The 143022-nt window shown below is 44.6% G+C and overlaps 5 protein-coding genes across 7 annotated transcripts; 2 read left to right on the forward strand and 3 right to left on the reverse strand.

Moving 5' to 3' along the window:
• Positions 1–20545: 20545 nt before the first annotated feature.
• On the reverse strand, positions 20546–24503 carry FAM240A (family with sequence similarity 240 member A). The gene is made up of 2 exons (XM_057705071.1): positions 24361–24503; positions 20546–20648 (listed from the first exon to the last, which is right to left on the reverse strand). Exons 1-2 carry the CDS (start codon positions 24501–24503, stop codon positions 20546–20548), a joined length of 246 nt encoding a protein of 81 aa, XP_057561054.1.
• Positions 24437–110659, forward strand: LRRC2 (leucine rich repeat containing 2). Of its 3 annotated transcripts, XM_057705068.1 has the most exons (17): positions 24437–24564; positions 25828–25983; positions 28081–28295; positions 31174–31269; positions 32129–32261; positions 33172–33290; positions 47285–47388; positions 50119–50310; positions 53264–53429; positions 84988–85131; positions 90714–90921; positions 96667–96823; positions 98930–99066; positions 100637–100782; positions 102363–102518; positions 106419–106555; positions 108818–110659. In XM_057705068.1, exons 10-17 carry the CDS (start codon positions 85007–85009, stop codon positions 108865–108867), a joined length of 1116 nt encoding a protein of 371 aa, XP_057561051.1. In that variant the 5' UTR covers positions 24437–24564; positions 25828–25983; positions 28081–28295; positions 31174–31269; positions 32129–32261; positions 33172–33290; positions 47285–47388; positions 50119–50310; positions 53264–53429; positions 84988–85006; the 3' UTR covers positions 108868–110659. The 3 variants fall into 3 exon arrangements, with proteins under 3 accessions (XP_057561051.1, XP_057561052.1, XP_057561050.1); XM_057705069.1 differs by lacking the exons at positions 24437–24564; positions 25828–25983; positions 28081–28295; ... (2 more) ...; positions 33172–33290; positions 50119–50310; XM_057705067.1 differs by lacking the exons at positions 24437–24564; positions 25828–25983; positions 28081–28295; ... (4 more) ...; positions 50119–50310; positions 53264–53429 and adding an exon at positions 73546–74423.
• LELP1 (late cornified envelope like proline rich 1) lies at positions 38854–39177 on the forward strand. Its single transcript, XM_057705070.1, has one exon. It carries the CDS (start codon positions 38854–38856, stop codon positions 39175–39177), a length of 324 nt encoding a protein of 107 aa, XP_057561053.1.
• CRIPTO (cripto, EGF-CFC family member) lies at positions 58715–61055 on the reverse strand. Its single transcript, XM_057704604.1, has 5 exons — positions 61016–61055; positions 60799–60933; positions 60251–60365; positions 60057–60166; positions 58715–58827 (listed from the first exon to the last, which is right to left on the reverse strand). The coding sequence occupies exons 1-5, from the start codon at positions 61053–61055 to the stop codon at positions 58715–58717; spliced, it is 513 nt and encodes a 170-aa protein (XP_057560587.1).
• A 4091-nt stretch (positions 110660–114750) lies between the features above and the next one.
• Positions 114751–117727, reverse strand: RTP3 (receptor transporter protein 3). Its single transcript, XM_057706393.1, has 2 exons — positions 117460–117727; positions 114751–116017 (listed from the first exon to the last, which is right to left on the reverse strand). The coding sequence occupies exons 1-2, from the start codon at positions 117612–117614 to the stop codon at positions 115303–115305; spliced, it is 870 nt and encodes a 289-aa protein (XP_057562376.1). The 5' UTR covers positions 117615–117727; the 3' UTR covers positions 114751–115302.
• Positions 117728–143022: the final 25295 nt, after the last annotated feature.

Consider the following 143022-nt stretch of genomic DNA (forward strand, 5'->3'; position numbering starts at 1 on the left):
GTGGGCCTGTGTGCAGGAGGGACAGCAGGGACACGAGGCTGGCCTGTGCCCTAACGGATAAGCACCTCTGGCTCAGGACCCCGATAGGAGTTGAGGAGGGAGGCACTGGGAACTCCTTTGCCTTTGGAAGGGGAGGACCTTATTTAAAAATAGTGGTTCTAGTGTGGAACCAAAAAATACAGAACCGGGTCTTGGGGCAGCTTCATCCCTGCCGGGCCTCAGTTTCTCTTCCCCACGTGGAGGAGTTTGGGACAGGTGGCTTGCAGGGGCTTCCCCTGCCCTAACAGGAGATGTGTGACAGTAAGCAGGATGACTGTGTTCTGAAGTGGTTCAAGGGCAAACCGTGAGGAGAGGGTGGGTTTATGCAGGGCATAGCCCTCGAGGACAAGCTGGGCCCAGCTACCAAGCGCATGCCTTGGACTGCAAGTGAATTGGGCCGCACGTCTTGGCTTTGGGTGTGCCTTCCATAAACAAAGCCTGAGGGAGGCTCCGAGAAAGCCCGGGCCGAAGGCTGAATCCCCAAGAGTCTAAGGTGGACGATCCAAGGACCCTCAGAGATACTGTGGGGCATTGAGCAAAGAGACGCAGCCACCTCCATGCACTGCCACCTCCAGAGGAAGGGGTGGGGGTGAGCTTTCTCTGGCTGATTCCGCCAAATGTGGTGGCTCACATGAAGAAAGGTCTTGGGCTCTGGTTTTGCCAGACATTCCTCTGGTGCCCCCACAAAGGTCCCTGGAGAAGGGTTGAACTAATGAAGAGTAAGGATATCCAGGATGGGGATTTCCCTGGTGGCGCAGTGGTTAAGAATCCACCTGCCAATGCAGGGGACACGAGTTCAATCCCTGGGCTGGGAAGATCCCACATGCCATGGAGCAACTAAGCCCGTGCGCCACAACTACAGAGCCTATGCTCTAGAGCCCATGCTCTAGAGCCCATGAGCCACAACTACTGAGCCCAAGTGCCACAACTACTGAAGCCCGTGTGCCTAGAGCCTGTGCTCCACAACAAGAGAAGCCACTGCAATGAGAAGCCTGCGCACTGCAACGAAATGTAGCCTCCACTCACTGCAACTAGAGAAAGTCCATGCACAGCAATGAAGACCCATGCAGCCAATAAAAAATAAATTAATTAAAAAAAAAAGAAGGATATCCAGGATGCTGTGGGCATGCACGTCACCCAGGACTATGGCAACTCTCCAACGGTTGTCAGCTAGTTCTTGTCCCTTAACGAGTGACAACAGCCTTGCCCGAGGGCAGCCCTGAGTTGGTGCGATGCTGCAGCCTCTTTCCAAGAGCCCCACACACTCCCTGGCTCCTTCAGGATCAGTGCACACTCACCGTGGTTCAGATTCACCAGGACCTTTCCACTTATCCTCTCACTGGGCCTCCCGAACGCCTCCTGAACTGGGGCCTCGGACAGGGCTTCCAGAAATTCCCAGGGCAGCTTGGGCTGCTGTGTCAGACCCTTTCAGCACAACTGTAGAGCCAGCAGGGGCCTTCAGATTAGACAGTAAGCAAATTGACACATGAGGTCAGTGTTGCATTTACAGAAGAGACACCTGGAGCCAGGTAACCACCTGCCGTGTGGGTGCCTAGGGAGGCTGATGGAGATGGCCACCTGTGGGGAGGCGAGTCCACCCCCCCAGTGATGGCCTCTCCCAGCTGCTGCAGGAGCCCCTTCGCTGCAGTGAGAACACTGGTGTCCACTCTGCGAGTCTGGGTGGGAACCAGGGACTCTAGCACCTCGAGTGATCCAGCTGATGTCAAAAGCAGCCTCTGCCCTCTGTCTTTCTGGTCTCCATCTTTTCTCTAGGATGAGGATTCTGCTTTCGGCAGTGATTGTGAGGAAGTGGTAAAATTCTTCACAATAACTCACAATCAGGACTTCATGATCATCAGGGCCAGAGAGGAGAGAGGCCAATGGAAATGCTTCTCACTGATGGCATACTGACAGGCTACAAAGGGCCACACTGGCCCTGTCCTCAAGGGCCTGGATTTGGGGCTGAGAAAGACAGAGACACCTGAGAGTTATTAAGTGGCCTCTCAGTGAGCAGATGAGTCTGAGTCAGCCCAACCCTCCACTTTTCTCGCACTGCAGCCCTGGCCCTCGAGACCCACCTTTGCCCTGGTGACCCACTCCCACCCCCAATGCAGCCCTGGCCCTGCATGCAGTCTCTCATGCAATCTCTCAGCCTCTGCTTCCCCCAACCCACTACTTCCCTTCAACAGTCGAACCTATCCACTGCCACCTCCTGCTCTCCAGCTCCTGCCCCTCATTGTTCTGTCCTATAAAAGTGTTCTCCTCCAGTCCCACTGGGTCCCAGACTGCTCCGTCCTCGCGGGCCCAGCTTCCGTGAAGCCCCATGTCCCAAGGCAGGAGTCTTCCTGCCCCCCAGCCTCCTCCGGGACCCCTTCCCTGGCTTCATCACTTTACTGGTGTGTGACAGGTGGGTGCCTCCTTCCCCCAAATTCACCAGGCACACTGCTCACTTGCTAGGCAGAGAGATTGGGGAGCTGGATCCGAGTTCTGACGAAGTCTCTGTTTATTCAGACCACACCTGAGGGTGCTGGGAGCCAGTGCACAGCCTGGGCAGGCCCTGGCCCACTGCAGCCCCAGAGAAGGCTGGAGGGCATGGTGGTGGGGGGAGGGGGCAGTCAGAGCAATGCTGTGTATCCTGAGAGCAGGGACCTGAGTGAGGGCCACATGGCCTCAGCTGTCAGCGCTCCCAGAGGGATGGCCGCTCACTGTGGGGTCAGCGAATGGTGGGTACTACCCTCCTGTGGGCACTGGGGAAGGGATAAGTTCAGGGTTAGGGTCAGGGTCAAATTCAGAGTCAGGTTCAGTGTCAGGTTAGGGTTAGGGGTTAGAATTGAAGTGAGAGTTTAGAAGCATCTGTAAAGAAGGCTGCTCCTAGGCAATATTGTTCTGCCATCCAGGAAGGAGGAGGAGACCTGAAGCGCCTTCTAGGAAGAGCAGGCGAGAGGCACAGCTTGGGCTCCAGCATGTGGAAGGGGCTTACCCAGGCATTCCCAACCCAGCATGTCAGGCTCCATTGCCTCCTAACGAAAGGCTCAGGAATCATGAACTGGGAAACCTAGGTCCTCCAGTAAGGAGGAACACATGTTCTGCTCCTGGAGAAACACAGGACTGAGTGGCTAGATCAGATTGGGGACTGAACCCAGACAGCCTCATTCCAGAGCCCAAGCTACACCTGGGCAGTGAGCCTGGCGCCTAGGTATCAGGGCTACTTCCCTTCTCCCCACATGCACAGAAGGTGCCTCGAGATGGGCAAGTCTCTTCCAAAGCCATCTCCACATATGCCCCTGGCTGAGGCCTGCCTCCTCAGATCGAAAGGGGGCTGACAAGGGGGGTGGGCCTATCAGCAGGACCAGGTTGCAGGAGGCGGGGCGGGGGAGGTGACTGATCCAGCAATCAGTTCAGTTTAGAGCACTAACTATGGTCTGGAGGAAGCACACAAGGGAAGTTTGGTTTTGGTTTTGTTTTGACAGTAGAGGGAGACCACGGGACACCAGCAGTAATAAGATGAAGCTAAGGGAGATCATATCAGTGTCTAGAAAGTTAATCTTGTTTTGTCATTTTGGTGGAGGCCATCCTGCCTCTCAAGAGTCACTAGTCCTCAGTTCAGAGTGTCCCGAGAGTGGGTGTCCAGGAGTTAGAGCGAAGGCAGTGGTGATGGTCTGGGATGAGGTTGCCAAAGCATTCTGAGATGATAGGCTGGGCCAGGTGTCCTGCAGGTGAGAGCCAAGTTGCTAATGTCCCCCCTCCCCAATGTCTCTGACCTGCGGGGATCCGAGGTGCTCCTTCCCCACAAGCGGAGCAGCTGTCCTTTCACGGCTGCATGGTCAGTATAGGTATGACCTATCCCTGCAGCACAGGAACTTTATCCTTTTAAAAATCCTTGCCATTTCTCACTCTGGCTGGATTCATCCCTAGGAGATTACTACGTGGTGTCCCAGAGCATGGTGACGATGCTGGAAGGACCACCTTAGGAGCTGTCACCTCGTACTCATGTTCATTATCAGCAACGTCCACAAGTGCCTGAGCCTGCAAGCTAGGCAGGAGGTAAGGGAAGCCCCAGGCTAGCCTCGCCCACCCCCAGCCCTGCTCTGCCACCCACAGGCCCTGTGTCTGCAGCACTGTCCACAGGCAGATTTTTTTTCTTTCTACATGCTTTGGCTTTTTCCTGTGGCAGCGCAGCCACAGTGGACCCTTTAATTTAACTGGTCCAACTGTGCATCGGGCCCAGGCATCCTCCAGGACCTTGGTGTACTGAAGACCCCGTGTTTGAGGGCCACCCTTTCATGCAGGTGGAAGAATCCATAGATGGCTGCTTTACTCCTTTCATGGATGTACCATTTTCATTTAATAACAGGTGCTTGCTGGGCAGGGCCCACTTTATCCCATAATGGACGTGCTGGGGAGGAGCAATGCAAGCTGGTCTCTCATTGTCCACCAGTGCCCAGTTACAAGCCAGTAATTGGCCCTCAAGTGGGGTATGCTGAGCCCTGACTGTCAGGCAACTGCCATTTAAAACACCAGGGGTCACCCTTCCTTCTCACCCAGGCTCCAGGCTGCATAATTCTCAGTCCCGCACACTTGTCACTGACCTGAGCGGGAGGCAGTCTGTACAGCCTGCTGGTTGCTTTCTTTAAGCACCTCTGCGTCCACAGCTCTTTAGCTGGTGTGCGGTGATCTCCTTCCCCCTCCACCCTTGTCTTCTAAACTGCTTTACTGCCACCACATGGCTGAGCGGGGGAGCCCGGAGGACTCCCATTGTACACGTGTCCCAGTGTCACTGTCCTAACCGTGGCCTTTCCCCAACGGCAGCACCCCTCACAGTGAAGAGAAGTAGTTCTCATCCTAAAACCTCTATTTCCACAAGGCATTCAGCAGGATGAGTGGGTGTGTGGAATGTCCACCAAATGAAACAACACAGATTAGTTTCAAGGACCATGGTAGGGCCAGTGTTGGCTGAAGTGGCACCCTTGTAACCTAAAAAAGACAGCCTAAAGCACGACCATTGCCTCAAGAGGAGTGGCCAAAGATCTCTCCAGGAGCACATAGGACCAGGGCCCCGTGGAGTGTGGCTATTTTTCCCTGTTAAGACAACCTTTTGACAGGAGTTACAAATCCAGCACACAGTGACAGCTTCTGCATCAGAAACACGGCTTCCTCCACCTTGTGAGGGACAGCAGTTCTTTTCTTGATGCCAGAGGAGTGCACCCCTTTCTCAGAGTTCTGGGTCCCTGCCCCATGGGGCCCGTCTTACAAAGTTTCTATGTTTTCATATTTTTAGTCTCTCCTATTTCTTCCTCCAGCCCTAGGGAGAGGAAGCTGCTTTATATAATTGAGCATTCTTTTTTTTTTTTTTTTTTGCCTTTTCAGTTCTTCATTTGCTGGGTATGGCAGGCAGAATAATTGTCCTCCAAAGATGTCCACGACCTTGTCCCTGGAAATTGCAAATAGGTCACCTTACATGGCAAAAGGGACTTTGTAGATGTGATTAAGTTGAAGACCTTGCAATGGGGAGCTGATCCTGGCTTATCTGGGTGGGTCCAACCTAATCACAAGGGTCCTTAAAAGTTGAAGTGGGAGACGGAAGAGAATCAGAGGGAGATGTGACCACGGAGGAATGGCCTGGGAGATGCAGGCTTGGAGCACTGGCATGTGAGAGTCTCTAGAAGCTGGAAAAGGCTTCTCTCCTAGAGCTTCCGGAAAGGAACACAGCTCAGTGAGAGCCGTGTTGGATTTCTAACTTACAGAACTGAAAGAGAATGCATTTGTATTGTTTTAAGCCACCAAATTCCCAATAATTTGCTCTCGCATCAATAGAAAACACATACACTAGTTAATGCTTTTATATTAAATTCTCTTTGTTAATATAACTGGTGAGATCTCATCCTCCCATCCTTGGGCTAATGCAGAGACTCTCTCCAACTCCCTCGCGTCCTGCATGCTCCCTTCATGCCAGATGGTGGGCAGTGTGAGCTCAGGGCAGACCCCACCTCTCCTGCCTCTATCTCTCATGCTGACCGGCTCTAACTCACTCGAAATTCTTCCCTCCGATGAGCCTCTGTGTGTCTCTAATCTTGTGTGTCTTATAACTGGCCGCTGGATGGCATAGACCCAACAGGATTCCCAGGCTCCCGGGAAGCTAAGATTCTGTTCCCTCCTTGCTTGTGACATCTTCAGCTTGTTAAATTACCCTGTCCTCATAGGGCCCCCCCAAAGTTGGGGCTTTTGGCCCCAAACCCTCTTCAGTCTTTCACTTCAGGCCCTTCTGGTCAAGTAGACCCAACTCGCTCAGGAGAGGTAACAAACCACATGCCCTCCAGTTCTCTCTCTTAAAAAGGGATGGTGTACTCCAAAATATACAAGCAGCTCATGCAGCTTAATACCAAAAAAGCAAAGAACCCAATCCACAAATGGGCAGAAGACCTAAATAGACATTTCTCCAAAGAAGACATACAGATGGCCAACAAACACATGAAAAGATGCTCAACATCACTCATTATCAGAGAAATGCAAGTCAAAGCCACAATGAGGTATCACCTCACACCGATCAGAATGGCCATCATCACAAAATCTGAAAACAGCAAATGTTGGAGAGGGTGTGGAGAAAAGGGAACTCTCCTGCACTGTTGGTGGGAATGTAAGTTGGTACAACCACTATGGAAAACAATTTGGAGGTCCCTTAAAAAACTAAAAATGGAACTACCATATGATCCAGTAATCCCACTTCTGGGCATATACCCAAAGAAAACCATAATCCCAAAAGAAACATGTACCACAATGTTTATTGCAGCACTATTTACAATAGCCAGGACATGGAAGCAACCTAAATGCCCATCAACAAATGAATGGATACAGAAGATGTGGCATATATATGCAATGGAATATTACTCAGCTATAAAAAGGGATGAGATGGAGCTATATGTCATGAGGTGGATAGACCTAGAGTCTGTCATACAGAGTGAAGTAAATCAGAAAGAGAAAGACAAATATTGTATGCTAACTCACATATACAGAATCTAAAAATGGTACTGATGAACTCAGTGACAAGAACAAGGACGCAGATGCAGAGAATGGACTGGAGAACTCGAGGTTTGGGGGGGGTGGGGGGGTGAAGGGGAAACTGAGATGAAGCGAGAGAGTAGCACAGACATATATATAGTACCAACTGTTAAATAGATAGCCAGTGGGAAGTTGTTGTATAACAAAGGGAGTCCAACTCAAGGATGGAAGATGCCTTAGAGGACTGGGACGGGGAGGGTGGGGGGGACTCAAGAGAGGGTGGGGGGGAGTTGAGGGAGGGAGGGAATATGGGGATATGTATAAAAACAGATGATTGAACTTGGTGTACCCCCCAAAAAATAATAAATAAATTAAAAAAAAAAAGGGATGGTGTAGCTTCCTCCACAAACCACAAAAACAAATACCAGATAAACTGAATAGTTAAAAGGTAAAAATAAAACTGTAAATATATTAGAAGAAGAAATTGGAGAATAAGTCCCCATATTAGTATGCAAAAGGCCATTTTATTTAAGGATGAGCATTAACTCCTGTTGATGATGCCTAAAGGTTTTTTTTTTTTAATTTAATTTTTAAGCTCTTTATTAGAATATAATTGCTTTACACTGTTGTGCCAGTTTTTGCTGTACAACAAAGTGAATCAGGTGTACTTATACATATATCCCCATATCCCCTCCTTCCCGCAACTGCCTCCCACCCTCCCTATCCCAGTCCTTTAAGTCATCACCCATCATTGAGATGCTGCCTAAACGTTTTTAGGACCAAATTGAAATAGTAGACCACCTGGTAGACTATACCAACTATCAGTGCATAGGCTAGAAAATTCATTCAAGAAATCGAGGGTAAAAATGAAATTCTTATCCATGTAAATAGATAATAGATTTAATACCGGTGAGCAGAATATCCAAGATGACTTTGAAGTTTCAGGAACTGTTGACTGAGCATGGCTGTGCCCCTGGTATACTAGAGAACATAGGAAAAAACCTTTAGTTGAGAAAGAGAATTTATAAATTTGGTTTTGAATCACTATCTCTATAAAAATGGTGATTTACTTTCATGTGTCTGTTACTCATCTCTCTGAGAGCCATGAGATAAATCTTTGGAATGCTTATTGGCTCTAGGACCTGTTTTCCTCCTTATCCCTTGCAAAGTTTTCTTATCAAGACTCAGCAGAATACTAATGTAGCACCTGGGGGCAAAGATGCAGCTTAGTAGTCTTGCACTGGAGGCCAAGATAGAAAAGATCTCTGTGGCCACCATGGTGCTGTGATAGACAGGGAAGGAGGTGACCTGGACATTGCAGAACACCAGCATGCTTGAACATGGCTTCACTGAAGGTGTCAGGTGGATTCCTGGCCGGGAAAGTCACAGCAGTGCTCCCCAGAGCCAAGGATCCCATGCATCCCAGGACCCACTAGAAGGCAGTGACAGAGCCCTTAATGCATCCAGTGATGATGTGTGTAGGCTCAGAGTGTGTGTTCATTTCAATGAAAGGAGGAGAGATTCCCAACCTCATTCTAGATAGCAACTTGGGTCAAGGCACAGATGGTAAGGACAGAGTCAGGTGCTCCTGATATCAACCACTGCCTCATCCTTTTCCCTTTGTTTTGAAAGCCAAAACCACGGTAATGATTTTAGCCCAAACTGTGGAAATAGCCATATAAACGCAAATGCAAATGTGATTTGCTGAAGCGTGCAGGTGTCTGTGTGGGGAGGGCCAATGGAGAGTAAGGAACAGAGGGGAGCCTGGAAGAGGGAGGTGAGCAGGATGTAGCTGAAAGTTGGTTGTTGGCCTTGACAATGGGAGTGCCTCAGTGCTTCACAGAGACCCCAAGGACCACAGCTGTGAGAACAGAGAAGCACAGAGCTGTGCAGGCCAAAGCCATCCTTAGTGGTCTTGATAAGCTATGATCACTTTCTTTGGGAGACAGTGGTCTTGATTTGGGTTTGAGTACTGATGATCAGCGTGTATCTGACAAGAAGAGAAAGGATGTGCAGTGTCTCCAATTCAGGGACTCCTACTGATTCCCAAGAAAAAGAGTTCCCTTTGCGAACTTTGGACATATTGTCCATCCGGATGCACACTCAGACAATAACAATGAAATTTACAATTTTCTGATGATGCCATCTAAAGGTTTTTTGGACAAAATGAAAATTTCGCTTATCATTTCCTATGTGTAAGGAAGTTGTTTTGTTTCTTTTCACAGGGAAACTATTATAGATTCTTACAGATACAAGTATTATATCTTCAGGTTGTCTCCCGGATTATAATGTTTCCCCACTTTAGGTGAGTAATTTATTCTTGAGAAATATGTTTTTAATGAGTATTAGATAAATTTAAGGAATGACTACTGGTTTTGTTAGGTGTGGTAATTTTGTACTAGTTATATGGGAAAATGTCATATTTTCAGAGAAAATTTCAGAGACATCTAAGGAGTGAAATGTCAATATATCTGTAATTTATTTTCAAAAATATTTTCAGAATAGTAATAGGTAAAGCAAACATGGCAAAATGTTAGCAGTTGTTAAATTTTGATCACATATATGCGTATTCATTATACTTTAAATTTGAAAATGCTTATAATATAAAGATCAAAAGAAAAAAACATAAGCCTCATCTGGGGTAAATTCTCCTAAGTTAAAAACATGTTTAATTTCAGTGGAAAATTGTTAATTCATTCCAGAGCCCCAATTTTAAGCAGTAAGTTAAAATAACACAAATTCCTTTAAAGTAGGCACAGTTATTCCAGTTTTTAATGTTATCTGTCATAACCTGACATAATAAGACCTGCTCACTTTATTAACTTATGCCTGTCTACCTACACTGCTTCAGGTCCTTTGTGTCTCTTATATCTTATACATCTAAAATTCTCCTTATAAATTATGCACTTGACAATCAGTGTATGTTACTTGCATCTTTCATCCAAGAATCCATCAGAAAACACAGGACAGAATTAAAAAGTCTACAAAAATAATGTCAATAAAACACCAAGATTGCCACCACAGGAAACCAGCAAACCAGGAGTAAATCAATGAGGCAGGACACTGATCCCTCCATCCCTCTCTGTCCTCACCACGGCCTCTCTAAGAAGAAAGATTCTTAGGGGTGGGGCAGAGGTCTCCCTTTCCCAAAAGCGATAAAAGGCCATATATACCTCTCCAATGCTGGGGAAACTCAGAGAAGGGAAAGACTTAATCTTGCATGGCTTTGTTGGGTACAGACACCTATCAGACCCATAGGTGACTTGTATCTTGGGGTTGTCATAAGAGACCTTTGAGTGCTTAAATACCACGGTGGTTCCTGTAGCCCTCAGACAACTGCAGAGATCTCTTCCAAATGAGGCTACTGTTCTTTTCTCAGACTCACTATGTATGTGCACCCTGAGAGCACTTTTTCCTACAATAGGAATCATCCAATTAGAAAAGGTGGTGTGAAAATTTGTCCCTGATTTCAGTTGAAGTGATCAAAGACACCACCTCAGCTCTGGAAGGCATTCAGGGCAGCCTCAGCCCACAGGCCAGGGTTATTATGGACGATAGAATCTCTCTAGGTTTCTCCTTGCAGGAGAAGATAGAGTCTGCAGGGCTAATACACCCTGCCCACCTGGATTAATGCCTTGGGCCAAGAGGAAAGGTCTATACAGAGACTTAAGGAGAAAGCCAGCTGGCTTTCTAAAGTACAGATCTCTCGTGGTTGATGAAATTTGTTCAACTGGTGGGATCCTGGACTCTGGGGGACATGCTTGAGTCAATACTGTAGGTGGATTTTATCCTGTAGCTTGAGGTCCTGTTCACAGTTGGCTTAATTAACTGCTGTGTGAGTCAAACTAAATGCATTTGGCTGGCCTGTCAGTCAGATGTATCAGACCAGGAATAAATTCTTCTAAACCGTTTGCATGATTCTTTCCGAAGAACTATATTATCTCTCTCGTTTGTGGGTTTTACTGCCCTCGATTCATTCTCTGCCTTCTTTGTGTCCTTTCCTCTTCTTGTCCCAAGTCCTCCAGAGACTCTGGAGCTGTCCTTCAAGATAGCCTTCTAGAGCTGGGAGGATCTGAATGGGGCCACTGTCATGAACAAGGGGCAGAGACAACCCATCACTAAAGCAACTCAGGGCATACATGTACAGTTATGTTTATTAGGGAGAAACTACCAGCAGAGAAGCCACAGAGCACACCCAGAGGTGGGCTCAGGCCTGGCATAGCTGGACTGGGCACATGTGAGAAGGTTCCAGAAGCACCACATCCCTACAATGCCCTTCATTTTATAGGCTAAATGGAAACACTTGGACAATTATGAAAAACTGAAATCTTCCTGGTCAGGAAGGGCCCTTGTAAAAAGGAGAAGCCTCTGAAGCTTAAGCTGCTGACATCAGCCTGTTTTATGTGGACTAATTCAGACAAGCTGAGCTAGCTCTCTGCTGAAATGGGGAGGAAATGAGCCTGGGGCGACAACCATTCAGTCTCCTTGGCCCTGCTGTGAGTGGGGTATTGTTGAGGAGTTTCTCATAGAGCAATGCGCTTGTGCAAACCCTCCATTCATTCATCCAACGATAAGTTTTGTGTCTCATAACATTTTATGAGTGTTGTTCCAGACCCTAGGGCTGTACCAGATGCCAAGGCAGCCAGGGTTTCTGCCTTCACATTCAGCCTCTGAGCCCCCTGAGGTGGGTCCTGGATCCGCCTGGCCCTGACTTATCTTACCCTTTCCCCACAGCCAGACGGTATAGCTGGAACCTTCCTTTCATGGTCTTCTCCCACTGCATTTCTCAAGTTCTCCCAGAACTGAACTCCAGCCTAGTAGGTGAATTATCCTGGCAACCTTTCCATAGATTAGACAAAAGGAGGCAGTGTCTGCTCATTTCCAAGGAGTAACAACTAGGACTATTCAGATCTCTGAGAGGACACCAAGCCAGTGGGGCAGAATGGATTGAGAGCTGAGCTTCAAGGCCTGATTCATCCCCTAAGGCTCTTTTTTGACCTTGGACAAACTAATCCCGTATCATACACCTGTTATTTTCAAGGACTAAACAAGGTTCCATAAACAGATGTTTTTCCTAGAATTCCATAGGAGCTTTAAAAATGATGAGTTACAGCCATATAGGTGGACATGATAAGTTGATTTTATGATCAGTCCTGAAAGAATTTCATTCTGCTTGTATTCATGTGCTTTACAAAAACACTAAGCTAAAACATACCAATCAATAAGAATCTCTTTAGGACATATTCAGCCTGGGAATAGAATAGAGCCCTACCCAGTCAGCAACTCTTGGATATTTCCAAAGAGAAACAGCCCTTTTTAATACTCAGAGATGAGATATTCACAAACTGCTTCACGTGCCAGCACACCCATGAAACATATCCCCATGAAAATGGGATCTCCAAGTCCAAAATCTCTTCTTCCCACTCATCACCTCGACCATGAATTCATCATCTGTCTGATGAGTCATAGCCTTTGTGCTGGAGAGAAGGATGGAACCAGCCAAGATTTCTGCCAAGTCTCTATCTCACATTTAGAAGACCAGACAGACATCAAAATAGAAGGTCCTAAGCTATCCATTTTTACAGTATCTAAAAAGTGTCCTGAGGAGGTGATGCTCCAGAATATCTGAGCAGTGACCTGGGAATAGAATTCCTTCTCTATTTCACACTCCATTTAAGAAGTATCACTTCTGGACTTCCCTGGTAGCGCAGTGGTTAAGAATCTGCCTGCCAATGCAGGGGACACGGGTTGGATCCCTGATGTGGGAAGATCCCACATGCTGCAGAGCAGCTAAGCCTGTGAGCCACAACTACTGAGCCCATGTGCTGCAACTACTGACGTCCACTCACCTAGAGCCCAAGCTCCGCAACAGGAGAAGCCACCACAATGAGAAGCCTGCGTACCACAGTAAAGAGTAGCCCCTGCTTGCCACAACTAGAGAAAGCCTGCACGCAGCAACAAAGACCCAGCTCAGCCAATAAATAAATAAACAAACAAATAAAATTAAACTGCCTAAATAAATAAATAAATAAATAAAAAGTACCACTTCCACCAAGCTTCCTGAGTGACCTACAACCCATCAACCCAGCTCCCTTGCACCCACCCTGAGTGAGCCATCGCTCATGGAAAAGGGGCAGCAACTGCCTGGAGGAGGTGACCTTGGGGAGGGTGGGAGACTCTGACCTTCTCTTATAAATTAAGCAGTATAAAGATGATAAATTTTAATTGCCTTAAAATTACTGTCACCCTTGAACTAGGGTGTAGTTGTCTGATTCTAAACCTTTTGAACTTTTAGAACTCTGTGAATTTTGAAGGTAGAACTGGCAGGATTTGTGAGTTGCTTAGACGGAAGGTTTAAGAGAAAGAGAGGAGTTGGGGTGACGATTTTAATCTGAGTAACAAGGTAAATGGGGCACCATTTATGGAGATAATGAGATTGGGGGGTGGTGGAAGATGGGGGTGGGTGTGAAGAAGCCTTCTGGAAAAACCTTAGAAGAAAGAATGCTTTAATCTTGAAAGTTTAAATATAGGAACAGCCTTGAAGTGCACTTACTTGAAGCCCATTTGTAACTCTAGAAATTATCATTCTTCGAAGCTTAACGGTCTCTTCAGTTGTTTTATACCACCATTTGCCTACCTTAACTTACTATGTGTCAGGCACTGGATTTTACTTATGAGGAAGGTACAATTATTAACTGCATTATGAAGATGAGGAAACTGAAGCTCAGATCTTAAATAACGACTAACGTCACCTAGCTAGAATTATGCACGGTAGAATTCTCTTTCTATACATTTAACACATTATACGGAAAGTTAGCCCAACACAATAGGTGTTTTGTGGCTTCAAAACAAACAGCACCAGCTCCCTGGCCCCTGTGGAATACATGCTCACCCATCCAGTAGCTTCTCCTGATCACTAGAGCCTTTATCCAGTGAGTGCACAGTACTTGCTTGCTGAGCAGAGAGAGTCAAAGAGCGATGTCTTTGAAAAATCGTTGGAATGCTGTAGGAGTATGTTTATGGTGACCACATTTCTTCACCAAAAATGGTGACACAGGATCAGATGTTGGCAGCACTTTTGAAATCGGGGCTGCTCTGGAGAGCCCAGGTTATTAGGCTGCCCTTGAGATAGAGCTGGGAGTGGTTTATTTGCAGAATTTAGTCCTTGAGTTGAGTGAACTCTGGGTGCTCTCCTCCTGGTAAGTAACCCAGCACCAAACTTCCCAGATTGACGCTTTCTCCTGGAGGTGTAACTTGGCATTCAAGAGCATTGCTCACATCTGGGGCCTCAGGTCCCAGCAGAATTTACAGGTGGTATGGGAGGTCTTGTGTCTAAAGAACAGCCCCATTCCCTGATCCAAACTCTGAAATCTCCTTTTAATCCACGTTATTTGTAACTTTGTGAATAAGAGAAATGTGCAGGCAGCTTAAAAAAGGGAATTTATTATACAAATGCAGCGGTACCTCATGGAGCCTAAGTTGGGAAAGTGGTTAGACCCTGGGAAGGACCAGAACTGGGAGCGGAAGCCTTCCGAGAACCCTGGAAGGCACTTTTGTCACCCCTATGTTTTCTCCAGACATCTACTTCCCTCTTATTTCCTAGCAGTTAGACTTCTCCACTTTCCAGTCCAAAGGCAGTGGTGGCCTCTGGAGCTCTCAGATTTCTATGGTATTAATTCAGATGCTCAGAAGGAAATGGATTCTTCCTTGGCCCCACCCCACAACACCCTGGGGAAATGTCTGCTGGATCTGTGCTGTGCTCCCTTCTGAACCTGATCAGGACAGGGCTTTCTGGTACAAGCATGGCTGTTGTGGGGACTACAGATTTGGAGAGGAATAACCAGAAACAAACTTCTCCTCTGAGTTTAGCTCTGGGCAGATGCTGTTCAGAACAGTTAAGGGTGGAAGCGTGACTGACTTCCAGCAGGGAGGTCTGTTGAGGTCCTTTGGATGTTTGCCATTTGATCATAGTCCCCTTGAATCTGTGGGAACTAATTATTTTCTACTTAGTATACTCTCCACTTTTTATTTGAGAAACTGCTCCTTCTCCATTCCAAGTAGGCCTGGTGGGAATCATACAGTATTTTGTTCTTTCTTGACTGGCTTATTCCACTCAGCCTAATGTCCTCAAGGTTTATCCATTATTGTAGCATGTGTCAGACATGCCTTACTTTTTAAGGCTCCATGGTGTTCCATTGTATGGATAGACCACATTTTGCTTATCCATTCATTCGTTGATGGATACTTGGGTTGCTTCCCCCTTTTGGCTATTGTGAATAATGCTGCTATGAACATAAGTGTACAAACATTGATACAAGATTCTACTTTCAATTCTTGTGGATATATAGACAGAAGTGGAATTGCTGGATCATATGATAATGCTACGTTTAATTTTTTTTAGAAACTAATATACTGTTTTGCATAGCAATTGCACCATTTTACATTCCCACTAACAGTGCACAGGGTTTCAATTTCTCCATATGCTTATCAACAGTTCTTATTTTCTGTTTTTTTGAAAGTAGCCATCATACGGGTGTGAGGTGGTATCTCGTAATTTTTTTCGTCTTTACAATAGAGTATAATTGCTTTACAATGTTGTGTTAGTTTCTGCTGTACAACAGAGTGAATGAGCTGTATTTATACATATATCCCCATATGCCCTCCCTCTTGAGCCTCCCTCCCACCATCTGTATCCCACCCTTATAGGCTGTGACAAAGCACTGACCTGATCTCCCTGTGCTCTGCAGCAGCTTCCCACTAGCTATCTATTTTACATTTGGTAGTGTTTATATGTCATTGCTACTCTCTCACTTCTTCCCAGCTTCCCCTCCCCCCCATTCTCATTGTAATTTTGATTTGCATTTCCCTGATGTTAGTGATGTTGCACATATTTTGATGTGCTTATTGGCCACTTGCATATTTTCTTTGGAGATTTCTTTTGAATTTCTACTTAAATATGTCTACTCAAGTCCATTACCCATTTTTGAATTAAGTTGTTTATTTTTTGTTGTTGAGTTCTAGGAGTTTTTTATATGTTCTGGTTATGAATCCCTTATCAGATATATGATTTGTAAATGGTTTTTCCCATTCCATGGGCTGCATTTTTACTCTGCTCATTGTGTCCTTTGATGTACAGAAGTTTAAATTTTGTACATCAAATTTGTAGTCTAATTTATCTATTTTTTCTTTTGTTATCATATCCAAGTCAAATCCAAGAAATCATTGTCAAATTTAGTGTCATAAAGCTTCCCCCTATGTTTTCTTCTAAAAGTTTTATAGTTTTAGCCCTTATGTTTAGGTCTTTGATCCATTTTAGGTTTATTTTTGTGAATGGTATAAGGTAGGTGTCCAACTTCATTCTTTTCCATGGGGACATCCAGTTTTCCCAGCACCATTTGCTGAGAAGACTGTCCTTTCCCTATTGAATGGTCTTGCCACCCTTGTTGAAAATCATCTGACCACGTATGCAAAAGTTTATTTCTTTGCTCTCTATTCTATTCCATTGGCCTTGTGTCTGTCTTTATGTCAGTACCACATTGTTTTGATTACTTTAGCTTTGTAGAAAGTTTTGAAATCAGCAAGTGTAAGACCTCCAACTTTCTTCTTCTTTTTCAAGATTGTTTTGGTTATTTGAAGTTCCTTGAGATTCCATATGAATTTTAGGGCAGGTTTTTCTATTTCTGTAAAAATCACCATTGGATTTTGATAAGATTGCATCGAGTCTATAGGTTGCTTTGGGTAGTGTTGACATCTTAACAATATTAAATTTTTCAATCCATAAACATGAGATATCTTTCCATTTATTCGTATCGATACCTTCTTTAGTTTCTTTCAGCAATGTTTCGTAGTTTTCCGTGTACAAGTCTTTTGCCTCTTTGGTTAAGCTAATTCCTAAGTATTTTATTCTTTTTGATGCTATAACAAGTGGAATTGTTTTTGTAATTATTTTCAGATATTTCATTGTTGATATATTAGCAATGCAACTGATTTTTGCATGTTTGGATCCTGCAGCTTTTCTGAATTCATTTATTACTAGTTCTAACAGTTTTTTTGGTATGTGTGTGTAATCTTTAGGGTTATCTGTATATAAGATCATGTCATCTGTGAACAAAGATAAACTTTTTATTTTCTTTTTCTTGCCTAATTGCTCTGGCTAGACATCTAGTACTATGTTGAATAGAAGTGGTGAAAGTGGGCATGCTCTCCTTTTGGTCTCCAGTGACACAAATTTCAGGTCTTTTGTTATTGTCCCACAGGCCCTGACACTCTGTTCCTTTTTTTTTTTTTTCGAGAAACCTATTTTCTCTTTGTTGTTCAAATTAGATAATTTTATTAACTATCTGAAACTTCACTGATCCTTTTCTCTGTATTTTCCATTCTTCTGTTGAGCTCATCCAGTGTTTTCTTGTTTGTTTGTTTACTTTGGATATTGTAGCTTTCATTTCTAAAAGTTCCATTTGGTTCTTCTTTATATCTTTTGTTTCTTTGCTGATAATTTTACTTTTTTCCATTTGCTTGTTGAAGCATTTATATAACTGCTTTAAAATCCTTGCCAGATAATTTCAACCTCTATGTCATCTCAGTACTAAGTGTCTGTTGATTATCCTTTCTTATTTGAGTTGAGATTTTCTTGGCTCTTGGTATGAGTAATTTTGGACTGTATCCTGGACATTTTGAGTACAAGGTTAAGAGACTCTCATTTTTACATATCTATTTTAGTAGACAGTCAATCTATTTATGTTAAGAATGCATGTCCTGGCCCACTTTTGTGGGCTATGTTTTAAATGTCAATTACTTTTCAAAGCCTTTACAGTGCTTTTGTGGTCTGTTGCTTGTGTGCTACCCAGAGGCCAATTTGAAACCTACAGTATTCCACACGATAGTTCAGCTCTCAAAATTTTTGCTGTTTGATCCTTGTCAGTTTTATAGATGGGATGCATTTGGGACTTCATATACGGATTTAAAGCATCACATTCTGCTATGGACTGAATTGTGTCCTCTCTACCCACCAAACCCAAACCTGCCCCAGATTTATATGCTGAAGCCCTAACCCTTCATGTGATGATATTTGGAAATGAGGCCTTTGGGGGGTAATTAGGTTTAGATAAGGTCATGCAAGTGGGGCCCTCATGACGGGATTAGTGTCCTTATAAAAAGAGACACTGGAGAGCTTGTTCTCACCCTCCCTCTCTCCCATTCTCCCTCTCCCCCTTTCTCTCTCCTCATGCCATGTGAGGACACAGTGAGAAACAGCCCTTTACAAGACAGGAAAGAGCTCTCACCAGAAACTAACCTTGCTGCCACTTTGAGCTTGGACTTCAAGCCTCTAGTACTGTGAGAAAAGGCACTCACGCTTCTCTCCCCATCTCTTTCCCCCCAGTCCCTGCTGCCAGGGCACTGAGGAACTTAGTGTAGGCCTTCTTGCCTCTTGGGAGGCATCTGCAGAAGCTCCTGGCTGGCCTTCGCACCTCTGTCTTTCCATCTTTCTGTGCAAAGTAATCCTCCTGAACCATGGCCGTTGTGGCACTCCCCTGGCCAACACCCTCCAGTGGCTTCCTATGCCCTTGGGAAAAGCTCAGACTCTCAGCCAGCAAGGGTCTGAATACTGATTCTTGCAGATTCAGTTCTTGCTACACCTTCTCCTCATTCCCATTCTAGCTTGGCTAAATGTATTCCCTCAAGGCACCCAGGACCTGAGCCCTGAATCTTGCTTTCACTGGATCATGCTTACATGGGCTTAACTAGCCTGTTCTTAAGAAGCCCTCCCTAAACCTGAATGGGTCCCCATATCAGTGGGCACTTTTGCCTGCCTTGGCTTCCAGTGCCATTTAGTCCCTCACACTTATTGCCTTGGCTTTTCTGCCATATTCCATAGACTGTAGCCTCCAGAGCCCTTGCTTCTGGTTTTCTCTGCTGTAGTACAGCACAGTGCCAGGTATGCAGTAAATGAGTAAATGCACAACAAATCTTCACCTGCATTATCTGCCTCACTTGACTGCATTTAGATTCCAACAGCAGTGTTTTGCAGTTCATAATGGTAGACCTTTGCTTCTGAGAGCCTCGCAGCCTGCAAGCCCTTTTTTTCTCCTATTTAATTCTGGTTTCCCTCCTATACCCAACAAAAATTCCTCTTTCATCAAAATGCTCTCAAACGAACCCAGCTGAGATTTGTAGTTTATTAGTTGAATTGAATCCCAGGTTGAATGAGAGACCACAGCAGGAAGGAGAGCTCTGAGCCCTGTTTCCTGGGTCATATAAGTGTGGAAGCTGAGGAAATGCTCCCCCAACTCTTCTTGCCTCCTGGTGGCGCCCATCTGGGCTCCCTGGGGATGTGGACAGCACATCGGGGCATTTAGAGTTCTGGAACACCACACTCTCTCTGTTCAGAATTGCCTCTGCCTTGCTCTCTGTCTCCTGGTAACGCTACCTTTTGAATGTGTAAGGCTTTGCAGGTGCTACCTACAAGCATCAAGTACCTTACAACATGCATCTCTCTGCTCCTTTGCCCTGGTTGGGAAATGTTGCCTCAGGCCTAGTTACAGTTTGCAGTTTTAGAAGCAGCAACCCTGTATGGGGACCTGAGAGATGACTGGGTAGTGACAATGATATTTCATAATCCAGAATCTATGTGACAAGCGCTTTGTTGGGGTGGCCAGATACACTTTAGCTGAGCTGACAGAGAACCAACCAGTGCCAGCGTGTGGAGATTTATAGCAAAGTAACAAAAGGCAGAGCACACATACCAGCGATGGCATGGCAACCAAGTTTTATTAAAATTATTCTGATCTTATTGCATGGTTCTATGTAAACATGCTTTTGAATAAACCAATTAAATTCATGTGAAGAAAAATAATATTAGATCAATTAATTTGCAAACCTTATTTTAAGGACTATTTACAATATTTTTATTTCTGCAGATAGGTGCATTTCTCTTCTCATAAAAAGAAAACAAGAGAAAGGATTACATGATGCTGTTTTCTAGGAGAACTGTGGAGCAAAACTACTGTGCAAGGGGCTTCCTAGGTGGCGCAGTGGTTAAGAATCCGCCTGCCAATGCAGAGGTCACGGGTTCGATACCAGCTCCAGGAAGATCCCACATGCCGCAGAGCAACTAAGCCCGTGTGCCAAAAAAAAAAAAAAAAAAAAAAAAACTACTGTGCAATGTTTAAAGTATGACCATGAAAATCATCCCCCCTCGTGTGCTTAGAATTTCAAATATTGGGATTTCAAAATTGGAAGGTAATTATATGGAAATAAAGTATGCTGCATGGAGCTTTGCTGTTAGATAATCTTGTCTTTAGAGACATTGGAGATAATATTCTGTCCCTCATGCAGAGAGGACTACCTTGGCTAATAGCTCCCACTCGGCACTGGGGAAGGATTCACAAGTAAATCCCCTCTCAGGTAGGGAAAACAATAATATGGGATCTGTATGGTGTAGCAAGTGAACTCAGGGATTTGCACCGGCTTGTCCTGGCAGAGTGACCTCAGTGCTTTGTACCCTCTTGTGTCAATGAAGCTCTTGGCCAATGTTGGCCCGCTTTTCTGTCTCATCTGGATTGTTCCGTAGTCTCAGCTTCGTGTCCAGTTTCTGCTTCCATTCTTCTCTGAGCCTGAAAATAGAAACAAAATATACACAAATGGAGCATTCATCTCTATGGCTTTTGGTTCAGGGAAGCGTCCTTCCTTTTTATTCTGAAGGTGTCTGTGTATGCATGTGTGTGCGTGCATGTGTTCAGGTTTTAAAAGGTATGCAAAGGACTTGCAAATTCAAACATATATATATTTGAACTCTCACTTCTGTTTGAGGACTATTCTAATCTTAATTCTCTGAAATTTCCTTTGAAAGTGCAATATCTTTAAAGTACAGGAGGGGAATAAACCTGTCAACCTAGAATTATTTACCCAGCAAAGCTATCTTTCAAAAACAGAGGTGAGATAAAGTTATTTGCAGATATGCAAAAAATGGAAGAATTCATTACCAGCAGACTGTCACACATGACATATTAAAGGAAGTCCTTCAAGCAGATGGAAAAATGACACCACATGAAAATCTGCAAAATGAAATGAAGAGCACCTGGGAAGGCATCTATGTGTGTTTGTATTAATACTTTTTTTTCTTACTATTTAAATCTCTTTAAAAGATAATCAGTGGTTCATGGGAATTCCCTGGCAGTCCAGTGGTTGGGATGCCATGCTTCCACTGCAGGAGGCATGAGTTTGATCCCTGGTTGGGGAACTAGGATTCCACAAGCCGCACAGTGTGGCCAAAAAAAAAAAAAAATCAGTTCAAAGCAAAACTGTTAATGATGTAATATGGGGTTTATAACATATGTGGAAGTCAAATTGTACTTTGTATAATAACGCAAAGACCAGAGGGGATAAATGGGACTATATGATTGTAAGGTTCTTGCCCTCTACAGGAAATGATTTATCATTTCAAGATAGACTGTGATAAGTTAAAGACGTATATATAAATCCTAAAGCAACCACTAAAATAACACACAGAGATATCGTTAAAAAGCCAACAGAGGAAATAAAATGGAATCATAAAAAAAATTTAATTAATCCAAAAGAAGACAGAAAAAGAAAGGGAATAAATAACTGATGAGAGAAACAGGTGACAGATAGCAAGATGGTAGTTTTAAACCCAGTCGTACCAATTAATGTTAATGATGTAAGTAGTCCAGTTAAAATGCAAAGGTTGACAGGTTGCATTAAAAAATATCCAAATATATGTTGCCCACAAGAAACTCACTTTAAATGTGAAGACACAAATGGGTTAAAAGTAGAAAGATGGAAAAATATCCCATCTTAACCCTAATCAATGAAAACTGGAGTGGTTATACTAACATCAGACAAGATAGAGATCATAGCAAAGAATATTACCAAAGAGAAAGAGGATTGTTTTGTAATAAAGGGGTTAATTTATCAAGAGTATATAATAATCCTAAACATTTATGTACCTAATACAGAGCTTCAAAATACTTGAAATAAAATGTGATAGATCTGTAAGGGGAAACAGACAAATCTGCAAATCTCCAATATCCATATTTCAACCATCAGTAAAACAAGCAGACAAGAAATCAATAAGGATATAGTTGAACAACACTATCAACCTACTGTTCCCCACTAATTAAAGGCAGTAACTCCCTAACATCCTTCTTCGTAGTGTCTGTTTCTCTATGATGAAAATAACAAGGAGGAAACTGAGGCACAGGGAGACTTATTAAGTCATTTGGAAGACTCTTCCTTTGGCATCTTGCTGCTGCTATATTCAATCCTGGATTAAGTGGGAGTGTGGAGAAGGGAGGGGAACTGACATTTGTGAGCCCTGACCTTGGGCCCTGCCCCATGCCGGATGCTTTAGGTACATTTTCTTTTTTCTTTCTTTTTTTTTGGCTGCTCCACGCTGTATGTGGGATGTTAGTTCCCTGACCAAGGATTCAACCCATGCTCCCCTGCAGTGGAAGCACGGAGTCCTAACCACTGGTCTGCCAGGGAAGTCCCTAGCACATTTTCTTATTCAAGTCTCAGAGCAACCTAATGAACCAGAACTGTCTTCTACAATTTATGAAGGGACAACGTGGAGTAGTGGTTAGGAGTAGAGACACCCCTGGAGCCAGACTGCCCACATTCAAATCAGAAGAGGCAAGAGAAGGATAAGTAAGGAGTTAAAGTCTTGCCACCCCACCAACCAGAAAGTGTCTTTCCTGCAGTCTTTCGTTATGTGCATAGAGAGATCCTGCACATATATATTTTAATGCTTTAACAAACCACACAGTTTGTTTCAGACCCTATTTTGTTCACCCCTTGGCGTACTCCTTGCTTGGAGGCAAGGTTTTTGCATCTTCCTCAGGCCAGTTTCACCCTACCTGAGGCCTTCTGTATACTCCCCTGGGGGCCTCACTGTGGCCTCTGGTGTGCCACATACTGAGTGGCCCGTCCTTGGAGGGGTGAAGATGGCAGGGACTCCAGAGATGGCTGGCCAACCGACTTAGCTTCTCTGAGAATCCCTGGACAAGATACCCTAACACAATGCCTCAGCAGGTAGGACAGTGCTTTTTCTTACCTGTGGCCAGGAATATGGCTGAGCAGGTCTCTGCATATGGAAGAGGCTGGGTTTGCCTCTAGGGCTCAGGACAGGGTTTTGGAAGGTAATAGTGATTTAACTCTTGCGACTTAATGCAGTGTTCTCAGCCCAGCAACCATGGACTGACTGTATGGAGTCACAGGCCCTGCTATCCAGCCAATACACACCTGCCCCACAAGTCCCTGGCCACACACTAGCTGTGGTCTTAGTGAACAGACAGTGGCTGAGCCGTTCCCTGTGAGGGGACGGACAACCCGGCCTGTCCTTCCCTGTGTCCTGGGTGACTCCCTGCAGTCATCAAGAGGGAGTATGTGTGAGGGTGGTGAGGTGCCACTGTTTCCAGAGACAGCCACTGTTTCCAGAGTCCAGTGGTTAAGACTCTGAACTTTCACTGCAGGGGGCGTGGGTTCGATCCCTGGTCTGCTCATGTGAGTTACCGCTCTGCTCGCCTTGCGTGGCTGGAACGGGATACACATCACAGGGCTGCGAGCCCACTGGCCCTCCTGCCAGAACCACGCAGGACATCCTGTGCCTTTGCCCAAACGAGCACTGAGAATTAATTGGCCATTGTCTCCTTTTCTTAATGGCTCTTCACGGATACATCCGCTGACCTGCTCCCCAAATTTAGTGTAACCCTCACACACTAGAAACGGTGACAGAGAGGAGAGATTTTTCTATTTATGAAGATAAGAACTAGACTGTACATTTGTTAACTTAGAATTTTTTATTATTATTATTTATTTATTTATGTATTTTTTGCCACATTGCATGGCATGTGGGATCTCAATTCCCCGACCAGGGATCGAAGCCACGCCCCCTGCAGTGAAAGCTCAGAGTCTTAACCACTGGACCACCAGAGTAACAATCCCGAAGAATTTTTAAAATACTGCCCATAACCATAGATGGTGAAAGGACCCTATGTATGGAAAATTAAAATGCTTATGTCCTCTAGGATGCCCATTTGGCATTCTTCTGGGGAAATCAGTTTTGCTTTTGAAAAACAAACAAGCAAGGGCGATTATGATGTGCCCACATAGGTGCATGGATTGTTACAAATGCACCACTCTGGTGGGCATGTTGCTGGTGAGGGAGGCTGTGCGGGGTGAAGGGGGGGGTGTATGGAAGCTCCCTGCTTTCTGCTCAGTTTTGCTGTGAACTTAAAACTGCCCTAAAAATTAGTCTATTTTTAAAAATTAATTATCAACAATAAAAAAATAGACAAGTCCACATACTTTCTCAGTGCACTTCTTCCCAGGCGATGTTCTTCTGATTCTCGGTAGTAAGTCTGTTTGCCAATTTCTCTTTCCCAGAAGCGTTTGAGCTCGTGACAGGTGTTCCGGCAGAAGACCTCCCGGCGGATGTACTGATTGTTCATCCCCTGAAAAAGAAAATATCAGCCGAACCCCTGTAGAACGTGCTCCCTTGAACTCTGGAAGGTACAAACCCTGCTAATTACCTGAAGAAGACCCAGGTCAGGCACAGAACCTCATGAGGGGGATACACTGGTTTGTGGATGGGATCCAGAGATGTGCATGCGGGAGCTCCCCACTGGATCGTGGCATGTCATGGGCACCTAGCAAATCCCTCTGTCCTTTCTTCCTCCTTACACATGAATGGCTTCTCAGATTTTTATCAGCAAGTAGTGTGTATCAGGCATTTTATGCCTTTAGTTATCACCACATCCCCATGAGTCATTTTATAGGTGAAGACATTTAAGGAGTAATAGAGTTTGCTTGTGGTCCCACAACTGTAACTGGCAGAAGGTAGGCTGCACACTTCTGAATGTTTTCAAGCCCTTTACTATAGATGTTTGTCCCAGAAAATGGTTCCAACGTCTGACACAACCAAGCAAACAGCTTTGAGGTGTGTGCGTGCCTGTGTGGTGCACACGCTTGTGTATGGAATCATACATTTCAGATACTCAAAAATGCTCCCTTTTTTACACGAGGAAACCTCTGCCCAACCCCTAGACCTTGGCTGGTCCAGCAGACAGGTCAAAAGCAGGGGCTGGAGGGTGAGAGTGGGTGCAGGGAAGGGAGTTAGTGAGCTACTGAAAATGTCCAGAGGGGAGCTGGGACCAGGTGGTAGAGGCAAGGGTAATGAAGGCATTCTGGAGGTGGACAGTGCCACGTGGTAAATGAAGGTGAGGGACGTCAGTGGAGCTGCACTGGCGGTGCCTGTGCAAAGATGGGCAACCAGAGGAGGAGAGCCATGCCGAGTGACCTTGAGCAGTGCTGGACAGAGTTTGAGTTGCTTGGGCACTGACATCCAAGGGGAAATACTGAAGGGGCGTCTGGGAACCTGGGTCTGGAATCAGCATGAAGGTCTGGATCACAGCTGTCCCAGAGGGACTGACAAGGGCAGAGGGGCAGGGTGGAAGCAGAGAGGGGTTTGAAGCCAGTCGTTTACTGCAGACCTATTTGTCCATTAACTTGATGCACCTTCTGTTTGACAATAAATTCTCCAGGCCTCAGTTTCCTCATCTTTAAAATTTCTCTGAAGATTAAATTTGATCATGAATGTGCCATTGTTTCACAGTTTATAAAGTTCTGAATAAATATAACTTTTGTAGCTCTAAAACCTCAAGTTGTACAGGACATAGTACAATAATTAACAATAGGTAATCATCACAACCTCCTCCAACTTTCTTTATAGACATGAAATAATTGTACTTCTCTTCTTTTTTCTTTCTCGATCAGTGTCTGTTGACCTTGGCTGACCTTGGAATCACTCGGGGAGCTTTACAAAAAACGGCAGGGCTCCCTCCCCAGGGAGTCTGATTTCATCAGCCTGGGATGTGGCCTGGGTGTCAGGATTTTTAAAGGCACCCCCTGTGATTCTAACGTGCAGCCAAGGTGAGAACTCAGTCTTTAATCCTGTCCTTTTGTGTGATGGTCACGTCTGGGTCCAGAGCTGGCCCCAGGGAGGCTGAGTTAGTGAGGGCTGGGCATAGGGATGTCACAGCAACAGCCATCTTGCAGGCTAGGCACTATATTGCAGGTAAGAAAGTTGAGTAGCAATTTGACTTTATCGAGGTCATACAGCTGGTAAATGGGGCAGCTGTCATATTCAGGGCCCAGGCCCCATCCACTACCCCCAACTGTCCCCTAAGGAGGAGGAGAGTGACTTTCTTACCTTCTGGAAGTGCTCAGTCATCTCATACTTTCCTGACAGAAGAGCAGCAATCCAACTGACCTTGCAGTGAGCCCCCAGAGTTTAGGAAATGGGATTATCCTATGTTTTATTTAAATATATTAAAGCATGTACTGGTGCTCAATAAATATTTGTTGAATTGCATAAAGCCTCCCACCTCCAAGTTATCTTTGTCCTGAAGAGCTGGCCTGAAAGTGGCAGTGGTCCCTGTGGCAGTGCTTCAGCCATTGAGGGGAAGTCTGCGGGGCCAGTGAGGGACACTCTGGAGTCACCTGGCTTGGTCTGAGGGTCTCGGGGTGCTTCCTAGGAGCAGGGACATGCAGAATGAGTGGGTAGGAACACCCAGAGTGCGGGAAGTGGGCTGTGCAGAGGCCTGTGATGAGAGCCCTGCAGAACTGGAGTGACAGAAGCAGATGGGGTGGCCTGGGATTGATGTGGGGGAGGGGACTGACTGCAAAGGGGCCTGGGGTACTTTTTAGGGTTGTGAAATGTTCTATACCTTGTTTCTCATCATGGTTACACAGCTATATACAATTGCCAAAACTTATCAAACTGGTACATCTAAAACAGGTGGATTTTATTACACATAAGTTATGCCTCAATAAACATAGAGAAAAATTGTCTTCTGTCTTTGGACTAGCAATTCATCCAAGTTCCCCGGCTCTAACCTCCTGGGAGACTCAGCCTCTCATTGTTAGGGTTTAGCCCATTCCTTCACGGGTAATACACGTTTCTGGGAGCATTTGTGTTTTGGTTTTCTGGCTTCTAAAATGTGGACAACTGCTCTACCATGCAGAAATGTGATGAGGAAGATATCAATAGTTGGAAAGCCCTTTGGAAACACAGGGGATTGTCCTGCATAAATAAATGGCTCTATTCGTCTGTATCTGCTCAGCCAGGAATACCATCCACCAGACTGCACTCCTATCAAGAGAATCAATAGTATTCCTTCCAGTCAATCACCACCAACTCAGAAAAGCCACAACTTCGATGGCAATTATGAACTTTACTTCACAAAATTAATGAGGGCTTAAAGAGAACGACAGCATGTAACACCTTCACAGAATTCAGTTAAACAAAGTGTGTCGAACTTTTCACCATCTGTGAGGCATCTGTATTGCACAAGGGGCCAATTGACGTTAGTGAGTCAACTGAAACAAAGGCACATTTGTCCATTGTGAGCGCTAATTGCTGTGCCGACCATTTAATTTCCCAAGTCTCTGGTTACTCAGAGTATTAAACCCAAATTGAGGAATATGAGAGTTATTTTCATAAGAATTTTGACTTATACCAACTATTCCTATGATTCTCGGCTAGTGTGGTTCAATTGCACCCCAGCTGACCATGCATGTCACCAATGTATTTCTTGCATACCCAATTCATAAGAGCAACTATTTTGTGGCTCTTTTTTATAACATTTCAAAAAGCTTCATAAAGATCATGGCTTGAAATAGGGTTCCAGTTCCAGATAAGATGGAGGAAGCACACTCTATCTGTCTCTCCAAAGAATGCAGCTCCCAAGTCTGGAGAGAATGCTCAGTGCAGCTGCTTGTGGACTCCAAGAAGAAAACAGTAGCAGGTGGATTGGAGAAGAAGGCCAGAATTCCAATTACCATTGAATGGTGCTAAGTTTTCTATTTTTACTCTGGTATCCCCAGTTTAGACTCAAGGCAATGGGAAACCCTGAAGTGGGAACAGAGGGAGAGCTCCAAGAAGTCCTCCGATTCTAGGAAGAAAGGAGACTCCTGATGCTCAGAGAATGAGGGAAATCACTTGTTTTCCTTTTCTCTATTCTGCAGGAAATTCCAAGGTGAGGAAGCTTGGCAGCAGCAATGGAATCAACCGGTAGAAGAGCCTGCAGAGATGCAAAACCCACCTGCTCTGATAGGAGGAGCTGTGGTCCTACTGGATGGAGGAGACCCTCACTGCTTCTCCCTCTCTCTCTCTCTCTCTCTGTCCTCTCAGCATGTGACCCAGGTGTGAGTGCAGCCATCAGAAGTGCACTGCAGAGCAGGTAACTAAAGCTCTAAGTTTCTGGCCAAAGGATTGAAAAGGGGGAGTCCAGGGAATTGGAAATTAACAGGGATACCACAGAAGTGGTTGCACCTTGGGAAAGAGACTCCTTAAAAATTGCTCATGAGCGTCTAGGCTGGCCTCTGGGCCGCACGTGTGTGGATCTGATCCCAAACAGCAGAACTTAGTAGAAAGAAAATCTTCACAGATGTAGAACTGAGCAGCAGCAGCCAACTAGATCTCAGTGTAATTTATAGATCCCTGTCCAATGACGACAGAATACCGATTCTTTTCAAGTGCACATGAAGCAAATCACAAAAGAAACTCCTGGAACTAGTAAGTGAGTTTAGCAAAGATGCAGGATATGAGTTTAATACACAGAAATTAGTATATGCCACAATGGACAATTGGAAGTTGAAATTAAAAAGGCAATACAATTTGCAATAACTTCCCCAAATTAAATACTTAGATGTAAATATAAACGTGTACAAAATATGGTTGCTAAAAACTGCAAAATGCTGATGAATGAAATAAAACTTCAATAAATGCAGAAACATGGCATGTTAATAGATTGAAAGACAATATAGCAGAGATATCAGTTCTCCCAAAATTAACTTATAGATTTATTGCAATCCTAATAAAAATCCAAATTGGATTTTTTTAAAATGGATAAAGACAAACTGATTCTTAAACTTATGAAGATTGACATATATATGCTAATATGTATAAATGCATAAAATTGACATATATATGCTAATAAGAACCTGCTGTATAGCACAGGGAACTCTACTTCGCTGTACAGTAGAAACTAACACAACACTGTAAAACAACTATACCTCAATTTTTAAAAATGCAGATTAAAAAAAAACAAAATAAAAAAATAAAACCTATGGAAAGGCAAAAAGACTAGAGTAACTAAAGCACTTTTGAAAATGAAGAATGAATTTGAAGGAATTACACTACCTGATTTTGTCTTACTGTAAAGCTACAATAATGAAGATGTGTGATATCAGCGAAAAAAGAGACACATCAAAGACATGTCTCAACAAATAGTGTTGGAACAATAAGATACCAATATAAAAAAAAATCCCCTAAACCCCACACTTTATATAAAAAAATTAACTCAAATGGATTATAGGTCTAACATAAAATGTAAAACTATAAAACTTTTAAGAGAAAATACGAGAATTTTTTTGTGTGGCGTGGGGCTAGGTAAAGAATTCTTGGACATGACACAAAAAGCACACTCCATGAAAGAAAAAAAATTAATAAATTGGGCTTCATCAAAATTAGAAAGTTTTGCTCTCCAAAAGGGAATGAGAATATAAGATACAAACTGAGAAAAAAATATTTGCAAATCATGTATATGATAAAAGGATTTGTGTCCAGAATATATGAAGAACTCTGAGAACTCAACAGTATGAAAGCAAGCAACCCAGTGAAAAGATGGGCAAAACACTTTAACAGTCAGTTCACCAAAAAGGATGCACAGATATCAAATAAGTGCATTGAAAGATGTTGAACGGCATTAGCCACTAGGGAAATAGAAACTAAATGAAAAATGCAGAGATACCACTATATCCTTAAAAGAATGGCCAAAATAAAAAGTTATGTATTGACACTATTAAGTGCTAGAGAGGAGAGGTGTAGAGCAGTCAGAATGCTCATAGATTATAGCTTATAAAGCTAAACATATTCCCATCATTTGACCCAGCAATCCCACTCCTAGGTATTTAGCCTAGAGAAATGCAGACTTATGTTCTAGCAAAAACCTGTATACCTGTACACAGTTCTATTTGTCATTGGCAGAAAGTGGAGACAACCAATAGTCTTTGAATCTGTGAGTAACTGTTGAACATCCATAGACTAGAATACTGTGCAGTAATAAAAAGAAACAAACTGTTGATACTTTCAGTAACTTAGATGAACCTCAAAGGCATTCATGTTGTATGGAAGAAGCCAATATCAGTAGACTATATACCCTCTATGATTCTATTTATATGACATTCTCAAAAAAACAAGGTATAATAATTGCCTGGGATTAGAGGTAGGGGGAGAGTATAACTCCATAGCATGAGGAAATTTGGGGGGTGATGGAATTGTTCTGTGTCCTGATTGTGGTGGTGGTTACACAGAACTGAATGTGTGGTAAATTCTTAGATCTGAGCATACACAAAAGAGTCATTTTGCTCTATGTTAATATAAAAATCAAAATTTAAAAGTAGAACAGAACTGTTTTTAGTAAAATGTGTTTTGACTTTTTGCTGACTTGGATGAGTCATTGCAAAATCTAAAGATGATTTACCATCCCTGAGATGCCACTGAACCCTGCTTCTCAATTGTTGCATGGACCAGCAGCACTGGCATCACCTAGGAGTTGGTATGAATGCAGAGTTTATCAAGACCAAAGTCTAAATCAAAATCTGCATTTTAACCTGATGCCTAGATGACTCGCGTGCATATGAAAGTTTAAGAAGCTCTGCTTCAGAATTACGAAGACCAGACTTTAGTACATCCTCTTAAGCATCAGTCTTCCAAAGAGCCCACTGTGGTTGAGCATCTCTATTTGAACATTCCTTCAGGATGTTGGCTCCTCTGGGGTTTTTAGCATCTCTCCCTCAATATGCACTGTTTTTATTTATAGGATTTCATCTTAGAGCCTTGTTAAATGAACTCTGGGACAGATTTCTGGCTCTCTCACAGAGTTTAACTTGTTTTGTATGCATTACTTAAATATATAAATTAGATATGGAAAATCCTCATTAAGATTTTTGAGTCATTCCCAAGCAGATGCAAAGTGAGAGTTCAGAGGAAAAGATGAACCCCAGTGGCTGAAAAAGACAGGGTTACAAGGAGTCTCTCCATTCATTTCCCCCAAGAAGCGCAAGATGAACTTCCTTCCCGGGCACCCTCAAGTTCATCATTCTTTACCTTTGAGATGAATCTGCTGCTGTCTCAGTACGGTGTCAAGGAGGGTGAGTATTGCAGCTCTAGGGTTTGTAAAGGCCACGGCCTGGTCCTGAAACCTCAAGGCCTCAACCCTTTATATGAGGATTGGAGGTGTTTCAGAAATGCCACAGCCTTTCAAGGTTCCAAGCACAGAATTAGTAGCAGAATCACAGAGATCTCACTCCAGGGACATGGTGACCTCCTTCCTGGTGAAAAATAGCCCCCATCGCCTGTACCCCCTACCCACCCCAGGGCAGGCGAGCTTCTGCCCTGGCAGGCCATGCAGGGATCATGACTTGGCTGGAACCAGACTCATTGTTCGGAACATGCTCTGGATTATCCGTGAGTTTGAACCTGCTGTGCATCAGGCAAAGCTGCCTTCTGCCCTTCAGAGGGTAAATGAGCCCAGGATGGTGTGACAAGTCACACTTTGGGGTCATTTTACAGGATGACTTAGAGATGTGTGTTGCCCTTTGGAGCTGCTAATCCACTCGGGGAGCTTGGTGATGACATTTCACGGTTTGCTTAGTTCTCCCCCAGTGGGAGCAGGAACTGGACACTGATGACCATCTTCCAGCAAAGACATTAAACTGAGAAGGGCTTCTCAGTTGAAAGGGGGGCCTTCAAACCATTTCAAGATGCTTATTGTGTTCTTGGGTTAAACATCTGGGATGGTCCCTGTCTGAGAACAGTCAGGTCATCATCAAACCCTGCTAGGCTACTAGTAAGCATGCTTATAACTTAGTTACCTGAGTTTCAGTGTCAAAGCTCAAACCTCCACTGCAAAATCTGAGGGCAATAAAGCAAGTGGAATTGCTGATGTTGAATCTGCAGAGGCATTTTAATAAGTCTTTTCTCTCCTAATGTGAATGCCTAATGGAGCAGCAGGATCAGATCATGCAGTGGAGGTTTTCTCATCGGGGAAAGAGGGAGGTAGATTTGGAAGCCACCCCTCAAAGCACCACCTGTTCAAAATGATAACAAGAGCAACACTGGTATCACTGGATTATATGTAAAGGTAAAAATATCGATTTTGCTATTAGTGTTTTTCTGTTGATATCTGTTATATGCAAATAGAGAGGACAGGATAAAAAAGCTAGTAAAATATTTCTACTGTAAGTTTTTAATACCCTTTTCCTCTTTAAAAGAAATCCACAATGGAACAATATTTTATAGGTGAAAGAGTATCTTGAAAGTTTTTTGTTTTTTGTTTTTTTAAACTGACATGCTATATGCTGGGAATGCCTTTTTGGTTACATGAGCTTCCTCAAACTTTAGTGAAGCCGTTAGCAAGTCCTTTAAGAAAAAATTTATCAAACTAAGCTTATGAAGTGTTGCTACTCCCTCTGTGCTCACAAGTGATCTGAAAACCTGCTTAATGCCCTAGCATGGAATTTCACAGCCTCCATAATTTGTTTACTCCAAAGGGCAAGCATTCATGATTTTCCTAATTCGACTGAATTTTGAATTGACAGCACAGAGTTGAAAGATGGACAGACACATGTGATCCATGGCATTGCTGAGCCACTGAATTCACACACCCTAGAGGCTCCCAACCTTAGGAACTCGTAATAAGTTGGAACGTGAATTTCCTTTATAGTCTAAGTCAGTTGAGATGTTCTCTCACATCTTTCTTCCTAGAATATAATCTGTTCCTCCTGCTGTTTTAACTTTTTTCCTCCCTCTTTCTGGTAAGGCTTCCGCACACACTGACTCAGGCATATTGGAAAGGGCATACACTTGGAGGCGCTGGATTTGGATCCCAGCTCTGTCACTAGTTGATCCACACTAGTTAATTAGTTTTGCTAAGTCTCAGCTTCTTCATTGCAAAATAGGAATGATAAAACCTATAGAGAGATATAATAATGGTAAACAATTGTTTTTATTAGTATTATAAGTAGCAACTAACATTTACTAACTCTTTCTAGGTGTCTGGTACTGTTCTAAGCTTTATGGGTACAAACACAGCATGATATACATCGTACAGCTATGATTGGGGACTATCATCACTCCCACTTCATAGATAAGAAAACTGAGGCACAAAAGGGTAAGCATCTTATCTGAGGTCTTATCGATAGTAAGTGATAGATTGGGGTTTGGACCCAAGCAGCCTGACTTCAAAGCCCTTAATCCAGTGTGAGCTCCAGCATTGTTAAAGGTCACACGCAGATTTCTCTGGGTCTCTGCCCTGTGCTTCCATCATCTGTTCCCCAGTGATAAGTTACATGGGGAAGGGGGTTGAGACTTCATGCAAAGCTGTGGGGCTGCCAGATAAAGTGAGAAGAACGGATGACACTCAGGCCAGATTCCCCGGGGGCCATCTCTTGGGAGCAGAGGCTATGACAGTGTCAGCAGGGCAGCCCATACAAGCTCTGTCAGGGGCTTGCTGTTTTCTTGGTTTGAACTTTTTATTTTGGGATACTTATAGATTCACAGAGAGTTGTACAGGGTGGTACTGCACACCCTCACCCAGTTTCCCCCAGAGTTAGCACTTTGCGTAACTACAGTACAATAGCAAAACCAGGAAACTGACACTGATACCATGCACAGTGCTTCTTCAAGTTTCACCAGTCTCACACGCACGTGTGTGTGCATGAGTGCGTGCGTGTGTGTGTGTAGCTTTTTGCAGTTTTATCATATGTGCAGATTTGTGTGTCCACGTCACAGTCAAGGTACAGACTTGTTCCATTGTAAGGATCCCTTGTGTTGTCCTTTCATATTCACAGCCACTTCCCTCCTTCCCTCCACCCACAACCTCTGGCAACCACTAATTTGTTCTTCAGCTCTACAATTTTGTCATTTCAGTAACGCTACATAAATGGAAATCATGCAGTGTGTAAACTTTTGAGATTGACTTTTTGCACTCAGCCTGATTTCCTTGAGATCCATTTAAACTGTTGTGTGTATCAATAGTTTGTTCCTTTGCATTGCTGAGTAGTACTCCGTGATGTACTGCATCAACTTCTTTAATTATTTACCTATTAAAGGATGTTTTGGTTGTTTCCAGTTTTGAGCTGTTACACACAGAGCTTCTATGAACATCTGTGTATAGCCTTTTTGTGAACAGAAGTTTTCATCCTCTGGAATAAGTACCCAAGAGTTCAATTGCTAGGTCATATGGTACGTACATGTTTAGGTTTTTAGGAAGTTGCCAAACTACTTTCCAGAGTAGCTGCAGCATTTTATATTACCATCCTGCATATATTTTTTTAGCATCTTCCTTTTCACCTGTCATGTTTTGCTTTGTTTTTTAAAACTTTTGTTTTAAAATAATTTCACACTTAGCAACTTTGTAAGAATAGTACAAAGAATTCCATGTCATCACCAAGATTAACCAAATGTTAATTTTGCCACATTTGCTGTAGCATTTCCTACATATGTCTCTCTTCACCTATTATGTCTATCTATCCATCCATCCATCCATCCATCCATCTCCTTTCTGAACTGTTTAAAAGTAAGTTGCAGAGATTAAAACCCCTTGCAACGCCAGCAGCAGGGAGGCTGCCGAGAGAAAAAAAAAGAAAAAAAGAAAAGAAAAAAAACCCCGAGAGAGGCCCAACTCTAAGACTTTCTGTTTACGCCTGAGCCACCGGCGCCCTCTGCAACAGGCACCTCCAAGCCTGACTGAGACATCAGTGCGCCACTGCTCACTCCCTCCCAGGAGAAGGAGCCACTGTTGTACCCTCTCCCTCCCCACACACCGACGCTTACAGACGAACAATAAAGGAACCTCTGCTGGTCACAGAATAACGCAAAAAAACCCAAGGACAAGCAACCCCAAAAGTTTGGACAACCATGAGGAAACAAAGAAACACCATGCAGGCAAAGGAGCAAGAAAAAAACCCACAAGACCAAATAAATGAGGAGGAAATAGGAAAAATGCCTGAAAAGGAATTTAGAGTAATGATAGTAAAAATGATACAAAATCTCGATAACAAAATAGAGAAAGTACAAGAAACAGTTCATAAGAACTCAGAAAAACAAACAGCAATGGATAACAAAATAACTGAAATTAAAACTACTCTAGATGCTATAACCAGCAGAATGACTGAGGCAGAAGAACGGATAAGTGAGTTGGAAGATAGAATGGGGGAAATAACTGCCACAGAGCAGGAAAAAGAAAAAATAATAAAAAGATTAGAAGACAGTCTCAGAGACCTCACTGATAACATTAAGCGTACCAACATTCGAATTATAGGCATCCCAGAAGAAGAAGAAAACAAGAAAGGGTCTGAGAAAATATTTGAAGAGGTTATAGTGGAAAACTTCCCCAACATGGGAAAGGAAATAATTCACCAAGTCCAAGAAGAGATCACATCTTGGGTCACAAATCAAACCTCAGCAAATTCAAGAAAATTGAAATCATATCAAGCATCTTCTCAGACCACAACGCCATGAGACTAGATATCAATTACAGGAAAAAAACTGCAAAAAAGACAAACACATGGAGGCTAAACAATTCACTCTTAAACAACCAAGGAATCACTAAAGAAATCAAAGAGGAAATCAAAAAATATCTAGAAACAAATGACAACGAAAACACAACAACCCAAAACCTATGGGACGCAGCAAAAGCAGTTCTAAGGGGGAAGTTTATAGCAATACAGTCCTACCTTAAGAAACAAGAAAATGATCGAATAAACAACCTAACCTTACACCTCAAACAACTAGAGAAAGAAGAACAAAGAAACCCTAAAGTGAGCAGAAGAAAAGAAATCATAAAGATCAGAGCAGAAATAAATGAAAAAGAAAGGAAAGAAACCATAAGAAAAATAAATAAAACTAAAAGCTGGTTCTTTGAGAAGATTAACAAAATTGATAAACCATTAGCCAGACTCATCAAGAAAAAAAGGGAAAAGATGCAAATCAACAGAATTAGAAATGAAAAAGGAGAAGTAACAACGGACACCTCAGAAATACAAAAGATCATGAGAGACTACTACAAGCAACTATATGCCAATCAATTGGATAACCTGGAAGAAATGGATACATTCTTAGAAAAATACAATCTTCCAAGACTGAACCAGGAAGAAATAGAAACCATGAACAGACCAATCACAAGTACGGAAATTGAGGCAGTGATTAAAAATCTCCCAACACACAAAAGCCCAGGACCAGATGGGTTCACAGGCGAATTCTATCAAACATTTCGAGAAGAGTTAACACCTATCCTTCTCAAACTCTTCCAAAATATTGCAGAAGGCGGAGCACTCCCAAACTCATTCTACGAGGCTACCATCACCCTGATACCAAAACCAGGCAAAGATGTCACAAAAAAAGAAAACTATAGACCAATATCACTGATGAATATAGATGCAAAAATCCTCAACAAAATACTAGCTAACAGACTGCAACAGCGCATTAAAAAAATCATACACCATGATCAAGTGGGGTTTATCCCTGGGATGCAAGGATTCTTCAATATACGCAAATCATTCAATGTGATACATCATATCAACAAATTGAAGGATAAAAACCATATGATCATTTCAATAGATGCAGAAAAAGCTTTTGACAAAGTTCAACATCCATTTATGATAAAAGCTCTCCAGAAAATGGGCATAGAAGGAAATTACCTCAACATAATAAAAGCCATATATGCAAAACCAAAAGCCAACATTGTTCTCAATGGAGAAAAACTGGAAGAATTCCCCCTAAAAACAGGAACAAGACAAGGGTGTCCACTCTCACCACTATTATTCAACATAATTTTGGAAGTTTTAGCCACAGCAATCAGAGAAGAAAAAGAAATAAAAGGAATCCAAATTGGAAAAGAAGAAGTCAAATTGTCACTCTTTGCAGATGACATGATATTATATATAGAAAACCCTAAAGACTCTACCAGAAAACTGCTAGCACTAATTGATGAGTTTAGTAAAGTAGCAGGATACAAAATTAATGCACAGAAATCTCTTGCATTCCTATACACTAACAACGGAAGAGCAGAAAGAGAAATTAAGGAAACTCTCCCATTCACCATTGCAACCAAAAGAATAAAAGACCTAGGAATAAACCTGCCTAAGGAGGCAAAAGATCTGTATGCAGAAAACTTTAAGACATTGATGAAAGAAATCAAAGACGACACAAACAGATGGAGGGACATACCATGTTCCTGGATTGGAAGAATCAACATCGTGAAAATGTCTGTACTACCCAAAGCAATTTACAGATTCAATGCAATCCCGATCAAATTACCAATGGCATTTTTCACAGAACTAGAGCAAGAAATCTTACGATTTGTATGGAAACGCAAAAGACCCCGAATAGCCAAAGCAATCTTGAGAAGGAAAAATGGAGTTGGTGGAATCAGGCTTCCTGACTTCAAACTATACTACAAGGCCATAGTGATCAAGACAGTATGGTAGTGGCACAAAAATAGAAAGGAAGATCAATGGAATAGAATAGAGAACTCAGAAGTAAGCCCAAACACATATGGGCACCTTATCTTTGACAAAGGAGGCAAGAATATACAATGGAAAAAAGACAGCCTCTTCCATAAGTGGTGCTGGGAGAACTGGGCAGCAACATGCAAAAGAATGAAATTAGAACACTTCCTAACACCATACACAAAAGTAAACTCCAAATGGATTAAAGACCTACATGTAAGGCCAGACACTATCAAACTCCTAGAGGAAAACATAGGCAGAACACTATATGATATCCACCAAAGCGCCATCCTTTTTGACCCACCTCCTAGAATCATGGAAATAAAATCAAGAATAAATGAATGGGACCTCATGAAACTTAAAAGCTTTTGCACAGCGAAAGAAACCATAAACAAGACTAAAAGGCAACCCTCAGAGTGGGAAAAAATAATTGCCTATGAAACAACGGACAAAGGATTAACCTCCAAAATATACAAGCAGCTCATGAAGCTTAATACCAAAAAAGCAAATAACCCAATCCACAAATGGGCAGAAGACCTAAATAGACATTTCTCCAAAGAAGACATACAGATGGCCAACAAACACATGAAAAGATGCTCCACATCACTAATCATCAGAGAAATGCAAGTCAAAGCCACAATGAGGTATCACCTCACACCGATCAGAATGGCCATCATCACAAAGTCTGGAAACAACAAATGTTGGAGAGGGTGTGGAGAAAAGGGAACTCTCCTGCACTGTTGGTGGGACTGTAAATTGGTACAGCCACTATGGAAAACAATTTGGAGGTTCCTTAAAAAACTACAAATAGAACTACCGTATGATCCAGTAATCCCACTACTGGGCATATACCCAAAGAAAACCATAATCCCAAAAGAAACTTGTACCATAATGTTTATTGCAGCACTATTTACAATAGCCAGGACATGGAAGCAACCTAAATGCCCATCAACAAATGAATGGATACAGAAGATGTGGCATATATATACCATGGAATATTACTCAGCTATAAAAAGGGATGAGATGGAGCTATATGTAATGAGGTGGATAGAACTACAGTCTGTCATACAGAGTGAAGTAAGTCAGAAAGAGAAGGACAAATATTGTATGCTAACTCACATATACGGAATCTAAAAATGGTACTGTTGGACTCAGTGACCAGAACAAGGATGCAGATACAGAGAATGGACTGGAGAACTCGAGGGCTCCGAAAATCAAGAAGGAATGTCGAGTGATGATAAAAATAAACCTAGTGAACCCAAGAGTGAGCCCAAGCAATGTGATCCCAGGTGTGAACAAAGATGTGACACTAAATGCCAGCCCAGCTATTTAAAGAAGCTGCTGCAACGCTGCTCTGAAAAGTGCCCACGGGAAAAGTGCCCACCACCACCAAAGTGCCCACCGTGTCCCTCGTTCCCCCCGGCATGCCCCCCACCGTGCCCCCCACCGTGCCCTCCACTGTGTCCATGCCCAGCTCCCTGCCCTCCCAAGCCATGTGCCAAGCCCTGTCCTCCTAAATGCCCATCGCCCTGCCCACCCCCAGAGTGAGGCACCAAAGGCACCACCCAGCCCACTACCTCCACCATCTCCACCATGTTCACCACCGAGGGGCTGAGAGCTGAAGCCATGAACTGACAAGTAAACGTGTTCCTCTGCTGTGCAAGAAAAAAAAAAAAAAAAAAAAAAAAAAAAAAGTAAGTTGCAGACATCATGCCCTTTTACTCTTAAATACTTTATACTTCAGTGTGAATTTCCCAAGAACAAGGACGTTCACTTACATAACCACCGTATAGGGGTCAAAATGTGGAAATTTAAAATGATTATCTTATACACAAATGTTTTTCAGATTTTCTCTGTGCAACTTACAGCAGTTTTTCCTCATGGAATCCAATCCCAGATTGTATGTATAATGCATTCACTTGTCGGGTCTCCAGTAATCTGGAACACTTCCTCAACCTTTTAGTTAATTTATTTATTTAGGTCTTTTGTCACACTAACAGGTTTTAATACTATGTCAGTATTTTGTAGAATACCCCTCAAGTTTTTTTTTTGTTTGTTTACTCTCTTGTCATCACTAGAATCAGATTATGGATTTTTGGCATAAGTACCACTGAAGTGACGTTTCCTGCTCAGGGCACTCTAGCAGGAGGCACAGAGAGCCATTTGTTTCTATGTTGGTGGTGTCTCTGTTGCATTGATTAAGGTGGTGTCTGCCAGTTTTATCCACTGTAAAGTTATTATTTCTCCCTTCATAATTAATAAGTATTTTGTAGGGAACTGATACGAGTCTCTGTAAATATCTTGTAGCTCATCAAACTTTCAGCCTCCAGGGTTAGCATCCACTGATGACTCCTGCCTGCAGCATTTTTTATTCTAATGGTTGCAACTGTACTTTTCTAATTCCATCTTTCCTTCTATGTGTATTGATTGGCATTCTACAATAGAGTTTGCTCTTCTCAACAATCTATCAGTCTATTGGTCTGTCTAGATATTGTCAGTATGGATTTATAGATTATTATTTTATTCAGTGGATTATAATCCATTACTACCACTTCTAATTTTGATGCCCAGATTGTTGCAGATTTGGCCGGGGAAGCATCTTCAAGCTGACCTCTGTGTCTTTTGGACATGTCCCCATCCTTCTTTGAGGACCTCCTTACTTTTTGGCACAAGATGTTCCAGGCTCATTGTACCTTTCCTGCGCCAACACTGGAATCAGCCATTTCTCTTTGGTGCCCTGGATCCTTTTACTGGAGAAAGGTGTTGATGTACCAAGACCTGGGTGCTGGGTGTGTTTGTTGCAGTGGAGGAGTCACAGCTTCTGAGCCCTCTCAGCACCTGGGTTTCAGACTTTCTGAAGTGAGTTGTGGGGACGCTGCAGAGCCTGATGCTGCTTGGTTGGTTTCTAGTTGCATTTATTCCTAAGACAGACCAATACAGTGGAAATGAGACATTTTCTGAGTTGAGGGTTTGAACAACTCCCTCCCTGAGCTTGGCCTGGCCTAGCAGCTGCAAGAGCCATGTGGCTGAAGCAGTCCTTGGAGGAGAGGATAGAAGCAGGGGTCACAGTCCGAGGAGAGAACTTGTGAAATGCCCACCAGGCAGAACATTTGGAAAATGCAGCTGCTTTCCTCCTCACATAGCTCTTGTCCCAGAGGAGACCCTGACGGATGGAGATGTTTTTGTTTCTGCTATTGTTGCTGTTGTCATCACACCTAGTCTTTCTTCTTTCTCCTTTCTTCGAAACAAGGGATTTGTACTGATTCAGTTTTTGACGTGGACTGTCCAAAAATAGTGAAGGAGAATTTCAGGGGTTGCCAGGGCCCAGCTGAAACTTGAGATGAGGTTTGCATTCAGCACAGCATATACTCTTGGCTCTGAGAACTGAGTTATTAGATATGGTAGTGGGGATGGGCAGGGAGAGAGTGAAATAAATAGCATGAAAACACACCTCTCCTGCAGAAGATAACAATCCCAGTTTAAAAACCCACCCCTAAATGGGCCAAGGAAAACCCAGTCAGTGAGACCAGCCTGCGCACCAGGAACCCTAACCATCAAGAGTCATTCAGCTCCAGGAAAGTGGGGACCTGGTCCAGCCAGCAGGTTCACAAATGAGACTTTGTGAGACACCCCATTTATAAGGAAGGGGGCTGCTTTACTAAGCTTGGGGGCTGAGTGGAAGCAAAGAAGTTATGAGTCATTGGTCAGAAGAGGGCTGGCAGGAAACATACTTGCAGCCCAGACTGAGGAAGTGGCAGAGCCCCCAGGAAGGGGCTTTACGATGGGGCTCTAAGAAGCCCCTCGTTAGAGGAAAGTGCTTTCATTAAACACTGAGAGGCAGGGACTGCCCCTCAACAATGTTAGGCCTTTTACAGTCAGGTTCAAGGTCAACAGGGCATAAATTGGGGGAGCAACACATTTCTTTAGGTGATCCCAACCTCTTAACAACCTGGGTTTTGCAACCCATATAAACCCATATTTATATGGGTTGCATGATACTTCTAGCCCTTATTCAGCTATTTTTCTGGGATAAACTGACTGGACCAGGAAAGGCCTTCCCAGGGCTGGTAGCACCGAACTTTCCTGTTAACATAAGGATGGTCTGTCTTCCTAATACTCCATGGAGTGAGTTCTATTCCCTGAAGAAGCTCACAATGCTTTACATATGACATATTAATTATCCCATTGTTTCATACTTGGAAGGAACGTAAAATTAGTAAGAAGATAGAATGTTTAAGTAGAGGAGACTAATTTTCTATTAGATGGGGTAGGGGAAGATGAAACTAATATTTATGTATGTTGTATTGTGAAGCATTTGATGTTATATTGTGGTTCTTCACTGACTGTCCTCACACAAGGTTCTTGTCCCTGTTTTATAGACATGAAAACTGAGTCTGGGAAAGACTGAACAGTATGCCCATGAGCTCACAGCTGAGTGGCAGAGCTGAGACTCAAACCTATGTCAGTCTGACCTCAAAGCCTGCAAGTGCTTTTGAAGCTCGTATGTTTGAATCTGGTTGAAATTGGCCTATATATTAGGCATATAGACTATAAATAGTAAATATCTTTATAAAATATGATTAACATTGTGTAATTTGAGCCACACTTGACTAAGACATGTCAGCATCCCTGGTCATTTTCACAGGGAGGAGGGGATTCAAAGTTACATCTCTGATACTTAAATAGAAAATGACTATGGCCAATGTGGTCAATTGAAAAACAGATGACCAAATAAATAACCAAATAGAATGGGATTGTTGGAGTTTATCAACAGAAAGTGAGGGCTTGAGTCTAACCCTGTGGGCTCTGGAATCTAGTTTACTCCAAGTGATTCCTGGCAGCTCAACTTCGTTAGCTATGCAACCTCTGTTAGGATGTGGCCAAGGATTGAATGGGAAACAATAAACTCTGATGAGTGTACAGCCCAAAGACCATAACACCAAGGATAGACAGTTAAAAGGTGCACATCGTCAAGATTACAAAGGTATGGTGACCTTCCCACGCAGCATCTTGAGGACAGTTCTGACTGCAAATATTCCAGCTTATTATCCCTTGAGGATGCTGCTACTTAAAAATTATGATCTGTCTTTTTTCAGCTTGTGAAATATGGTCACCATAAGCAAAGAGGTCTCTGGATGGCTGGGCCAAATGCAAGAGAAGTCTGGAAGCTGTATTACTAGTCTACTGCAGGGCTGCGTCCCTGACTCTACCATCTCTGGGTGGCTTTAACCGTAAACCTGTGCTCCTTCACCAGGACCCACGGGTGGTTAAATAGGAAGCAGTTGAACATCTTTCATCTCCCTGCAACTTCTCTCAGCAATTCCTTTCCCAGGCCTGATTCCTTACTTCCAGGCTCTGCTTGACCTATTGGAGAGGCCAGGAGCACTGATGCATGATTGTAATCCTGCAGAGCTAAACATTTAATATTGATTTTGTAGGACATTTTAAAATTTATAGAGTGCTTTCAATCACATTGTCTAATGAGTTCTCAACAAGGGTGAGGAGAAGTGATGAGAAGTGCAGCAAAGAAGACAAAAGGCGTAAGATGAGCTTGGGAAGTGCCCTAAATGATGCTCCTTCTCTGGAGAGGGGTGGGGTTGGTGAAGGAGGATCGTGTTGGTGAGCTGGCCCCTGAGTGCTGGGCAGCCTGGGCAGAGGCAGGACAGGACTTGACAGCCAGAATCACTGACCCACAGGTCCTGTTTCCCAAGACCCTTGCCCACTGCAGACCCCAACTGATACAGAGCCGGGAACTGTCATTTCTCTAAGAGACATCCATGACAAACTCTGATGCAAGTCTCCCTCTGAGGCTTCAGATTCCTTTGTGGGGTCAGAATCATGCGACCACTTTGTGATGCATTAATCTGTCCTCCTGGCGGTGTATCTTTAAGAACCTCATTTAGAATCCTGCTTTGCAAAAGATAAGACTTGTGAAATTGACAGAGCCTGTGCTTGTGTCTCTCTTGGCCTGACCTTTTCCACTCCTTTATGAATGTGATCCATATTCTATTACTTTCAGATAAGCTGTTCTTGCTTGGCAGGGAGGGGGTGCAGTGAGTGAGCTGCCTGGATTATACCAGAACTTTCACCAGAGTCTTTCCTGCCATTCTCTGAAGAAAAATGAGAATGGGAGAAGAGTCTCCGGCAGTGCCATGGGGAAGACTATTTTGGGCAAGGGCTTTTTGAGGTCTTTCCAGACACTAAAAATGAGGCTGCTGAATCCAGGCACGTCTGGTCCTTATGTTTCAAGGGTACAGCTCAGGAAGGGTGAGGTAGCCCACAGAGCAGCAGCTCGCGGGCCAGCCCCTAAGCTGGCTGCATGGAGAGGGAGTGGGGCTGGTGACAGTGTGATGGAACTCCTCCTCCACTCCTCCCCCACCCCCCACCAGGACGCGGCTGAGTGAGAACACGTGTGCAGGGGGTGGTGTGTCGATGCCCTCTGTCAGGAGTGCAGCTGGTGATCCATGAGCCAGTGCCCAGCCAGGGCTACCTCTGCACAGAGGTGATGACAGCAGTTGGATCTGAGGGCCTCCCTCCACCCGGAGTTATGACTCTGTGCTCTCCAGGATTTCCTGTCAATGGTCTGCTCACGTAGTGATGAGATGTGAGCTGCTGCATAAAGTGGGGGTTTATACCCCACAGAGTGACAATATTTACTGTTGTTTCAGATTTGAACAGTGAACTTGACTATCTCCAGTTGCTTCATACCCAGCACCTCCTGCTCTGTGCTTTTTCCCTCCGTGGTTGTCTCTTCACACCCCCGGCTGTGGGCACCATGGTCTGTGAGGGTTATGTCCTGTGCGTCCTGGTGTGTTCACCCCAGGCACCTGCGACAATGCTTTGCAGATAGTGAGTGTGGGTTTTTTTCCCCCTACTAAATGTTAGCTTAAAGAAAATCAGTAACAGTAGATTTGATCTAAACCCACATTTTGGGGATATGATGGGGCTGGGGACGGAGAATTACAATGTAGTATGGGATTTAAGGGCCTGGAATGTGAAGTCAGTGTTGGAATCTGTCTTCACCTACCAGCTGTGTGGCCTTGGGCAGGTTAATTACCCTTTCTGAGTCTCAGTTTCCTTTTCTGTGAAATGGAAGTAATAATAGCTACCCAACACTATTGTTGAAAGCATCAAATGGGATCATGTATGTACAAGTTTTCTAGCAAATTTCCTGGCAGAGTAAGCCCACAATAGATGGATGAGTATTAGAAGCTATTATGAGAACATTAAGAACCAGAGGGGTTAAATGAATTGCCCCAATTCATATAATAAGTGGTATTTGTTCTATTACACTACATTGTGGGGAAAAAAAGCCAATGGAAAAATAATGCAGGCCTGTAGGCTACATATACACAGACAGAAGATTAATGTAAATCCTTGAGATAATCTAATACAAAATTAGGCAAAGGACATGAAGGAGAAATAGGGGTAGTCAATAAACACTCAAAAAGATGTTCAGCCTCATTTTCAAACAATGCTAATGACAATAATAATGAAATATTAGCCTAAACTATTTGCCAAAAATTAAAAGGTCTGATGCCCAATGTTGAGATGATGTAGGAAAACAGGCACTTTCAGAGTCATCTGATGGAAACATAAACTTAAAAACATACTATTATGCTAATTTATTAGGGTTAATTTGTTGCTTTATTTTGTTGTTGTCATTGCTTTATTTTTATAGTAAGTAATATATGAGTACTTTTTTTGTTTTTTGTTTTTATTTTTTGATATAAAATGTTGAAAGAACAGAGATATCTAGAATTAGACATGAGTATCCCCCTTCACCACCACACCCTTTCACCCCCAACTCAATCCCACTTTCCTTTTCAGGTACAACCACTCCCAAATTTGATGTGTCTCCTCATCATTTTTCTAGGTATATGTGCAAATATAGGAAGAAATAAGACATATGGCTTTTTAAATACAAGTGCAATGTTATACGCACATACTTTACCCTTAAGTTCTTCCCAGGTCTATGCATATAGCTTCATGCTCTCTTTTTAGGCGGTGCATGTTAAGATGTACCATATGCCTTGTACCATATACACCATACCTATTTAATCATTCCCTTATTTATAAGCATTTAGGTTATTCCTAGAATTTTGCTCTTGTGAATTATGTCACCCGTATATGTACCTCTTTATGCACATGTGCAATTCTTTTGGGGAGATAAATTCAAAGTGCAGCCCATGTAAATTGGGGCAATACTGCCAGGTTGTCCTGACAAAGGCTCTAAGAACTTATTTTTGCCACAAACTTATAAGAGGACCTACTTTTATAATTAGAAAAATATTTTTAATGATAATCTGGTAGCACATATCCAGATTTTATAATTCCACTAAAGCAATTACAGAAATGTACAAATACACAGGCATAAGGATGATCTTTGCAGAGACAGTGAAGAGCTGGGAACCAACCAAACACCCCACAAAAGGTAACTGGTTAAAAATTCCGGGAGCCTCTGTCCTGTGTGCAGGGTGAGGATTTTAGATGTGTCAGGAGAGCCCCAGGTTAGGGAGAGGGTGTTTAAGCCCATACATCTTACTTGCGGTTCGCTCAGCCTCATGGAATCTCAGTACCTCTGGGTTTCTCCCTGAACACACCCAGCACCCTCTATGCTGAGATGGGGGCGGGGGCCAACCCAGTGTGGATCTCACACCAGCCATCAGGGGCCACCGTTTGTTGACTTGTTGGGTGGGCTCAGGCCTAGGGAGATGAAGCCTGGGGAGGGGCTCAATCCAGCTGTGGAAACTGCGGGTTCCCAGAGCTGCAGAGGCCCTGTGGCGTGTGAACTAACAGAGCGTCAGGCTCACCTGCAGGAGGAGCACCACCTGTCCTATTTCATGGCCCCTTCCTCAGGCTTTGCTGCGGCGACATGGCAGGGGAAGTGGTGAAAGCACTCTGCAAACCCAAATCCACTAGGAGATGTTGAAAGAACACAGAGATATCTAGAGTTAAACATGAGTATCCCCCTTCACCACCACACCCTTTCCCTATGCAGCTTTTGGAAGCCTCCCCACAGTGCTGAGCACATCCTGCCTTGTGCACGATTATGCACTGCAAGTAGTGTTGTGCAGGCCCAAGTTATTTTTTTTTAAAACACACGTATGTATGTATGTGTATGTATGTATGTATTTACTGTTTTGGGTCTTCGTTGCTGCTGCGTGGGCTTTCTCTAGTTGCGGCAAGGGGGGCTACTCTTCGTTGCGGTGCACGGGCTTCTCATTGCGGTGGCTTCTCTTGTTGCAGAGCACAGGCTCTAGGCGTGTGGGCTTCAGTAGTTGTGGTGCATGGCTCAGTAGTTGTGGCTCATGGGCTCTATAGTGCAGGCTCGGTAGTTTTGGTGCACGGGCTTAGTTGCTCTGCGGCATGTGGGATCTTCCCAGACCAGGGTTCGAACCCGTGTCCCCTGCATTGGCAGATTCTTAACCACTGCGCCACCAGGGAAGCCCCAAGTTACTTTTATAATTTAAAAAAAGAGGGGAAGTAGGAGAAATGCAGCAGGCACATAAAGAAAGCCCTGACCCTAAGAATAAATAAATGAAGAACACTCTTATTAGTAAGTCTATGAAATTCTACCTGAAAATATTTGGGAAGAGAGGGTGTTAGGAACTTAAATAACTTGTCTTTATCTCCCTTCACATTGCATGCCTAGGGGAGGAGCAAACCAAGACTTCCTCACGTTCCTGGGCCTCACCTGTCCCAGAGAATGAAGAGACTGGTCTCACTTGCAGCCTGGACAAGACACCAAGGTGGCAGGTGAGGTGGGTGGGTGATCAGTTTGCCCTGAAGAATACAGACGGCAGCCCTGGATTCTGGGAAGATGGCTTGTTGTCCTGCCTTCCTTGTCCTCTCTGCACTTAGCGGGGATAAAACTGCTACCCTGAAGGCTGTCTGAGCATCAAGTTCTCCTGAGATGCACAGAGGAGGGAGTGGATCTGGGCTTCATTCTCTAAACTTCCAGGTGAAGGCAGTTGACCAGAAGCCACAGGGAGGGCTTGCCTCTCCTGTAGGCATGGGGCACAGTCCTAGCTGGTCAGATCCTGTCTTTCCCCAACAGGAGACAGGCTATCTGCTGCCCGGAGGGGTCCCCCTGGGGGACCTGGAAGGGCCCTCAGGGCTGGACTGACTTGCTCCAGGACCTCACTGCTAAGACAGCAGCCCCTGGTCCTCACCCCCAGGGCACTCCTCAGTCCCCCAGCAGAGGTCCCAGTTTCCCAGGTCATGTTCAGCAAACCTACAGGTACAGAAAACTGACCGGGAGAACTACAGACCACAGAAGGAAAAAGAAACTGCAAAACCCACTTGCCAGCTGGTCCCCTTCTAGTTCATATTTTATGACACATCTTAAAGGAGTTGGCATGAAACAGAGATGCCTAGAATGTGGTTCAAACGCCAGGCGCTTTGAGTGAGGGGCAGTCAGGGAGCTAAGACAGCATATTGAGGGTGAGAACAACACCTCGACCTCACTCTGAAAAAGAGAGGGAAAAAGTGTAATGTGGGTGGAAAATTCCAACGAGAGGAGCTGGGGCCATGATGGTGCTAACACAGGAGTTTGGGGAAAGCACATCAAGTAGAAAAAGCATGCAGCTGAAGAAGTCAGGAGGGAAATAGGAATTAAAAAAAGCTTGGGAAGCAGCAAGAAAGCTTGTCAGGTTCAGAAACTTGGGGAGAGGGCGGAGAGAAGTCTGCAGAGGTCACTTGGGGTCACTCAGGACTTGCTTTGTGCTCTTGGGTGACAAGTCAGAAACCATCTTACACTTAGTTCCAGACGCTTTGAGGAAAATCAAAAAGTCAGAGCCACAGAGATTTTGGAGCCGTGTGTTGGCTGGTCTAAATTCATTGGTAAGAAATTGAGAAGTGATGTGATGTGCCCCAGGGCCTCATGGCCAGGGAGGGATAGAGGGGACATGAACTGATTTTTGGTTTTGAGTCACTTCCTCCCACCCCCATGTTTCTTGCATTGGAGGTGGACCCTGGGCATCGCTGGGCATACAGCCCCTGCCCTGCACTGTCCCAAGTCCTGACTCTGAATGAGGCATTGTGTTCTTACTGGATGCACGACTCAGTCCAGTGGGGCCCCTGCCTGCGCTTGCTCTCAAGTCATCCTCACAACAATCCTTCAATCGTGGACATTGGTATCATCCCCAGTGTAGACACAAGGAAAGTGAGATCTAGAGAATTAGTGTCTGCCCACAGTCACGGAGCCACTGGGTTTTCTCCGCAGCAAACCCAATCACTGTTCAGAGTTTCTAGAGGCGGTTTGCCTTGTTAAGAAAGTTTCCATACAAGACAGTACAGACTCAAAACTCTGATCAGTCACCACTGCCTGGCCTCTTGGTGACTGAATGCCTCCTTAGCTGTGTGCCTGGTTATGTATTTTTGATACCACATATTTTATTCATTGTATTTTATGCACTGGTTTTATGTGCAGTGAAGATAAAGACAAGGACAGCTGGTTTACTGATGACCTATGGCAATGCCAGGCACTTCCCTGATGGGCACATCTCATCTTCCGTCTGCAGGAGACTGCAGTAGCTCCTGCAATTACCCTGAGTCACTCAGCTCAGAAGCAGCGGGCACTACCAAGTCCCAGAGGCCAGGCAGGCTCAGGATCTGGCCGACTTCTTTCCTCCTCACCTGTGTTTGGTCCAGGCCTCTCCTGAGTCCCAGGGGACTTGGTGGATGCTCAGTCATTGCTGGACCATTGTCATGATGGCAGCTGGAGGAAAGTTAGCATGTAACTCCGCGTGTGACCTTAGGCCACCTGCCTTACCCCTTCAGTTGGCTGAGGGCTCTGCTGGGGTCAGCAGCTCTAACACAGTTTTATTATGTAGCTGAATAAATCAGCTGAAAGCCTGGTTAAAGAAGTAAGAGCCCCAAACACAAAAAAACTTTCAAGATAACAACATAGGACAGGGCTCCTTCACTTGCTCTTTCAATGATTTGTTTGTCACCTACTGTTACCAAACCAAACTTGGGTCTACTCGTCCTCACACAGTAAAGCCAATCTACTGACACTGGTTTGTGGTGAAGGAAAGGGTAGCATTTATTGCAGAGCGCCAAGCAAGGAGTCCAGGCAGCTAGTGCTGTAAAAAACCCAAACTCCCCAAAAGCTTTCAGGGAAAGGTTTTTAAAGACAGGGTGAGGGAGAGGGTTGTAGTGTGTGTGATCAGCTCATGGACATTCTTCTGATTGGTTTGTGGTGAGGTAATTGGGAGTCAACATCATCAAACTTCTGGTTCCTAAAGGTCTAGGGTCTAGGTGCTGGTGGTCAGCATAGAGTTAACTTCTTCCCCCTGGTGAGGGTTTCAATGTCTGCAAAACAGCTCAAAGGACATGGCTCAGAATATTATCTATAGCCCTTGAGAAGGAATAAAGGTCCCCGACTTTGTTTAACAGCTAAACTATTATTGTTTTGTCTTGCTTGACTGTTTTCCTTTGTTTCTGCATTTTCTTACTTCTCTGATTAAATTTATTCTTTGGAAGGTCTAGGAGGCTACAGTTTTACCACAGGCAAGAGGCAGGTGGAGGACATTGTGAGGGGGGTCTGTCCCAGGAAGGCCCCATAGGGTTCTGCTCGGTTACATTACGAGATACAGCAGTGAACAAAGCACAGGAGACCTCAGCCTCACGGAGCCCAAATCCCTGTCCTTGGAGAGGGACACACACAACATACAAGTAAGTATGATGACAATGAACCAACCCTGGGATGGAAAAGACCTTGTGATGGAAGGTGTTGGGAGGGCGACCTTAGAAAGGCCAGGGGTCTCTGAAAAGAAGACCTCTCAGTGGGGCTCCAAATGGTGAGGGCAAGCCCTCAATGAGGGGACCCTCATTCATGTCAAAGTAAGGGAGCCCACAGTTGGGGTGCTGAGTGCAGGGAGGGAATGGCTGGGCTTTCAGACTCCTGGATGCAGGGATGCTGTCCTGGCGGGTCAGAAGAGGCCAGCTGGGGCAGAGAGTGGAGTCCAGGCAGCTGCTGTTCATCCTGCCTCCAGCCTGGGAGCCAGGAGATGGGCCTGGTCTTCACCCTCATCTTGGGGAAGGATGAACCTCTCTACCTGCTGGGGCCGCCACCTTGGGCAGGTGCAAATATTGTTTTCAGGCAAGAGCAACAAAGAGTGAGCTACCCCTGACATATTTAAGGAAATCACCTATTGGATTTTAGTCCACCTCAGGAGTGAGGTGGAGGCTGGGCACACAAAGGCCGCGCCACGTGTCCTGCTCAGGTGTGGAGCAGAAGGGCGCTGGGAGCTGAATGAGCTGCCCTGAGGTGTGAAATCAAGTTCCTCAGCACTGCTGTGGGGTGGGGGGTGGGGGGGGTTGGAACTCTGAAATGTTTTGCCAAAACAGCTGCAGAAGAATAAATAAACGAAAGGAAGAAAGTAGAAAGGGATACAACCCTCTTAATAACCCAATTAAAATGAGAACCTAATCTGCCTACTTTCTAAAGCCATTGCTTTAGAACCAGGCCACATGCTCAGCACTGCCCAGTGGTTTGGCAAGGGGTATTTAGCACATGCGGCAGCGAGGCAGCCCAGGGGAAATGTTTGGAAGAGACTTGCAGGAAGAGAGCTGATTACTGGGAAGCACGGTGCTAGGACCCGCCCCGCTCCCTTCCAAAACATTTCTTGAGCCTCACTTACCTGCTGGCACCAGTACTGGGGGCACAACAATGAACAGCCTGCCTGGGCCCTCATTCTGCCCACAACACATGGAGGCACAGACCTTTAGGTGACTTGCTAGCAATGGGAGGGGCTGAGATTTGCCTCTAGGCCGTCGGAGTCCAAATCCACTGTGTTGGGAAAAAGACCAAGGTTTGGACAGCCAGCTCTTGGCAGCCTGAAAAGGTGTGTCTGTGGTTTCCTGCCCTTCTCCATCCTCTTTAAAGGCCCTCCTTTCTTACCACTCCTCCTCTTCCCAGCAGAGGTCCTACCCAAGAAGGAGGCTTTTCTCCCTATGTGCCAGGAAAGAGCTCGCTTGGCTTCTTCCAGGTCCAAAGGGGAAACTGGCCCTTCAATAAAAATTATCTGAGCTGCTACATGATCTCCAGGAGCATGTATGAATGGGTGTATATATGTACCTATTGAGCTACCTATAGCTCTGAGCCTTCTTTTGGCCATTTTTCAATGGGAGGTTGGAACAGCTCGCTTCCCAGTAAGAGCACCTGCCCCAATGATTGACAGATGCCATGGGGAAGGGCCACATCCATCTCAAAGAACATCAATCAGGTCTGCCCATCTAGCAGTTTCAAGTTGGAAGGAGGCTGGGGACTGGTAACACGGCCATATGGGGAGAGGGTGCAATCTTTCCAACTCTGCACACTAGGTGTGGTTGCTGGCCCTGCAGACCAGCACACACCAGCAGCTGCTTTTTGTTATCGTTTTTTATAAATTTATTTATTTATTTATTGGCTGCGTTGGGTCTTTGTTGCTGCACACAGGCTTTCTCTAGTTGCAGAGAGCAGAGGCTACTCTTCATTGTGGTGCATGGGCTCCTCATTTTGGTGGCTTCTCTTGTTGCAGAGCACGGGCTCGTGGCACGGGTCTTCAGTAGATGTGGCACACAGGCTCAATAGTTGTGGCTTACAGACTTAGTTGCTCCGCAGCATGTGGGATCTTCCTGGAGCAGTGATCCAACCCTTTTCCCCTGCATTGGCAGGTGGATTCTTAACCACTGCACCACCTAGGAAGTCCCTCGGCAACTGTTATTCCCTCTCCGGAGAAATGAGATGAGGCACAGCTGAATTCAGAATTAGCTCCAAAGAGCTGCGCCGAGTGACTCTTGCAGAGAAAAGAATGAGCTTCCATGTGTTTCCCAGGCACATCACCAGTTGCTATCACCTGATGTTTCTCACTTGGGGCTTTTAGGGGCTCTTGGAGTTACAAAGCAATTAGTCTTATCTTCCTTTGTGGACTTCCCTCCTCCTTCCCCTGCCCGGAGAGGGAGGAGTCTTGGACTTGGGGCAATACTGACCTTGGCTAGGCTGTGCCCAGGCTGACAAAGATGGAGCCAAGACTGTCACTTACAGTGAGTGAAGAGTGAGCCTAAGCTTCAAGGGAAGCGTCTTATGCAAAGGATATAACTAAGGCCATCTTTTGTCCGGTGGGGCTGTTGACATTTTTTATAACTGATGTGTCTGTACAACTGGGACACACATTAGAGGAAGAAACACTTTTTATCCGAATATCTCCAAGTATTATAAAAAATGTACTTTTTCTATAAAACATCTTTTCATAATACCAAACAAGATGATTTTCCTTTCATAGCACATGGGTTTTACATTGATGGGCCAGTTTGGTAAATCCTATAATATTGTCAGTTTTTCTGATTGACATTGATTATATGCTGATTTATCTAGTCCATAGTCCTTGGCTCTTTTCTTTTTTTTCTCCCAAATAAAAACAAGCAGGAGTGATATGGAATTAGATAATCTCTCACTTGTCTCGATTCCTAGTGCATGGAGGGCTCTCTATGCAACTGGGGCTAATCTGTGATGGATCCATTTATATCACACATTCAGGATAAGAATTGTGTGGCTTAGAAGTGCTGTATCACTTAGGAGAAGAATTGTGAGCTCCCCCTTCTGCTTTCATTTCTCCATTTATTTATTTGTTTGTTTCCTGATCAGAGTTGACCTAGTGGGTGAAGATGGCCAAGTCTGCTGGGAGATGCAGAGGCTCCTGGAAGTGACCAGAACTGGAGAGGGCCCTGTCTTCTGAAGGAGCCCCAGACCATGCTGAGGATGGTTTGTCAATGCTGCCTTGTTCTTCCTCTCTTTATCATCTTCCCTCTAGGTGAGGATGTAGGAGATGGTCTCAAGAAGTGTTAATTGTCTTTAACACAGCTGTTCATGAGAAAGGAGAAGATAAGGAACCAGCTCCCATCCTGCCTCCCTCCCCATCTTCTCCCCTCCCTCCCTCCTTCTTTTTCCTCCCTCCCTCCCTCCTCCATCTACAGCATCCACAGAGCAGCTCTAGGGTTCCTGGAGGTTGTCACCCTGGGGCTGAGGATGCTGACAGACCAGTGGGGGAGACAGACATGAAAACAAATCAGGGTGTTGGAGTATTATGGGATCTATGAGACCTGTGGGGGGATTTAGCTCACAGAGTGGTCCTTCCCCCACAGTGGTTAGGGTGGGGGTGGGGAGATGGGAAAAGTGGGAAGGGGAGGAGGGGTGGAGGCACAGATTGTGTTCATGCACACCCCCACCCCATACAAGATGCTTGTATTATACAGGACCAGCTGTACCTCTGCCAAGGTGGGTGTTACATTTTTTTCTTTTCCATTATGGTTTATTACAGTATATTGAATATAGTTCCCTGTACTATACAGTAGGACCTTGTTGTTTATCCATTCTATATACAATAGTTTGCATCTGCTAATCCCAGCTCCCAATCCATCCCTCCCCCACCCCACCCCCTTGGCAACCACAAGTCTGTTCTCTGCATCTGTGAGCCTGTTTCTGTTCCATAAAGTTCATTTGTGTCATATTTTAAATTCCACATAAAGTGATATCATGTGGTATTTGTCTTTCTCTTTCTGACTTACTTCACTTATTATGATAATCTCTAGATCCATCCACGTTGCTGCAAATGACATTATTTCATTCTTTTTTATGGTTGAGTAGTATTCCATTGTATACATGTACCACATCTTTATCCATTCATCTGTTGATGGACATTTTGGTTGTTTCCACGTCTTGGCTATTGTAAATAGTGCTGCTGTGAACACAGGGATGCATGTATCTTTTAGAATTATTGTTTTGTCTGGATATATGCCCAGGAGTGGATTACATGGCAACTCTATTTTTAGTTTTTTGAAGAACTTCCATATTGACTTGCTGACTCAGGAGTCGAAAGGCCCGGCCCCTTGCCTCAACTGGGGACAGCTCTGAAGGGCCACACCAGCCCCGAAGCTCCCGTGGCATTAGCTGAGGCCTCTGTTGCATGTAGCATCGTTGCTGCACTGCAATATCACAGTTAACTTCTCCTTCCCAAAGGCAGCTCCCTGCAAGTGTTATTCCTGGGAGCTCCCCCCAGGAAGCCCCTCCTGTACACCAACAGCTCAGCTTCCAGGGAGCCTGACCTAAGACACATCCCAGAGCAACCACTTCCCCCTATGCTGTGGTTTCCTCTAGTTTCCTTTTATTTATTGACATCATCATAGCATAATTCTGTCATGATTTTCACTGAAATAGACAGCTCTTCTCCATCTAGCCATTCATTTTGAAGTTGATTTTTTTCCCTTGTAATTTCATAGTTGTCCCTGGCTAACTGCCTCACTCTCCCATGAACACGTCCACGGACCTCTCTAGGATTATTTGTAACCTCACAAATACAAACATCATAAATAAATCTTGCCTTTACTCTCTACAAAGTCTTAATTTCCCAGCTATAAAATCAATTATATGCAATTGTAGGTAGCTTAGAAAATAAGATGAAAAGTTACCCATAATCCCTCTACTTGGAAATGACCACTTCAAAATTTTCATGTTTCCTACCTTTTAAGAATTCTAGTTGAGGCCGTATAGATAGCTTAGAAAATAAGATGAAAAGTTACCCATAATCCCTCTACTTGGAAATGACCACTTCAAAATTTTCATGTTTCCTACCTTTTAAGAATTCTAGTTGAGGCCGTGTTGTACCCTGTCTTTCTCACCTGACATTGTGTTTTACACATCATGTCATTAAAAATTCTTTCTAAAGATGGTATTTTAAAGGTGGTCAAAAAAAAACAAAAAAAAACAAACAAAACAAAACAAAAAAAAAAACATGGAAAAAAAGTGGACTTCCTAGGTGGCGCAGTGGTAAAGAATCTGCCTGCCAATGCAGGGGACACGGGTTCGAGCCCTGTCCTGGGAAGATTCCCCATGCCACGGAGCAACTAAGCCTGTGCGCCTAAAAAAAAAAAAAAAAAAAAAAAAAAAAACATGGATAAAGGTGGTCATATTCCAAGGTTAAAGTTGAGTTCTTGTGCAATGAACCGTTCTCTGATGTCAGGCCCCTGGGTCAGCAACAGTGTTTTGAGTGAACCATGGCAAATCCACCCACATGGAATAACAGGGTTAAAGGGCAAAATGCTTTCCAGCCAGTGTGGACCCAGGTGTGTCTTTATTGGTTCCCATGTGGACACTTTGAGAAGTTTTTAAGGCTTTTGGGGGGAGAATCTGGAGTCTTCTGCATCCCCTTGGACACCATTTCCCAAAATGTACCTGTGGCTCATGATTTTAGATGGCATACAGGTGAACGTTTTATTATTATTATTATTATTATTATTTAGTTTTTAATTGCAAGACTGGTATAAATTTTCCAGGACTTAACAAATGCTATTGTTCTGGACAAGTAAAAAGCACTTAAAAAATAAGTGGATAGGACTTTGTAGGTGGCGCAGTGGGTAAGAATCCGCCTGCCAACGCAGGGGACACAGGTTCAAGCCCTGCCCCAGGAAGATACCACATGCCGCGGAGCAACTAAGCCGGTGCGCCACAGCTATTGAGCCTGTGCTCTAGAGCCCGTGAGCCACAACTATTGAGCCCATGTGCTGCAACTACTGAAGCCCACGCGCCTAGAGCCCGTGCTCTGCAACAAGAAAGGCCACCGCAATGAGAAGCCTATGCACCACAACAAAGAGTAGCCCCTCCTCACTGCAACTAGAGAAAGCCCGTGTGCAGCAACAAAGACCCAACACAGCCAATTAAATAAATAAATAAATAAATAAATAAATAAATTTATTTAAAAAAATAAATAAGTAGATAGAGTAACCAGTCATTAGGGAAACAAATCAAAACCACATTAAGATACTGGTCCACACCCACTAGGATAGCTGTTATGAAAAAATAAAAGCAAAGCCCAGAAAGCAATGAGTGTTGATGAGGATGTGGGGAACTTGAAACACCTTGTGCATTGCTGATGGGAATGTAAAATGGTGAAGCTGTTGTGAGAAACAGTATGGTGGTTCTTCACAAAATTAAAACATAGAATTACCATCTGATCCAGCAATTCCACTTGTGAGTATATACGTCAAAGAACTGAAAGCAGTGACTAGAAGAGATTTATACACAAATATTCATAGCACATTATTTACAATAGCCAAAAGTTGGAAACAACCTGAATGCCATTAATGGATTGATAACAAAATGTGGTATATACATATAATGGAATATTATTTAGCCTTTAAAAGGAATGAAGTTCTGACACGTGCTACAACATGAATACATCTTGAAGACCATATGCTAAGTGAAATATGCCAGTCACAAAAAGATATGTGTGACTCTACTTATGTGAGGTGTCTGGAATAAATTCATGGACACAGAAAGTAGACCAGTGGTTGCCAGGGGTTGGGAGGAAGAGGAATGGGAAGTTATTGTTTAATGAGTTTCAGTTTGAAAAGATGGAAAGGTTGTCGAAATGGATGGTGATGGTTGCCCAATAATGTGAATGTACTTAATGCCAGTGAACTTTATACTTAAAAATGGTTGAAATGCTGTTTTATGTTATGTATATTTTACCACAATACAAAAATGAGCTGATGTAAAGAAAAAAATTAAGCACAGATGATGTGGCCCAAATATGGTGGAATGTGAATGCCCAAGTTTGGAAAACAAGGTCCCAGCCTTGCCCACAGTGTGGTTAGGGATTACAGTAGTTGCATGCAAATGAGAAGACTTCTTTCAATACTCTGGGCTTTTTTTTTTTTTTAATTTTCCATTTCTGGGCTAAAAAAAGGTTTTAAAGCACTGTGTGGTAAATAGGAAGGTAGAAAGAGAAGAAATGTGACATTTTTTGAGAAACTTTTTGTGCTAGTGTTCTATTTTGTTCACTTAATTCCAACAACACTGTGGTGTAGGCACTAACCTGGTTCAGACTGGGAAACCGGGCCCTATTGCCAGTAAGTGGCTCTGAGCTCTCTGGGTTATCCCCCACTGCTTCCCTGCTTATCCCCTTTCACCTTCTGTCAGTGGACACTGCAAAAAAAATGTTCATTCATTTGGAATTTTGCACCTGCAGGGCATTAATTTGGAAAAGCATGAATTGTGGCTCCAGCAGTACCTAAATAATGGAAGCAAATCTTGTCCCTCACAGCAGAGCACACACATCAAAGCCAGAAACAAAACTGGGCACCACCTTGAGCTCTTGGCTCTCCCAGTTTCCTCAGTTTTAAGCCTGTTGTAGTCATCACGTTCCATATGAATGCAGATGTAACACACCTAGATGTAATCCCACCTAGAAATAACCACAGTTCACACATTGGTCAACGTATACTTTTACTGGGCATACCAGATACATATTTTTTAAATGGGCTTTACAATGTATAGTTTTATCACCTGGTTTACAACTAACTATATTGTGAACATTTTCTCTTTAACCACCATTAAAATAATTGCATAGTATGGAGAAATCACAATGTATTACGCACTCAATACACTAGGGGAATTTAGATAAAATTTTTTCCCAAGGAGACTTTATCCTCTTTATGAATCCTTGAGAAAACAGGTGTCATTGTGTTATATAGCTTCCTATAGATGGTAGAAACTCGCCATTTTATTTTCTCAAATCTCTAATTTGCTCCCACTTTCCTACCTAGTCTCCCAGGGACATGCGCACACTTCCGTTACTCCTCCTGTCTCTCACCTCTGATACCTGCCCCCTCCCTTCTCTTTTGCTCCCTTTACAGAAGCTTCCTTTCCTTTCCTTTTCAAGATACTATCTTAATTGATTTTGATCAACTGTATTCAATGCTTTACGCTCAGTTCCACATTGGGAGTAACTTTTAATAATCTGAAGATAGAATTAAATTGCTTAAAGGAAACTATAATAAGCTCTTGGTAGAGTTACATGTAGCAAGAAACACAGGACTTGGGCACAAGATATGGCCTTTTTTTTTTTTTGGTAGTAGTTATTTGGAGAGGGCAGGGCAGAGGAAAGTAGTTGGTACTTTAAGGAAACATTAAGGACCATAGAGAAATCTATTCACTATTTCAAGGCAACGAACAAATGATCATCTCTCAGTTGGGGACGTTGGAGAGACAGACTTTACAGGTCATGAAATCTGCATGGCAAATGTTGCATGCAAATGTGGGTTAATAATAACTTTGTATAGCAAGGCAGATGCCAGGTAGCATAAGAGCACATGCAGATGGTGCTATTTTTGGAGTCCCGGAAGTTGTGAAGTGCTCATCCATCACATGGCCATCTGGAAGGTAGGGACACTTGGTCATTAAAGGAAATCCCTCTGGCACTTTATCCTGTTGCCCACACACGTGGCATATCTACATGAGCCCAAAAGCAGTTAGGGCCCAAGATTTCATGAGTACAGTGTGCTTATGGAAGCAACTGATTATGTGCAATCAGACTCTAATGAAAAAATATTTCGACAGAAGTTGCCATAGGCCCACTGTTAACTTGGTCTTCCCTGGATACATGCTGTCACACCTGGTAATCTAACCCAGCCAGTGACACCTGTAATTGCTGGCATGTCACAGCAGAACTTGGTTAGGCTCTAATGATAAGGAGACAGCACATTTTGGGTCCCAAGTTCCAGGGAGAAAATATGGTCCCCACCTATCCAAGCATTCCACCCACATCTTCCAATAGCCTATCCTGGGCCTATTACCCAATGCAAATGGAAAAGACAATCCCTAGATCAGGGTCCCATCTTGCACTCAATGAAGCATTTGCTTTCATTTTCAATTTGCTGAACATTTTCCATTCTAATGTCTACAGGATCAGAACGAGGAGAGGCCTTTGAACTAGCATGGCCCTAGAAATCTGGCTCAGGTTGGGATAGGGAGCAAACCCTCTCCTCTTGTTCTCCTCTACATCCCTGCCCTTTTTGTCATTGTCTTCCTCAAATCAGTAAAAATCAACAAGGTGAAAGGGTTCTGAGACCAGTCACCAGGGGGTGCCATACAGGGGCCTTTAGGATCCAGGAAGAAGCTCCTATGAAAGGAGATAAGCTCCTATGAAAGGAGAGTGGGGTCAATTCCTCCAGTGGAATTTAAGGCCAATAATTGGAGTTGGGTGCCCCCAACCCTGAAGCAGGGCGGGCACTAACCGAGCTGCCCCCCCGGCACCTGCCTGGGTCTCCCTGCCCAAAGAAAGGAACACCAGAGACTGTCTCTTAGTATTTAAGAGACCAAGTCTTGTTTATTTTCCTCCATAAAATTTCACATACTATAAAACGTCAGATAGACTTGAAATAACTCTCCACCTGAAAGGCGGCACGACTAGCCACATACTGAGGAAGTAAATATCAAGGACGCCAGGGTGACCATCCCATTTGGAGTCCTCGATGCTTTTACAAGCAGACCTTTGGCTGTCAGTCTCCAGCAAGCCATGAGGTAAGAGGAGAGACCCTGTAAACTAAGTGCCCACAGGCAACTAACTAACCTGAGAGGGCAAAAGAGGGGACCCTCTGCTTACCACAACCAGGTAGGAATGACTGAGGAAAGCAGCGGAGCTGGCCATGCCAGCATTTACACATGGAACACTTCCTGGGCAGCCAGGTGTCATGGGGCACAGACCCACAGTTCCTAAGGATGAACGGACATGCGGATTTTAAATCCCCACTTCTCCTTCCCTCTCCTCTCTGCCCCCAGCCCCTTTCAATAGCTTACTGTTTGCGCGTGTCGTGCTCACAGTTCCGTCCATAGAAAGAGGGAGGGCAGGCACAAAATGACCCCAGCATGCAGGTTCCCCCATTCAGACAGCAGGTTCTGTTTAGCTCCTTATCTGAAATGTAAGAAGAGGTGGCTGAGAGGGTGGAGGGATTGAAAAGCTGAGTTCCAGTAAGCAAGAGTTAATACGGCGATAAGGACTTAATCTCCCCAAAATGTTTGCAGATGTCTAAACATTGTAAACCTCACAGAATAAGACTCTGCTTTTTAGTGTTCCTTTTGCTACCTGTGCTTTTGAGCAGAGAAATCTTTTCGCATGCACAAACCGGTGGCGGTACCTGGAGTCCCCAGCATGAAGTGGGATCAGGTTAGGGAAGCTGCATTCTGGGGAGGTGAAGTACACAATGCCTGTCTCACCCCTAGAATCAAAGCCAGTCCAACCATCCACCCGCCTAGCTCTAGAATCAGTGTCAAACAGGTACTCAGGAGACACGTGAAGGTCCAGGATAGCAATAACACACCATAGATCTAAGGCAGGTATGTCTTACTGTTCTGGATTCCCATGGATGGTACAAACTGGGAAGACTGATGACGAATTGCAGGCTCCTCCTGGGACTGAAGACCATCGTCTCTGAAGGCCAGGTCTCCCTGTGACGGATGGGCAAGTTCAAGGTGGCCCAATCCTGAAGGACAAAATTAACTCCTTGAATCTATATTTCAGACCATGTGAAAATTGCTAGTGATCAAAAGAACAACGTCTCTTACCAGCAACTAATCCCAGTTCAAATGCTCTGGAAAAGGCCATGATCAAAATCACACTAGGAAGAGGAAATCAGGCCTCCATTAGCAAAACAAAGCAAATAAAATCCCCTTGAGTTAACACCTGGGTCTTTTCATCACCGGACCACGGACCACTAGGGAGAAATCCTAGAGCACCACTTCCCTTTTTTTCTTTTTCCTTTCTTTTTAAATGGCTAATTCATGTAACAACACAAAGAAAGATGATGAGAATAAAATCCACCTAACCTCCAACTCTTTTCAATACATGTTATTACTTCTTAGGCTCTGTCCTCATATGCACGTAATTTTAAGTAGGTATAAGTCTTTTATCTTCTATTTCACATATCCTTTTCTCCTGCACATAGTTTTCATATAGGAATTTTCAAAGGCTGGATGACATTCTATGTAATTGACGAATCACATTTTACAAACTATTTCATTTAAACCAGTCATTTAAAAGATGTTCAAGGTTTAAAGAAATTTCCCATTATTCTCAATGGTTCCCAAATATTGAAAACCTGTCTGTACCTTTTAACCTTCTCAGAAGCAGATTTTTAATATTGTTGTAATATTGGCCTTTTCTCACAAAAGAGTAGGAAAACAGTAGTCGTTTCATAGGCAGAGCCAGTAACCTGACTCTCAAGATTGGTTCATACCTGGAAGAGAAACGCGCCATCTTCTTCAGGTCCGTGGCTCCTAACAATTTAGAAGGAAAAAAATATTAGCCTGGCTTTAATTCACAGTCATTTCCAAAATACCCAGAGGAAAACGCTAATTTCCTGAAGTGAAAATGGGCATTTAAAGAGAAAAATATCCCAGATGAGAAATATGTTTTCCCCAGAAGGTCTGAGACGCAGAAGCCAGGTTGTCCCAAGAAACTGGGGGGTTCCTCAGAACGGTCGGTCCTAATAAACGCTTTGACTAACACCTTCAGGGAGATTCTCCTTCAGCCACAAGCCCCGGGGTGGCGCGGACAGCCCTCCGGTGGGCGGGGAGGCGGAGGCCCGCGCGCATTACAATGCTTAAACCCTCGGGGGTGGAGGTGAGAGGCGGTGAAGCGGCCAAAGAGAGAATGGAAAAGGCCATTCTTGTAAAACTGTTGTTAATTAGCCGTAATGTCTCTATCATTAGTTTCGCGTTAAAAAATCAGATTTACTCTTTTAAAGAAAGGGGGAAAAAAAAGAGCAAACCAATTACTCTGTTGGGGTGGTGATTCCAACTTGGAGAAGTGGTGGAAAGCATTGCTTTAATCGGGAAAACCTGAATACCACCTATGGGTCTCCCAAGGAGTTTGATATTTCACTGAAAAGTTTTATTGCCCAAAATTTGCTTTCATCTCTGATTTTCCAAGAAAGGTGTTTTGAGCCCTTTCTCCGCCCCAGGCGGACTCAGGTGGTCGAAAGGGTGTGGCCCTGCCGGCGGGAGGGAAAGACGAGGACACAGGTAGTCGAGACAGAAGTTCAGGGTCAGGCGGGGGTTCCTGCCTTCGCTGGAGTGAGGGGGTGTAAATTCCAGGCGCACCTGAATTTGCAAGCGAGGCTGGAAGGAAGCGGAGCCGGCGCCAGGGGTGGGGTGTTGGGCGAGGGAAGCGGGGCAGGGAGGTGCGAGTGTGCGGCCGGGGCGCAGCCGCTGGGGGTCTGCTGTCGGTTGCCAGGCCTGATCCAGGTCAGAGTTCTGGCAACGTGACAGTCAGGCCTGGGATGCCATTTCGGCCTTGCCACTGGGTTTCACTCCATTTTAACGGTCTCCCAGCGCCCACATTATGGCCTCTTCCATCCCCCATTCTGCCCTGCCCCTGCCCACCCCCCAGCCCCGTAAGACACCGGAATTAACCCCAGATTCAGCTGTCCTGTTACCCTATAAGCATTTTTCATTTATTTATTTATTTATTGGCTGCATTGGGTCTTTGTTGCTGCACATGGGCTTTTGCAGTAAGCAGGGGCTACTCTTCGTTGCAGTGCATAGCCTGCTCATTGTGGTGGCTTCTCTTTTGTTGCGGAGCTGGGACTCTAGGTGCGTGGGCTTCAGTAGTTACAGTACATGTAGTTGTGGCACATGGGCTCCATAGTTGTGGCTCACGGGCTTAGTTGCTCTGCAGCATATGGGATCTTCCTGGACCAGGGATTGAACCCTGTCTCCTGCACTGGCAGGCGGATTCTTAACCACTGTGGCACCTAGGAAGTCCCACCCTATAAGCATTTATTTGGTGGTTCTCTGAAGCCCCAGATGCTGCTGCTGGAGAGGCAGTCACTGAGCCCCTGGTCTCTTGAAACCAAGCAGGACCCTGAGGGGACCTCCCAGGTACAAAAAGTTCCTCCATGTCTCTCCTCTCCAGTTGAGTCACAAAGGAGCAGGCTCAAGCAGTTAATGATTAGGACAACAGAGTCACAGAATCTTTAGTTCCTCCTTGAAGGACATAGATAACAGTGTCTGATGCACATTCCCCAGCTGTGTTGCAGATACTGTAACTGCCCCCAGAGGGAATAAGTTAACTGCATGATGACCAGACTGTAGTCATGACATAAGCTGCTCCATCTTGAGCAGCACTGAATCTGTGGCTAGCACAACTGCAAGAACTGTCCTCAAGAGAAAGGGTAAAAACCGACCCTGGAGTTGAGGATTAACTGAGCTTAAAACAATCAAGATGATACCGACACAACAGGCCACCTGGCTCCAACAGATCTGAGACCACCATACTCCCCTATTTCAAGCTGGATGGGATTGGTTTACTAACCTATTTTCTTGGATTCCTTCTGGGATTAGGTCAATTCTTGAAGGAATCCTTAAGTTGGCATTTTATCTTCTAGTCAAGGGGATCATAACTGGCATGCCAACTCTTTGCAAAACAATTACTTAAAAGGTTAGTAATGAGATGCCTCTTTTCAAATCTCAACCAGCACATAAGGGAACCAAAGAATATTTCTTATGCCATGTCAGATCCTTCCACTCTAAGAAAACTTTGTCGTCCATGCCCAGCTTGAAGTTACAGAAGATGTCTTCACCTCTTTTCCGTAGACATGAAAGGAAAATCTGACAGTGGGGATTGTAACCGAGGAAGTGAGACTGTAACTAGGGACTGTCAGCAACTCAGCATTGTTCCAAATCTATTTCTTTCTCTCTTTTTTTTTTTAGCTGCATGCACCTTGAGGCTTGTGGGATCTTAGTTCCCCAATCAGGGATCGAACCTGTGCCCCCAACAGTGGAAGCGTGGCGTCTAACCACTGGACCACCAGGGAATTCCCCCAAATCTATTTCTTTGTTTAAAAATAATTTTTACTGCTTGACCAAAGACATTTTTTTTAATTAATTAATTTATATATTGGCTGTGTCAGGTCTTTGCTGCTGCACACAGGCTTTCTCTAGTTGTGACAAGTGGGGGCTACTCTTCATTGTGATGCACGGGCTACTCATTGCCATGGCTTCTCTTGTCGTGGAGCATGGGCTCTAGGTGTGTGGGCTTTGGTAGTTGCAGCACATGGCCTCAATAGTTGTGGCTTGCAGTCTCTAGAGTGCAGGCTCAATAGTTGTGGCACACGGGCTTAGTTGCTCTGCGGCATGCGGAATCTTCCTGGAGCAGGCCTCAAACCCTGGTCCCCCGCATTGGCAGGCAGATTCTTAACCACTGCACCACCTAGGCAGTCCCCCAAATCTATTTCTTTTTTTTTTCTTTTTTTTTTTTCTTTTTTAATTATTACTATGCCTGACTTCTACCATTAGCTTAGCTTGGGTTGCTGCTGATGGAGAAAGCTGTTGATGCATATTGAGATTGAGGATTAGTTTTTCTATAGCCTTCACCCTTGTTCCTTATTCTCCAGGACTAGCTGACCAAAGATTTATGGGTCAGATGTTCCAACCGCAAGCAAGCCCTGACAGCTACTTGGAACCCCGTGAGGGAGACAAACACCTCTGAAAAATAGAAGACTTTCCCCTCCCCTGAATGTAACCCCTTCTTTTTTTCCCCATGTAATCTCTGAGCAAAACCTGGAGGTTTGGTTCTTTGTGACATGAGTCTACATCTCCCCAGGGCTGCTGGCTTCCTCAATAAGGCTATCTTTCCTTTTACTCACCTGTCTCTCAGTATTGGACTCTTGAGCAAGGAGCTGCAGAGCCTGGGTTCGGTAGCACTCTCACCTAACATCTGAGGGCTCCAGATCATTTAGTTTGTTATTAAATATGTCCAAAGTCATGAGTAGTTTCTCAATATCATTCACTCCTAACTTCTAAAGTAAAAGCCCGATGTTTACCCAATATTGCCAGGTTCACAAGTGTGAAGTTTTTATCTGGTGCTAAAATGGCACAACTCATCTCAGGACTTAATGAAGCTCAGGGTCTTTATGTCTCCATGCAGAAGGAATTCAGTGAGAGGCAAAGTGATCGGTAAGAAGTAGATTTATTAATATACTTTGTAAAGAGGTTACAGGAAAATGCGGCTTGAAAGGATGGTCATGTCCCAGGTCTTGGGCATGTTCCTGGGACAGGCCACCAAGTGAGGGTGCATAGCTTTGAGCAGGAAGGAATTCTAGAGCGAACCATAGTAAAGTGAAAGCAGAGATATACATTCCAAAGGCAGAATTCAGTCCATCACAAAAGGCGAGAGGGGCCCCAAAATATGGGGTGATTACTTTTTATGGGCTGGGTAATTTCATAGGCTGAGTGGGAGGATTAGTCCACCTATTTCAGGGAAGAGGCAGGGATTTCCAGGAATTGGGCCACCACCCACTTTTTGGCCTTTTACGATCAGCCTTGGAACTATCATGGTGCCTGTGGGTGTGTTGCTTAGCATATGCTAATGTATTACAACGCGCATCACGAGCTCTAGGTCTACGGGAAGTCGAGTCTTCCGCCATCTTGGGTCTAGTCGGCTCTGACCAGTTTTTGTCGTCTCTAGTTTTTCTCAACGGCTGTCATTCTTTAAGGGTCGTGCCCTGCCCTCTTCCCTCCTGCCTCAGTTCTGTTGTCACCCATCTCTGTCCATTGGATTTACACTGCAGCAGAATGAATTGGCAGCATCCGAGGCCATTTCAGCATCAGTGTCTACCTCTGTGAAGGCGGTGGGTCCACAGGTGCTAAAGAAGAGTTATTTGCTTCTACACCTGCATCTTGGGAGAATTAAATTTTAAATTATTTTTATTGGGAGGTAGGTCCCCATCAAAGCAATGGTGGGATGGGATGCACCCCTTTTACTTATAGCTGGTAGCATTTTTACTCCACAGCAGCTAATTCCTGCTATGCTTCAACTGCCTGTGTGGCCTTTCAACTTGTTAAAAAGCTTCAAGGGTCATGCTGAGATTCAGAGAGAATGGGGAACTTGGCCTGAAGCTCTAGAAGCTGGTTGTGGGGGAGGGCAGTGCAGAGGAGAAGGCTAATCACCTAACGTCAGGAGCTGCACGGAGGCTTAAAGAAAGTACAGTACGTTCTTAACACAACTTGTGCTTCACGGTCCTCAACAATCGGTATGCTGAGTAGATAACAGTGTTGGCAACATTAGCCTCACTTTACGGATGAAACAACGAATCCCATCTGTGGACTTAAATGTCTTTTCCACAAAGGCTGGGCAGGTCTGTGGCAGAACTGGCGGCAGGACACCACCCCTGCATTGACACTTCCTTATTTAAAGGGTCTCTTGTGGAACTTTTAGAACTTGAATTAGGACCCCTGGAAATCACCTCTCCACTTTCAGGAGGGAACAAAGGCCCAGAGTCTGGTGATGTTAGCATAGCTGGTGTGAATTCAGCCTGCAGCCCACACAGAATCTTTTTCATACCCAAAGACTGGAACTCACTGAAAAGATCTGCATTCCCCACAGGTACAGAGGGCAGAGAAAGTCAAGTGTATGCAGTAGATAGAATCTGGGCAAAGTTTTAAGATAGGAAGAGGAGGAGGAGGAGGAGGAGGAGGCAGAGGTGCCTGAGTGGCCAGATATTTGCTCTTGGGCTGGGGACCCACAGGCTGTTCATTCATCAAGTGTTTAATGAGTCTACTGTGTTACTGGTCATGGGCTGGGCTCTGGGGACACAGTGGTGAGAGGTGACTCCACTGAGTAGTAGGGGAGAAAAGACAGTAATCAATGATTGCAGTTGTGCTGCTGTCTCTGGGTGGGGAGTTGATTGGCAACTCTGGGATGGCCACTGGACACCTCTGCTAGGTCACTGCTGAAATTGACAGAGGCCACCCAGCCTCTGGCCAGTGAGTACTGTGTTAGAGACCCACGGAAGGCCTGGGGTTAGGAGACCCTGGAATGGGGGTTCCCCAGTCACCAGCAGCCCAGCTCCTCCCTTACAGAGGGTGCTGACAAATGTTCTTGGTCTCAGGATGGTTCAGTATCGCCCTCTTGCGGTCAAATCCAAGTTTGTGTGCCCAATGCACGATGAGGCCAAATAAACCAAACATGCATTGGGCACACGAGCTTGGGTTCGACAACTCTGAGCTGTCCTGTATTAAAAACTGGGGCAAGAGAGTCAGAGTTGTGTGTGTTTAAAATATACAAGTAAGAGTTTGACTTAAAACCAGCCAACCAACCAACCAAGAAGAGTTGAAACAAACAAAAAAACCCATTGTAATTCAGAGAGAGAGACTTCCAGTGTCTGTCTCAAATTCAAGGAAGAAAACACATTTGGAGGTAAGATAGATTTTAGCTTAAAAAAGCCAATTCAAACATTTCAGTGGTTGAGACCATTTAGAATTAAACTCCAATTAGATAGTTAATAAAAAGAACAGCCATTCTGCAGCACAGTGATGAAGTCTTAAGGTCAAAGCCTACTTTTATCAAAGGACTCCTAGGAAGACGTTATGTCTTACCTCTGTCATTTTCCCCTGGGGCCAGCAGATGGGGAGAACGGCTGGGGAGTTGATCCCACCAAGCTCAGCGCCCAACAACTTCTGATAAAACCCAGGGAACACTCTGGCAGAAGCGGAGTCCTTGCCTGTTCATCAACAAGTAAATGGCTTTCTGTTTTGACCAGTTAACAAACGGCCATTGGAAACCTACTCTGTATTTGCTACAGACCTCTGTGTGCGGTTTAGAAGAATAGATCTTGTTCTTAAAAGTCTGCAAGCTCAGTAGGGAAGACGCTTAGATGAGCCATTTTAGAGCTATACTGTTACAGAAATTGAGTAGGAGGGACAGAGACAGGCTTAGGAGGGGACTCCATTTGTGTGTGTGTACGGGGGTCGGGGGGAGGCTATATCATATGAATTTCTATATAGACATATCATAAACTATCTTATCAAGAAACACTTGGCATGTTTCTGTGTTTTGCAGTGAACTCCCTTGTATGTACATCCTGGTGATCTGGGGGGAATATATCTAGCTGGTAAACTTCTAGCACTGGAATTACTTGGTTAAAGGGTGGACATTTCCAAATTATTTTCCAAGAAGGCTGCACTAGTTTCCTCTCCCTCCCTTCTCCTTCCTTCTCCACACATCCCACAGGTCCTTACCAGCTGGCTGCAACAAGCATCTTAATTTCTGCTAATTCTATATGTGAAAATAGTATCTCGTTTGGATTTGCATTGTTGTGTCTGTTGGATGCTTGTATTTCTTTTTTCTATGAACTGGCAGGTGGTTCTTAGAGGGCACTTGAACTGGAGTTTCTCTCATTTTGTCAACACTACTGTAAACTGCTGATTTTCTTGTCTTTCACCAGCTCTTCCCCCTCTGCCTTATCCCCCAGACTAGGAGATCCAGAAACCTGGTCTTCTGGAAGTCTCGCTTCTCCAGACTCTAGTGCAGTATCTGCTTGTTCTGGTTCCCTTTTGGCTAAATCTTATTCCACAGATGCCTAGCGCATTTGTGGCTGACTCAATGTTACGTTTCAGCCTTACCTTCTGAAAAGGAAGGTGGGCCAGGCAAGGGCATGGTCTTTGAGAAGCTCCAAAGGGAAACAACTTGCGCCCCCTAGGAAGTACAACAGAGAATACTCCCTCCCTGCAACAGTGAAGGGAAAAAAAAAGTGAAACCTCAGTACTCCAAGCAGTGCTGAATTCTGGGCAACTTATTCAAGAGAGTTCACCGTATACAGGATGAGATAATCCTGATGCACTTACTGGAAGCCACGTTAGGATAGGGGATTCTGATCCAGATTTTTAGACACGGCTGTGGTTTAAGATTCTCACCAAAAATTTTCTCCTTCCAATCCAATCCAACAAATATTTATTGACCAGCTACTCTGTGCTGAGCACATTGCGGGAGACAGAGATCTCCAAGAGTGGGCTCCTGCTCCCTTCGCCCTTCCGCCTAGATAAAATGAGCCCAGTAATCTATGCCAAGTGCCATTTTAGTGTTATCAAAAAACTGCTGAAGGGGAAGGAGCAGTCACTCCCTGATGGCTGCTGACCAGGTCAAGGTCAATGGCCCCCGACAGACAAATGGATGGGCAGACAGACTCCTTGGAGTTAGACTTGGGAAGGCAAGCTGGAGCCCCACTTGGTTTCATAAGACCTGGAAGATTTCATTTTAAAGTGCTTCTTAAGTGGATTTTGTATCTGATTGCATTCAGGCATTCTTCACAGCTGTTAATGGTTTTGAAATGGATGAAATGCAATTGGAGGGACAGACGGAGGCCAAAGTGCAAAACCCAAGCTGTATCAGAGATGGATTGAAGTGCTCCAGGAAGACGATTTCCTGTATGCCAGTGACCTTGGGCACTTTGAAGTGTGCCCCACTCTGGAAACTCAGTTGATCCAGGATAGACTTCTGACCTATAGGAACTGTGAGATAATAAATGATGTTCTTTTAAGGCACTAAGTTTGTGAGAATGGTTATAAAACAAATACAAATTCTTTAAAACGTTTTTTAGTGAACTATATTGTGCATTCATAAAGGGGTGCAAATAATTAGGGTTACAGGTTAGTGAATTGTTCCAAAGACAGTACCATGGAACTATGACCCAGGCCAAGAAAAAGAATATTACTGGAACCCCAGAAGCCCACCTCCTGCTTCTTCACAACCACTGCCCACTCCTCTTCCCCAAAGCTTTTACTTGTCTAATTTCTAATCCCATAGGTGGGCTTTCCATGGTTTTCACCTTTTTCTAATCCTCAGTGTGCATGTCTGTCTTCTTTTGACTCAACACTATGTTGGCGAGAGTCGCCTGTGTTGTTTATAGACGTTTGTTCATATGCATTGTTGTATTGTATTCCATTGCATTGACTCTATACAACGAGTTGGTACCACTTATGGAAAAGGTAATTCCTATAATACTGATCCATCATGCTATTTCATCAGGAATCAACTGTTTAGGTGTTTTTGTGGTTGAGGTGGTTTTTTCTTTTTTAATGCCTTATTCTGTCTCTCCTATACCAATACCATTCTGTCTTTAATACTGTAGCTTTATACTTTATAAAAGTCCTTGATATTTGGCATAGTAAGTCCTCTCCCTTTGTTCTTTGGATTTAAGATTATAATGGCTATTTTTGACCTTTTATGTTTCCATATAATTTTTAAACCATTTTCTAAATTTCCAAAAAATTCTGCCAGGATTTCGATTAGAGGGCATTGGTCCTTTCGAATTACTATCTGTGTCATATTGAGCCTTCTAGTCCATGAAGATTTGTTTAGGTGCTATTTAATTTCTTTTATAGTTTTCTATATAGTGGTATTATACCGTTTTGTTGGATTATTCCTAAATATTTATTCTTTTAATGTTAAAGTAAATGGTATCTTTTACTTCCATTTTTGTGGTGCTGATTTTTGTGGTGCTGATTTTTGTATTGATCTTGTATCCAATACTCTTAGGAAATTTACTTATTATTAGTCAGCTAGGGTTGATATAACAAATACCACAGACTGAGTAGCTTAAACAACAGAAATTTATTTGCTCACAGTTCTGGAGACTAGGAGTCCAAGATCAAGGTATCACCAGATTTGATTTCTTCTGAGGCCTCACTCCTTGGCTTGCATATGGCCATCTTCTTGCTGTGTCTCCCAGAAATTTTACAAGCTGAGAACTCTGACCAATATAAGAGATCAGATCATCACTGACTATTCCATTATTCTCTTTTTCATAACATCCAGGCTTTTCGATTCATAGCGTTAACCACAGTTTATAGTTGGATATTTAAATGTTTGTTTAGAGGACACTTCCAACAAACTATGATGTTCAAAAGGGCAAGATCCTTCCTTGTTTAATTCACTACCAAATACTTCGTACCAAACATTCCTCCAGGAACATGGTAGGCACTTAAATAAATATTTGGTAAATTAATAAATGAACCCCTATTGAAGGAAAATAAGTATGTATGAGAGATTTCTTAAAATTATTTTTATGATTATAGTTTCCACTTTCAGGAATGATGGAAAAGGTAATTCAGACCTGCAGAAAACAATTAGAAAGTTGGAAAATATAATTTTGAAAAATTGGCTTAGTAATCAATAGATCACCTGAGTTCAATACCCAGTGCAGCCTTCCTGAACCCAGGGTGCTGTGTTCGGGATTTTTAGCCAGCAAATATGAAGTGGTGAGTCAGGAGCCCTCACCACTTGCTCCCACTTCAGTGGGAAAAATTCAGTCATGGTCATTGAAGTAGGATGAAGCAGTTTATAAGATTTTGGGTTTTTCATTCTTCTGTAATTATGTTGTGAATCTGGGGTGACCAGCTGATGAGACCAGGGCTTTACTTGGAAGAAAGCTTCGTGGTGCGTGTGACTCAATGTTCCAACGGGAGTCCTAGACTCAGAGTGGCTGTGAGAAAGCATTCAGTCCCCTGCGGATGTCTGGGTGTGCTTGTGTGTGGAACCCCTTAGGAACTGAGGCAAACACATGCACCTCCCCATGGAGAAGCCGGAGCTGTGGTCTGTGGACTGCGTTTCATGAGGCTACAAGCCCAGCTGGAGCTGAATTGCATAAAAAAATGTTGAGCTCTGAGAAAGTAGCTGGGATTGGTAATAATAAGGCTGTGTAGGAGTTGGGCTGCTTCCTGCTGTAAGGGGACACTGGGAAATGAAGATTGCAGGGCACAGTTCTATCTGCTGCCCCTTGGGAGCTCAGAAACTGGGAGGTCTTTCTGGACACTTAGCCCAACGATTCAACAGTCTGCACAGAGTGAGTTTAACATAATGATAACAATTGCTTGCATGAACGTAGTACCTTTTGTATTTTAAAATATTGATATTTCCTGGTTCACATCCCTGCTTGTGAATCAGAAACAACTGTGGAGCATGCTGAAAATATTGGCCCCTGGACCCCTGTCCCAGACTTACTGAGTCAGAACTTCTGAGGGGTAGAGGGATCTAACCAGGCCATGACAGCAAGAAGCCAGTCCTGGGTACCACTGCACCAGACTATGCTAATTTTAGATGCTTGCCACTCACTATGTGGTCCCTGGAGCTTCCAGATCACCTGGAACTTGTTAGAGATACAGACTGTCACCCCTTCTCAGGCCTCTTGAATCAGACAGCATTTTAGTAAGATCCTGGGTGGTTTGGGTGGAGGGTTGCCATGTAAAATACAGGACACTCACTTGTATTTAAATTTCAGATAAACAAATAATTTTTTAGTATAAGTATGACTCATAATATTTGAGACTCATATTGAAAAATTATTTATCTGAAATTCAAATGTAACTGAAAATATTTTTCTTTTAAAAATTTATTTATTATTTATTTTATTTAGGCTGTGCCGGGTCTTTGTTGCAGCATGCAGGATCTTTAGTTGTGGCATGCAAGTGAGATCTAGTTCCTTGACCAGGGATCGAATCTGGGCTGCCTGCATTGGGAGCACAGAGTCTTATCCACTGGAACACCAGGGAAGTCCCTGAAAGTTATTTTCATTTGCTAAATTTCTCAGTCCTGTTGAGTGCACAGTATAGTCTGAGGAGTCTGGACTATGCAATGGCCTGTTCCTCTAACCAGCATCATAAAGGCACCCCCCCCTTTTTTTTGTTTTACAAATTTATTTATTTATTGACTGTGTTGGGTATTCGTTGCTGTGCGTGGGTTTTCTCTCATTGCAGAGAGCAGGGGCTGCTGTTTGTTGCAGTGCGAGGGCTTCTCATTGCAGTGGCTTCTCTTGCTGCGGAGCACGGGCTCTAGGCGCTCAGGCTTCAGTAGTTGTGGCACAAGAGCTCAGCAGTTGTGGTGCACGGGCTTAGCTGCCCCATGGCATGTGGGATCTTCCCGGACCAGGGCTTGAACCGTGTCCCCTGCATTGGCAGGCGGATTCTTAACCACTGTGCTACCAGGGAAGTCCCAAGTCATCCTGTTTTATTTTGAATGCATTTGTGGGAAAAAAATTTTTCGAATTAAATATAATTAAACTTTTGAATGTTTCTCTCTCTTATAAATTGAATTAGTATTCAAGTGGAATCTGAACTGAAACTGCTTTTTCAATTTATATTCTTTAGTTCAGAATACCAGAAAAAACAAAACAAAATGCAAACTAAACATTAATTACTAAATAGGTAACCTACATTATTTAACAAAAGAGAAACATAATATGAAAATTCTATCCTAAGTAGTAAAAAGCACATCTGACACTTGAGGTATGATTCAATATAGTCACAAAGATTTATTTGAGCCCTGCTAACTTAGTATACAATAAAAATGGTAATTTAATTAAAATGTCAACAAATAGAAAATATTGCATATAGAAAATAATCTTTCAGAAATCAAACTATTTTGTAATTAAAGTTATGTACATATTAGACAAAAGGTGTTTTTCTGTTTTAGGGTGAAGGTGTGTGAGGAACTGTTGCCATGAAGGGGCATGAAAAGGTTGTGTGGGCACGATTACTGCTTATTAACTGTCATATTGTCCTAATGTTGGATATGAGGAAAACATGTTTGCTGAATGAGTAAAATCTCTAAAGAGAACCTAAACTCACATATGTTTTAGGAAATTAATTTCTTAATTAAGTTAAACTTAGAAAAAAAATGTAAGGATGAAATCGAGACCTTGGACATCTGTTGCTTCAAATACTGGGAAAAAAATTACATTTCCTTGGTTATATGGCTTTCTTATCCTGCTTTTTGTTTGGTTCCCAGCTTAGCGGGCTAAGAACACGGCACACTTTGCCTTCTCTGACCTGTTTTATTTAACACACTTCAGGATTTCCAACGTCAAAAGGCCCCACCATCTGCAGGGAGGTGCAGATAATCCCGGGTTATGGGGCTCGGATTGGCCGGCTCGTCGTTTGCTCCGTGCCAGGCACTCCCCTCCCAAGTCTGTTTTGTCTCATGCCGGGCTGAGTCACATAGAATACATAGATAGTTTATCAGCACATGTCCTACAGATCATATTATCAGCTTACAAATATAGCCCGTTTAGCACATAGGCCGAGAGGCTCGGGCAGTTGGGGCACTTCCGGCCCCAGTGTGTAGCTGCTGCGGTGTAAACAGGATCGGATTCCACTCTGAGGGCGGCGGCAGGGGCTCGGGGCTGCAGCACAGTCACGGGTAGGTGGGCGTGGGGGGCGAGTGCGCGGCTGCTCCTGAAACTGCGGGATTGTGGGGAAGACCAGGGTAGGGGCGTGTGGCACCTGCGGGGAGGGGTGGGGGGCAGTGCCTCCTTGTTTATGTCTGTCCCTTCCAGGCCGAGACTTGACGGGGGTGACCCGCCTCAAGGGACGGGGTGGAGGATGACACATCTGTCTGCATTTTAGGGCAGGGTCTGGAATTGAATGGGGAAGAACCGCCTGTGAGTGGGCTGCTGCTGTGGCGGGGTCCCCACACTCCTGCTCCTGGTGACTGGGTTACTCCCGGTGTCACACTTTTTCCCCAGGCTGAGCTCAAAACTTTCTGGTCCAAAGTGCTGTCCAGGGGAGATAAATCAACTTTGTTTGTGTTTCTTCAGTGCCCTGAAAGGGATGATTGACATCTGGCGGGGGAAGTCTGTCCTCCAGGAGAGGTGTCAGGGTGAGGGTGGGAAAGTGATTAGAAACCCAGAAGAGAATCGTCTCGTTTTGTAAGCAGTTGCACTGTGCTGGCGGCTCATCTGATGGACCAAATCCTCTCCCATAACTCAGAGGCTGGGTGTTCTCCCGAAGAACCTCTGTAACCATACCTGGTAGAGAAAAACCCCCAGATACTCACGTACCTCTTGTTCTTATATTTAATTGGGAACAACATGTGTCTTAATTAATTTATTTCTTTAAATAACTGACATTGTTTGAGGTTTACTAGGTGCCAGGTACTGTCTTAAGCACTTGACACAAATTATCACACGTGATCCTCTCACTAATCCTGTGAGCTCAGAGCTGCTGTGACACCGTGTCCGGATGAGAACACCGAGGTTCGGAGAGGTTAAATAGCCATTTCGGGGACGTGCAGCAGTAAGTGGGGGAGACAGGGCTCCAGCCCAGCAGACTGACTCTGAGACTGTCCTCTTACTCCCATCTGGAGCCTCTGTCTTCCCTGGCCAGATTTTCTAGTTTCACAAATTACCGTAAATAATGGGTGTCCCCAGGGGAACTCTGATCAGCTGATATAAAATGTAATTTAATTTAGAATTGGGCTGAAATATTGCGACTATTGTGACTGACCTCACTTGGATATTTACCCACTATTTCCCCCACTGTTTCTATCAGAAAACTCCCTCTGCGTTCCAGCTCTGGGGTCCAGGCAGGGGTCTTATATGAGGAGAGAAAGGAATCTGTGGGCTATTAAAGCCCCTAGTCTGTCGTATTATTGCCTCCGCCATAGCTTGGTGTCACCAGAAGTTCCCACTGGTTACAGTCATTGCCCCGGATCCAGCAAGGCGGATGGTAGGTGTCTTCTGTACATGGCGGACACACCTGGAGGAATGCGGTGGAAGGCCTGGAGCTGGTCCGTCCAAAGGGAAGAGGGATCTGGGGGGCTCTGAGGGGCAGGTGGGGAGGAGGGGAGCCAGGCCTCTCTCCCCATGGCTGGGCCAGGTGACTCCCTGGCACGAGCTCCATGCCCTTCTCCCCCCTCCCGCTGCTGTTCCCCTCCCAGCCCTGCAAAAGGAGCACCAAGAATGGCTTGGCACCTGTATTGTGGACTTTGTTGAGTCTCCTCCCAGACTCCCCCAGAGCTTCACATCACCAATTCACTGAGATGTGAGCCCTGTACCCGACCCCCCGCCCCTTCCAGCCCAGCCTGTCATTTGACAAGAAGTAAGAGGACTAGGTGACAGAAAGTGCCCCCTCCCGCCTAGAACCCTGGCCCGTGATTCCAAGTGGAGAGGAGTGTTCTGGTGCCAAAGGACGTGTTTTCCCAGTCATGCCCTCTGGCTTGGGATTGTGGATGGTTCTATAAAGTGATTGTGATATACCTGGCTTGGGGAGGGAACATGGAAAACTATTCAGCCAAACCAGAAGAACGTTCCGTTCCCCTTCCTCACGGCCCCTGTGGGACTACCCCCGACCCTCCACGCCCACCCCACCACACACTTGAGGGCATCCCTCCTCTTCTGGCTCCCACAGCACCTCCTTCAGTCTCTTGTCGAATCCACACGCTGCACTGAAATGTATCTCTTTAAACATCTGTTCACCCCTCCAGATTGAGAGCTCAGAGGCAAGGACATTCATCTTTCTGCGTTTCACGAGTGTCCCTAAATGTCAGTTATTTAGGGTTCCCAGGAATCAAAGAACAGAAATACACACCAGGTAAACTGGCCCCATACCCAGGGTTTCTGTGTTGAGTTTCAGAAGTGGGAGCCTGGCGTCTGTAGCGCCTCCAATTCCTGCATCTGTTACCGCGTGACTTAGTGTCGGTGGCTGACTCAAGGGGCCCACTTGGAGCCCAGGTCTGGGCCCCTCAGGTGGCTGCTCCTGTCAGTAAACCCTGGCTTCGTCCGTAGACAGAGTACAACTGAACAAATGGTCAAATGATTCAGCTTGTGTTATGTGCTGTGAAGTAAATAAGGAACAGTCTGAGAGAAAGAATAACACGAGGCTCTGCCTTAGACAAGAGGCCGGGGAGGCCACGCTGAGGAGGGAATGCAGAAGCTGAGTTCAGGAGTGTCGGGGTGGGGCGAGTCGTGTGAATGGGGAGGACGTCCAGGCAGAGGGAGCGGCGTGTGCGGAGTCCGAGGCAGGAAGAGGCAGGGTGTGGACAGGCACTGAGGAGGAGAGCCATGGGGGCGAGTGGGAGGGGCTGGCTGAGGGCAGGTTGTGCCAGGGTCTTACTGGGCCCTGTGAGGAGCTGGGATCACCCTCTCAGTTCCTAAGGGACGTCTCTGGAGCACTCGGGCCAGGTGGCAGCTTGATCTAGTTCTCCTTGGATGGTGATGCTCGCCATTGTGTAGCAAATGGATTGGACGCGGGTGGGTGGGAAGTCAGGAGACCAGCTGAGAGGCTTTTGCACAACTGAGGCCACATGTGGCACTAATTGGTGGTGAGAAACACATGCCCTTTAGGACTTGCAGATAAGTTGGATGTATGAATGAGTGTGCGTGTGTGCACGTCCATATATTGGGTGGTCAGGGTGAGGCAACAGAAAGCATGAAGAAGTGACCTCCAGGTAATATGGAGTCATTGCTGAGATGGGGAATTAAGGTAGCCAGGGATGGATAGATTCTAAATGAGTAAGTTTGCAGAGAATCATGTTTCTTTTGAGATATGCGTGAGATATCCAAGTGGGTATGTCAGGGAAGCAGCTGCATTCAGACATCAGATGTCACTATAAATTAGACTGATTTTTATAAGTGCCTCTTTTTTACTGTCCACTTTATTAGTTATTGCTGCATAAAAATTACCCCAACACTTAACAGCTTAAAATGATAAACATTTGTTATCCCACAGTTTCTAAGTGTCAGAAACCTGGAGTGCCTTAGCTGAATGATTCTGGCTCAGGGTCTCTCATGAGGTCTAGATTTTGGCCAGGGCTACAGTCACCTGAAGGCTTGACTGGGGCTTTAGGATCTGCTGCTAAGACAGCTTCCACTCACATGGCTATTGAGGCCTCAGTTTCTCTCCACACAAAGCTTTTCCACAGGACTGCTTGAGCACTCTCAGGACGTGGTAGCTGGCTTTCCCCCAGTGAGTGATCCAAGAGAGAGTGATGCCTTATGGGGCTGAGTCTTGGAAGACACACATCATCACTTTCACCACATCATATTCATTAGAAGCCAGTCACTAAGTCCAGCCCAAGCTCAAGGAGAGAGGCATTAAGCTCTACCTTTTTTAAAGGGAAGAATGTCAAAGAATTTGTGCATATAATTTGAAGTTATCACATCTACCAAAGCTTTTTTTCTAGGTAAGAAAGCCATTTTGGGGAGCAGAGAGGAGGCAGATTCAGGGACTGATGTAGGTACCACTCACTTAGCAGCTTGGGGGAGTGAAAGCTGCTATCTTTTGCTGTTTGTGAAAGCTAGGGTCAGCAAATGATCACCGTCAGGCCTGGCACAGGGGCACTGCTGGAGTAGGCTAGCATTGTGAGCCATGGAGACCAAACCGGAGTAACCCCCTCTGTCCCCACTCCCCCAGACTCTAGCGCCTGTCTACCTGGCCAGCTGTATCTCACTGCTGCCCAAGACCCGCGCTGGTTGTCATTCACGTATTGGAGACTCTCCTGTTGGCAACTGCCAACCACCAAGCAGTTGAGTCTCTGCTCAGCAGTTGGTGACTTAGCAAGACACCTTGCTTCCAGCCAGCTGCACAACTTGAGATGAGAAGGGCAGAGAGTGAAGCTGAGTGTAGCAGGTCCCCCTGTTCGTGGCCTGCCAGGCCTTCCCCCCTTGGCCCAGTCAATCTTGTCCTGAGAATGTCTCCGGTAAGTGACAGCTGGGCAGAAGCATGGACATGAACTCACTGCTCGGGCAGGCCCATCCCAGGCAAGCAGGGAGGCCAGGTGTTTTCGCTTTTGTTACGTAAGTACTTACATAATATCTTCAATTATTCCTGTTGGTCTGTGAGGCATAAAATATTTACTATCTTGCCCTTTACTAAAAAAAAGTTTGCTGACCCTTGCAGTAAAGCAAACAGGTTTTCCCCACTGTGAATCTAACCTTTGAGAATCTCTGATTGTTGACATTTTCACTCAGGGCCTGAAACACTAGGCACTGGAGGGGAATGAACCAGACCACACTCTGTGCCCGGGTGCGTGCTTGCTTGCTTGCTTTTCTTTCTTTCTTTCTCTCTCTCCTTCTTTCTTTCTCCCTCTCTTTCTTTCTTCCTTTCTTTCTTTTTCTTTCTTTCTTTCTTTCTTTCTTTCTTTCTTTCTTTCTTTCTTTCTTTCTTTCTTTCTTTCTTTCTTTCTTTTTCTTTCTTTCTTTTTAAGCTCTTTATTGGAATATAATTGCTTTACACCATTGTGCCAGTTTTTGCTCTACAACAAAGTGAATCAGATGTATTTATACATATGTCCCCATATCCCCTCCCTCCCGAGACTCCCTCCCACCCTCCCTATCCCAGCCCTCTAAGTCATCACCCATCATCGAGTTGATCTCCCTGTGTTATGCAGCAGCTTCCTACTAGCTATCTATTTTACATTTGGTAGTGTATATACGTCAGTGTTACTCTCTCACTTCGTCCTAGTTCCCCTTCGCAGTGTGCTTTCTGTTGCAGTGAGGGATATTGTGGTTCCCTCCCCTCTCACAGTCCCAAGTGTTTTCTTCTCTGCAAGATGCTCTGTGGCTCTGGATGGTACGGCCAAATCTAGGGAGGCTTGTTCTCGTGATTCTGTGCTCACCATGTGAAGCCAGATCTCCAGCAGGGAACTGGAATGAGAGTCCTCCTGGAACCATGAATCTTTGCTGCCAAGTTCAGCGGGAGTCCAAGCTAAAGCTCTGGGTTCTTATGCTGCCTCAGGAGAGTCTCCTTGGTTGTAACATTTTTTTCTGAGAGGTTATTGTTTTATTTGTGTTGAGGGTTTCCAGACTGGATCCTGGACAGGTTAATTTTTCTCTCTTCTGCTTTGGTATAGCATACCATGGTGATATTTCTATAGCTCTGCAGAAAGTTAATGCTTAGAAAATTACATTTTATGTAATTGCCTGAAAGACTGGGTTGAATGGAGTTCATGCTACAAGGAAGAGATTAGCTTTGTGGATTTGCCAGGGGACTTTCATTTCCCCAAACTGCTAAGTGACTGGCACCAATGTCTGTCCCTGAATCTGCCTCCTCTGTGCTCTCCAAAGGGGCTTTTTTTTCCTGGATGGAATGATTCTTGGACTCTTGTCGTAAAACTACTTTCCCAATCTCAGCACCCACCTGTGGGGGTACTACCTCCTGGGTTAAGGTCAGACATGTTCAGTTGTCTAGAGAGGCCTGGATTCAGCCCTGTTCTGCACAGGATGCCAGCAGCTGGGCTGGACCTGGGATTTAGGAGCTGGTATTTCTTAGCTTCCCAGGGTCTCTGGATGTTACGTGTAGATCCCCAGAAAACATGGTCATCACTTACCATTCTTAGAGTCTCTAGTTTTCATTACACACATCTGCAAACAGAACCTCTGATCAGCAAAACCCTGATTTAAATCCTGGCACTTTCAAACCGCCCTTAGCTGAAGAATAGGAACTCTTTCTCTGCTTTGTAAAACACAGAGAAAATAGTGAATGTGGTTAGGCAGGATCAACTCTTTTCCTGACAGACAGGATAGACTCATTTCTACCAAAAACTGAGACTAATGTTGGCTTACAACTATTTAAACATAGAACAAAAAGGCATCAAGAAGAGACCATTTCTCTAATAAAGGGACTTAAGTTACATTTCTCTAAATTAATGCATAGAAATTAATGTACAGATCTGGTTACTTTTCAAGGATTTACTGGCCTAAGAAAATAAAAGAAATTCCACAAAAGAATCAGAGCCATGATCTAGAACATACACACCCTGGACAGCAGGCAGGTCTTCCAGCTTCAATTACTCTGGGATGACTAACTGGCCACACCGCTTAAAAGCAGTTCACTTTGGCCTTTTGGTTTGCTTTTATGTGTAGACTTGGATTATGTGCAGAGATTTCCTCAAAGAAACTAGGCTGCCTAATTCCTTCTCTTTAAAATTTTTTTCTCCATTAATGGCTATAGTCTTTAGTTTCTTGTTTTCAGGCTGATGCTTGGAATTCCTTTATGGAGGGTTTTATGTCAAAAGTCAAAGCTTTAAGACCTTTGCAGCTGAAGGTAACAGAGTAAGGAAACTGGGAAAAGAAAAATTAAATGCAGAGATTTATGGTTTGAGGAAAGGTGGAGTAGGTATACTTCACCTTGTCTCTCCCACTAAATACAGCTATAAAACCTGGACAGATTACACAGAACAGCAATATGAAGACCCTGAAAAGTAAACAGTTGCAAGAAAAGAAGGGAAGGACACCCAAATTCAAAGTAGGATAGAACCTGTGGTCTGTTTCCCATTTTTTTCCCTCTAGTATTCCCCAGCCTGGACTCAAGGCAGCCTGAAACCCAGAATTGTACACAAAGCACATAATTTTGCTCCAGGAGTGAGAAAGGGGTTCCCAATGCTCAGAGAGTGGGGGTGAATCCCTGTCTTTTTTCTTTTTCTTTTCTCCATCCTCTCATGCCTTAGCCCCCATAGGACTGTGTAGTAGTAGCAGTGAGGGGCACTGGGGAGAAGGTTGGTAGTGGAGGACCTCAGTCACACAGACTTTGAGAGAGGGGATTCTTCCTTTCTGAGCAGAGGGTGGAGGAAACTCTCATTGCTTTTTCCCTCACACTGTCCCCTACTGCTTGGCCCAACACAGTGCAGTTGTAAGGCATGCACAGCAAAGCAGGGTAGCTAAAGCCCCAGGTCTCTGGCCAGAGGATTGAAAAGCAAACCCCAGGAATCTGGAAGGACCAGAGAGATCACCGAGAGGGAGGAGCTCTGGAGAACAACCCCAAAAGGTTGCTTATGAGCTCCTGGGCTCATCCCCGAGCCGCACCTGCGTGGATCTGACCCAGCCAGCGTGTCAAAGCCTGTTAGAATCCACCACCAGTTTGGACCATCACTCCTGTCCCAGTTGACCACTGGGTGGCACCCGCAGAACAGCTGACTAGCACTGCAAAGTCAGAAGACTGATCTGACGTGGCAATCACAACCTCAGAGGGCAGGTTGCAATGTGAGGTCTGAACCCAAATAAATTGATCACTTACTGTGTTATTGCCTCTCAACTTGGAATGCATGCTTCAGTGTGTGTATTCTGTGACATATGATGGAATTCCTTTAAGTATTTGTCCTTTGAAGTGAACATCATGTTAATCTTTTTCAGTAAAGGACACTGGAGGGATAGTGTAGTAGGAAGAGGTTTCCAGCCTTTCCCTGGAGGGGAGGGGATCAGCGTTATGGGACATCTGTTGGAGGCTGCTCCAGTCATGGGCACGGAATATGGTCCCTGTGCAACCTGGCAGACTTGGCTAGCAATAACTTTCTGCAGCTTTCTTGCCCCAGAAAACAGTTTTGTGTGCCCCATGTGCTCTGTAGGCATCTTGCCTTCCTTCAGAAGGAAAATGGAGAATTTGTCAGCAGACCGTCTTTTAAAGAATTGTTAAGGGAAGTTTTTTAGACAGAAAGCAAATGATACCAGAGGGGAACATGGTATCATTCAATAGGAATGAAGGAAGAACAACAGATATGGTAAATACCAGGATAGGTATGACAGGCTAGCTTCCTCCTCACGAGTTCTTTGAAATAAGTTTGATGATCTGAAGCCAAAAAATCTAACATTGACTGATATAACACATAGGACAACCGCAACATAAAAATGCGAGCATAAGGGGACCGATATGGCAGTAAAGTTTCTACATCTCACTTGAAGTGGTTAAAATACTGTTTCTAAGTAGACCATGAGCAGTTAAGCATGTATCTTATACTCCCTAAGGCAACCATGAGAAAGAAAAGACTACACAAAGAAACATGGTCAAAAACACAATAGAGAAAATAAGATGAAATAGTAAAAAATATGTTCAGGTAACACAAAAGAAGGCAGGAAAGTGCAGAGGAAAACAAAAGACAGCTCAAACAGAAAATGAATAATAAGGTGGTAGACCCGAATCTAAATATATCCTTAGTTATCCGGAATGTAAATTGCCCAATCATACCAATTAAAAGACAGAAATTGTCCAAATGAGTTAAATAATTGAATCAACGAGATTCTGTCTATAAAGTCTCACATCAATTATAACCATATATTTAGGTTAAAAGTAAAAGGATGGAATTAAGAAAGTGAAAAGACAGCTCACAAGATGGAAGGGAATTTTTGCAAATCATATATCTGGCAAAGAACCAGTATCTAGAATATATAAAGAACTATTACAACTCAACAATAAAAAGACAAATAGCCCAATTAAAAAAATGGGCAGCGAATCTGAATAGACATCTCTACCAAGAAGGTACACAAATGTCCAATAAACACATAAAAAGATGCTCAGCATCGTTAGCTACCAGGGAAATGCTAACAACATGACAGCCTTCGCACTCACTGGGATGGCTATAATGCAAAGAGAGATAATAGCAAGTGTCAGCGAGGATGTGGAGATACTGGAACATACACTGCAGGTGGGAATGTAAAATGGTGCAGCTGCTTTGTAAAATGGTCTGGCAGTTCCTGAAAAGGTTAAACACAGAGTTAACATATGACCCTCCAATTCTACTCCTATGTATTTACCCAAGAAAACTGAAAACATATGTCCACACAAAAACTTGTACCATTTGCATCTTTGTCAATAATCTCCTTTAGGTAAAAGAGTTTTAAGGGAGACAAAAGACAGTCCCAGATGTCAGAAATTAAAGGAAAGAGGCAAATCAACTGGGGCCAGTGTTCAACTCTTCAGACTAAACTTATGGACCTCAAATGTTCAGCTGCATAAACATAAGCCAGTTCTCCCTCTCATATTGGCAAGGCATTTGTGGAGAGTGCAAATTTGAGTCAGAAGATTAAATATCTGGTTTTGTATCCCCACTGACTGCTATTTAGAAGTGTCTGGAATTGGAACAGAGAATATTCAACAGCCTTACTATTTGCCAGCTGACATTCTGTGTATTTGTGCAAATGAGGAAATGGATTTAGCCAGATTTCGATGCTGTAGATAGGGAAAGTTTAAAACGATATCTAGAAAATTATTTTACTTCCATAAGGGAGATAAGTATAGCTTAGTGGAATGAAAATTGAAATGCACTTTTATGTCCCAATAATTTTTTTTTTTTGCAGTGAGCAAATAATTACTTAAAACAAATAGTAAATATGAGGCAGGAAAATAAAAAGGAGAAAGCTCATTGAGTGGTCTGAGAGTGAAGCAACCTGGATACAAATCTTTTATCACTTTCATTCATTCATTTACTAACTTAGTCTTTCAGCAAATATTTATGGAGGGTCTACTATGTGCCAAACACTGTGCTAGGTCTCACTAAGAGGTGATGACCAAGATGTACCTGAGTCTGAGTTTCCTTGTCCTTGAAAAACCACACAGAAATTGGCAGCTATGAGGGTTCCTGTTGCAGGAAAAACCTACAGGACAAGTGCCCAGGCTGTGTGGTCAGTCCCGGGGGAAAGTGCTCGGTGGGGTTTGGTGCAACACTTGGTTTTGTTATTTAATGGTGGCTGATGTGTAGCCTCAGATAACTGGTGTGTGTGTGTGTGTGTGTGTGTGTGTGTGTGTGTGTGTATGTTTTTTTTTTAAGCTCTTTATTGGAATATAATTGCTTTACACTGTTGTGCTAGTTTTTGCTGTACAGCAAAGTGAATCGGTGTGTATGTTCTAATTAACTCATCAAACTTTGAGTATGTTACAACCTACTGGGAAGATCAGATGCCAGTCAATTCAATAGGATGTGGAACTGCGAAGCTTGAGGAAGGTCCAGGGGACTTTGGGAACCCATGTTTCAGCTGAGGAGTAGAGAGACAAGTGTGACATTCTAGATGAGATGACCCCAGCTGAGTACTGAACTTTGACTTACAGACAAGAGTACTCTCAGACCCTAAGAATATTAGCAACTGACATCCTGGAAGAAGCAAGGCATTTCATCATTATTGATGAAACGAATTCATTCATATTTTATTTGAAAGTTCAAGTTGAAACTGTTTCCTTCTGTGTGTGTATGAAGCTGACACATATATTTTTTTAATCAGGTAATTTCATGCTCCCAAAATGGGACATAAAGTGGTTGTCTTCGACATTTCTGTCGTCAGAGCCTTGTGGGAGACGCGTGTCAAGAAGCACAAAGCCTGGCAGAAGAAGGAGGCAGAAAGGCTCGAGAAAAGCGCGTTGGAAAAGTATGTGTTCTCTGTCCTTGCCTTGTACCCTCTTTAGAAAATAAGGCAGGCTGCAGTTGTGTTGTGGAGGGTGATGTCCCTCCTCCGAGGTTCCTTCCTGTCGTTGACACTTGCTCATTGGACTTCGGAATCTCCATGCTGTTGCCCACAGTGGACATTCAATTCCTATAACAGTAACACTCATAGCTATAAGGACCCACATACATTCCAGGCACCGTGCTAGGCACGGAAAAGACGGCAACGACACGACAAATTCCTCTACAAGCAAATTCTGAGGAGACTGCCTAGCTGCCCTCAGCAGGCTGACGCTCTCCACCTGTGTGACCACCACGTGAGGGCTGCTCTGTGTCCTGCATTCAGCCCTCACCTGTGGAGCTGAACATTAGATAAGATTCATTGCGTTGATGCAATTTTTACTTGGATTGAAATTACGTGGTTTGACTAATATCGTACACTGATGAAGCATGAGTAAAAGAGGGTTATTGTGTGTGCAAAAACTAAGTTGAGGGCTTTGGAAAAACTACGTTTGTGATCGGTATGCACCCCACAATTGAGTTAACACTGTTCAAGATGGATAAACGTACAGCGAGCTAGAAAAGTTGCACGTTTAGGTGGCTTTGCACATCTGTAATTTTTATGCTCTGTAAAGAAACTCAGACTGGAAGTCTTGGATGATGCATTATGGGTGTGGTTTATATAAGAAAGGCAGAGTGGGATTCTAATTGGTAGACCCATTCTCAAAGGCAGTCCATGACTCTACATCAAGTTGGCAAGTGGTGACATATGTCTGTGCTTTAGGTTAAAAACAAAATGTGTAGGACGTGAATGTCTCTTTATTCTCGGTTCTCCACTTCTATAAACTATTTCAATCAAATACCTATTTTCTGATCATGCTTGATAACTCAGCAGCTATTGTAAGCATCAGCTGTTCCAGGTGTTTTCATTATCCCCAATCTGAAGATGAAGTTAAGACCTAGGTAATTTGCCCAAGTTGACATGGCTGGTAAATGGAAGATTTGGCCAAAACTTCCCCCCTATATAATGCTGTAATCACAGATAGTTGGAACATCTTTTCACTTGCCACTAATCTAAGATTATCCAATATGACATGAATCTTGAATTTAAGAGTTGGAACCCTCAGACCAGGCAACAGCCATGGCAGTGGGTCTTAGGGATCTGCACAAGCATGGATTACGCAAGGTCCCAGGGCGCTATGAGCCCAAAGTGGCTCTCAGCTTTGCTCCAACTTCCTCCCACCCCCAGCATCTGGGGGCTACTCTAGGGTGGGACAACTTGCTGAACGGGAACACAAGCCCTGGAAGGTTTATGGAGGTGTCTGAGGCTGTAACCCCCTGCGGATTCTGGGAACAGGCGCCACCTGCAGGAGCTTCGATCTGAGAACCGTGCTCTGGAAGCCGCTTTGCAGTGGTGTTTGCCTCTTGATCTCTGTCTTCCGTCGTGGTGCCACATGGCTTTGTGTCCACATTCACATGTCTGATGTACACAGGGTTGGTCCTGCGTTGGGCTCAGTGCCACAGGGCTTGTGCTGTGCTTTGTCTTAACCTAAGACAGAAGACTTCTTGGGAATTTGTTAGGCATCTATCTCTAGCTTGAGATAAGAAAAACGGCCACCAAATTGGCTGGGCATTAAGAAGGAACTGGGGGGGTGGCAGGAGGGATGTGATGTTCAGGAAGAAACTTATTAGTTTCCCAGGACCTGCAAAAATGAAGGTAGTGAATTTACCTTTTTTGGCAGGTATTTTTGAAGTTTCAGAATACGATTCATACTGTAATTGTTGGGACCATTTGAAGGTTACCCTTTAGTTTCTCAAAATTCGTTTCCTGTGGGAAAGTTAACATATTGAAAAACTGATGACTGCTTTGTATAAAAGGCAGTTATCTGGTTAATTTAAATGTACTAAACCAGGCAAAACCCTTTGGTTTGCTCTGTTACCTCACTTTATGGTATTTCATTTTGTAATACTGTATTTGTTCCATAAGGTATATACCAACACTTAACAGTTATGAGTAGAGATAAAATAGAGAACATCACTCTACTTGAATGAAACTCAGTCATTTAGACGGAGAGATAGAGATGCTATTATTAGGCTCTAAGTGAGGAATTTCTCATCTAATAAGGCTATGTGCCATCTAGGCTAAGATTGTGGGCTCATTTCCTAAGGAAAGAATATTCTATTTGCATACTTACTGATTTAATTAATAGATCTCTAATGGCATTGTTTTGTATGTTTTCTTGTATTTGAAGTTGTATTAAAATTAACTTAAGGGGAAGATTATTCAATTATATGGGTGATGAAGTATAAAGACAACATTTTATTTATGTTACTCTCAAGGAAGAGAATGGAATTGTAAAAATAGTTTGTATTCTTACTGTGACTTTCCAAGGGACTAAGACATCAAACATTTAAAACAGAAATCCAAAAAAGATTTGGTATTTAATTTTTTTTTTGGCTGTGCTGCTTGGCTTGTGCAATTTTAGTTCCCGACCAGGGATCGAACCCTGGCCTTTGGCAGTGAAAGCATAGAGTCCTAACCACTGGACCACCAGGGAATTCCTTTAAATATTTTTAAGTAGTGTATCTAATTTCCTTTTTCCTTTCACTTTATGTTGGCTGTACCAAGATATGTGAAATAGTTACATCAATTTGTAATTTGTGATATAGGAAAGATGTGTTGGGTAGGGCTTAAATGGCATTTCACTACATTGCCAGAATCTACCTTTAGAGGTTCAGTCTAAGAAATGAAGAAAGAAAAGTTAGAGACATTAATCTGAAAAGTGCTCAGTGACTGTAAGAACTCGCTGCGGCTGTGCTGCTGGTTGTGAAAATTCTGGGAGGATTTCTTCTATTATTTCAATCAGTGTTTGGATCTCGGGTCTGCCCTGTATTCCTGACTGCTACAGTCAGAGCTAGAGCTACAGTTAGATATTTAAATTTATTTTTATCATATGGTATTAAGATATTTAAATTACACAGAAGAGCTAATAATGAAAAGCAAATCACCACAAGCCCCTGCTAGTATTTCCCAGAGGAGCCCACTTCTAACTCTTCCAGCACTTTCTTCTGGGATTAAATTCCTATCTCTTTATGTCCTGGTATTTTAAAATTTATCTGTTTTATTATATTATTTATAGATTTCACATGTAGATCATGAAGCCCCAGCTAGTCGATTACCCAGTGCTTCTCCCCAGCTCATCTCCCTGTGACTAGGACCTGGGTAGGGTAGTCGCTGTGCTAGCCAACGCCATCAACAAGATGGTTTTTTCAAATGTTCCTGTTTCTCCTAGATTAATGGGAAACATGAAACCCCACTGACACCTGAAGTGGTTTCTGAAGAGCAAAAAGTCTGATTAAGGGGGAAATATTTGCACATTTTTATGTCCTGGGGAACCAGCCCTGCAGAGATCTGGGATCCAGAACTCCAGATAGACATAACAACAAGTACAAATACCCTGAGGCAGGGGTTTGCCTGGGTGGTTCAGGGAAGAGCCAGAAGGGCCAGAAAAAGTAAGTGAGGGTGCCGTAGTGGATGAGGTCAGACAGGCAAGGGGAGGGTGCGGATCTGCAGGGCCTTGTAGGCCATAGTGAGACATTTGCTCTTATTGGGTGAAATGAGAAAGCAATGAGAGGTGTTGGCAGAGGCATGACATGGTGTGACTGACACTGTCACAAGCTCACTCAAAATGCTGGATGAATTTAGACTGTAGGGAGGCAAGAGTGGTGCCTGCATGAAGATGCTAGTGACTTGGACCAGCATAGGAACAGTGAAGATGGTGAGGAGTGGCCAGGTTCTGGTAAAACTGGCCATATTTGATGATGGATTTGATGCAAGATGTGAAAGAAAGCACAGAGTCAAGGATGACCCTGACATTTTTGGCCAGAGCAACTGGAAGTCTTTTACTAAGATGGAGGAAGAAGCACGTTTTGCAGGTAGAGATCAGGAGTTTGGGTTAGAACATGTACATTTTGGGGATGCCTTTTAGATATTCAGGTGGAGATGTTGGGAGGCACGGAGGCTGGATTCACTGAGGACGTCTTGGCTGGAGATATATAGTTGGGCGTCATCAGCATACAGGTGTTTTTAACACAAGAGACAAGACTGTCTGTAGACAAAAATGATTTATATTGCTATCAACTTTCTACAAGTTAACTTCAATCTCTGCCGAACTGTAAAACAGCTTAGTCAACGACAAAAGTGCATACCCCTATAAGATTGGATAAAATCCTCCAAGGCTCCAGCATTCCAGAAAAAGGATATGCACCAGTCTCTTCGTTTTTTCAGCCCTCCATTTCTTCATGCAACTGACAGCATCTGGTAGCTCCAGCCAGGACTTTCCGCGTGCCCTGTCCTCAAAGGTGTTCCTGCCCCAGACTCTCTCCTCTGTTCCTGCCCCTCTTGACCACTTGGCTTCTCGGCTGGCCTGAGACCCCAGAGCTGTGATTCTAGTGCACTTTTCCTTCAGGTACCACCTGAGAGTTTCCATACTAGGACTGATCCTCTACCACAGGGTTCTTTGTTTGTTTGTTTTATTCAGCATTTGTATTGCCTCGAGTCATGTAGCGACCGGGGCTGTATCTGCAACCTATTTCTAAAATAGCCCCCTTCTAGAAGCCTGCGATCCTGCCTGCCACCAAGTCGTTGAGTTGGGCTGAGTAGGACCCAGATGCCTTCCTGAGTGTGGAATGCACCAAGTTCCTATCCAAGCTGGGCCAACTTATTTTGAGACAATGTCTCTGTGTGATAGATTTAAAGGAAAACCACAACAAACCTTGTTTTTGTACCATGTAGAATATTAACCTATTAAAGGCTTCAAACATATATCAAATCTCTACATGGAGAAAGGCCCCCAGGTGCAAAACACTGTACTAATGACTGTGTGGGCATTTGGAGGGCAGCAAGACGTGGTCCATCGTCATGGAGCTTATGACCAAGCTGGGGGCATAAGAAAACTATAAAATGATAGTTCAGAGAAATAGCAATAAGAAGGTACTGGGAGTGATGGGGAGGCTGGGAGTCTTGGGCCAGCTCCAGTGTCTGACTGGAACTGGAATTTATGAATAACAGATTCATCTGCAGGAGTGAAGTTTCCTAAGGTGTCTGATGGATGACCTTCTAAAGTTGTATTTGATAAACTGGGGCTGCCTGTGTATTTCTATCCATATGCTCCTGAAAGATCAGCAAATTCCTGTGGCCTTGCGTTTTTTAAAAATTTGGGTTGGCACCTCATAATATCAAAGGATATTGTAATTAATCAAAGGCATAGGTAATTTGGGTAGAAATTTTAGCCATGTAACTCACCACCTCTACTTTTTAAGTCAGATTTGCTAATAATTCACAACTCTGAGGGTATAAGATTCCGCCCCCCACCCCCGTATCCCCCACAGCAGAGGAAAGGAGAAAGGAGTGGCGGGGAGAGGGGGCGGTAGTGGAGGGGAGGACTTCCACCGCTGGGAAACTGCAGGTGATGAGAAGTACTGTGCTGGCGCCCAGGTGGCATGCCTGACTTCTCCAGGCAGGTGATGGCGATTCCCCAGGAGATAACCCTCTGCTGCCCGTTTTAGGATAAAAGAAGAGTGGAACTTCGTGGCTGAGTGCCGGAGGAAAGGCATCCCTCAGGCTGCGTACTGCAAGAATCGCTTCGTAGACACCAGCGTGAGGCTTCTGGACAGGATTGAAAGGAACTCTCTCGCGAGGCAGGGTGCACTTTCCAAGGAGAGAGACAAACGGAGCAGTGAGTTTGTGTTTGAACTTTCAGGGGAGCACTGGAAGGTGAGTCCATGCGTTTCTGTCCCTGCAGCAAGTGGAGGCTGGGTGCAGCGCTGTGGCCGACGTCTGCTGCTAGGCTGAGCCCAGGGCATTGACCTTGGCCCAGTGTGCTCTCTCGAGAGCTTTCCCCTGGATGCAGGGGAGCCATTGCCGGCTCTGAACCAGGTGCTCGCATCTTTTCCACAGTGAAAGACTGTGTAGTCCTGGAAAGAGCAGCAGGATCCCCTTGGATGCCTCCAAGGGTGCAAGGGACGGGGACCTCAGCAGCTCCGCAGGATGGCACAGCCTTTAAATTGCTTGATTCTGCCGCCTTCCCCCTACCCTCACATTAAAAATAACTCTCCCCCCCACCCCTTTTTAATGCTCTGGGCATTTGACCTGCCTAACACCCCTCTGTGGGCTGTGACTTTGCCAACTTGTCACAGAGTGCAGAGCCATGAAGGAAGGTTCTGAGGCCAGGACAAAGATGTCCCGTTTCCCCTCTTTCTTTCCTCAGGTGTGTACAGGTGCTTCCTGCGCCCCGCCCGCCCCGGTTGCTGCTTAGCTTGGAGAGGCATCTTAGGGCTGCCTGTTCTGGTCTGACAGTTCCTGGTTGAAGCAGCATTTGGTGTGTGTGTGGAGCAGGGGGCACAAATGAGCTCTGGCTATCTTCCGTTCAGTGGCACAGGGTTCTCTGGGACCTGCCCTCCATCTCTTTTTATCCTGCCATTTTGTGGCTGAAAGAACTCTGGACTGGGAGACCAAATATTTGGGGTGAACCTTTATTGGCCACGTGACCTGAGGCAGTTTGCTCCACTTGTATACATTTTTAAATTTATTTATTTATTTTATTGGCTGTGTTGGGTCTTTTTTGCTGTGCGTGGGCTTTCTTTGGTTGCGGGGAGTGGGGGCTACTCTTCATTGTGGTGCGCGGGCTCCTCATTGCCGTGACTTCTCTTGTTGCGGAGCTCGGGCTCTAGGCACGTGGGCTTCAGTAGTTGTAGCACGTGGGCTCAATAGTTGTGGCTCAAGGGCTCTAAAGCGCAGGCTCAATAGTTGTGGCACACGGGCTTAGTTGCTCTGTGGCATGTGGGATCTTCCTGGAGCAGGGATCGAACCCGTGTCCCCTGCATTGGCAGGCGGATTCTTAACCACTGCGCCACCTAGGAAGCCCTACATTTTTTAAAAAGAATTTTTTTTTTTTGGCTGGGTTGGGTCCTTGCTGCTGCACGCGGGCTTTCTCTAGTTGTGGAGAGTGGGGGCTCCTCTTTGTTGCAGTGCACAGGCTTCCCTCAGTACAGTGGCTTCTCTGTTGTGGAGCGTGGGCCCTAGGCATGTGGGCTTCAGTAGTTGCAGCACGTGGGCTCTAGAGCACAGGCTCAGTAGTTGTGCTGCAGGGGCTTAGCTGCCCTGTGGCATGTGGCATCTTCCCGGACTAGGGCTCAAACCCATGTCCCCTGCATTGGCAGGTGGATTCTTAACCACTGCGCCACCAGGGAAGTCCTCTACTTTTATACATTTTTATCTCCTCTGTCAAATGGTGCTAATGCTTGCCTTGACCCCCTCTGAGGTCTGTTGTGAGGATTAAACGAGTGGATATTCTGTGATACTGACATGTTAGTGAGACACTATAAACTGGGAGAGACTATGACTGAAACCTCTTTGGTGGTCTTTCTCTTGCCTTCCTGTCATTGAGATCAGTGGCTACACGGACACTGCCTCTTCTGGGGCAAGAAGAAGGGCTTGTCTGGATTTCTAATTAAATTCTACCAGTAAATCAGTCTGTGTGCCATTGTCAAACATGATCCCAGCCTACCTGGGGAAACTGCTGAGTCCTCTTGGCTCACGGCACCTTTGGAAAACCACTTTAAAGAGCATTTAGTGAGTACCTAGTGTGGTAGGGGGATAGGAAGTGGGTTATGAGTCAGCAGGCTCAGGAGACACCAGGGTGAACTACATGGACAGTGTCTTTATTACTTACAGCCTTTTTTGTCCCTCCACTCGGTTCTCTGAGCTGGTACCCACCCCAGGAAAGACTCTGGAGCCTCAGGCATTCATTAGTATGAATTTCAGTTGCTGTTTTCCTCCCCCAGAGAGATTTGTGTTTCCATCTTGCCTCTACTTAAGGAGTGAAAAGCTCTGTTAAGGGATGTTTGCCAGGGACTTCCCTGGTGGCGCAGTGGTTAAGAATCCACCTGCCAATGCAGGGGACACGGGTTCCATCCCTGGGCTGGGAAGATCCCACATGCCACAGAGCCACTAAGCCTGTGAGCCACAACTACTGAGTCTGTGCTCTAGAGCCTGAGAGCCACAGCTGTTGAGCCCTAGTGCCACAACTACTGAAGCCCGGGTGCCTAAAGCCCGAGCTCCACAACAAGAGAAGCTACCAGAATCAGAAGCCACGCACCACAATGAAGAGTAGCTCCTGCTCTCTGCAACTAGAGAAAGCCCACGTGCATCAACGAAGACCCCATGCAGCCAATAAATAAATAAATTTATTAAAAATAATAATAGTCATGAAAGGACGTTTGCCATCTTAGGGTGCTCATGGCAGCAAGGGAGTTCTGGCCTCTAATATCATACCAGGCAGCAGGCCTGGCCCCTGCAGGAGGTCAGCAAGGGATGGGCAGGGTGGTAGAGCTTCTGGGGCCTTGGGGATTGGGTGGGGAGAGCTCCCCTGGGGTTCCTTAGATCTGGCTGTGGGGCCGTGATCTATGACTTTGGGTAGCTGATTAGGTTTGAGGTTGGGGGAGGGTCAGTCATTCCTTGTGAGCAGGAAGCCCCAGACCCTGGGCCCTGCTCTTTCAGGGAGATTTCTCCAATTTTATTTAACAACTTTTCAATATAAAATTTCACTTCTACTGTCAAGTTTTTAATTTCCAAGAGCTGTCTGTTTGTTTTGTGAATGAATGAGTCCTGTAATATGGCTTTATGTTTCTACTTTTACAGATCTCTTACATTTTCCTTTAAAGATTTTGTCCTGTTTTCTTTTCATGGGGGCTTTTCTTATTTATCGGGGGTTGATAGTTTTTTTGGAGGAAGTTTCCATCTTTGAGTCTCCTTTTTCTTTTAGGGTGTTTGTCTTGGTCTGGCATTTTGGGGTGCCCTGGGAGGTCTGGAGACATGGGGTGTCAGGAGCACTGAGAAACTGATTGGAATCTCCAAGTGTGTGTCAGGTTGGGGCTTCATTTTTTGAGGGCGTTGCTATAGAGGTCCCATGTCTCCAGTACGCTCCCCCGCCCCAGGAGTGCATATGATGATTTGTCTGCAGCTGGTGAGAGCCCACAGAGAGGACCCTCTCACATCCTTCAGGCAGGGACAGGCCTAGCAGCCAGTGCTCTGGACAGAGAGGAGGGCTGGGTGGGGAGGTCTCGGCATGCATCACTCACCCTGTGCTTGGTGCCTCCCTCCCTAGATGTGCCTGACGGTCCCCAGTCCAGGGACTCCATTCAGCCTCTCCAATAGATAAGCCTCGGTCTCCTTCAGTGGCAGTACCTCTGTAACATGGATGGGGGGGCAGAGATCTGGTTCTAGACTTTGAACTTGACCTCCTTCTTTTAGCCCTGCCTTCCTCTCTTACCTCCAGAAGTGCCCGGCTCTTCTACTTCCTGAGCCTCGGGGGCATCTGGTGAGAAGCTCAGGTGGTGTCTTATTGTTCCTGCTGCTGCTGATGTAAGATTGAACAGGTCGAGGGAGCTGGGGTACCATCTTCCAGCTACCAACATTTTCCTGCTGCTGCCTCCCTTCTCTTTCTCTTTGCCCTCTGTAAGGTTTATGCCTTCAAAAAAATAATTCCTTTACTGTCATCTTTCATGTCATCTTAGAGAGGAGCAAAAGTGTTTGTGTTATCTTCAATCTGCCATCTTTACCCTGCTCCTTTTATTTTTATTTAACAGGCTATCTTTTTCTCATGTTATTAAAGATGTTATGGATATAATTTTAGACAGTATAATAACCCTTCCAAGTGTGCCATTATTGGAAGAGCAATGTGACAGAAGTTATTTATGAGGCACTCGATAACTGAAGCTTCAATTAAGTGAGTGTTGTTACGACCTGAGGTCAGCTCCCTGATGCCCTAGCTCATCATCTTGTCTTGGCTACAGGAGGAAAGCATCTGGCCTGGTGTGGGTTGCATTCAGATCCGAATCAGGAGGTGCCGAGATGGGTTTGCCAGGCCTGGGTGCTGGGAGCAGTCACCCAGGGCCCTGTGCTGGGACGGGCCCTATGCTTGATTAATGCTCTGCTGTCACCATCTTGAAATGCTTGATTTTTAGAAGGGGCCTGCATTTTCATTTTGTATTAGTTCCTGAAACTATGTAGCCTGTCCTTACCCTAAGTGACCCATTTAAATGTCTTTGGGTTTCAGTGTCCCTCTTTTAAATGGGCCTTAATCATGCCCACTCTGCCTATCTCATGGTACTGTCAGGTGAAAGCATATTTAAGGTGAAAGTACTTTTGTAAGTTAAAAGCTTAACCAACATATCCAATAGCAATGATCATAAAGCCTCTTGCAAGTACCGGGGACTCAGCAAGGGTCACTGCAGGCTTTCTGATTACTACCTCCACCCTGCCCTCTCCCCGTAGATTCCTGCCCTACTTTGCTGGTAGTGCGCTGTGGTCAGTGCCGGGAGGGCAGGGGACATGCGTGTCCCTCAATGCTTAGCACACCTCCTTGCAGTGGGGGCTCATAATCCTATGAACTGAATTTGTCAACTGGACAGATAGCCCCTCTAAAGTCTTGAGCACTCAACACCTTTACAATTTTATCCCAGAACACTAGAGCCAGGGGCGGCCCTGGACATGGCTGAGTTCCTCTCTGTCACTTCAGAAGTGAGGGCCCAGGGAGGGGGGGCCCCTGGGACGTGGCTTGGCATCCAGGTCTCCCCACTGTCCCTCTGGGCTCTTTCCCTGTTAAAGACTCATAAAAATGTTTAGAAAATTGGCACAGCAAATATTAGGTGTTTATCAAATATTTTAAAAAGCAGTTAGTACAGAGGGAGGGAAATGCAGCACACGTTTTAAAATCTAAGACATGGCCAGATTTTATTTTTAGAAGATGTTAAATCTTTATATTGTAAATAAATAATACCTGTGTGGCTTTGGGTGGGAGCCTGGTTGTCAGTGTTCACGTGGCATTTGATTTTTTTTTAATTAATTAATTAATTATTTTTTATTTTATTTATTGGCTGCGTTGGGTCTGTTGCTGCGCATGAGCTTTCTCTAGTTGTGGCGAGCGGGGGCTGCTCTTAGTTGTGGTGCACAGGCTTCTCACTGCAGTGGCTTCTCTTATTGCAGAGCACGGGCTCTAGGTGTGAGGGCTTCAGTAGTTGTGGCACATGGACTCAACAGTTGTGGCTCATGGGCTCTAGAGCACAGATTCAGTAGTTGTGGCCCACGGGCTTAGTTGCTCCGCGGGATTGGGATCTTCCCAGACCAGGGCTTGAACTTGTGTCCCCTGCATTGGCAGGTGGATTCTTAACCACTGCGCCACCAGGGAAGTGTGGCATTTGATTTTAATAATATCATGAATTCATGGGCCTTTTGACATTGGGCTGATCTGCTAGTGTGAGATTAATGACATTGTCAGCATCTTGCTTTCTTTTCGGAATGGCTATAGAGCTGGCAGTTAAGGGAAATGCTCTCACCCATGCTCTCTCACCTCTTGATTTTGAAATAAATGCACGTTTTCCTTGGCTTTGTGCGCTCTGCCTCTGAACTCTCCGACACATGGAGGCGCTAGTTCTGATCGATGGGATCCATTGTATTTAGGAGCTCCCAGATTCCTTGAAGGAGCAGACGCACCTGAAAGAATGGCACATAAGCAATACCCTGATTCAAATCATTCCTAAGTATATCGAGCTGTTTCAAGCCATGAGGATTCTGGATCTACCAAAAAACCAAATCTCCCGTCTTCCAGCTGAAATTGGTATGTTCCTTAGCTGGAGCCTTCAGGCTCCTTGTCTGGGAAGGGGTGACATTGAGAACTCTTCCTCCTCCTGCTGCCCCAGGAAGTTGTTGGGCAGGGCTGTTTCGTGTGTTCCCAGAGCTGCTGATTCACAATGTTCTCTCTGGACAGTGATGCCAGGATCTCACCTGCGTAACTCAGCAGTACTGACATCTGCCATTTCCTCAGAGGCAACAGGTCTCACGAGTGAGCAGTGCTGTGTTTAGAAATTTTTGGGTTTTTTTTCCTTTTAGTTTTAAAAATACAAACGTGCAATAATATATTTATTGTAAACATAAGATACAATATGTTGTTCCCACGTGTTAGTCCATTGATGTTTAGTTTAGCTTATTGTATTATTTTGATCAAGGTTCTATTATTTTCAATTCTTTCGTTGTTCACTTGCTTCACCATGAGTGAAGCCCACAGTGAAATGTCATCACTGCCTCTCTTTCTCTCGTGTGTGAGGCACCTAGTTGTGCTGGGTACGTGGTTGTTATGATTCTTCTAAGATACTTAAGTCTTTTTGGAGACCTATCATCCCCATAAACCTCAGTCATGAGTAGAGCAAAATAATTAAACATTATAGAAAGGAGTAAAAGGTATAGTCAACTCTCTCAGTAAGGATTGTTTCTTGAGTATGAAAATTATACACATACCCATGTTCTTCTAGAGATCTACATTGTAGCCATATCTACTTATAAATATATGTTAAAATATATATGCATGTTAAATACATTCATATGTACACATATATTAAAATACATGCACGCTAAACATATTTAACGTGGAAGGGCTTACACCATGTTCTCCAGCCTAAGCCTTGTCTCCTCTTATCATACCATGAAGGTGGGGGTAAACTCTAGGGTTAGGCTGCCTGGGTCTTTCACTTACTGGCAGGTCGCCTTAGGCAGGTCACTCACTGGTTGTCAGTTTCCCTATCTATAAAATGGGGCTAATAATAGTACCTACTTTGCAAAGTTGTTGTAAGGATTAAATAGTTAATACAGAGAAAGCATTTAGAAAGATTAGGCTTAAGGTTAGGGTTAGGGTTAAGGCTGCAATGTATACCAGGTGGGTAAGTTAGAGCGGCCACTGATTTCCACAGCATCACCTTTATCTTCTAACAGTGAGACCATCCAAAATTGACTCAGCAGTGGCCCTGCCTCCAATATACTGTCTTTGTATGTTTCCCCTTCTCATTTATAAAATGGCAGGACATTTGTATTTTGCGTGCCTGCTCTGCAAAAGTAAACAATAATTTTGGTTTCCTAATTTTTAAAATGAGGTTAAGAATGTTAAAGTGTTCAGTGCCTTAGAACATGTGTGACATGATTTTTGGAATATTAAATATATTTACTCTCGTGCTAATTTCTGGTTTGGAACTGGTCATGTATTTATTCAATCAAGACAGAATTGGGATTCAGTGTTTCTCCATCAATCCAGTTATTACCTGATATTCTTAATGTGTTCACTTCCTGCCTGTGAAAGGGACTTAGGCTTTTAAAAAGCATATTCTTTAGGAAGCACGATACACCATAATTAGTGAATGCAAATCTGAAGACACAGATGAATGACTTACATGTAGCCTATAAACAGTCTCCCTGTTTGAGTCATTTAGCACACACAGAGAGCTTTGTGTGTATTTCAATACCTAGCTCACTTCCCATTAAAGTCCACTGATAGACCATACCCGGTCACTGTGCTTCCTAGGAACTGGACCATTTCAAAGCTACTGGCTGTTGCTTCATTCATCATGTGATTTCAAAGGGGTTTGCTCTCTGTGGGTGCTGGGCCCTGACCCAGTCTACACAGGGGACAGACCCCCCACACTTACCTTGCCTATAGTTTCACAAAGGGTTAAACAGGTAAAGAATAAGCAAAAAATGCTCTGATCAAGGACCAAAATGCTCAGGATAAAAGATGAGCAGACACTTAATCTGGGTGCTTGAAAAACAAACACAAAATTATGTTTAATGCCTTCCCAACCATCATTTATACAAGTGTTTTACATCTTCGTTTTGCCTTTTGTCCTTAAAAGACCTTAAAGGACCTGAACCATCAATGTTGATTTTTTTCTGATGACAGGTTGTTTGAAGAACCTGAAGGAACTCAACGTGAGTTTCAACCATCTGAAGAGCATTCCTCCAGAACTGGGAGACTGTGAACATCTAGAGAAACTGGATTGTTCTGGAAATCTAGAATTAACCGAGCTCCCCTTTGAAGTAAGAAAGAAACATTTTTGCACTATGACTTATTTTTATTTGGTTTATGACATGGAATGGTCTATAATACTGGGAAGAAGTTTTAAAAGATGAGATCCATCTTTATTTATGTCACATTTTCCTGACACTTTAATCACCCTAAACCAGCTATTATAAAGTCTTTAAAAATGCTCTTACACTCGGCCACAAACCAAATTTAAGTTCAGAAATGCTATCAAAGGAAAACCAGGCAAAAAATCCCATTTTCATGCAAAATGTTTTTATTTCATGCCTATTTAATATATGAGGCCTGCTGTCTGTAAGGCAGATCCCTATTTTTAATCCATAATGGGGACATAAATTGGAAACAGTTGGAAATAAATAAAGGGGAAAATTTTTAAAAATTCATGTACTCATAACAAAACTTATATGTAACTAAAGTAGTCCTACAGATAGTATCTGAGAAGTCCATTAATTTAAAAATATCCATTAGTTTATTTTTGTCTGTATTCCACTGGGGAAATGATTTTAAATTATTCTCTAGTAAAATGGAGCAGATGAAATTGAACAGTTTTTATTGCCAAATAAAACTCAACAAGGTTCTTGTGCTGGAGGAGAGATAAGGATCTCACAAAATCTGCTGCTAATGAATAGGCTAAAAATAGTATCGCTGGTGAGGCTCTGACAAGGCCCTGGCCACTGATTCTGTCTAATCCTAGAAGGCATTCTTCTCCTTTCCTGGAAACTTCCGGGTAGGAGGAAGTGGTTGCTTCCTCTCATAGCACCCATGTCACCCGAGGAAATTCTGGGCGATGGTCCTGGTCAGGGTGCACAGCCAGGACTCAGGATTCCCCACACAAGCCGCTTGTTCCCCAGTCCTCTCTCAGGTGTGCAGGCTGGAAGCAAGCCAGCTCACCTTTGACCTCTCTTGCTCCCACACCCCGTGTCCACTCTGTAAGTAAGTCCTGTTGAGCATGCCCTTCAGAATAATAGTGGAGACGTCTGGTCATGTGCCATGTCACGTCACCAGTTCAGATGCGATTCCTCTGAAGATTTGCCAGAACCCATTAAAACAGTCTTCCCCAGGTAATTCTACTCTTTGAGGCTTGCACTTTCTGTTTTCTCTGACTTTGCACATGCTGTTCCCACCTGGAGTTTCCTCCCCAACCTTTCCACCTGTCAAGAAACCTCAGGACCCTATTCAAATATTCCATTCTCTGTGAAATCTTTCCTGAGCCCTGACGCTCACCCCACTGGGGTGTTGGGCAGATTAACCACTTCCTTGTCTGTGTTACTGAACATCACAAATTGGAAACTTCTTCACGCTGGAGCTTACTGAATAAAATTGCATTGCTTGTTTATGAAAGTATAAACTCCTCAAGGGCAGCCACTGTGTGCTATTTGTCTTAGCACCCCCAGCATGTAGCACAGTGAATGGCACATAGTAGGTGCTCAAAATACATGCTATGTTGATCTGGTTTGCATATGTTCAGAGAAATGCCTTTGGGAAGAGACATCAATCTCACAGTTATTAGTTGAACTAAATTCCCACTCTTAAAAAGTAATTAAATATTTTGTTATTCCTTTCTAGTTAAGTAATTTGAAGCAAGTTTCATTCGTAGATATCTCAGCAAACAAGTTTTCCAGTGTCCCAATCTGTGTCCTGCGGATGTCTAATTTGCAGTGGTTGGATATCAGCAGCAATAACCTGAATGACCTGCCACAAGATATAGACAGGTAGCTACTTGTGTTATGAAGGTGAGGTTTATGAGTTAGTTACTAACATTCTAAACATGCATAACACTGGAATGTTCTCTGAGATCAACTAATTTCCCAGAGTTTCTTGTTTCCAAGAAATCAGTTTAGTTCTTTATAGAATAATTCCCAGTCTGCACCATACATATACATGTACAGTTGACCTTTGAACAACAAGGGGGTTAATCTGTGTATAATTTCTAGTTGGCCTCTGTACCTGGGGTTCCTCTGCATCTGCAGATTCAACCAACCACGGACCCATGCAGTATTGTAATATTTACTATTGAAAAATATCTGCATATGAGTGGACCCACACAGTTCAGATCTATGTTGTTCAAGGGTCAACTGTATATATACAGTTTGAACACATCTTTAATTTACTTTAGTCCTTAACAGAACGGAACCATTAACTTTCCTTTCCTCCCCAGAAGTAGAAAAGTGAATTTATTATGTATGGGGAATCAAAACACCATTCTATATAGGATATCAGGATTTTTTTTAGTTTCCTTTACTGCTTTATTATACATAATATTTCAAACAAAATTGATATGCTTAGTAAGGTTTTCAAATTATATCCTTGTAGCTATTTCTTGTTTAAAAAATCACTGTTATACTGTATCATATAAGATAGATTCATTCATTCATTCTGTCAATCTTATCAGGCTCCTGTATGGCATGCTCAGAGAGTGGGCTGGGTTCACAGTGGTGAATGAAACAAACCCTCTGGTCTCCTGGAATCCACAGTCTTTGTTATAAAGTAGCATAAGTAAGCTGTCAGGACACAGGAGCCAAAAATGGCTTGGTCCTAAATGCCATCTCATGTGACCTTTCTCTACCCCTGGTACACATGATGTATATGGATGCTTTCTCGGTTTATGAGACCACATGGGAATTGTTTTCGTTTGCAACACAAGGGGAACTTTGTGAAATATTTTGTGGGATCAGTGAAAATTTTGCAAATGAATGAAAGAAAAAGCTAGAGAGGGGGGAGCTGAGTTCGAGCAAAGTGGAGAACGGAGTAGAACATATTTGGAGCATGTCTCGCTCATCTCTTTTTCGCTCTGCAGGTTGGTTCCTATTTCAAAGGTAAAGTGTGATGAGAGAGGAGTAACTGTGTTTTCACAAAAGGAAACATGTTGCCAAAAATTTATTTATGCTCATTCCAACTCTAATATGATTTCTTTCCCATGCCCTGCTTACCCTTGGGAACACAGTAGACACTTGTGGGGGGCTGGGGGGCAGCGGATATATCGACTTTTTAAGTTCCATCATGACCTACTGTATATCATATAATTTGCTTATCCTGCTGCTATATCTGTATCTTCCACTGTCAATTTAAGTCAGTAGAAACTTAAAAAAAAAAAAAACTAAACCCAAATCGTGTCACCTGGCATGACTTTATTTATTTAAATAAATTGTAAAGTCAGTTTATTCTTATAAGGGACACATATAAAAAATAAACTAAATAGGGATTTCCTACTAGAATTTATTTGTAATTCACTGTGGTTTTCTTAGCTGTGAGACTAGGTCCTTGTGTTCTAATCCCTTTTACGTCTCCTTAGGCTAGAAGAACTACAAACCTTTCTCCTGTATAAGAACAAGCTGACCTATCTTCCTTATGCCTTGCTTAACCTAAAGAAGCTCACCTTGTTAGTCGTCAGTGGGGACCACTTGGTGGAGCTCCCAACAGCCCTTTGTGACTCATCCACACCTTTAAAGTAAGTAGACAGAGAGCCCAATAGAGACCCATTCAAACACAAGATAAGAGCGAGAAGCTCCTGGAGTCTAGGTGCCAGTCTCAGGAACCAGATTAGATGGTTCTCATACTCTGCGAACAAGAAGATCTGGTACCTTCTTACGGGATTTTGAAGTTTTTGGCCAATGGCATGTGGAGGTAGGGCTCAGAGGATTTCTGGACAGATGCTACCTGCTGGTTGAAGGCACAGTGGGGCGTGTACCCAGGGCTTCTTGGCTGGTCACTCAGCGCTCCCGTCACTGCTGGCCTCATGGGTCACTGGCCGTCAAATCCTCTTTGTGCCTCATCCTTTTTAGGATTTTCTTCAAGGAATCTGCAAACCACCAAAAACTATGAAAAATCATCCATACAAATGTGATACAAACAGACTCCAATCTTGGATGAGAAACTGGACAGTCTTTCTTACTTCAGAAATAGGCTTGAGGGACTTCCCTGGCAGTCCAGTGGTTAAGACTCCACACTTCCACTGCAGGAGGTGTGGGCTCCATCCCTGACCAGGGAACTAAGAACCCACATGCCATGGTGTGCACCCCCCCCAAAAAAAATATATATATATATAAATTGGCAATCTATAGAAAAGGAAGAAAGGAAGAAAGAGGCTTCAAAAGCCCCAGCTCCACCCTTCCCTCAGGCTGACTGCAAGTCACATCCCCTTGGCTCCCTGCTAGTATATCCTGCCAGAATCTGGGGCTTTGAGGTTCCCCCATCACCTCTACCCTGAGACCATTTTGGCCCACCCCCAGCAGCCTGAAGCCTCCCAGGAACCTTTGCACAAGGCTGCTCCAGTGAGAGCCACTTCCTCCCTGTGTCCGGAGACCCACCTGCCCTGAACGCCAGTTGCATATTAAAACCACCACTGAGGGAATATTTCCCTGGGACTCCCAGTTGTCTCAGTGGCAAAAGCTCACTATCAACATAAATCTCCCTTATCTTCCAGTCCCTGAAATAAGATGCATAGCAAACAGAAATAAAGAGGTTGACTATTACAGAGAGAGACTAAATTCAGTCCCATATAGCACAAAATTAACAGGAGTAAGATCTCTTCTCCCCTGTGCCCCACCTGATCCCTTCCACTCGAATGGGCTGTCCAATGTCCAGAATGCTGTCTGGATAAGAGGGGGCCCACTGGTGAGAGGGGTAGCAAGACCCACCCCTAGAACCCTTTTCAAATTCCGGCAGCTGGGAGTAGTCTCACATCCAAGGGCAGGAGGGGACCCTTTGGTCAGGGTAAAACTGTGACCATGTGCAGGTAACTAAAGTTACTTCAGATGATACAATTGTAAGACTTGGAAATCTAGGAGAATCAGATAGAAGCTCTTTGAATTAATAACAGTTCAATAAAAAGACTATAGATATGTTTGCCTTAAAAATTCAACAGCTATAAAATAGATAAACAACAAGGAGCTCCTGTATTGCACGAGGAAATATGTTCAATATCTTGTAATAACCTACAATGGAAAAGAATCAGAAAAAGAATCTGATTCATATATATATACACATATATATATGAATCACTTTGCTATATATCAGAAACTAACACAACATTGTAGATCAACTATACTTCAATTTTAAAAAATTGAAAAAAATTCTATAACTTACTGATTTCTTAGAAATAACCTATAGAAACACAATGGAAGAAATCATGGCAGTAATAGTAATAATCAAAAATATAAAATATCTAGGAAAAACCCTAGAAAGAATAGTTCTCTTATATGAAGGGAACCTAGAAGTGTTCCAGAAGGATATCGAAGAGGTCTTGAGTATTTGGAAACACATACTGTGTCTTTTCAGGATGGAAAGACTGTAAAGAGGTAATTTCTTCTGAAAATTATACTCAAGTGTAATATGATTCCAATCATAGCTCCAGTGGGATTTCTTTTTTGGAAATTGGAAAACTGATTTGAAAGTATGTCTGAAAGGCAAAAAGCTGAGAAGAGCAATGATAATTTTGGAAAACAAGAGTAATGTGACAGAAGTTGCCTTGCTGAGAATTAAAATGTGTTTAAAAAGTGTAATGATCAAAATGATGTAGTACTAGGCAATGATTTGTAGATAAATTATTAGAACAGAACAGGTAGTCCTGAAATTGACCCTAGTGCATGATGCGGGAATTTTCATAAACCAGTGGGGAAGGTATGAATGACTTAACACAGCACTGAGGAAGTTGGCTAGTTAGAGAAAGATGAAGCTTATTTTTTATAGCATAAGAAAGTTTTATAGCATACAGCTTTATAGTATCTATATATATATATATGTATATACATACATATATCATAAATAGCATACAAAAAGACATCTGGATTAAACCACAAATTAAATATAGAAAGGAGACTATAAAAAGAATAAGAAATGCCATGTTAACGATGGTAGACTCACCATGTATTTAACACCTATCCATCTTGAGAACCCATTAAAATGAGGCAGAAAAAACCCCCATATAAACCCACAATGTAAAAGTAAAACTATGCAATGTCTGTGATGTGCTTTGAAATGCATCAAAAAATCAGATGGCTTGATGGGCGGGTAGAGGGGTGGGTGGATAGATGGATGGGTATGTGATAAAGCAAGTGCAGTAAAATGTTAAATTTGGAACCCAAGTGGTAGGTACAGGGGTGATCACCATAACATTTTTTCAACTTTGCTGAATGTTTGAAAAAGTTTCATAATAAAATGCTGAAAAAGTAAAACTACAGATGAAAATTGGGAGGTGGGAAGTTTAGGGATACAGAGGGAGTGGAAGATAAGGGGAGGAGCACCTGTACGCGATCGAACAACATTAAAGTATTTTTCCACAGTAAAAGATATTTCAAATAGATTCAGTGAAAACAGTGATTGAACAATGAAAAGTTCCTCTGGGATGAGAGAGGAGGAAGGGGTAGGGTGAGACACTGTAGCTTTACATAAAAAATATCATTGCACTATCCAAATTTTAAAATATATACAGTGATTACTTTGATCAAAAATTTAAGGATGATAAAATATAGTTGTATTTCTTATGTTTGGATAGGAAAGGACAATAAAAATTTAATGAAAGAAACTGCAAAGGAAAAATTGAATGGATCTTCTGTATAAGAAGTAAAAACATTTTTGCTTTCCCCATATTTAGACATTAAATAAAATTAGAGGAAAATAAACTGAGAAATATATATATATTAAAAGCTGACAGATATGTGGCTCATATCCTATATATATGTATATATGTGACATATATATGTAACATCTCTTCTACAAACCAAAGAGAGTAGGCTAATACCCCAAGACTGAGTAGGGCCTACAGCTGCAACCAAAGACTATTTGAAAGATTTCCTATTTTGAATTGAAATATTTATATAATCGTTCACATCAAAACATCTTTCAAAATTGTGAAGAAATTAGATCAAATGCCATTTTGGCTTGTCTCCTTTAGCTTCTTTTTTTGTCACAATAGTCCATCTTTTAAATACTTCCTTGGTGGGGATTTCTTCTGAGTCCTTTTCAATGTGGCCGCATCATTTTGCAGTTTGATGTCACTAATTGGGAGTAAAAGCAAACATAGTAAGACACCATATCTGACAGGGAGACTAAGCGTTCTTGTTTGCCTCATGGCTTCCTGCCTGCTGTCCTCTGTCTGTGGCTAAGTAACTCTCATTTCCCCATCAAGCCTCTTTACAGTCTCTGCTGTAAACTGACTCCATAATCCCATTGGATTATTGCACAGTGGAATTCCACTGGTGACACTAATATTATGTGGGCAGCTGTGACTTCCAAGAAGAAGTGAGAACTTGGGATTTAGTGCCACAAAAGTTAACTTCTCCTGAGAGGATTTTTGCACAATATAAAAGCACAAGTGAAAATGTGATATTTTCCATACTCTGTTGAATAGATTTGTAAGTCTTATGGACAATCCTATTGAAAATACCCAGTGTCAAGATGGTAATGAAATGACGGAAAGTGAACGAGATCGCCAACATTTTGATAAAGAATTTATGAAAGCCTATATTGAAGATCTTAAAGAAAGAGGTAGGTTACTCATATTCAAAATCATTTAAAATGAGTGTATTTCAGAATTCCATTCACTGATGCAACACATTTATTGCTGTAAGTCAAACTGACAAAAAGTTAATTGGTTGGGGCAATAAACAATAAATGAAAATAATTTATAAATTACTTTTCTATTTACCAAAAAAAAAAAGATATGTTTCCTTAAATAATCAAATTTTCCTAGTGTATTAGCATGCTTAATACATCCACAACCATGTGACAGGCTGGGAAACATGTACTTGAAATGTAAAGGTTGTATTACTAACTTTATATGGGTTTTTAATGAAATATTGATAAAAGAGTATTCTAGTTAATGGGAAAAGAAGATTACATGTCAAAATCCATTTAAATTCAACTTTAAAAAAAGTCGTCTCATATAAATCAAGATACACCTATATAAAAATCACAAAAGGAGAAAACAAGATGGCAGATTAGTAAGTAGATGCATTTAGTTTTGGTTTCCCATAGGGAGGTAATGATACAGAGACACAGGGTGGTCACAGCACCTTAGGAAAGGGCACAAGTGTTTTGCCTAGTGGCTATTTCCGAAGTGTTCCAGAAGCCTTAGAACCCCTTCCTTCTGTCACATAGAGACACAGGAAAAGGTGTAAATCAGTCTTTGTTCTTCTAATCCCCACCTCTTTTCTGGGTGTGGCTGCCTGCAAGTTATCCCTTAATTTTTCAGTATTCTTTTTTGATAAGCTGGGTGCAGACCTGAAAGAAAGACGTCACACATGTGGGTTAGGGAGGAGGTAGCCCCGTCCCCCATGACTTTGAAGACAAGCGCCTGGGAGCAGGTTCCCTCAGTCACCCTCAGAAAATATCATGCTTGTGAGCTTACTCCTCCCTTGTTAGTAGGTATCTGAAGATGATGAGTCATATTCAGATATTCAGGTGTCTCATGACATTAATGAAAAATACCATTTATTGGCAAATTAAAATTTTTTCAATTAAATTAAGAAAATTTCTATACAGTTACCGCTAATCTATTTGTCCATCCCTAGTCCTGAATGCTGAAATACTATGAAATAAACTAGAAATTTATGTTAAACACGAAACTGAAATAACAGAAACATTTATTTGTCAAAATTTATTTTTGGGTTGTATAATTTTCCTCTTGTGAAAAACCTTCTTGTATTTTATTCATTTCTTCATAATTACTTTATAGTGCTATTGTGTAAAAATGCAAGAATGAATTAGAGAAAATAGCTATTAATTTTTTGATCTATGTGTCCAGCAAGAAAATAATTTGATTTTCGATAGATTTTGATTCCATTTGTTTATTTCTAAATAGTTGTCATAATTCTATCCTCCATATATTTATATTAGGTAAAACTAAATGATATTGCCAATATTCAGCTGCTTTTGACCTACAAAAATGGTGATTTCTTAATAGTTCAACCTATATGTGGTTGGACATATGCTTTCAATTTTTTTGTTTGTTTCTTTTTTATTCACCATGTTGTCTTCTCTCTTTTTTCTCCTTCCCCATAAGACTAATGTCTGAGAGAGTTCATTGCTATAAGGAAAAAAAGTAGATTTAGTGAGTCTATATGGAAGTCCAACCTCATATGATTCAAGAATGATGAGGAAGTGAAGCCCCTCGCTGGTCCTCACACTTTAGTGAACATAAGAATCAGCTGCAGGTCCCACTCTCAGAGTTTTTGAGTCATCAGGTCTTGGATGGGACCTGAGAATGTACATTTGTAAGAGTCTGAGAAACACCTTGAGAAGTATTAGTATAGACCATCCTTTGACAAAAGTTGGCTGCGAAGAGGGAGAGGGAGAAGAAGAGAGAGAGAGTGTAGCAACCAGTGGGAAGAGCAAGAATGGTAAAAGTATTATTAATAAGATGGTGCTTCGTTTAGGAATAGCCCAAACTTCTCTTATAAACTATATTCCCTTCTACCTGGCATCCACAATCCCAAATCCTTGACCATCTATTTCTATTTTGTCAACTTTTATTATTTTAGGCTTATACAGTTTCCAAGATGTTGATGTAGCTGTGTGAGTTGGTTGGAAAGATTGCAAAAGAATCAGAGTTAATAATAATGTACTCTTCTATCTTAGATCTAAATATCTCTAAAGCAAGACTACGTATTTGTGGTGGTTGACTTAGTGGTAATAGATGCATTTATCTCTGTACTTGGAGTATGAAGTTGCAATAATTTGTTTTTTGATGCAGTTACATCCCATAATAAAATGGGTAATAGCTGAGTATATATTTTCTTATTGTTACAGAATCTGTTCCCAGCTACACCACCAAAGTATCTTTCAGCCTTCAGCTTTGATGCCATCCATCAGAAGACTACAGAATCTTCGTGACCTGTGGAGCTGTAAATCTTCTTGTTGTGGGTCATGTCATAGAGGAATAATGGCTTGTGCTTAAGGACAAAATCTAGAAACCACAGTCATAGTTGTTAGGAAAAATGATTTTCAAATTTCAAATATGTGAGTACCTCTCTCTGTGGGCTAGAAAATTGATACATGGGTTTATATATTGATATTTAAAGGTTCATTTGCATACACTTGTTTCCAAATAATGCACATTTAATATTTTAGAAAATGTGTTATTTTTAAAAATTATCACTTAAAGACCAAATTTTGAAGTTGATTACATTGTTTTCAGGAATTTGGGGAAAAAGGGGTGGTGAAAAGAGTATTTATACTGGACTAGTGAAATGAGAGTTTATTTTGTTATTTTGAAAGAGTTTTAATGCATTATTTCTTTTACTGAGGACAGTTTTCCTTGGGTTTATACAGATTGCTATTTTCATATGTTTTAAGTTATATTTTACAAGTGTAGGCTTTCAGGAAAGACTCTAGGTATAATCTGGGCCTTGAAGGTAGGAGGAAGGGTGGGATTGTCTGCCCAGGCTTTAGGCTCGGGTGGTGCACTGGCGGCCCTAGTGGAAGAAGTGTGGGCCTGGCTGGTCATGGCAAGCCTTGCATGGCCTGCATGGATGGTCAGCCTGCCTTGAGTGGGCCCTTTGGGGGTCCTGGAATGCATGCCACGGAGCAGAGGCATTGCCTCCAGGGACCCATCCTCCAAGGTGGCCTTATAAAGTAGTAGTCCACACTGATGAGGAGTCCCTAGCAAGGCTTCCCTGCAGGTACTACTGGAGAACTCTGCCTGTGGTCAAGATGCTGTGGTCCAGAGGGAGCTCAGGAGACTGGGTTTACATTGGCAAAGGCTTTGAACATTCATTACAGGGCTTTGAACTTTGACATCACATTGTAGGATTTGGAGAAATTATACAAATATCTATTTTTATACTATTATCTTGGGCTAAAATAAATGGGATTGTGAATGTGTTGAAGGTAAGTTTAAACAAGTAGCTTTTATGACTGAGGTGGAAAAAATGCATATATTCACATATATTTACTTATGAATTGACTCCTATGTGGTCTAGCCCAGTGCTGCCCAGTAGATCTTTATTCAGTGAAGGAAATGTTCTGTATCTGTATTGTCTAATTTAGTAACCACCAGATGCATGTGCTTCTTGAGCTCTTGAACAATGTCTGGTGTGACTGAAGAAATAAATTTTTAATTACATTTAAATTTAAATAGTCAAATGTATTGGACAGCACGGTTGAGCCAGTTGGGTTATTCAGAAGTTAATCTGGGCTAGAAATGAAGAGTGATTTTTATTTTGTTAATACTGACACCCAATATTTTGTCTTGATAGGTTCAATTATAATTCTAAATATTTTATCCTCAATATACATAAAGCAGGTAGAACAGTTTAAAGCCACATAGTAATGCTTCAGTAGAGCACTGCTTCAATGTAAAGACAAATTCCGAGAAGTAGGTTAAGAGATGAAAAGAGTAGGAAAATGAGAAATCACTTTAATTTAACCTCAAACAATTGTATTTTTCTTTATAACACAAATTTATAATGCAAATTTATTAGTTGTACTATGTGAATGATCTTGGAATTTTATTTCATGCCACAGTATGTGTTATAAACAGCCAAATGGAAAATATATCTGAAAAGGGGGGAAATGAGGGCTTTCACATAAATTGACTGTCCATAACTCATGTAAAATTTATTTTAATAAAACCAGTCTTTTATGCAAAAACCTTATCTTGATGTTACATAAAAATAACTGAAAAAGTACTACATTGATATATAATTATTTCATGTTACATAACATCCTCAAAGAAATGTATTGTTTAAACATGAGGCTTGTAGAAATACTATTTACTTTATTCATATTAATGTAAAAGTGCAGAAAGATTCTAAATTAGAATAAGCATCTTAGTGGAAATAATAGAAATTTGAACATTTTACATGATGCATATGGACTGATTCATAATTTGGAAAAGTAATTTGCTCAGTAGAATATATGAACATTAAAGCAATATGAAAGAAAATATAATCCTTAGGAGAAAAATGTTCTGGTTCCGAAAGCTTATTATTATACTCATTGTTCATATGTTGGAAGTTAAGGGGCAAAGACACTTAGGTGAAATCAATGAGCAGTGCATTTTAATTAATAGCAAGACCTACACCAGATTTCTTGACTCTAGCTTTCAAGAATGACCATTTGGCATGCTTGCCAAACAGCAGTTTAGGGTAACTCATGATGATTGTGAGCAGTAATCTCCGGATATCAGTTACTGTCTTTCCCTTTCTGTCTGCTCCTGTTCTTTTGCGCCTCTCACTACTTTTGAGTGGGAAGGAAACAGATACTTTCAGTTATCTTTTTTTTTTTATTGGAGTATAGTTGATTTACAATGTTGTGTTAATTTCAGGTGTACAGTAAAGTGGTTCAGTTATACATATAGATATATTCATTCTTTTTCAGATTCTTTACCCATACAGGTTATTACAGAATACTGAGTAGAGTTCCCTGTGCTATACGGTAGGTCCTTGTTGGTTATCTACTTTATAGGGTGTGATGTTAATCCCAAGCTCCTAATTTATCCCTCGCCCCTCCCACCTTTCCCCTTTGGTAACCATAAGATTGTTTTTGAAATCTATGAGTCTGTTTCTGTTCTGTAAATAAGTTCATTTTTATCATTTTTTAAAATTAGATTCCACATATGAATGCTATCATGTGATATTTGTCTTTCTGTCTGATTCTCTTAGTATGATCATTTCTAGGTCCATCCATGTTGCTGCAAATGGCATTATTTCATTCTTTTTTATGGCAGAGTAGTATTCCATTGTATATGTATATACCACATCTTCTTTATCCATCCCTCCGTCAATGGATATTTAGGTTGCTTTCATGTCTTGGCTATTGTAAATAGTGCTGCAATGAACATTGGGGTGCGTATATCTTTTCAAAGTATGGTTTACTCCAGATATATGCCCAGCAGTGGAATTGCTGGATCGTATGGTAGTTCTATTTTTAGTTTTTGAAGGAACCTCCATACTGTTCGCCATAGTGGCTGTACCAATTTACATTCCCATCCACAGTGTAGGAGGGTTCCCTTTTCTCCATGCCCTCTCCAGCATTTATTGTTTGTAGACTTTTTGATGATGGCCATTCTGACCGTTATGAGGTGATACCTCATTGTAGCTTTGATTGGCATTTCTCTGATAATTAGTGATGTTGAGCATCTTTTCGTGTGCTTTTGGCTATCTGTATATCTTCCTAGTTATTGTTCTGTGGTGTAGGTAGGTTTAAATGCTTATTTTATGGTATATATATTGGATTTATTTCTAGAGATTAAGAAATTAAATCTAAGCTTTAAAACTTGAAATGGTGCCAAACTGCAGTGTTAATAGGCAGCTTCAATATCTCTGTTTAGAGTTTCCAGCTGTATTGTCAGAATGAAAAATTGAGATGCTTATGTCATTTGATTGCAATGTAATATAAATTACAGGTGAAGCAAACTATAGTTGAGTATTGGGCCTTAGCATCACTCATAATTCTTAGGAAAGAAAGCAGCAAAACCCTGGTAATGGGACCAAAGAAGATATGATGTTAAATAGATAAACTTGAAATTCACCAGGAAGACAAAGAGGACCCAAGGCTGAGCTTGCACTGGTAGAACTATGGCTTGGAGGAAGGATGGACACAGTCTGGGGTTAGGACTTCAGTCTTTAGAAATCAGCTGCTGCACTACAGTCTAATTTCACTTGTGACTGGTCAACCCCAGGTAGCTCCTGTAACTCAGGTGTGAGCAATGAATTGGTCCAAAATAAGATGTGGTTCTTATTTTTTTTATTCCCTTATTTATTTATTTATTTATTTATTTGGCTGTGCCAGGTCTCAGTTGCGGCACACAGGATCTTCAACCTTTGTTGCAGCATGGGGGATCTTTAGTTGCAGCATGCAGGATCTTTAGTTGTGGCATGTGGGATCTAGTTCCCTGACCGGGGATCGAAATTGGGCCACCTGCATTGGGAGCATGGGGTCTTAGCCACTGGACCACCAGGGAGGTCCCTGGTTCTCACTTAGAGCATGTTTATTTTTGTGACTTTCTGAACATATTTTGTAACCTCCCGAAGGAGCCAATAGTCAACATTGGAGATCAGGGAGCCAGGATTGCAAGGCCAGGTCTTCTACAAATGCACTGTATAATCCTGGGAAAATCACTTCACTTTGAGTGAGCCTCATTTTCCCCACCCACAAAAAATAGAGTTGGAGAAGACAATTTCTAAGGCTAAAACATTATCCCCGCTTTAATATTTTATGATTTGCTTTCCACTAAGAGCCCCCTTTTATATTAATGACCCAGCAGCCCTTCCCCACCTCACTGGTCACTCAGCTTCCAGCTATTTATGGGCTGCTGGGGCGCCCTCTTTTCTCTTACATATTTGTTTCTTAGGCATGTGTTTGTTCTGTCTTGTCCCACTATTACATTTTAAGTTCCTGGAGTTTGCCTAATATAGGTGTGTAGACTGTGTTCAAACATTTGAACGTGAATAGCAAGTCTGTGAAGAATTTATCCACACATTTCTATGTTCCCAATAGTTATCTCTGTGCTGAGTTGTACAAATATTATTTCTGATATTGCCTTGAAAGTGTAAACTTACATCATAAAAAATTGCGTTTTTTAGAAATGCAAATTAAAGACACTATGAGTTATCACCTTACACCCATTAATATGACTATTATATTAAAAAAAACAGAAAATAAGCGTTGGCTAGAATGTGAAGAAATTGGAATCCTTATGGTGGGATTGTAAAATGGTGCAGCTGCTACAGAAAGCAGTATGGCAGTTCCTCAAAAAATTAAAATAGAATTACCATATGATCTTGCAATTCCACTTCTGAGTATATAGCCAAAAGTGTTGCAAGCAGGGTCTCAAAGAGATATGTGTGCACCCATGTTCACAGTAGCACTACTCACAACAGCCAAGAGGTGGAAGCAAACCAAGTGTCTATCAAGGGATGACTGGGTAAACAAAATGTAGTACATACATACAGTGGAATGTTATTCAACCCCCAAAATGAAGGAAATCCTGTCACATGCTATAACATGGACGAACCTTGAGGCCATTATGCTAAGTGAAATAAGTCAGTTACAAGACACAAACACTATATAATTCCACATATACCAGGTATCTAAAGTAGTCAAATTTATAGAAACAGAAAGAAGAATATTGGTTAGCAGGGCCTAGGGGGACGGAGAAAAGGGGAGTTGTTATTCAATGGCTACAGAGTTTCAGTTTTGCAAAATGAAAAAGTTCTAGAGACTGTCCCAGTGGGAGCAGCCTGTAGGCTAGGGCTTGGCCAGACCAACCCTGTACCTGCAGGAACCACTGATGTTGATGAGAGAGGCAGATGAAAGGAGAAGGGGACAAGGGTGAGTGAAAAGGAGCATTTGCTGAAACAACTGTTGCTCTCATTTTAGCCACATAAATGGAAGGATTCCTATTTCTAGATAAAAAAGATGTAAGAATGAGTCTTAAAATTATTCTCATGAATCAGAACAGAAAACTGGTAAAAAGCAACTTGGTTTCAGAATCCTGGTAAGAATCCTTGCAGACTTCCACCCTTTGCCCTTCAGAGCAGCCCCCCCACCCCCGCCATGTTTTGGATTGTGCAACCCTGTCAATGAGAAACTGAACACACACTCCAAATGAGTGTGTATTTATGTATCATATCAGTATACCATTCTACTAATATATTAGCTTACATTATAAAACATGTGACAAGAAATAGTAAAGTACAAAGAAAAGTTAAATGGAGTTTAAGGATATCTCCCCACCTTGGTGGATGGTCCTGCCTCAGCCCTCAGCTGCGTGTCACTCCTTGGTGGAGACCATTGCTCTAGAAGCCGGGTTTTCAGGCTAATGCTTTGGACTGCAAATGCCTCCTCAGATTGGCATCAGTGGGTCTGTGCAAAATTTTCTGGTGAGAGGGCCCCCAGGTTTCGTAAGATTTCTAAGTGGTTCTGGGAGCTATAAGCGCCTCAGTCTCGGTCCTCTAGAGAATGAATGAAATGGCAGCGTTCCTTTTTTTTTTTAATTGAGGTGAAATTTACATTACATTAACCAATTTAAAGTGGACAAATCGATGGCATTTGGTGCATTCACAGTGTTGTGCAACCATCATGTCTAAAATATTTTCGTCAGCCCCTAAAACCCTTACCAATTAAGCAGTTGCTCCCCATTTCCCTTCTCCCCACAGTCCCTTGATGGGTGACCATAAATCTACTTCCTGTCTCTAGATTTGCCTATTCTGAATATTTTGTAGCAATGGGATCATACGATAGATGACTGTGTGTCTGATTTTTTAAACTCAGCATCATGCTTTCTAGGCTCAGATGGTGGTTTTTACCACAGTTACAATGATGACGATTAGGATGATGATTAGGATGAGGCAGCAGGAGCAGCAGCAGCAATTCACACCTAAGCTCCTGGTAGGCTGGGCTGTGTACGAATTGAAAGTGCAGTTGTCGAAGTTGTTGTCTCTTCTCTCCGCCTGGAAGTCGGTGTTTGCTCTCGGGCTCCAGGAAGTGGGGAGGCTCTCAGCTCGTGCGGGCTTAGGAAACCACGGTCTGGGTAATACTTTCTTTTTCTTCACTGCATCCCCTCTGGTGCTACTCCTCGTGGGAGAAGGCGTTTCGGTGGTGATCCCGAGGATGGTTGAGCTTCTTGTGGGAGGTAATAGGGATATTAGTGAGACCGGACCTAACTCACTCTGGGCACAAAAGCCATGAAGACATGCCTCGCAATTGTTACTGTCATGTGGCCCTTCAAGAGAGATTTCCTTGATCATAGGAATGTCCTCCAACATAAATCCTTCTCTATAGCATTTCTTCAGAATTTGCAACACCAGGTTGTTCAGAATCCTTGAGATGTTCTCCTCTGTGAACTTGGGAACCTCAAACGAAGCCTGGGAGCACTTCTGACATCTCTGGGCAAAGACCCTCATCTTCACCTGGCCCCTGGATTCCCCCTCACTCCAGTGCATGTGGAAAAGGACCTGAACTTGGGCAGAGGCCCAATTTCGAGAGCACGAGGAGCACTGGAACCTGTGAAGAAAGAAGGCAAGATCCTCAGCTTGGCTCAGTATGGCCCAGTTGTGGGCTGTGCTGGAGGGACACACAGAGACATGATTTGATTGCAGTCATGGATGAGTGGGGAAGAAATCCCGAGTCCCTTGTTCCTATCTCCATTGTGCCACCAACACGCTCGGTGACCCACAGGTGTGTCTGCCACGAAAGCAGCAAATCACAAGCCATCAGAGCTGGAAGGAATCTTGGGCAAATTCTAAGTCAGTTGTGATCATTTTAGAAATGAGGTACACACTGGGAACTTGTCACACCCAGAGACCCAGTGGGTAGAAGAGGCAGGACTAGAACTCCCATCTCTTGACCCCAAACCAAGGCTTCTTCAAATGTAGATTTGCAACAGCCCCAAGAACCCTGAACTGAAATCCACAAATAGATACAAGTGGGTGTGGGTAAGTGCTGTAGTCTGAATGTTTGTGTCCCTCCCCACCCCCACCCCCACCTAAATTCCCGTGTTGCGATCCTAACTCTGAAGGTGACAGTGTTAGAAAGTGGAGCCTTTGGGAGGTGATTAGGTCATGAGGGTGGAGCCCTCGGGAATGGGATTAGCACTCTTATAAAAGTGACCCCACAAAGTCCCTAGCTCCTTCTGGCATGTGAGGACACAATGAGAAGCCTGTGGCAGAAGAGCTGCTGGCACCTTGATCTTGGACTTCCAGCCTCCGGAACTGGGAGCAATGAGCTGAGACTCTGCTGCCATGCTGCTGGCCTGGGAAAACCACGCGCCACCGGGAGAGGAGAGCTCTGCTTCCTCTGCCCAGACACTCTCCTGGAGAGGGGGACGTGGGCAGGCAATAAGCACGGCCCCAGTCCTGGGATAGAGTCCCAGACTCCCACCCCCAGTCCTTGGGGTTCTGCTTTCCCAATTGGAAAAGAGAGGGTGAGACTTTGGATGGCTTCTAAGGGTCCTAGTCTAAAAAGACTCCATCGGCTCGGAGTAGAGAGGGATAAGGTTGCTGCGTGTTGCTCAGTGCCCCCTTCCTCCGCCCACTCCCTGAGGGGGTCTCCCCAGCACACAGGGCCTCTCCTCCCAGACTCTGTGTTGGACCCCAGGTCTCCCAAGGCAGGGAGCATGTGCCCTGAGTCTTGCTCACCCAACTCTCTTGCGGTTGAGGGAAGTAGCCTCCATTCCTCCCCTTCTCTTTTCCTCACTGCTTCCCACCCTCGCCCTTTGCAACCTGTTTTCTCTCTATCTGGGCATTAGCCCAGTCCTGCTATTGTTTTGGGGTTCAGTGTAATAAGGAAAAAATTTTAATGAAGCTAAAACATCTTGGATGAAGGGCACCTTACTTCCTGTAATCTTCAATTTACAAGCACGAGCAGAACAAGAAAAGTAACAAGTGTACCCAAGTAAGATATAAGCAAGAATTTTCTAGAATATGACCATCACATTCCCTCCTCACCTGGCGAATGTCCACTGCTGGTATTGCTTCCACCCTGGCTTCAGGATGTTAGGAAGAAGGTTTTTGTCTAGTGTCAGTTTCCACGTATGCCATGGTTTCACCTCCCGAATTAATTCCTGGAACACTTGCTTCCACACCTTCATGTCCTGACCCATCACCACTGCCTTGGTGAGCTGGGTGAAACGGTGTCTCCTAGGCTCTGACGGATCTGGAGCAGGACATGAGGTTTCCCACTTTAGAGAGCGAGGGTTCAGACTCGCTCTCCCCTTATGTCCCTGGACTGGGCTCGTGGACCAGGTCTTTGCCCCAAGGACAAAGGTCAGTTGATTCTGGCTCCAAGTTCTGAGAAGAGCGCTAGGCTCCACAGGGAATTTCGAAAGACACAGAATGCATGGCTTCCTCCAGCAAAATATTACCAAAGTTAGGCCCTGGACTCCGTGTCAGGGAGTGGATCTCAGCCTGGCTCTGCTATTTGCCCATCTTTAACTAAGAACGCAACTTTTTACCTCCGAAGCCCTACAAATAGTGGAGACAGGCTGCACCTGTCTCCTAGTTCTAACATTTGAAATTGCAGCTAGTTCTAACATTTGAAAATCCTTATCCACGGGGCTACTGTGTTCACTATCCGGGAGGAGAGACACAAAGAAGGACACGGCCTTCCTGGAACCTCACTTGAATTCCTGCATCCCTGCATCCCTGCATCCTCGCTCTTGCTCTTTGCTTCCTTGCTTGCTTCAAGTCTCTGTGGGATGGTGTTTCACAGACACTAAGCTGTCCATGGCAACTCCCAAACCCACTCTTCCACCCGTTGGAGACCAAAGCTGTTGTAGTTCCCATGCCCCAGAGATGAGATGACAAGGTCCCCACGCGGGTGGGAGGCTGTGGCCACACTCCAAAGTGCTTCGTCATCTACTTCTTCCAGGAGAGCTTTGGGAAGGAGGAAGGAGAGAGGAGCCGGGCAGACTCTGGGGCGGGTGCTGGAGCAGGAGACAGTCCAGGGTAGGTGGGCAAGATCCTGGGGGTCTGCATCACATGGCTCCAGCCACGATAGCCTGGCAGTGACCTGTGTCACTGACTACCTCTCAAGAGGAAAGCCCCGCCCTCTGTGAGTCCTCCAGGCTGGCAGCCCAGGTCTCAACTCAGGCCCGCAGAATAGCCTCTGTCCTGGCCTCCGGCCTCTCAAGGGCTACGTGAGCCACTTTCCACACTGTGGCTGCAGAGGTAGAAACCGCCACCTACTTGGGGCTGTAGCATGGCATTCAGACCCTTCACAGGCCAGCCCTGTCTTTCTACAAGCCTCAGCCGTGCCAGGCTTGTGCTCCGCCAAGGCCATATCCATGCCTCCACCCTAAACCCCAGCCTCTCTGGACCGTCCTCTGGACACTCCTGCCCTCCCCACCCTCCTGCCTTGTACTGAAATCCACCCCACCCAGAGCACCCGCCTTCCCTCCCTCCCATGGCTCCTGCTCACTTTCAAGTTCTAGGGCCCGCACAGTACATGTTCTGCTGTCCACTCCCCGGTCCTGCTTGGTGTTAACTAGAGAAATTCCTGTGCTGGGCTCCTAACTGCTGTTCGAGGAAGAGATCTCCTGAAGGGGGGAATGGCCTCCTCCTTTGCCCCTACAGTTGAACAAATGCAAATACTCTTCTGCAGCATAAAGCTTGTTCAGATAAGGTGGTGACCAGAGAATATTTAAACTAAGGATCTGTCTGGCTTTGTGGCTGGTGTGAAATATTGTGTGAAAATGTCATATCCAGTTCTGTTCCATTAAAACCACTTTTGAAAATAACTGTGGGGACTTCCCTGGTGGTGCAGTGGTTGGGAATCCGCTTGCCAATGCAGGGGACACAGTTTCAATCCCTGGTCCGGGAGGATTCCACATGCTGTGGAGCAACTAAGCCCATGCGCCACAACTACTGAAACCCATGCTTCACAACAAGAGAAGCCACCGCAGTGAGAAGCCCATGCACAGCAATGAAGAGTAGCACCTGCTTGCTGTAACTAGACAAAGCCCGCAGGCAGCAACGAAGACCCAGTGCAGCCAAAAAATAATAAACTTCTCTTAAAAAAAAAAAGACAGTCTCTTTATTAAAAAAGAGAAGAATATTTGCCAACGAAGCAACTGACAAAGAATTAATCTCCAAAATATACAAGCAGCTCATGCAGCTTAACACCAAAAAAGCAAATAACCCAATCCACAAATGGGTGGAAGACCTAAATAGACGTTTCTCCAAAGAAGACATGTAGATGGCTTACAAACACATGAAAAGATGCTCAACATCACTAATCATTAGAGAAATGAAAGTCAAAGCCACAATGAGGTATCACCTCACACTGGTCAGAATGGCCATCATCACAAAATCTAGAAACAATAAATGTTGGAGAGGGTGTGGAGAAAAGGGAACTCTCCTGCACTGTTGGTGGGAATGTAAGCTGGTACAGCCACTATGGAAAACAGTTTGGAGGTTCCTCAAAAAACTAAAAATGGAACTACTATATGACCCAGCAATCCTACTCCTGGGCATATACCCAGAGAAAACCATAATCCAAAAAGAAACGTACCACAATGTTCATTGCAGCACTATTTACAATAGCCAGGACATGGAAGCAACCTAAATGCCCATCAACAGATGAATGGATAAAGAAGATGTGGCACATATATACAATGGAATATTTCTCAGATGTTAAAAGGAATAAAATAGAGTTATTTGTAGTGAGGTGGATGGACCTAGAGTCTGTCATACAGAGCAAAGTAAGCCAGAAAGAGAAAAACAAATACTGTATGCTAACTCATATATATGGAATCTAAAAAAATGGTACTGATGAACCCAATGACAGGGCAAGAATAAAGATGCAGATGTAGAGAATGGACTTGAGATCACGGGGTGGGAGGCGAAGGGGAAGCTGGGACGAAGTGAGAGGGTAGCATTGACATATATACACTACCAACTGTAAAATAGATAGCTAGTGGGAAGCTGCTGCATAACACAGGGAGATCAACTCGATGATGGGTGATGACCTAGAGGGCTGGGATAGGGAAGGTGGGAGGGAGTCACAGGAAGGAGGGGATATGGGGATATATGTATAAATACAGCTGATTCACTTTGTTGTACAGAAAAACTGGTACAATAGTGTAAAGCAATTATATTCCAATAAAGAGCTTAAATAAAAAAAAGAAAAGAAAAGAAAAAAGAATTGTGCAAGGAAATCTTGAAAGATAGTGTTTCTGGGTCACATAAAGATTACCTTTAGCAGTTTGCTTTAGTGAGCATCGGCATTTCTAAAAAGCTCTCCAAGTGATTCTGACACTCGGTTGTGGTGGAGACCACACGAGGAGGCTGAAGGGGAGGGAAACCTGGAGAGATTCTGGTAGCAATCACACAACAGGGAGACAGGATGTCCATCCTTCCCGCAAGGCTTATAGAGCCTGCTTTTGGGGGAACCTAGGGCTGCCTGGTGCCATCCACCAGCTGGGTCAGACACTGGCAGTCTGAGCAGTGGGCTGTAGGAGGAAAAGGAAGGGACAGAAGCGGGAGGGAGGGAGTCAGTGGGGGCGGGTGGGGAGGAAAAGGAAAAGGGGGGAGGGGAGGGGCCGGCCGTGGCAGCATTTGGCAGCCTCACAGCCACCTCCTTCCTGTCCTCTGCTGCTGCACCAGAATTCAGCTCCTTGAACAGCGGGCCCAACCTGGGCCATCTGAGTCTTCCCTCCTCACCCTCCAGTTTTTGTTGTTTTCTTAAAATTTTATTTATTTATTTTATTGTTTATTTATTGGCTGTATTGGGTCTTCATAGCTGTGTGTGGGCTTTCTGTAGTTGCAGTGAGCGGTGGCTACTCTTTATTGCAGTGTGCAGGCTTCTTATTGCGGTGGCTTCTCTTGTTGTGGAGCACGGGCTCTAGGCTTCAGTAGTTGTGGCGCATGGGCTCAGTAGTTGTGTCTTGTGGGCTCTAGAGCGCAAGCTCAGTACTTGTGGCGCACTGGCTTAGTTGCTCCTCGGCCTGTGGGATCTTCCTGGCCCAGGAATCGAACCTGCATTGGCAGGCAGATTCTTAAGTGCTGCGCCACCAGGGAAGCCCCTCACCCTCCAATTTTATTTCTCTATATTACTTGGCTCAGATCCTACATCAGCCAGATTTGGGGAGCCCTCTTAACCAATTTCACTCTTTAAAATTCTTTTTCTGTGCTCCTCCCACTTTCTCTCAACCTCAGGGCAGATTAGGAGAAGATTTAGAAAGGGGTGAGACTACAGGGGAGAGTCTAGACTGGAAGTTGGGGGTCTTTGGTCTGGGGTTCTGACCAGCTGTGTGTCAGTGGACAAATCGCCTCAGGCTTTTGGAGGATGAAATGTGCCTTTTATGTGGAAGGATGCTAGGTGTGCCTGGTGCAGAGAAGGGCCCTTGGATGCTGATCTCTTATCTGGTGAGCTGAAAAAACAATTTCCAGGACCTCATTTGGAACACCCTCAACTCTCACAGGGACCCATCCCCTCCGGAAATGGAAATTTATGTGCATAGGTAGGAGCTTGCATCACTGCCTCTTAGCTGGCCAGGGTACAGAAGGGTTATGTCCCTTCCTCATGGGGAGTGACTGTGGCCGGTCCCTCTGGACTCTCAGCTTCTAAGCCAGGGGCCATTCTCTTTCAAACAGGGTCAGGGCTCAGCCTGGACACTCGCCAACACTCTTTCTGAACACTGGGCTGGGCCCTGGGTCAGCTGCTCGGAGGGGGCTGTTTCTGAACGCTTAGGACATGCACAGAGTGGGAAAAGTTTGAGTCACCCAATGCATACGCTCCTAGCTGAGTTGGAACAAGACAGCACTCTGCCTTCTTGCTTCAGCTCTCATGCTGTAAACCAGTGTCCTTTTCATGGTCTATTTGTGCCATGTTTTTCAAATTTTTGTGCTTTTTGTGGGTGATTCTGTTGTTTCAAGTGGCCCCGAGTGTAGTGCTCTAAGTGCTGCCTTGAGTTCCTAAGCGCAAAAAGGCTGTAATGTGCCCTATGGAGAAAACACATGTGCTAGATGAGCTGCATTCAGACATGAGTCATAAATGCTGACACCTTGATTTCAGATTGCCAGCCTCCAGAACTGTAAGATAATAAATGTTCATTGTTTTAAGCTACCCAGCTTGTGGGAATGAGTGAAGAAACAAATACAGAAGGGTTTCAACCCTCCTGGCGTCTCCCAGCAGTCCTGAGGGCTGGGCCACCTGCCTGCTTTTCCAACAGGTGCAGGGAGCCGGAAGCAACTTCAGCATATAGCGTGTTTCTTCTTTTCCTACTACTACCCCTTCCTCATTATTTGCTGGCCGGACAATTTTGATATCCCCTTAATTCCTATTTTCCCCCTAGTGTTCTCTCTGAAAAATCAGCCTTTACAGAGTTGCCAAAGAGCGCTTTGTAAAATCGGGATGCCATTCCCTGGCCAGGCTGCCCTCCTTACTCTTCCGTGGACGAGGTAAACTGGAGCAGGGCTCCCTCAGTTCCTTCCCCCGCGTCTCCCCTCAGAGGTCACCCCCGTGGGGAGGCCTTCCTTAATCTCCCTAGATGCAGCAGCACCTTCCACGTCCCCTCCCACATTCTTTCCCTTTCACCGTTGTATGTTTATCTTTTGGGGGGTTTGCTTTCAGATCACATCCTGACGTAGCCTTAGTTTCTAGGAAACGACCAGCTTGAAATAGGAGAGCTGGGAATTTTTATCCATCCAAACAGTGCCTGGGTGCTCAATTATTACTCGAACGGATGTTAAATGAATTCTGTCCAAATTCTATTGCCGCTCTGTAGAACCATCCCAATCCGGGTTCTGGGGGTGGGGCGACGGAGGAGTGGGCGTGGTCCTGCAATTGCTCCTGTTGGTTTTTGCAGGGCAATTGTCCACAGTTTCCCGATCTGGGGGATCATTTCCATCTTCTCTCTGATAATTTGCCTCTTTTTCTCTTGGGTCTTGCTGGGACGTGTCATCATCCCTGATCTATCCATCCCAAAATAACCCCCTCTTGCAGAGTCCCCACTTTAAGGGCATTTGGGTCAGGTCAGGCCTCTTTTTCAAATCTGGCCACCTTAGCCTCTAGGATCTTATTTCTCAAGGAAATTGCTCTTTAAATCAACTTTAATACAAATGTCTTCCATGATTTTTGTTCATTTTGCTCTGTCCCTGTCCTGTGCTGAGTGCAAGAAGGAAAAAAAAAAGTTTTGTAAACCAATTTAGTTCCTCCTTCAGACTGATAAAACCCTAATCAGTAATTAATTGCTTAGAGCAGAGTTTTCCCTCTTTGGGACTTTCAAAAGTTCCATTTGAACTTCTGTTTTTATTATCATTCAACTGAGAATTTTTTTACTTCTCATTAAGACGACTTGCTCTCTGTATTATAAAAGTTCCCGTTACTGATTATCTGTTTATTGATTGAAATTCACCATTCCTCCAAGTTGAGATTCCAAGCCTGGGCCAGGACTAATGCAATGAACAATTCAGAGTGAATGTGAGACCCAGTGACCAGCCACATGAACCCCTTCCTCAGCAGAGCAGTTGAGGCAGCTCAGTGTACCTACTAACATCTGGATGAGAGGTACAGGCCAGTGCAGTGCTCAGGGGTGCTCTGAGGCCTGAGGTGCCTGGCTGCAGAGGTCCCAGCCTGCCCTGGCCATGAAAATGGAGACCCCCATAGTGAGCAGGGACCCTCACGGCTCAGCCCCTTTGTCCTCTCTTGGAGCATCTTTATTTGTTTTGAGTTTTATTTTTTTCATAATTCTGTTGTTAATGGTGCAAGAAAAAGTGAAAACTCAAGTGACCTTTTTTTTTTTCAGATAAGATTTATTTTTTTATTTACAACCCATGGTTTGGCATTGCATTAAAGTAGGGTTCTGTTAGAAACTGATTTTGCTTTGGATGTTAACTTGTAAAAGCCAAGAGAACTTCTCAAGTAGATGTGAACTCCATTCAGAAGTAGGTTAAGGGTAACTGATGCTACTGGGTCCAGGGGCTTGTCAACTCCTTCTGATTCCTGGCCGTGCATGAGGCTGACATGGCTTCTAATCTCCTAACTGGAATTTGTCTTCTGAGTTCTGTCCTTGAGAAGCGTCTACTCTAAGCCATTGTCCACAGGATTCTTTTCATATAGCATATTTGTGAGGAGAAATAAATAAGAATAAAATCAGTGCCTTTGGGTCCGCGTAATTGTTCCAAATGGATTCCATGTGAATGTAGGTTTCATGTTGACCCTGAGCCGTGCCCTTTGTGCTGCATTCCTCTTCTCTTCCAATATCTTGGGACACTTTTGGGACACCATTATTTTTTAATAAGTATTATTATTAAAATGCCTAACACAGCACCCTGCTGTGTTAGGCATTTTAAGGTGATTAAACAAGGAGTCCTTTCGACTGAGGTTGTTGTCCTGCCTTGGTAGCCTTTGTAAGCAAACTGAAACCTCAGCCAGAATCAATGCACTGGAATCCGAGAAAATGAAACTTAAGAACAACCAATCACAAACAGCCACTTAGACCTTCCCAAATTAGGCAATCACGTAAGCTATAGCCAATCAAACAATTTCCTTGTTCAGCTTCCGTGTCTGCTCTATAAAAGCCTCCCCCAGCCCCTGTCAGTGGAGCATACCCAGCCACCTTCAGGCTGGTGCTGCCTCTTCCCAGCTGATATATGCTCAAACTCTTGAAAATTTTAATGTGCCCCAGTTTATCTTTTAACATCTCTTTTCCCCGATAATGTGTGAGTTTATCCATGTTGTGCCATGCCACCATAATTTATTGATTCCCAATCGTGTATATTCCATTGAATGAAAATTGCAATGTATTTATCCACACCAATGTTTGCTTCTTACAAATAATGGAACTGTGCATGTTCTTTTTTCTTTTAAGATTTTTTTGATGTGGACCTTTTTTTTTAGAGTCTTTATTATTATTATTATTATTGAATTTGTTACAATATTGCTTCTGGTTTTTATGTTTTGGTTTTTGGCCCCAAGGCATGTGGGATCTTAGCTCCCCAACTAGGGATTGAACCCTCACTCTCCGCATTGGAAGGTGAAGTCTTAACCACAGGACTACCAGGGAAATCCTCCCAGGACTATGCATATTCTTAAGACATGTTTTCTCGTGAACCTTTATATGCCTTTTTGTTGGTGTATGGTGAGGCTATTCAAGATGGTCGTTCCCTTGCTCTCTGTACATCCCCTGCCCAACCAGTGCCTGCTTCACCTGCACTCTAGTCACGTGACTGATCTTCCTACACTCCTGCCCCGCCCCCGCCGGTGCTCGTTCTTATCAAAGGGGCGGGGAGGGGCGTGCCCCTCTGCTGGTTTCCCTGGTACCTAATGAGCCCACCTGGCATCAATTCCCCTATAACTGGTAATCAATCTCCTCTTCCCCCTGAGAGCACAGACTGCTACCACGTCCTGCCCACTGTCTGCCGCACACGGTGGGTTGTTGCTCCAGGACCTTGCTTCAGACATTCAAGCTCCCCCATCCATTAAACCGTGGAGGTCTCTGTTGCTGACTCCTGGCTCTTTCTTTTGTCTTGAAGTGGGGCAAGCACAGGCCTATGGGGTGCAGCCCAACAGTTGGGTAGATAAGCCAGTTTGGGGAAAGTTTATGTGTTTCAATTGCTCTAATCCTCACCAACACTTGGAATTGTCCTGCCACCAGCCCAGGGGCACAGCCACCAGCCTGAGTCTGCATGTCTCATCTCTCTGGCCTTGGTCCCAAGGTGCCGTGATTGGGCTGCTGTATTAAATTACCCACACATTCTTTTGGGGCAGAGGCTAACCTTCTCTCCCAGAGGGAGTGCTCCTAGGGCAGCAGAAGAGTCAATAAACAACTAAAATAATACAAGAGAAACTCTAAGGTATAAGGAAACTACATAGTACTATAGGGCTGAGGGAGATTGCTTAAGGGAGGACAAACTTGGAAGGGGTTTGGGTCTCCTTGGAGAAGGTATGGTCAACCCGGGATAGCAGAGACATTCACTGGGGGCCAGGGGGCCAGGAGGCCTTCTGAGTGCCTGGACCACATGGGGCCTTGCACAGGAGCTGCAGTTCAATGTGTGACCCAGGGCTTGGAGAGTGTCTGGGTGCCAGCACACAGAGGCCACACGGGCTATGCGGGGCTCCTGGCTCTGTGTGGAGAGGACTCTGGAAAAGGTCATCACCAGACCCAGGCTGCAAATGTGCAGCCCAGACCGCCTGTCTGCAAGGCCACCCTGCCATCCCCTGGCCCACACTGGAAATAGCAGGAGGACGCCTTCCTCTTGCAATGTCCTTCCAGCGCCCTCTACTGAGAAAACTCACCATTGAGCTAGCTCTAAAGGAATTCCAGCTCAGAGCACACAAACTTTATACAAATGCACGACATAATCCCATTGAAGCGACTGGTGGGAAAAGGCGCTTTTCTGAATCACTTTAGAAAACAATGTTTTGCCTGGAAATTGTAAGGCTAAAGATAAAAGGAGCTGTAAAGAGCACACTGTAATTGGTAAATTTGTTTCCCAGAGGGCTGCAATTCTGAAATTGCTTCACAGGTGTGCTGGGGTAGAACAAAGAAGTAAATGAATGATGGAGGGTTGTGTACACCGCAGGAGAGGGAAGTTACAGACACACAAGGAAGGAAAGCTGGAGTGGATCCTGAGGATGGGTTAGATTGGAGACATCAGTATGCAGCTCAGCACACCCACAGCTGGATAATTACACAAACAATGTGAGTACATCTGTGTACGTGATTTACATGTGTGACCTTCACCTTTATTACCTCACTCTGTCTGCTGAGATGGCCCAGTAGCAACAAGCACACCGGGTGTTAAGACTTTGGTTTCTGACTATCATTGTCCAGTAAAAGGAAGGAAGCCTCCTTGGTAAAATAGGTGCTTCTAGGCCTGGGGCAGGGAACATACAAGATGAGTCTGTAGCATCTTGTGGTGCCAGAAAATAAGGAAGTTCTCAAAAAACAAAAGGATGGGGGCATGCCAAAAGGATGTGGGAAACAACCTGAAACAGATCCCAATGGCCAAAGCTGGAACCAATATTTCTCTATTGAGCAAGACACTACCAAATTTTTTTTTTAATGTAAATATTGAATTCTCACTACAGCCCTGGGAGGCTATTACTCCCATTTTAGAGATGAGAAAACTGAGGTTTGAAGAGGTGAATTAGAAGTGCCTCTCCTGTAGCCCAGGTGCACTGTTGGAAGCCGAAGGCTGCCATTCATCTTGTGGCTGGTCTATGTCGTCCCCAAGTTCTGGGTGCCTGGCCCCTCTGAGACCATCCCTTCCCAACCTTGGCATCGTTTGTCCCTTGGGCCTTCCTCCCCGCAACCTGAAAGGGCACTACTGTGGGTAAGGAAGCAGGAAACCAGGCTGCTTCCTTGTTCCTGCCTGGCCTGAGGGTGGAGGTGGGGGTCTGTCACCGTGCCTGCAGGAGGGTGGGCTTTCCCTGCAGAGGAGCTCTTGCCCGAGGTGGAGCACAGCTGCTCCTGAAGCAGCAGCCTCTCTTCATCAAACCCAAACACCTGTGCTCATGCCTCCTCTCACTTCTAGAGGATAGGCCAGCCTCCTCCCCTTGCCCTTCTGTCCTTCCTCTTCTACAGCTGCAACAGGCCTTAAAAGATTCCAAGGAAGATTCCCCAGGACATTTTCTCTTCTAAGTTCCTTCCTAAGCCCTTTGCGTGGAGGGTGGCAGTTCTGGTGTGTATCTCACTGAAGTTCCCTCAGCTTCAATTCCATCCACCGTCTCAGCCCCTGCCTCCCCGGGGAAGTGAGCCCCGATGTGGACTGGAGCCTCCCTGACAGGCCTTGGCTCCTGCCTAGCAAATGGTATCAACAATGAATGCACCACAAATGGCCAGCATCACAGCAGTGAACCCTGACCCAAACCTCTGAGGAAGATGACATAGGAAGAACCACTTCACAGGTGAGACCGCCAACACCCGTGGGAGCAAAGGAGCCAGTCAGCATGAGTGGGTTCTGTAAAGAGGGAGGGGCTGGGCACAGGGAGGGTGTGACTTGAGTGCTTCCTGGGGGGCAGGTACCTCCTGCGGTCTCTTGCCTCTGCGGACGCCCCCTACTCTCCTTAGGAGCCACGTGGGTCCTCAGAACTGCACCCCACCCCCACCAGCCTTGGCCTGGGACCTTGGCATCCCTGCTAAGTGATTGGCATTAAGCAAGTAGGTGGCCCTCCATTACCACCAGCAGCTGTCACAGGAACTGTGGGGACATCCTGCATTGTAGGACTCCCTGCTTCCCACCAGTTCTCCTTCTTTGCCCTACACCCCATTCCTGCTCACTCTTACTCCCCAGAAGAGAGCTCGGCTTCCCTCCCCAGTGGACAGTGTCTTGCAGCCCTCAAGGCTTGTCTGGGCCCAGTGCACAACCGCAACCTAGGAGAACAAAGCCTGGAGCCCAGACAGCAGACATCATCACCTTCCAGGCCGCCTGCCTCTGACTCAGCCAGCCTGCACCCCTGAGTTTTCTGCTCCCAGCTTCCCTATTCCCGATCCAGCTGGGGGCTGGACTGAGGTCTGACTTGATCCAGAATTTAATCCACAAAAGGAAAGGAAGGAGGCTCACTTCCCCTGGGGCTGGCAGGGGCTTGGGTGAGCAGGAGGCTGGCCAGGCAGGAAGCATTGGCCTCAGGGACTCTCATGGAGACGCTTTCCAGTCTGGAGCTCACTCAGCAGCCCCCAAGGGCATGTAAGAGTTGGCCACTCTGCCCAAGGCTTCAGGTTCTTGCCCTGCTTGACTCGAGGTGGGTGAGGGTGGGGGCGAGAGATGAGACAGATTGTGAAGCTCGAGGTATCGGCATTTGCTGGGAACATCTAACTTGATTTTTCATTTGTTTCCTTATTCCTCCTGTGGGTGCCTTTGATGTCCCTGCTTCATCAACCACAGCTAATTTTGATTAACAGCAAGATGCTGGGGTTCCCAGATTATGAAAGCTCAGTGCCAGTGTGGAAGGTGAAGGTTGGCAGAACACTCAGGCCCTTCTCGGCACTGCCTTCCCAGCAGGGACACAAAGTTTCCTAGGGGAGTGGTGGGGGTGGGGTGGGGTGAGGAAAGCACAGCGCCTGGGAACTGAGGCTGCCTAGAGGGCACTTTGGTGTCACCTTGCTCCGGAGCCTCAGTGTCCTCATCTGTGAGATGGGCAGAATGATGGCAGGACCTACTTCGCAGGAGTGGCTGAGGAGCAAATGAGTCATGCACAGCGTCCAGAACAGCACGTGGCACTGTGCTCGGTGTTGGGCAGGGTCTGCTCGTTTCTTCTTCTCTCCCTCCCTCCCTCCTTCTCCTGAGCCCACGCGCAGTCAAACACCATCCCACTGAGACTTGGGTAACCACAACTTTTGTCCATTTACAAATCTCCATCTCCTTCCTCTCCCCTCCCCCTTCTCTCTTCAGCCGCTGTCAAGCTTTGACATTTGAGGGAGGAGGTTGTTCTTCAAGGAAAGCTTTGCCCTGCAGGTTCCAGAGGGCCTCCCAGCGCAGCATTTTTGACACATCTCCTTTGGGGGATGCTGTCGTTGGCCTTCACCCTGGTGGCTTTTAAAAATAAACTTTATTGATGTACAACCCACATGTAGAAAAAGGCATGGTTAATATAGGTGCAGCTAGGTGAGTTATCACAGATGAACACCCTCATGTAATCGCCACCCAAATCAAGGAGAAAAACCCGCATTACCAGCCCCGCTGGTAGAAGCCCCGCTCCTGCCCCCGCCAATCACTTTCCCATCCCTTCTGCCCCGAATTTCCACTCTCCTGTCTTGTGACATCATAGGCTCATCTGACCTGTGCTTGAGCTTTGCAGAGATGCCGTCCGAGCTTTACACACGCAGCTTTCTGTGCGTGCACCTTTGCATCCAGCCTCTTTCACTCAGCGTTGTTTCTGCGAGACTCCGCTATGATATAGTGAGTAGCAGCAATGCTGATTGCTTAGTTTATGGTATTATAATTTACTTATCCCATCTACCACGAAGAGACACTTTGCATGTTTCAGGGTAGCGCTCCTGTGAGAGTCCCCGTCGTGCCTTTGGTGCTCACAGGCACACAGTGCTGGTGGGCGTACACGTAGGCCGTGCTGCGCTGGAACTGGCTCATCTGGGTTCGTGAAAACCAGCTGTCAGATTGTCAAGCATTTGCAAGATGTTTGCCCCACTCTGACCTTCCTTACCTTGCATTCCTGTCGTTCTTGACGTTATTTATGTCTGTGGTATCTGGGTGGCAGGAACACTGTATAATGTGACATGACTCATCTCTTCCCAACTCCGGATTCAGCGATGTCCATCCACGTTGATAATGTGAGATCAGTCACCTCGGAAACTGGCAAATGCTACAAATCAGGGCTTAATAGATTGTTGTTTTTTATTGGTTGTCTAGAGTTAGACTTAAGAAAGCAACAGAGAAAATGTCCATCATGCATATTAAACTAATAAGGGTGTCATCTCTAGAGCTATAACATCATAAATAGCACAAAAAAATGAGAAAATATTTTTCCAATACTGGAAAACGATTATGTATCTGATTCAGGAAAGATGTTGCTCACATCATTGATAAATAAGTGAAGTTCTGGCATGCATCTAGTCACTTCTCTTTCATCTCGCTCTTTAACATAAAAAAGTATATCAAACAATAGTCATGCTGGGACTACACTCCCAGAGCCAGTTATAAAGCCCTTAGCAGCCCGTCCTGGTCATGGGGCGTATTGTGCTTTAGCTGATACTGCCAAATGGTTCTCCAAGGGGCTGTACCCATTTACATATCCGTTGGTGGGATTTTAAACAAAATTCAGTTTTACTTTGTAGTCCTTTCTCAGGGCTAGCAGTTTCCTAGAAACTAAGGCCATGGCTGAGCAAACTAGCTGACACAGGCTGGTTGATAATTATCCGCAAAAGATTCCATAAGCAAACGCTACTTCCCTAGGGCCACTTGCTGACGTGTGATCTGAGCAGGGCAGTGGGCTGCAGGAAGGAAGAGGTCACGCAGGTGCAGCCCCTCAGTTTCATGGCGGGGGCTTCACTCTGCTGGCCCTGAGAATTTGAGTGGGGAAGGGAGGCAGCAGGCAGCAGGCCAGGGACAGCCCATGAGCACTGCAGGGCATGGAGTATGGCTGGAACATCTTCCCATAAACAGTGGCAGAGGGCACAGAGCTGGGGGCAGCTCCACTGGTAGCTGTGTCCCTACTGTCCGGGTCTCTGGTCGTTTATGCATGAGTCCCATGGCCCACCTGGAAGGAAGCCTGGACTAGGCTGTCCCTGGGGCAGAAGCCCAGTATGAGGAAGCTCTGCTCTCCTTCTCAAGGCTTCTCTCATGGGTTTAATTCTCGTGTATTACAGATCATTGCTCAGATCTGATCTCAATAAGTTCTTTACTGCACTGACATCTGTGGGCGACACAAACGTGGCCTGTAAAATGATGAATAAACATTGTCCAAAAATGCACACAAACCTCCTGGGGCTTATGAAGGTACCCATTGTTCTCCATGCGGCCAGGGTGGACGTTTCCTTCTCTTTCACTCAGGGAGAGGCCGTGATGTGGTCAATAATCAGTCACCAAGCAGTGTTAGTTGTGAAACTCGCAGAGGCAGGCTCTGCACCAGATGGGAACTGTACAGAGAAACACTCCAGCCCCCCTCTGGGTCCCTGTGCAAGGAAGGAACCGACATGCATAGAACAGCACAGATGAGCCGAAGGCTTGAATGGGAGATTGTCTGCACTCCACTGCCACAGGCATGGGTAGGGCCGGGGCAGAAAGGTCAGAGTGGGGCTCGAGGGGGCCATTGGGAAAGTTGTCCCAGACTCCCAACATGTAAGAATGATCCATCGACATGATACAGAGTGTTTCATGAGCCCCTGGAACTGGACAGTGTTTTGGGTAATTAGGCATCAGCATTATCCTGAGGAGAAAATGGATCCATCATCCAAAAAATAATTTTAAATAAAGCTCCAGACCTCTGCCTCTGATGGCTGTAGTACCAGTGCACTCTGAGTGGCGGCGAGTCAGGGAGCTTCCTCTCTCACAATCCGTCTGGAGGTCCAGGGGTCTGTCAATCTGGTGGTGTCCAGAATGGACCTTCTGGTCCACCCCTTCCCAATCTGTTCCATCCACAGTCTTCCCCATCTCAGTTAATGCAAGTCCATCCTTTAGCTTCTCAGGCCAAGCACCTTGGCGCCATCTTCTACTCCTGACCTTCACACCCCATACCCCCTGGTAATGTTAGCAAATCCCACGGTGTCCACCTGTAAAACATGCCTAGAATTCAACCTGTCTTGCCACTTCCCCACCGCTGCACCCCAGGTGAAGCTGTCTCACCTCTCTCCTTGATTGTTGCTGAGCCTCCACAATTGCCTCTCTGCTCCCTCTCAGTCTGTTGTAGCCCCCCAACCCCCAGTGGCTCCTACCTTCCCAGAGTAAAAGTGGAAGTTTCTCCAGTTACCCACAAGGCCCTACAATTCCTGGTCTATATATTTTCTCTCTCCATCACTTGGTTCCAGTAAGCCCACCTTGTGGAGGTTGCTGGAAGATGCCAGAGTGGGGACATGTGGGGACTTTTCCTGCCTCTTTCAGAGCTGCCACAGGTGGGAGGCAGACTCCCTCTCCCATTTATAGGGCACCGGGCACAGGCATGGTCTTCCATGCCTTTTCCTGGACATTCTCATCTCCCATCATGGTAACTGTCTGCTCGCTTGTCTGTTGTCCTTGGGGGCAGGGACCAGGTCTGGTTCATATTGGTGATGCAGCCCTTGACAAGCGTCTGGACCAGAGTAAATGTTCAATGAGGATGTTTTCAATTGAAAGGAAGCCCCCTCCTCCCCTACTGCAAGGAATCAGGAAGCCAGATTCTACCTAGCCCTACCAGGGCAAGTTGGGCAGGCCACGTGCCCCTCTGAGCTTAGAGACCCCATTCGTAAAATAGCATCAAAGGAAACATTCACTTCTGAGAGTGTCTGATTTTTTTTTGGTCAAGTTATTTCATAGGAGCAACCTCAAGCCAGAATATTTCCAAATATCCTGGAAATTGCTCACTTCTCTCTTTCCTCCATTTCCAAATAGCCATCAGGGTCTGCTTCATCTAGCAGGTCCCCAGGCTTTGCTACCTGTTCCTCATTTTGTGAATCACCTTCTGCCTTTAAACCCTCATCTTGGCCGTCTGGCATCCATGTTGCATCCTGCTGCTGCTTCCTCAACAAGGTGCACCTTCTCCAATGACCAAGGAGTGATAGTTCAGAACCAGCTGGTCGTGGACTCACCCCTCAGGCTATGGCACTCTCCACGGCCCCTGCAAAACACATCACCTGTCCTTAGTCACAAAGATAGTGACCCTCAGCTCCTGGGGAAGTGACCAAGTGGTCACATGGGCTCTGGGAAAGCTTCCCTTGTAGCACAGAGAACGTTGGTGGTGGGAGAGAGGAGATGTGGAGCAGAGGTAGGACCTAAGAGTCAGGAGGCAGCTGACTGGAAGACAGATTAGAAACTGCCAAGATGGGCCACTGAGGCTGCTGATAGGGGCCTTAGAATTAATAAGTGAATTTAATGAGGTTGCCAGATATAAGGATAATATCCAAAAATAGATTGTATGTGTAATACTAACAATTATTAGGAAACAAAATAAATATCAGAAAATGAAAAAAAAAAAGAAAAGTATGATCTCACTAACATAATGGTCAATGAAAGGCATCAGATACAAAAAGTACATATGGTATGATTCAATTTACATAAAGTTCAAACAGAGGCAAAAGTAAACCACAGTGTTAAAAATTAGGATAGTAGTTAACTTTGGGGATAGAGAGAGGGTGTTTGAGTGGAGGTATGAGGGCTTCTGAACATTGGCAATGTTTTCTTTTTAGACCTGAGTGGTGGTTACATAAGTGTTCTTTTCGGGATAATTTATTGAGGCGTACACTTATGTTTTTACACTTTTCTGTATGAGAGTCATTGTTTAAAAAGTTAAAAAAAGATTACTTGGCCAGCTTGAGTAGGTGATCTACAATTAAAGTCAGCTGGCTGTAGCCAGATCAAAAGAGTCATGTGATTCAAGAATAGCCCTTTGCAGGATAGGCGGGGAAAGGAGAAATGTGGGGGAGTAGAGAGCTAGGAGAAAGTGATCTTATTTCACAGGGGGCTTCCCCAGAGAATAATGGGTTCTCATTCTCCCTCTCTCCCTCCCTCTCTCTCTCTCTCTCTCAGTGCGTGTGTGTGTGTGTGTGTGTGTGTGTCTCACCCTCACATCTGAACACTCACACCTGCATTTCTCAGAACGTTGGCTTAGCCACTTGTTTTAAAACTGCCTGGGTTCTTATTCAAAGTCATGACCTCATTGTCATTTGGGAGGAACTCAAGCACCCATTTCTGACTCTTTGACCAGTTGATTACTTAGAAGGGTGAAGCTTAGTTTCTGAGTGTTTAGAGGTGTTCCTGTCTCTTTGTTCTAGATTTCTAGCTTGATTTAATTGTGATCAAACACATTTTGTACAATTTAAATTCTTTTAAATTTGTTGAGGTTTGTTTTATGTCCCAGGATGTGGTCCGTCTTGGTAAATGTCCTGTGGGCACTTGAGGAGAATGTGTATTCTGCTGTTGTTGGGCTGTGTTCCATAAATGTTGATTAGATCTTGGTTGATGGTGGTGTTGGATTCTTCTACACCCTTGCTGATTTGCTGTCTCCTTGTTCTATCAGTTGTTGAGAGAGGAGTTTGATGCCTCCAAGTATAATTGTGGATTTGTCTATTTTCTCTTTCAGTTCTATGGGTTGTGTTTGTTGGTGCATACACATTTAGGATTGTTATGAACTCTTGGTGTGTTAACTCTTATCATTATGTAGTGTTCTTTGCTGCCCCTAATAATTTTTTTTTGCTTTGAATTTGACTTTATCTGATGTCAGTGCAGCCATTCCTACTTTCTTCTTATTAACATTTACATGGTGTATATTTTTCCATCCTTTTACTTTCAACCAAGCTATGTTGTCATATATTGTAGTGAGTTTCTTGTAGACAGCCAATGCAGACTTTTTAAAAAACTACTCTGCCAATCCCAGTCTTTTAATTGGGATAGTTAGACTATAATATTTGATATAATTATGGATATATTAGGGTTAAGTCTGTCATTTTATTTTACTTTTTATTTGTATTACCTAATTTTACATTTTCACTGTTTTCTTTTACCTACTATCTTGTAGCTTACCAAAACATGTTTTAGAATTCCATTTTGATTTATCTATAGTACTTTTGAATGTATCTCTTTATATAGTTTATTTAGTGGTTGCTCTAGGTATTACTTAGTACACATAATTTATCAGAATATACTGTCATGTTAGGTTGAATATGGACCCCAGAGATGTACAAGTCCTGATTCCTGGAACCTATAAATATGTTACTTTACGTGGCAAAAGGGATTTTGCAGATATGGTTAAATCACAGATCTTGAGATGGGGAGATTATCCTGGTGGGTCCAATGTAATCACAGGGTTTTTATAAGAAGGAGGCAGGAGAGTCAGAGTGAGAGGCCAAGATATGATGATGGAAACAGAAGTGGGAGTGAGGTGGGTCCAAGATGCAGGGAATATGGCCAGCCTCTACAAGCTGGAAAAGGCCTCCCCTGGAGTCTCTGGAAGGAGCACAGCCAGGAGACTTGCACCTTTGAGGGTGACTTGAACCTCTACCTTTATAACTTTAAGATGATTCATTTGTATTGTTTACACCACTATGTCTATCACCACCAGGGTTTAAGCTGTACTTAGCAGGAGGAACAGGGGGACATGTGCCTACTCCATCTTGGTGCAGCACTAGAAGTTGGGCGTGCCGCTTTGGAGTGCTGGTGGGACTTCAGGTTGAGCTGTCCTGTTCACAGCTGAGTACACCTCCAAGTAGCCATGAGATCTGGGTGGGTAATACAGTTCTAGGAGTTTTAGGCTCAGAGAGGGTTGTTTACTCCAAAGGGGAAGAAGGATGAGATTCCTCAGGGACAGAGTGTAGGGAGAAGTGTGCGGGGGCAAGGGGAGATCCTTGGAACCACTGTTAGCTCTGTGGTACTGAAAGATTCCCTTGGGGATGGACTGCCGTTGGGGAGCCGAGAGGCAGGGGAACGGTCAGAAGCCCAGGCAGGAGCCCAGGACCATCTTGTGACCATGTAATAGAAAGGAACGTGTGGGCAGAAGGGCAGAATAGAAAAAGACTGGGTGCATTTGGGCCCTAGACCACACATAGTGGGGGAAGGAGAAGGGAAATCAGAAAGACACACAGCGATTAACCCAGAGAGCCTGAGGCCCTGGGCCCAGCCATGTCAGACTGGAGTGAAGAGAAGACCACAAGGAAGGACAGGGGATCTGGGGGTGGGGCGGAGGACATGGAGAAGGGGCAGGAAGGACACGTGGAGAAGCTCTTTGATTGCTGAGTTTCCTTTACGGATGGGGCAACATTGGGCAACACCACTGTTGGTTCAGAGCCCTTGCTCTCCTGTCCCCCAGCCCTCTAACCTCAGATTCCTCCGAATCCCCCACAAACACCACAGCTCCAGGGGATCAGCTCTCTTTTCAAGAGGGTCAACCAGGTGGCTGAACTTTTAGAGTCTTTTCCTGAATGGATTTTTTGGAAATGAACTCTTGCTGGAGGAAGAATTTGCTCAGGGTCAAGATCTGCTCGGTGGATCAAGAAAAGGAGGCATCCTGCTATCCCCTGCCCCTCCTCTCACTCTGAATGTGAACACACAGGAGATTCAGGATGAGTGGACAGGGTGCCTGCAGGGAACCCTGGACTAGTTCCTGCTGAGTGACCTGGGGAGTGTGCCATTTCTGGGATAAGACACACTTGTAGGATAAATGCCACAGATCACGGGCAAGCACCACCTGAAGAGCCCTGGGTTTGTGCCAGTTTTACTTCTGGTTGCAGCTGAACAGGGGTAGAAAGAGGCCCAAGGAGGCTAGAATCTAGAGCTGGGAGGGAGCAGGAAGGGAACAGGTGGGAAAGCAGGGGGCGTGTCCCTGCAGAAGGCCCACCTGGCAGGTGCTGCCTCTGGAGAGTCCAATAAGCCTTTGACTGCAGACTAACCCAGCAAATTGAAAGCACCTCTGGCCTTGAAAGGGGGCACATGAGGGTTTGGGGGTGTCTGGAACCCTGCCTCCGTGGTTCTCCTAGCTCATCTTTGGCATTTCCCTGGTGCTTTCCTGCTGCCCACTCATTTTGTCTTTGGAAGATGATGTGGGCTGTGGAGGAGGAAAGAGGCCTTTTGGTAGAAGTAGGTCTTGGCTTCCCTGCAGGAGAGTGTTGGGTGCTGGGGGTGATGGAGGGATGATCTTTTCTCCAGCCTTTCCCATCAACTCCCTGTGGCTGTGCTCATACCGACCCTCCTCAGGACACCAGGCAGGCAGGTGCTGCACAGAGCAGGGCAGGGCAGGGCAGTGCACCCCTCAACTCTCCTGTGCTTTTGTGTAGGGCTCCTCTTCCTCTACTTGGCTCTGGTATTCCTGTTCCTTCCCAAGGTCAGAGGCAGGACCAGAATGCCCCACCTGCTGGGAGGCCTGTGCAGGGCACAGAGTAGGGAGGAGGAAAGATGGGTGCAGCCACACACACCACCCGCCCGCTCCCCCCACACACTGTGCTGGGGCTTCTGCCTACCTCCCGGGGGATGGGAAGGGTGCCATCAATGAGAATTTTAAACAAGGATTTTGTGGCGGTTGGGGGGTCCTTGGCTTCTCACCCCAGCTTTCCCCACACTCACTCAGTCAACATCCCTCAGTGAGGCTCTTCCCTGGGCCAGAGATGGGTCAGCCACAGACCCTTCCCCCTGGAGCTCAGCACTGGGGGGTGGGTACAGGAGATGGATCAGTAATTGTAATGACTGTGGTAAAAGGAAGCTCAGCCCGGGTCAGAGCTGGCTCCCAGAGGAGGGGCATCCAGGACAAATGCAGACATGTGTTTAAGAAGGAGGTAGGGAGAGACAGAGTGAGAGATGGAAAAAGAAGCCAAGGAGAGACAGACAGAAAGTGAGGAGGAGAGGGAAGGAGGCTGGGATTAGAGATAGAGGCATGGAGAAAGGGCCAGAGAGCAGGATAGGGTAAGACTGAACACTTTAGAACATGAAGGCACCTGGGGCAGCCACGTGCTCTGTGATGAGGAGGGGCACGTGGGAAAAATACCTCTGCCATTGTCTCCACCCCAGGTGGGCTCTTCCCTTTGCTGTCAAAGCTCCCTGTGACACCTCTGTCTGTAAACCTGCACACTGGATGGCGGCTCTCAGCACATACAGCCTCTCCCGCTGGACCAGGTGCCCCCAGAGGCCATTTCTGCTCCCCTTGTACTCTTGTGCCCAGCTGGGCCCCACACGGTGGGGGATCTTAAATGTCTGCAAATATGGACAATATCCTGCCTGTACTGAGCCTGTGTCAGCATCTCTAACATCAGGTTTGAACTCTGCTCACTTCACAAGGTAGGTACTATTTGTGTCCCTTTTTTACACCTAGGGAAACTGAGGCCTAGAAAGGTTGAGAGACTGGCTCAGGTCCAGGTGGCTGTTTAGGGTGGAGCAGGTTGAAACCCAGTTGTCCAAACCCACCTCCTGAGCTTCTAACCACATCTCCCCTGTGCCTTCCAACCTGCCAGGCTGTCCAGGGAGGAAATGAATAGAAGGGTGAGGAAGGGAAGCCCACTTGGAGTAGCGGTCCAGGATCTGAGCACTCCTGGCCCAGAGGAGCTGGGGAGATGGAGTGCCAACCTCGTCCAGGGAAATGGATGAAAATGGTGGTTCCTCACTCCTCTAAGTACTCATTTCAAGCTCCTTCTCAGTAAAAACCCAGCTGACCTTCCCCCATGGGGTGCAAGCAGCAGACATGGAGGCTTCCAGCCAGCTGAGCTGAGATGCTGAAGGCCACGGAGCAGGCTGCCTCCCTGCTAGAATGCAGCCCCAGGAGAGGGGCAGTAAAAGGGTCCCCAGAGCTCAGATGCTTCCTGCCTGGGAGTTTCCCTGGGCAAGGAGCCTCATTCCTGCTGGGAAGAAATTTGCACGGCTGGCTCTGGACCAGCCCCCACTACCCTCCAGGCTGCCCTTGACAGGCACCTTCCTGGAAGACTCTCCCTGAGCCTGGCCTGTTGCACATTCTCGTCTCAGTGGATGTGAAGATTAGGTGCTCATGGAATCCGATTTCTGCCAGGGACGTGGGGTGCCACCCTGGCTAGCAAAATTGAAATCTTGCAACTGGGCAAACCTGGGGTGTTTCCACTGCCCCTTCAACTGCTGGGGAGAGTGTCACTCAGCCAGTCTGCAGGGTGCTGGCCCCGAGAGGGCCTGGCCCTGTGAGGAGAGGGTCCACACAAGGGCAAGGGTCCTAATTATGAGGAGGGGTAGGTGAGGAGGAGGAAGAGGAAGAGGTCTGTGCATGGAGATAGAAACTCTTTGTCTCTGTGGGTTCCTTGTAAATTGGGCAACAATTGGCAACAAGACCTATTAGTTAATAAAGGCATGGTTTTCCTGCCCACTGCCCTTTAGCTGAGCTCCCTCCTGATGGCACCCCACCCCCCACAGACGTGTCCCAAGACTCTCCGGGACCTTTGGCTCTATGCAAGGGCCAATGCGAAGGTCTTGCTCCAGAAATCACGGTCATCACCCTGGCCGGAAAGCAGCAGGGAGCTCTCCATCCACCTCCTGCTCATTCTTGCTTACTTTCTGCTCTCTCCTCAGGGTGGTCAGCATAGGAATGATCAAACCAATAGGGATCATGGGATGGGGTCAGGGGTCAGTGACAGATTTCTAGCTGCATGATGGTGGACAAGCTACTTTGCCTGAGTCCTCTCATCTGGAAGGAGGTCTAATGAGGCCATCACGGTGCTTCCGTGAAGCCATGGCTGATGGGTGAAGGGGCTGAACAGTGCCTGGTCCACAGGAGGGTCCAATACTGCAGCCCAGATCAAGAGGAGAGGCCATCATTGGGGCCCAGGCTCTGCATCTGGAGCTCTTAAAGAGTTCTGGGCCCTATGGAAGAGAGTATGCCTGGCTGCAGGCCTAATGGGAGACTCGGGGTTAGCAATTTGGTCTCCGTGTCTCACTCACTGCGTGACCACAGGCAGCCCTCCGTTTCCCTCTCTTTAGAGTGGGAACAGTAACTTTCTTAACTCCGAGAGCTATTGTTAGAGTCACAGGTGACAAGGTGTCTGACAGCTCTGTTCAGAGTTGAAAGTGGCATCTAAATGCTAAGGATTCTTCTCTCTCCTAGGATGGTACCCCCCACCCCACCCCACACACACCCGCACACACAGGCACTGCATGCCTCCAAATTATGACAAATACAGGCAGAGGTGTGCTGTAAACTGGCTCTCTTGGAGGGAAAAATGACCTGATTTATAGAATTCGCTAATTTCCATGGTGTAAATATTCCCACCATGCCGATTGCAAGCTACCAATGGTTTAACAAACCGCCATGACACCCCTAAATATTTAACAAGGGGCTCTCTACCAAGCCAGTAAGCCCGCCCCACGGGCAGGGGCAGGAAACAAGGCCAGGGTCTCCTGTCAGTCAGCCTGAAGCCCCTGTGTGAGTAGATGTTGTGGCAGCTCCTTTTTTCCTTTATTCCATCTGGAGCTGGTTCTGCCCACATCCCTCATTTCCTTCCAACACTCCTCTTGGGGGTCGGAGCTGGAGGACTCCAGAGAGGGCAGGTTTACTGCCCATGTGTGGGGAGGGCTTAGCTTGCACCGACAAAGTGTCGCTGTGTGAGCTTCGGAAGTGGAGAGTGGGTGGGGTCCTGGGGGAAGAAGCTCCCTCAGCTGCCTGCTGAACACCAGTTCCTGCGTTACACCAGGGTTCGTACCACAGCCACCTTCTTCATATTCCTTATATTCATGCCATGCTACCGTTTCAGTATCTAGAAACCTGCATCCTCCTTCCCTGCAAGCTCTTTAAGATCTGGCCCAGCTCCTGGCACATCAGAGGTGCCCCATAGATGGATGTTGTATTAGTGGGTAAATTGATGACTCCAGGCACACAGGTTCTGGGGTGACCAGCATAGCCAGCCCTGGCCCTGGCTGTCTTTCAGATTTGACACATTGCAAGCAGGGCCTTTTGCCTGGTTCCTGTCCCTCCTCATCACTCATTCACTCATTCCTTTAACCAATATTAATCATTAAGTGCTCGGCACACACGTAGGGCTCGCTGGCCAGAGGATTTGGGGATGACTCCGAGGCTCTTTGTTCGGTGGTTTGGTGGAAAGTGATAGGAAATATGAGAGGAGATGCAGGGCTGGAGGGAGTGAGGAGTTCCATTGATTGTAGTGCCTGCAGGACCTGCAGGAAGAGCTGTCCAGGGGCACATAGACACCTGGCATGGAGCTCCGGATGGAGGAGGTGACTTTGTTAATGCTTCTTCAATAAGTGTTCCAGGCCAGAAAGCCCAGAGCAACTTTTTGTTGTTCCTCGAGGTCACTGAATCCAAGCTCCTGAGGCTTTATTGGCTGTCTCCTCTGCCTGAACATTCTCTTTGTAGAAACCATACCTTTCCTTCAGGTACCCAGGTCAAATATTCTTCTTCAGAGTCTTCTGGGACTCTCATGCTGGGAACCGGTCCGTCAGTGCTCCTTTGGCTCCCACCCTCACTCTGTTTATGTTGCTTTACCTCTTCCCAGGTGGGCTGTGCCTACCCCATCTCCCATTGTGCTGTGAGCTCCCAAGAGCAAGGACGGACCCTCTCCTCGGTGTCCCTCATGGCACCCACCAGTTCCGGAGTGAATGAATGAGTATTGATAACAAATCAGTTGAACTTTGTCTTCTAGGCAGATCCACCCCCTTCATCAGTCTCCCGTGCAGATGGCCTGGGGGGCTGCTCTACAGGTATTCAGCCGAGCACATCCCTGGCCTGAGGCTGGGCCGTTCCTTGAAGACACAGCGTGAAAACAGTCTGCCCTGTTGCCTACCCCAGTCCTGCCTCCAGGGCAGCCCTTAAGCTCAGCCTCTCAGTTGTGGCCCCACAACTCTGTGTTCCTGCCAACACTTAATGGACATAAGAGGATCTAGAGGCCTTTGACCTCCCAATCCATCCTTTTCCTAATTTGCCCTTGGCGATACGCACATGGGTTGTGACATTTCTTAATTCTTTTATAATCATGGAAAGGCAAAGCCAAATTGCTAATTTAGGTATAAAGATTCTTCAGCGCTCCTGAGAATTAGCCAATTTTGTATTACTTCATTATTTTCAAAACAGCTTATTGCAGTTATTGATGAAAGCAACTTTTAATGTTGCGACACCATATTTCCAAACAATGAGAGACTCTGGATCTGTCATCCCAAAACCTGCCTGGTGATTCTAGTGCTGAACCTTGGGCTCCACTCTTGTGCCCAGCAAGCAGGATCCCTGGTCAGGCCCCACTCTTGTGCCTTGGCAGGATCCACACCCAAGACAGCGGGGCCCCACAGCCTCCTTGAGGGCCTCAGAGACTTGGGCTGGCTCTGCTTCTCCACGGCTGAGTGCTGCCCGCTGCATACCCACCCTCAACAGTGCTGCCCCGTAGGTAGGTGCTGCCCCTCTGCTCCAGGAAATGCCTTTTGTACTAAGTAGTCTAAGCAAAGAATCAGGACCCGCTTTCCAGGAAAAGCAGATTT

This window comes from Hippopotamus amphibius, chromosome 13 (assembly GCF_030028045.1).
Source record: "Hippopotamus amphibius kiboko isolate mHipAmp2 chromosome 13, mHipAmp2.hap2, whole genome shotgun sequence".
NCBI classification, from domain to species: Eukaryota; Metazoa; Chordata; class Mammalia; order Artiodactyla; family Hippopotamidae; genus Hippopotamus; species Hippopotamus amphibius.

Excerpts from the sequence above, each read along its gene's own strand:
- FAM240A (XM_057705071.1), bottom strand. The coding sequence starts at position 24,503 with ATGAACAATCAGTACATCCGCCGGGAGGTCTTCTGCCGGAACACCTGT. Across the intron at positions 20,649-24,360 it reads GGAAGAAGTGCACTGAGAAA|GCTCAGAGAAGAATGGAAGC; the intron begins GTATGTGGACTT and ends TTCTATTTTCAG.
- LELP1 (XM_057705070.1), top strand. The coding sequence starts at position 38,854 with ATGTCGAGTGATGATAAAAATAAACCTAGTGAACCCAAGAGTGAGCCC.
- CRIPTO (XM_057704604.1), bottom strand. The coding sequence starts at position 61,055 with ATGGCCTTTTCCAGAGCATTTGAACTGGGATTAGTTGCTG. Across the intron at positions 60,366-60,798 it reads ATCCATGGGAATCCAGAACA|ATAAGGAGCTAAACAGAACC; the intron begins GTAAGACATACC and ends CTTACATTTCAG. Across the intron at positions 60,167-60,250 it reads GAGCACGACACGCGCAAACA|GAACTGTGGGTCTGTGCCCC; the intron begins GTAAGCTATTGA and ends GTTCATCCTTAG.
- LRRC2 (XM_057705068.1), top strand. The coding sequence starts at position 85,007 with ATGGGACATAAAGTGGTTGTCTTCGACATTTCTGTCGTCAGAGCCTTG. Across the intron at positions 99,067-100,636 it reads TAACCGAGCTCCCCTTTGAA|TTAAGTAATTTGAAGCAAGT; the intron begins GTAAGAAAGAAA and ends ATTCCTTTCTAG. Across the intron at positions 100,783-102,362 it reads CTGCCACAAGATATAGACAG|GCTAGAAGAACTACAAACCT; the intron begins GTAGCTACTTGT and ends ACGTCTCCTTAG.
- RTP3 (XM_057706393.1), bottom strand. The coding sequence starts at position 117,614 with ATGGGTCAGGACATGAAGGTGTGGAAGCAAGTGTTCCAGGAATTAATT. Across the intron at positions 116,018-117,459 it reads CAGCAGTGGACATTCGCCAG|GTTCCAGTGCTCCTCGTGCT; the intron begins GTGAGGAGGGAA and ends CTTTCTTCACAG.